This window comes from Cupressus sempervirens, chromosome 10 (assembly GCF_028749045.1).
Source record: "Cupressus sempervirens isolate cs-2001-9-10 chromosome 10, ASM2874904v1, whole genome shotgun sequence".
Taxonomy (NCBI): domain Eukaryota; kingdom Viridiplantae; phylum Streptophyta; class Pinopsida; order Cupressales; family Cupressaceae; genus Cupressus; species Cupressus sempervirens.
Window position 1 is genome coordinate 633628696 of NC_143127.1, and position 144179 is coordinate 633772874.

The 144179-nt window shown below is 32.9% G+C and overlaps 1 pseudogene; it reads right to left on the reverse strand.

Moving 5' to 3' along the window:
• Positions 1-69921: 69921 nt before the first annotated feature.
• LOC149535433 (phytochrome-interacting ankyrin-repeat protein 2 pseudogene) lies at positions 69922-70401 on the reverse strand (annotated as a pseudogene).
• Positions 70402-144179: the final 73778 nt, after the last annotated feature.

Sequence of the window (144179 nt, forward strand, 5' to 3'; positions counted from 1 at the left end):
TTGTTTGCATGTGCACCATGAGAGCTATTTGAGCTGGTGAGGTAAGTCCTTCAGTGACTATGATAGGGGTTTTTAATTATAGCTATAGATTTAGTGAGGATTATAGTTGAATATATTTTGTGTGATTCATTGATCATGATTCTAGTTATAGCTAGGATGCCACATCATTAATAGGTTATTTCCTTTGTTTCTTAGTATAGTTTTATTTATTTATTAGTCTTATTAGATTTGCATTGTACATATTTGGTTGTAATGTTTGATCAAAAGTATTTCATATAGAGATATTAGATTAAGTAAAACTATTTCAAATAATATAAAATGATTCAATGAAACTGTACCGATACTACTGTTATAAAATATGAATGCGTGGATGAGATGTTGTTTAGAATACTTCTTCATTTATAAGTTTAATTGATTGCTACATGGAATGGCTAATGTGATAACTTATGATCATTCAATGACCTATACATCATCCCTTGTAACTATCTTATCAGCATGCAAGTGCCGTGATTTGCTAAACAAGTGAATCAGAGGATGGATATATTGGAAATATTATTCCTTATTAAATGGATTAGTATTGACTACCCTAATTTATTCATTGGTACAATAATTTTTAAATCCATTCATTATAAAATTTTGTAAGTTCCTAAGAGCAACACTTTGATATAAATATCAATTTATATTTCATATTAGTAAAGTTCTTGGAGAAAACCTTTTAGAAGAAGTTTACATCTAGTACACTATTTTCCTAAAAAAATTTACTCCACATCAATGAGATGGATTGGGGTTTCTATATTTATCAATTCTTAGGTGGAAAGACTAAAAATATTAAATGTAAGTACAAAAGTATACATGCACATGATTTGGTAGGGACTGAGCATCATAAGCCTAGTCAATGTGAGGATGTTCTAATCACATCTAGTTCACTATTTAGTGTCAAAGCAATGACATTATAACATTACCACTAAAATTATTGCACACATGCTTTGAGTGATTGAATGAAAGAAGAAAGTTTTTAATAATGTTTGTGAGGGCCCCTTTAAGTGATTAATTAAAAACTAAGAATCAAGTTTTCTTTCAATCCATGATTTTTGTCAAGAATTATGAGATTTTGTACATGTCTCCTCAAGGAGAACCTTCACATTCATAAGTGCTTGGTAGGTACAACATTATCTTGTGGGTTGAAAAGTCTTTTATCAATAAAATTGCTTTGCCTATTACAACTTTATTTATGGAATCATGTCTCATTATAATATTTTTTTTCACCTAGTCAATTTAAAGGATAAAGGTATCATAGAGGCTTCTAAATACTCCTTCCCACTTGCCCAGTAGGTGGTTGGGTCCCTCATACAGAGAAAATGTATCATAGTCAAAAGGATGCAAAAGGTCTAATAAAGAGACATTTATAAATGGAGAAAGTGAATATTTTTTCTTCACTAATGCCTTATCTACCATTTTGGTGATTGTATAAAATATTTTAAGGCTCACTAATGCACCCATAATATCTGTTTATCTCTTACGAAGACAATTTGTCACAATTACCAATTTTGAGGATTTTTTTTTTCAATTTGGTATGTGGGAAATCTTGGGTGATGTTATTGGCCATTTTAAAAATATGTGGATTTAAAATATAGCCCATTTACATTAACCATAATATCTGTGTATGTCCACAATTTTTAAGATCTGAATTTAACAACCATAGATAATATAGAACAAATGATGATGTTGAACTCAAATTCTAGAAACATCATGTTTTAAAATATAAAGAAAACATAACAATGAAATGATGACATGGATAGAAAAAATTTACATTCCTATGCTAAGAACTTTTGAATCAATAAGTAGAGTGATGAGAAGAATGTCCTTTAAAAGAATATGGTACTAATGGACCTCCTTTTATTATCATTAATGAAGTATATCATGGATGTAGTGTTGATTTAGTTATAAATTGTCATTTTCTTCTTTCTATTGAATAAGAACTTTGTATAGTGTAGAATATAATGGAATGTGAAGGAAATAGGTGTGAATTGTGATACATTTGGAATATTCATATATTCCTACAAATCCTTTGCTTGCATCATGTAAAAATCAACAAATCATGATAGATTCTTGTGTTGCACTAAGATTGTTCCTTCTTTGTTCAAAATTGCACTTATTCATATTGTGGTAGAGAACCTTTAACTTTGAGCATGTTGCAATTCATAAGTTTCAAGGGTGATAGCTTTCTATTTCTCCAACTACTTTGTGTGGATCAAAAGCGTTCTTTATTTTGAACTAGTCTTTCATGATGAACCAATCCTCCTCTTTTACATTGCATTGGCCTCTAAATAATCTTTCTTACTTTCCTCTCTCCCTCATAATAATGAAGCTAGATGAATCACTAATCAACTATAAGACTACATGTTTCTCCTCTTTATTGCAACTCACAAGCATCAACATATTGGAGGGATTCTACCCTTATCTATTAGACATTATGACCTTGATGAAGTGTCCACTCTCCTCTGTATCTTGGGTCTTAAATGCCATAAAAATCATAAAATCATATGATTTATGCTAAAAAATACACACCTATCAATAATTTCTCTAATAATCTATAAATACCTTAAAATATTAACTCTCTCCAACAGAGATGTTATGCATATGACCATATAAATCAGCATGCACAAACTACAATGGTGTAGATTTTCCTTTAGAGTTTTACAATTGAAAGAGATTCATATTTTATTTTATTATAATTTTGGCTTGGCATATATTAATAAGCTATAAAATTTATGAAAACACTCTAGCCATTTCAATTTTACATAATAGACTCATACGAATGTAGTTAAAATGTTCATACCCAAGATGTCCAAATAAAGAGGATTCTTTAACTAAAATCTTCAATATTGACCATTGATGTATTTCTATCCATTTTCTAGGAATGACACATCCAACTAAGTATTGACATTAAAAAGTTTTTCTATAAAAGAAAATAGTTTTTTCTTTTTGCTTTTTCAGTACCACTAAAATATTTTCTCTCATTCTTGTCAATGAAGACACATTCACAATTCTCCATGAATACTTTATAGCCTCATTGTATCAAGTACTACATAGTCAAGGCTTGTAGTTAGTAAAAGGGGTAATATAAACATTCCTCATTGTATCAATTACTACACACCCAAGGCTTGTAGTTAGTAAAAGGGGAAATATAAACATTCTCTATCTCATTATTCTTTCCATGCTTGCTGTCAATCCTAATAGGTCCTTTGTGTACTATTAGAAGTCCTCTTTTATACTCCATTTCAATCTTGGATAGGATATTTTCATCCATAATAAAGAAACTCATTACCACATTCTATTTATTTTATTCAATGTTGAGATGCAAAATTTCAACTCTGCCCTAATCACCAATGATGCACATGAAAAAATCCTTTAAGTGATCAACATAAACTACCATTTAATCTAATTATATTTATCCTCTTCTTTATTTCATCATACTTTTTTTTTTGAAATATATAATCCCAATGACTAGAAGCTCTCAAAAGTCATTTCTTGCCATTACTATCATTGCATTTTCCTTGGCACCATAATTTTCTCATATTACTATCATATTTGTAAGCTTTTCTAATGTTAAGCTCATTGTCATTATATGAAGAATCTATGTCAAGTGAGTAGTTATTGTTGTCATGAATCTGTCTCTTATAATTCTAAACTATTTGACTGATTATTCCATGAGATACACAAAAATGAATTTGTCAAATATGTTTTCCAAACTTTCAATAAAATGACATAGGAAGTGTAAATTCCATTTCCAAGTCAAGTCTAAATATGTTGTATTCAAAGAAAACCTCTAACTCCATAAACTGTTTAATTTTGAAGGTTGTAAACCAAAGTCATACTATATTCTACCATACTATCAATGAAACTATTGTACCAAATCCAATCCGCCACCCCAATCTCACACCAACCATAGAGACATACTCATCTATTTTGCTCCACAGTAATTTCCTTGCATATGGTAGTGGTGGAGGAAGTAATGTAGAATTTGTGCACTTTGGAAGAGGGTAACCACAAAAACAAGGTAGATTTCCTTGGCAATAGATTGGCTCAAAAGTAGTAACCAATGGTTAAAGAGAACTATACCAATAACTAATGAGGTTAGGCACACAAGTAGTATTAATATTGATTCTAGGCTCCATTCAACTTGGTAGAAATATTTTGAACTATTACATACATGGGGTGATATATTTTCCCATCTATACTACATGTCTCACAATGTACTAGTAATCAATTACTTATATCCTTCACACACTTTTTACAAATATGATTTATTGATGAATTCACTTGGCATATGAATTAATGATGACACAAATTCCTTAGTATTTTTCATTAGTTTTAGATCAATTCATTTAAATTAGGTATTTCCTAAAGTCTCTTTGATACATACGTATTTGGTACTTCACATGACATTTGGCAATCATTTTTTGTGTGGGTAGTGGCCCTATGGAGAAACTTATAAGCACCCATAGCCAATGTTGGATAGTGGAAGTGATATCAATTTTCATTGGGTAAATGTATATTTAAGTTGCACCATAGATGTCGCCATATTTTTGTATCCAGATATTCCTTTTTTCTCCTCCCCTCCTATTTTTAGGGAGTTTCTTGACTACTTGCATACTTAACCCCTATTTCCTATCAATTTTGATTTTCCAATTGTGGTAGAATATGTTTGGGAATCTATGTTTTCTATGGATCCCCCTCCATCTTTATCATTTGATGATGTTGATATGGAAGTGGAAGACTTTTTAGATTCTTCTGAATAAATAGAAATAGAATGAACTTGGTCATTATTTTTTATGAAAGTTTTGATATGGATAGCCATGATATTTTTCAAATTGTGATACTTATATTTAAGATTAGATGTTATATATTCATACTGTAATGTAGCTCAAGTTTTAAGGGAATTCTATTTTGAAGACTATTTGTATATAGTTTTGTTTAAAATATGCTGGATATGCTCAATTTTTATGGGTTACTTTCATATAGTAAATAAGAAGTCAGATTGGGTTTGCATTTTTTTTTTCTAAATGTGCCTACCTTGGTAATTTCTAGCTTCAAAGTGCTTCATAGTAAATCATGGCTTCTCTATGATCTCACATGTTTTAATTTTATGAATTTAACTTTTTTTTGGAGATATTGTATTCAGCTTAGGGGTCTAGTTTGTGTTTACATCAGATGTCTTTGTTAGTGTCATGGTTAGAATTTAAATTCTAGATCAAATTCAATGAGGGTGACTTTTATGCCCATTTTGGCTTGGCTCTCCAGTGTTAATTTTGTCATTAGATAATGACTATATTAATACTTTCTTCATATGATCGTTTGGCTATTTTGTAAATCACAATGTAATCAACATATATATTACATTATGTAGGTTAGGTATTGGGCAATGATTTTGGGATTAATTTTGAATAGCTCCCCACTTTTTTAGCTTTTATGTAATGAGATAACTATATTGGGTTATTGATTTCACAAGCTTATTTCATGGGAGAGCCTAGAAGTATAGTTAGCCAATGGATTTCAAAAAAACTAAATTTTATTATTCAAACCCACACCATACTCTTCCTCTTTCCTCTCTACATTCCCCTCTCTAATAACTCCATGAGATTGGATTGATTATGTAATAGAATAAGATCAATGGAGATATAGGATTTTGTTTCCATCTCCTTATGATCATTGCATTTCATTTCCATGCCCTTGTGATATCTATATATGTATGTATGTCCACACACACACACACACACACACACACACACACATACACACACACACACACACACACATGTATATGTATGTATATAGGTATGTACATAAATAGAGAGATCTTGGCACAACACAAAAACAATAAAACTCACTCAATAGGTAGCATGACCATGGGTATTGTCACAAGATTTTAAACATAACTATATAAGGAGTGAGTTAGGAAATATATAGGTTAACCTTACTTAAACTATAAACTACAACACAAATGTTGCACCAGGGTATTAAGTATTGTAATTATAAAAAATTTCTTAATTCACATGAGTGGGTGTATGATGGTGAAGAGGTGTATTAGGTGAGTAAATCTCACCAGTGGTTATAGGAATACAACTACATCAAAAAGTTAGAAACTAGAACTGTATATTCGTTAGAGTGAGTAGTTTAAGGGTCACAATCCCATGGATAAAGGTATGTATGAAACTTGGTAGGTAGAGTATACCTCTAGTTTACAGACACATTTGACATAGTTAGGTAGCACTTAACTATGTTAAGACATTATATGTTAACTCATGAGGCTTATAGTTTAAGACATTATATGTACCTAGTGTACCTAAATTTTGAAAATAGAAGGCTAAAATCTACATTCCAGCATTAACTTGACCAGTCTATTTAGACCCATTGATTATTGTCACAATATTTTAAACATAACTATATAAGGAGTGAGTTAAGATGTATATAGGTTAACCTTATGTTAACTATAAACTACAACACAAAATTTGCACTAGAATATTACAATATTGTAATTATAGAAAAGTGTTTGATTCACTTGAGTGGGTGTATGATGGTGAAGAGATGTATTAGGTGAGTAAATCTCACCAATGGTTATAAGAATACAACTACATCAAAAAAATTAGAAACCAAAACTATATATGTGTTAGAGTGAGTAGTTTAAGTGTCTTGATCCCATGGATATAGGTATATAGGCAACCTCATAGGAAAAGTATGCCTCTAGTGTGTAGATGCCTTGGACATACTTAGGTAGCACTTAAACATCTATGTATTTATGTATAGATTCAACTATTCTCTAATTTCTAGTGCCATCCACATTGGGGGGGGGGGAGGGGGGGCAGTTGAGCTTGCACTGTCTTCAATACTTCATTTCTATTATTTGTGCTCTCTAAATCAAATGTATATTACTTTATCACTTTTAACTATAATTTTCAAATAATAATTTTAACATATTTTTATGTACTAGGAAAATGGACATGGCATTTCATATTTAGAAAGATATGCAAGAATATGGTTATAATTGTGGAAGTTAGAGTTTAGAACATACATAGTCTACCATTATAGGATTTGCTGGATTTACAAACAATGATCTTGCAAGCCTTGTAAATAAAGTTGCAAATCATAGTCCAATTGCTTATCTAGATCATGTTACTTGTTGTGGTTTCATAACACACGCCCTATTTGACCTACACATGAGGACCCCCTAATTAATTTTTTAGCTTCCCAGATCCCTAATCTAGTGTCTAAGTCTTTTTTAAGGTTTTTATCTAGTGTTTTGGGTCAAATATGGGTCCTAGTTTGAAAACCTAGATTATACAAATCATCATCTAAGAGGATAAGTCATCTTTTTGCAAAGAAAAATACACACCTAATGCACCTCCTTAGGTGCACTAGTGTGCTTAAAAATAGTAAAGTTGAAGGCATTTTCCTCTTTGAAGTGCACAACAGTGTAGCTATGCACCTCAAGGAGGTGTGCTAGGTCCCATAAGCACCCTTTCTATGCCAAGGAAGAAAATGGGGTGCACTAAGGTTGTAATGCCCCGCCTGGAGATCCTTGGAAACAAGCATGAAATACAAGTAAGATATATATATATATATATATACATGATAACAACATATATGGATCCAAAAGATTACAATGGAAGACTGATAAACAACCAAGCACCAAATGATCTCCAAATGTGACTACCACCCAAAACACAACCAAGAAAACATCAAAGATCTACCAAGCTAAAGACATTAGCTGACTCCTAAAAATTGGCTAAGTTTGAAATCCTGAAGCCCTAAAATTTCCTAGAATCTTTATCTTAGCTCGTAGAGGTCTGAAACCCATCTCAAATGAATCGTCGCATTTATTAAAATATATCTTAAGTATAAGGAATTAAAGATATATTTTAAACCCCAAAGGACTACAACAGAAACACACAAACTGGATTCGAAAGAAAACAACCTAAATAAAAAATGCAACAACATAGGGTTGAAAAACACTGAAAAGGGTATCCAAAAAAACTCTCAAAAAGTTCTGATCAAGTTGAAAAGTGTCCACTGCCATCCCGCGTAGGCTTTTACAAAAACCATGCAATACTTTAATACATCACTAAAAAGTATTGCGTGATATTTCTTAAGAAGAAGGGTGACACTTTCAAAGGTCGAGCAACACTTTTCTCAAAGGCATGCGATACTTTAAGGGTATTGTACAACATTTTTCCAAAGGAGGTGTGATACTTTCCAATGTCACGTGATATTTCTCCAAGAGGCATGCGATACTTTCCAATATCGTACAACATAGTTTCTATGGGTGTGCGATACATTTTTGTGTCACACCATGCTAATAAAATGTCACCCATAGAAACACAAAAACACTTAAAGAGAACACAAAAAGGGAGAAATAGAGAATAAAACCTCCTCACCATGGAGTACTAGATCCACATTTCAAGGCAAGAACACTCAAACCAAATAAGGAAACATAGAAAGAACAAAATTTAACCATGAAACAAATAAGAGACAAAGTGTAGAAGGAACATCATAGTAACTGAAAGAAAAATTGCAATAACTAAAAGAACATCACAAAGTATAGAATAACCAAGTAAGTATGTAGTTCCTCCCAACCGTCAATGGCATCATAAGGCCATCGTGGGCCCTATCCATCCCTCGCATGTAACGTCCCAAGCCAGTGATGAAATCAGTAGCACTATGATAATAGGGACATCACTACTAAACATGCTAATAACCAAAACATAAGAGAATCCAACATGCTAGGAGTACAATAGAAGATAAACTTGCAAGTAGATAACATCACTATCACATGCTAATCATCATAATATGGAATGTGTTAAAACTAACATCACCTAAACATGATAAACAATATCCCAATGAAAGCATAAATCACAAGAAGCATACTCCATGAACCGAAGTACCAAGTGAAACATCTAGCCACAATCGCGCTAGAACAATAGATCATCTCTGTACACCAGTCCCTAGTAGTGGTGTAGGTAGGTACACCTTTGAACCATGTAGCACCCGTAGGTCCACACCCATCGTGCTGATGGAGATAATGATCCAATCATAAACACACAAAACAACATCCATGGCTAACACACATGCCAAGCAGTATGATGACTGAATCCATTACAAAGACAATGCATAACTATAGGTTCTAGTTAGACATCTCAATGGGCTACTATGTAGGGGGTAACATCATGGAGAGTTGCTTGGCATGTACAAGCCCAAGCTCAAATTATGTGTCCTCAAACTTAAACGGGTGCTCATGCATTGTGTCCTCAAACTTAATTGGGTGCTCACACATTTTATTATCTTAAGTTTTATTTCCACCCAATATTTTCTTTAGTTACAACTTATATAAAACTTCTTCTACCAACCCATGGCATCATGACTACTGGGTCACAAGATAGAAGCCCCCTCCATATGCTACCTTACCCTACCCATGCTCATCCAATGATGAGTGCTCGTAGGCATGCAAATTCCCAACCCAACCCCAATGATCAAAATTCTAGAAATACCAAGGAAGATCAAGACTTGCAAGTCATCTGACAATGTACATGCATGTACTCATGCGTGGCACACCACCATCACAAAGATTATAACAAAGGACTGGATGAGAACCCAAATAGAAAGTCAATCATCCAAAAACAAAATTTGGGATGATATATGCTACATGCATCCCAATGCAACATAAGGTGCAAAAGTAGTCTGACAGATATCCAAATAGATCATCCAAGTCTATGACCCACATTGCCCCAAGAAAACCTAAGAAAATAGGGTGGCACACAAAATGATGTAAAAATTCCAAATTTGGAAAAATTCTAAAATTAAAACCCATTTGGCCTTTGGGTGAAAAACCCTTGAAAATCTAAAAATAAATAAAATCGAGCACCATATGCAAAAATAGCCAGCATAACGGCTCAAAAACCTAAACTCCCATTTCAAAAATAGGAAAAACATTCATACTCGACCAACTGGGTAGAACTAGCAAATAGAAATAGAGGGGAACACTAGTTCTTAGCCTCCTAACAAATTTTTACAAGAATCAAAAGCTAAAACAAAGAAAAAATAATAAGACAAGAAAGCCCTACCTAATAGAAAAAGGGGCAGAAATAGTAACTCGCACAATAAAATAAATCACCTGCCAAATCTACTGAAGATGACAGCAAATCATAAACTCCTCGAGCTAAATCCAATGAGACCAACCTTGTGTAGATCCCATGCTCATAGGTCCCAAAAGGAAAAAAACAAGAATCCTTCAGAATAGGCTTTCCAAATTTGCTATAAAATTCTATTTCCAAAATGTGAGAAGTGAATAATGAATTCACTTTCCAATACTTATTCACTTTTTGAGTGAATAGTCAATTCTGAAAATTAGCCAGATGGAGTAGCTAAAATCTGAATTAATCCAAACAAAAATAGGTTATTATCCATAATGGAAATTCACCTAAGGAAAAGCTACCAGAAATTAAACCCAAAAAGATTTAAAACTCAAAATCCAAAATCACAGAAAATCACTTAACACTTTTGCAAAAAATGTGAATTTCTAAATGCACAGACACATTCACTAGTCTAATCACTTAATGTATATGAGTTCAAATTTACTACTCACCAAAAGGTTTTAATTAAAAACAACTAAATAAGGATACGTCAACCATACAGGGATGACATTGGTAAAGTATGAACAACTGAATCACTATCTCCATGTGTCACTGCCAGGGGTACAATTCCTACAAACTAAAACTCATGATCAAGTGCAATTGCATATAATATCATAGCCAAAGCAACATGTATTAAAATATCTATTTAATCCATTTACATCACTCACATTTGTAGAAAGTGTAAAAATACAAGAATGAAGTAAATCATCATAGCATAAAAATCCATCACATAACATAACCAACAAATATGTCTAAATAAACCATATAATGAGATATCATCATAGATCTACTCTCATCTCAAAATAGCATCAACATACAAATATGATAAATTGAATAGCATAGTAGTATGGCATCTATGGTACCGAATCAGAGAATAACATCTGACCCTCAGGTTATCACATGGAACAAAATAAGAGTATCAAGTATCTCTCAAATCAAAATAGAAAAGGTATAGATTGCAAATATGAGAGGCACTATAGAGGTGCATTGATGTGCAACCAATGCATTGAAAATTAACAAAGAATGATGCACACTAGGTGCACCTTAGATGTGTGCCAGGTACACTATTTTTTTCTTATTAGAGGCCAAAATTAGCTTTTTGCATGTCTTGCGATGTTTTTGTGTTCTCAATATTTTTTTTCATAATTAGGGATTTTTTAAGGTTTCATTTTGATCTCTCCAAATTGATGGACATGCTTTTTATGCAGATAGAAAAAGTATCATGAACTTGTCAGGGTCATAACTTTTGACCCAGAGCTCATAATTCAAAGTTGTTTACACCATTGGAAAGAAGAACTAAAAATCTAATTTAAGTCCCTAAAATAGAAAGCCTTTAGCTACCCAATTTTAGGGAGCAATAAAAGTTTCAACTTGAAATTTTGAGTAGAAGACCTTTGACAAAGCTAGTTAAAAATGCCTATAAAATCTTGTGAAAATTTTCAAACATTTGATCATTTTGGATAATCTGAATCTCCTAGTCTCTAACTTGAAAAGATTAGATAGTTGGAGAGAAGAAATAGATCAAAGATATAGAGGTTGTGTTGGTCTGAATGTTTGCATAATAAAATTCCTTTGTCTAGGTATAAAAATTTAGATTGGGATCCATTGATGGTGAATAGGGTTTCTAGCTAAATCTTCCATTTGTTAGCCTATGTAAATTTTTTGTTAAAACCCTTTGTCTCATTCCATTTAAAATTTTCCTGGCACAAAAGTTTTGAAAAAAGGATAGACGAATATTGTTTTCTTACCCATTTTGAGGTTGTTGTTCAATCCTTGTGAAAGAAGTTTTATCCCACCATCAGATCTTATTTGAATCTATGGTTGTCGTATACTCACTACAGTAAGTTGCTTGAATGTTATGCCTAGCGAGGTAGTGACCATCAGATAACTATGTCTGTGATACTGAAAAATAAAGTTTGGCATCGAGAATTGTGTTAACATGAATACATTATGGCACATGCTATGTCCCAGGCTTGTTAGTTTTAAGAATAAATACATGTGAAGAAAGTCGTAAATGGTGTCACTGACATCCAAGTTTCTTCGGAAATTTGCTAAGTTGCTATCAAAAAATCCATGCAACTTGTCAGTGGTGACATAGTGAATGCTCAGATTTTGCAAAAGGTGGTGCTCTCTTAAAGGTTGATGTGACCACAAAAAATTCCCACGTAGTCTTATAAATGTGCACGGCCACCTTCTCTAACACTAGCATTAATTGGTAGGTTTTTAATCAATGTGCTTTTTGTTCTCCATCACCAAAATTGAGAATCCATCAAAGGTCGCTATATCACTAGCTAGAATAACACCACCTTTTTGATAGTGACATAGCTAGGGCCCGATCATTGTAAAAGATGATATTCTTTTAAAAATTAGAAAATGATTGTGAGGATCCCAAAGAAAATATTGTGCAGGATCTGCTTTTATTTCTATGGAAGTTGTGTTTTTATTTCCCAACATTGATTTTGATGTTTATCAGGAGGTCACTGTATCGCTAGCCAGATAGTTGGTAATTTTGCTAGTAGTGATGTAGCAACTGGTCAAAAAGTGGTGATGTAACAAAAAATCCTCAAAGGTGGGCCCCGAACAAGTGACATGATAAAGCTAAATTGTGCAGATCAAATTACATAGTGGCATCCTACTGAGCATCTATAAGCCAAAAAATCTAGATTTGTCAGAACTCACCAAATCACTAGCTAGATAGTTGGTATTTTTGCTGGTAGGAATGTAGCAACTCGCCTGAAAGTCACGAATGTGGCAAGGCCAAAAACATGTGATGTCATTAAGAGATTAAAAATATATATAGCTATGCCAACATATTGAGCCAACTCAGTGACAGTAGTATCCTAGACCCATGTCCCATGTATAAAACCTATGAAGAATTTCAATCATTAGATCAAACCAGGATTAACAGCCATCACTATCTCACTATGGAAAAGAGCTTGGAAGTTATGTATAGTGACTTAGTGAATAAAGGCCCACCACTATTGTAGTAATGTTTTATCCACAAGATCAAGTATGGATCAACTATGCTCATTAATTCGCTATGGAAAGATGTGTGAAGATTATGTATAGGGAGTTAGTGAGCAAGGGACCCACCATTGTTTTCTTATAATTTGTTTCAAATATTTGCCACATGATCAAAGTAAAATTAGTGGTTATCGCTAGCTCGCTATGGAAAGGTGCTTGAAAGTTATGTATAGTGAGTTAGCAAGTTGATGACACGTCCTTGGTCATCCATGGGCCCAGTTTGAAATGCCAGCATTGAAGGAAAGGTACAGATGGAGGTAATTTATTGGTTTGACTACTAGCATGCTAAGAAGAACATTGAGTTAGCCTAGTTTTCATTCTTGGATCATAGGATTTTTCAAGGCTCAATAGCGCAAATTTAAAAGGAAGTGCGATGCTACTCTATTTTTCTATTCCACACATTTATGATGAATGAAAGCTTCATGTGTGAGAGAAACAGATTATAATACAAAATATTTTCATTCATTCTAGTCCCACACAAATGAGGATTTCATGTTATCTGAGCACAAGAACCTATTGATCACATTGTGTTAAACCTAGAAAAGATGTGAAGCAATTCCTCATCTGTTCGAAAAACAACTGCAAAAGTTTGCAGATGAATAAGTCTAGCAAGTCAAGTAAGTACTCATATATAACCTCTGTGACATTCTAGTTCCTATTATTACAATCAAGATGCCTCCTAAGAAAGCATTCTCTGAGAAAGTTAATGATATGGGTAGGAATGTCCATGATGATTTGTTATAATTACTCCCAAAATCCACTACAAAGCCTGCACAAGTTAAAAGGTTAATTTCCTTAACCCCTAGGCTAAAAACTGTTGATAGATTATATGACAAGGGGAATTGGGTTAGGATGCAATAACTACTCAAACTAGCCTTGTTTTGTTTAAAAAGTGGTTTTCAGAAAGGAAGTTGTTTGCCTCTCATGCTAATATCTGGAATTTTGATTTGGAAAAGCTAGTAGTTCCAAGTGTTTCCATGGATTATGATTTTCTAGAAGCCATTGCAAAGAATTATGATCAAGCTATTAGGGTTGTGAGAAGAAATGATGGTATGCCTCTGGTCTCAATTAGCCTTGAAGAAATTAGAGAGGTTTTTCACCTAGAACCATTGTCAAATTACCATGTGCCAATCAATTTTCTAGAATTAGAGAATGAATACAAAGCAAAGAGAGATGTAATTAGGGAAGGTGCACTAAGGGAACACATTGGTACTATAGGAACTCTACCCATAATTACTGCAACCTCTAGAGAACCTTACAAGAAGAGTCTTTTCACTTCCTGGGCTGTAGAGATATACAAGACCCTATGCCATATTTTTGGTGAAGATGAGCAGGATTTCATGCTTGTTGGTCTTATGTATATGATGGTTCAAATTTCTTCTTTCAGTGTAGATGTTATCTTTGATTTTGCCTCCTTTTTGGCTGAAGAAATTCACATTGGTTTAGTTGGAATTGTGAAAGGCAAAGTGGAGAAAACTTTTGGCCACTATTCTCTATTAATGCATATGTTCTTGTTTAAGGGGGTTACATATTTTGGTAATGAGATGGAATTGAATAGAGAGGAAAATGGGGAAGTACTACTAGTCTAGTTGTGGAGTGCAGATATGACTTGAGATGCAAATAATGCCAATTTTGTCAGATTTAATAGGTATTTTTCTTCTAAATTGAGATGCCTCATATTGAGTGACAATCCTAGAATCCCTAAGGTACTAATGAGTCTCATAAGGCCTATGGATAGCCCCCATAATTTTAAAGTGTCACATAATTGGGGAGATATTATCCCTTACTCTATTTCTACTATTTTTATAATTTATGGTTTTAAAGGGAGTCATCATGTCTTGCCTTACCAAGTACCTTTCAAGGTAGGAATGGCTAAAGTTTTGTGGCAGCTAGGAGGAGTAGAAGAAACGTTTCTATTGAAGAGGCAACTAGGGTCAATTTTCCCTACCTGCATAGTGGCCCATTAGTTTGTGATTACCAAAGGGGGTTGGCTCTTTTTGCATAAAATTTTAGATCATTATATGATGGCTATCTCCCATCCCCATTTTTGTGATTCTGAGGGATTTTTCAATTAGACCTTGAGGCAAAGTATTAAGCTGGGACAAGTCAAACATGATTCATATTATCCAAAGGACATTATAAGGAATGAATTCTCATTGCAGGAACAATAAACTAAAAAAGAAAAATGGAGAGTTTACTCTTGGGTCCTAGAGTTCATTCATTATTTTGATCTAAAATATAATCCTTTAGATAATGCTAACACAGAAGTTGACAGAATAAATAAGCTCATGAGTAACTTCCCTAAAATAATGGAAGTTATGAATGAGAAGAAATAATTTTTTATTGATTGTTATCCTGATAAGGCCAGAGAAGTCATGAGGAGGTTAGCTTTCACTCTTAATATAGGAGCTGGTCAAATAATTATATAGAAGAAGCTTGGTTACACTATAATTCAAAATAAAAGGGCTCCTATAGATAAGGGCGAACAAATAATGGGATCCACCAGTACAGCCCTAGAGGAGAGACCTGATGAGCCTAGTCCCAAGAGGCAAAACGTAATGAGAGAAGAGAGGCCTCAAATTGAGGAATATTCACCTACTCAATCCCCTTTGAGGATTGGAGAAGAACAACTCACAGGTGAGCAAATTGAGTAGATGGGATCACAGAGAGGCATTTTTATTGCTCAAGAAGAATTGGATGAAGGTAACCTTCTAGAACCTCCCCTCCCAAGTCTGGACCTAAAAATAGTTGACTATAGAGGTAAGGAATTGGACCTTGTGTTAGAATAGGCAAGTCATCAATTTTTGGCTGATGATAGTTTTGTGAAATCTAGGGCTTTTCAGCAGTTTGCATGGAGGGCAAACATGAATATTTTTGAGGAAAAATGTAAAAAATTAAAAATAGATCATCCTAAAATGGATGAAGCCTCGATCCAAAAACAAATAAAGGAAAAAATGATGCAAGAGTACATTACCCATGAAGAGGGAAGGCAAATGGTAAAGACTTCTAACATACTATTGTTGCCTAATTGGGATATTGCAGATGAATTGATTTTCAATTCTGTTTCTAATAAATTAGAGTTGCAAGACCCAAATAAAAGGGACTTCCAAGGCACTACATTCATTGAATATTAAGCTAAATATGTCAATTGGTCATTAAGAAGAGAATCTAGAGCCACATCATCACAACTAGATGAGTCTGGATTGATGGGAAACATACTTGTAAGAAGGGTTGCTAATACCTCACATGTGTAGGCAACACATTGGAATGTGGATTCTTCCAAGTTTCTTTTGGCCATTGATAAGAATGAGGAATAGGCTATGTTTGAGTTACAAAATAAATATGAGGTAGTTGTGGATGCCTATAATAAAGAGGTAAAAAAGAGAATTGAGCTTGAAAACAAGCTATTGGGAAAACCCACTAGGCCTAGAATAACATACCCTCATCCCCTAGTTGAACCTTTTTAATCCACCTCCCTCATAGAAATACCAGATACACCCCAAAGGTCATAATATTACACTGCTAAGGATTTTGAAGAAGAAAAGGGTAAACTGTGGGCCTTACATATAGAGCTGGAGTCAAAATATGAAGATAAACTAAGAAAAGCTCTCACATATTTGGGGGACAAAGTTGAATAGGCACTAATCCATGATCAGTTGGCCAGGGTGATCAGTATTTGGGAGGAGTTGAAAGCCAATGATGAGGCTCTAAAGCCTATTGTGAATAAATGGGTAAGAAGGGAGAAAGCAATGACATTTTTGTGTTTCTCTGTCATAAGGGGTTCTTATGATCAAATTGAAAAAACCTTTGACATTGTTTCTGATCTTTCTGATTTTGACAATAAAAGGATTCATTTATAGAGAATAATAATAGGCTACTTGAACAAGTACAATAGCCAAAAATTCAATTTGTTTCCTCGTGTCCTAGATAAAAGCAATAATTTGAAAAACAAAGATGAATGGGTGAAGGAACCTGATGATATTTTTTGTTTAAGGATGAATAGAATTATAAATGAAATAGGGAATGCATGGTGGGCTATTACAATGGAAGAAATGGTGAAGGCCCAAATATTCTTTGATTCTTTAAAATATGAATTTCTTGCTATTGATAATGAGTCTGTGTATATATTAAAAAGACAGAGGGATATTTTGCAATTCAATTGGCCAGATGATGCACTGTTTGACATGTGGATGGTAGAAATAGCTCCTCATGAATAGTTTGATGAAGATGAAACTAATAGTGATGAGGTGCAAGGTGAGGAGATCCAAATCATTGACACCATCACTACTCAAGGCCAACTAGAAGAAGAAGACAAGAATAATTAGTCACTTTTAGTTTCAGGCCTGGGACCATAGGATGCTGATACAACCGAAGAAGAGAAAAAGGTAGAAGTTACTCCCACCATACAGGATAAAGATGGTGAAAAGCCATAGGTGGAGGTTAATGTGCCATCATCAGAACAAACTTCATCATTGGCTAATTTGGTAGTTGCATATGAAGAGGGATAAGAATAATAGCCAACTCAACAACATTAGAAGATGTGACAAAAGCTGACCCACCAAAAATAATTTTTTGATTTGGATATCTTCTATTACCCACATTTTTGTCATTTTGTGATAGGTGTATGTAAATATTTCTTGTAAAGGAAACCTATGTTTTTCTCTTAGCCTGAAGCTTGTTGCATCTCGCACTATATAAGTGAGATTCCAGGGCTAGAAAAAAGATCTAATTTCTACTGTTTCTATGTGATACACTCTTTTTTTTTTGGTCCAATATTTGAGCAAATTTGTGATGTATTTTCTCAGTTAGTTCTTGAGAATACATTAATATAGAATGATCTCTGTGTTTCTTCCAAAGGTCTTTCTGAGTTTACTATAAAATGTATAAAATTTTCAAGGAAAATAAATACAATTTATGAGCTGTCCCCATATCAATTCTTTTTGAATCTTGTCTCCTTTTGATTACTTGGTTATCTTGATGTTATATGAGTAAAGGCGTGTACAATTAAATGCAATCCAGTTAGGTTGTATATCTGTTCATCACTACTATTAGTTCAATGGATTAAGTAAAAGCTTTGATGAATTTGATAGGGTTGATACAATAGTAAGAAGGATTTTTGAATGATGAACTCTGACAAGAATTGCTAATAATATTTTTTGTAAGGCAACAAATTAGATCTAAGGATTTGTAGTAGACTCTAAACCCCAATGGATTAGGCACTGGTCAAATTGATTCAGCTAGAAGAGAAATGTGTCATAAATGGTTTTCAAATGCAGAATTATAATCAATTTTACTTTTATTTCCTGAAGATTTTCAAAGTTGGCCTATACTTGTTTGCATGGAATGTTTTAGCTTCAGTTAGCTACTATTGCTGAGAACACGTGCAGACCTATAGAAGAATTTTGGCCAGATCTGTTATATGGGATTTGTTTATCAAATTGTCATGAATTATGCATGTATTTGAGGATTTGAGATGAGAATTAGAATGAAACTAAAATAATCCTCATACAGTATTTCCCAATCTTGAATCATCCCTGGGTATACCCACCCTGATTTTGTAGAGCCTAGAGAGTAGAAAACCACCCTTGGTTTTGTTGAAGTTGGGTCCAAATGGTTTACACTTATAATTGTTAATAAGAATTGGCTAGTGCTTAGATTGTATGAGTGATATCATTTTGGTATTGAGCATTTTGTTGCTTAGTAGTTTTAAAACACCAACAGGTTGGACACATAAACAAGAATAGGTTTCTCGTCTTATGCCACTATTAATGATAAGATTCAACATAGGTGCCTCTAAATTTCAAATAGAAGAAGTAGAAGGAGTTCAAATGTATGAATTTTTTTGGCTATAAAGAGGGTATAAATCATCAAAGGGATCAAAGTAAGTACAAAAAAGTGATCTAAAACCCCATTTGAGACTAACGTAGAAATCATTTTCAAAACTAAGAACTTTGATTTTTTGGCAATTTGAGCATTCGAGGTGCATTGGTGTGCTACTGCACTAGTGTGTTGGTGCACTTATTCAATGGTGTTTTAGAATATTTTGAAGGTTTAGAGTTATGTTGGTTCACTTCTTGCAACAATTTCTTGGAAGAATTTTGAAGAAGTCAGAGGTGCACTAGATGTGCTTCTTCCAAGGTGCACTTTTCTAGAATTGCACTGATAGTTAATTGCTAGCTCCAAAAGTAGAGCTTTCCATGCATCATAAACACATTTTGACAGTAGTTTAACACTGACAAAGTCTAGTAAAGGTTGAGCTTCTATTTTTAGTAGTTCCAAACATTTCTACATTAACTAAAGGTTCTCTTCTTCTTACCCTCATGATTTTTTTTTTTTTTTTTTATGACATGTAAAGTCTCATCATCTAATTAATGATATAAAAATGGATGGAGTTCTACTAAGCACCAATTAGATAGTCAGTTTGTATATAATTAGTTAGTTTTATTAAATTAGAAGCATATAATTGCATGAAGATATCTCTTACTCTCAACAAAAATTAAGGAGAGGTTTTCTTATAAATATAGGATTGTAATATGTAATTAGGACCGTTGTTAATTTGCAATAATATATGCTTTTGGTGTTCACATTTGGAGAGTAGTGATTCTTGTCTAAGTGTGTTATATTTTGTGGATGTATGTTCATGGAATGTAATTGAGCCAATAGTTTATTGCATTATTTCTATTTATGCAATCTTATAATTTTGGTGTTTGCTATGGTTTTAAAAATTTTGCTAACACATATAGTTTGAGAAAAGATCGCCCATCTTGTTCCTGCATAATTTTTTGTCTTGCATGAGTGCACTTTTCACGACCTTGCAATCTGATGAAAAGTGAAACAACATATGGTTGCTAAATTTCCATTAATGATTGCATTAGTGGAATTAAGGAAGTTTTACTCTAATTTTTATTGGTTACCCACTAATTTCTTCAAAAACTTAACTCAAAGATGCATTGTTTATGTAGTTTATATTTGTTAGGGTTTACTTTTCATGTTATTGCATAAACTTCTTGGTACCCTATCTTTGCTATTTTATTTTCTAACCCTTGGTTAAATTATGAATTCATATAGTTGCATTGTTAGATTGCATTCATCATAAAAATAGAAAATACAAAAAAAAAAATCATCTCTTTTGTGGTTAATTTTGAAATAGCAATTAGATTGATCATTTAATCCAAAATTGGTTCAAACTAGCAATGGCCTCCTCATGAAAAAACACATTTATCTTCAACTAAGTGGATTGTAGTAGGTCACAAGATTTCCTAGAACCTTGGAATTGATCCTAGATGAACTTTTGAAGAAAAAATTTAAAATTCTAAGTCTAAAAATCTTCAGAGGTGCATTGGTGTGCAAGTGTTGCAATGTGTTGTTTTCAGAAAGAGTTCTTTTTCAGATGTGCATTTTTCCAAAATAAACACAATTTTCTAGAACTTAGTCACTTTCACAAGCATCACAATGATAAAAGGATACCAAGAACTCCACTCATTTGCATTATACATTATATCATCATCATTCACCTTACATTCTACTTCACACATTCCCATCATTATGCACTATGTCTTTTTCGATGCCCAAAGTTCACCTTTGAACCTAACTAGACCATTACATGACTTGCCCAAAAACCCTAAAAAAAAATTTCCATGGTTCATCTATGGGGAATCACAAACAACAAAAGATCATATTGAAATTTTCAAGGAGATCTATAATCAAAACCAAATTCAGCATATGGACATGGTATGTCCCCTTTTCCCTTACACTTTGGGCGAAATGGCATTTAATTGTTACCTCAATGTACCACTAGCATCAATAAGGGATTGCAACTCCTTTGAGAGAAAGTTTCTGGAGCAATTCAAGATCTATATTGATCCAGCTATCCTAGTTCATCTTGATTAAGAGAGATCCCCATGAGACTATTTCACAATTTAATCATCACTTCTATAGGATGTATCAAAGTATGGAGTTTCCTTACATTATACCACAAGAGGCTATCATCCAGATGTATTTTGGAATGATGGGTTCATTAACTTCTATTTTTCTAAGAAGGCTCCCACACAGAGACATTGATACCATTGAAAAGGTCTTCAAAGAGGTTGTTACATTCATGAAGCAGGTTACAACTACTCCAATGTCAACAATTACATATTCAAGGTATGAGTCTCAAAAGATTGCTTTCTTTGAGCAGAACATAGCTACATCCATAGAAGAAAAAAACACTATGGCTAGTGAGGTTAAGGCCATAAAGGAGATGATGTCTCTTTTATCCAATGAACTCATCATAATAAAGTTTAGTTCCTCAAGAAAACAAGGCAATCATCCAAGACAACTAGCTACCAAAAATAATTATTCTCAAAATCAGAGCAAAAATTTTGGCCTTTACAAGTAAAATCAACAATCAGAATAATGGTATTATAGGTATGAGCCTAAGTGAAAATAGATATGGGTACAATGATTTTTTGGATTAGCCTCCCCAAATAATAGAGGAACAACCTTTCTAGTTTAGTGTAACGATGTTTGAATCATATGATAAATCTATAGGAGGACAAAATGATTAAGATGATCAAGAGGAGTTTGTGTTCCCATTCAATGAAGAAATTATTCCAAGTGTTTATTTGGAATAAGTGTGGATATGTGAAGAAATTTTGAGGATGTAGACAATTTTGAAGCTCCAAAATACCATGAATTTGCAAAAAGTGATGGAAATATAGAAGATCCCAAGGTTGGTAAGATTTTTTAATTAGGGAGTCATCAAGAAGAAGATTCCAATGCTTCTTATTTTGAAATTTATTCCCCATTGGATAATAACAAGATACCTCCCTCAAAAAGAGATTTGTCATTAAAAGAGATGGATAGAATGCTCAATTTGGTCTCAAGATTGACTAAGGAAATGCCTGTTTGCACATATTATACATGCAATAAACAAGTCTACTTAACATTTCCAAACATTTCTACATTAACTGAAGGTTCTCTTCTTCTTACTCTCATGATTTTTTTTTTTTTATGACATGTAAAGTCTCATGCATCTAATTAATGATATAAAAATGGATGGAGTTCTACTATGCACCAATTAGATAGTCAGTTTGTATATAATTATTTAGATTTATTAAATTAGAAGCATATAATTGCATGAAGATATCTCTTACTCTCAACACAAATTGAGGAGAGGTTTTCTTATAAATATAGTATTGTAATATGTAATTAGGACTACTATTAATTTGCAATAATATATGCTTTTGGTGTTTGCTATGGTTTTACAAATTTTGATAACACATATAGTTTGAGAAAAGATCACCCATCTTGTTCCTGCATAATTTTTTGTCTTGCATGAGTGCACTTTTCGCGACCTTGCAATTTGATGAAAAGTGAAACAACTTATGGTTGCTAAATTTCCATTGATGATTGCATTAGTGGAATTAAGGAAGTTTTACTCTAATTTTTATTGGTTACCCACCAATTTCTTCAAAACCTTAACTCAAAGATGCATTGCTTATGTAGTTTATATCTGTTAGGGTTTACTTTTCATGTTATTGCATAAACTTCTTGGTACCCTATCTTTGCTATTTTATTTTCTAACCCTTGGTTAAATTATGAATTCATATAGTTGTATTGTTAGATTGCATTCATCATAAAAATAGAAACTACGAAAAAAAAAATCATCTCTTTTGTGGTTAATTTTGAAATAGCAATTAGATTGATCATTTAATCCAAAATTGGTTCAAAATAGCAATGGCCTCCTCATGAAAAAATACATTTATCTTCAACTAAGTGGATTCTAGTAGGTCACAAGATTTCCTAGAACCTTGGAATTGATCCTAGATGAACTTTTCAAGAAAAAATTTTAAATTCTAAGTCTGAGAATCTTCGGAGGTGCATTGGTGTGCAGGTGTGCTAGTGTGTTGTTTTCAGAAAGAGTTCTTCTTCAAATGTGCATTTTTCCAAAATAAACACAATTTTCTAGAACTTAGTCACTTTCACAAGCATCACAATGATAAATGGATACCAAGAACTCCACTCATTTTCATTATACATTATATCATCATCATTCACCTTACATTCTACTTCACACATTCCCATCATTATGCACTATGTCTTTTCTCAATGCCCAAAGTTCACCTTTGAACCTAACTAGATCATTACATGACTTGCCCAAAAATCCTAAAAGGTTTTGTCCATGGTTCATCTATGGGGAATCACAAACAACAAAAGATCATGTTGAAATTTTCAAGGAGATCTATAATCAAAACCAAATTCAGCATATGGACATGGTATGTTCCCTTTTCCCTTACACTTTGGGGGAAATGGAATTTAATTGTTACCTCAATGCACCACTAGCATCAATAAGGGATTGGAACTCCTTTGAGAGAAAGTTTTTGGAGCAATTAAAGATCTATATTGATCCAGCTATCCTAGTTCATCTTGATTAAGAGAGATCCCCATGAGACTATTTCACAATTTAATCATCACTTCTATAGGATGTATCAAAGAATGGAGTTTCCTTACATTATACCACAAGAGGCTATCATCCAGATGTATTTTGGAATGATGGATTCATTAACTTCTATTTTTCTAAGAAGGCTCCCACACAGAGACATTGATACCATTGAAAAGGTCTTCAAAGAGGTTGTTACATTCACGAAGCAGGTTACGACTACTCCAATGCCAACAATTACATATTCAAGGTATGCATCTCAAAAGACTACTTTCTTCGAGCAGAATATAGCTACATCCATTGAAGAAAAAAACACTATGGCTAGTGATGTTAAGGCCATGAAGGAGATGATGTCTCTTTTATCCAATGAATTCATCATAATAAAGTTGAATTCCGCAAGAAAACAAGGCAATCATCCAAGACAATTAGCTGCCAAAAATAATTATTCTCAAAATCAAAGCAAAAATTTTGGCCTTTACAAGTAAAATCAACAATTAGAATAATGGTATTATAGGTATGAGCCTAAGTGAAAATAGATATGGGTACAATGATGTTTTGGATCAGCCTCCCCAAATCATAGAGGAACAACCTTTCTAGTGTAGTGTAATGATGTTTGAATCATATGATAAATCTATAGGAGGATAAAATGATGAAGATGATCAAGAGGAGTTTGTGTTCCCATTCAATGAAGAAATTCTTCCAAGTGTTGATTTGGAATAAGTGTGGATATGTGAAGAAATTTTAAGGATGTAGAAAATTTTGAAGCTCCAAAATACCATGAAGTTGTAAAAAGTGATGGAAATATAGAAGATCCCAAGGTTGGTAAGATTTTTGAATTAGGAAGTCATCAAGAAAAATATTCCAATGCTTCTTATTGTGAAATTGATTCCCCATTGGATAATGATAAGATACCTCCCTCAAAAAGAGATTTGTCATTAGAAGAGATGGATAGAATGCTCAATTTGGTCTCAAGATTGACTGAGGAAATGCCTTTTTGCACATATTCTACATGCAATAAACAAGTCATATAGAATCCATCCATTTGGGTTCCCTTCAGAAGAAATTTGTCCCAATTTCTTGTTAGCTTGGGAGATTGCAATGGATGGAAAATATGTTTCTAAAGAGACTTCTTTGGGATATGAGGTAGTAAACATATTGATCGATGATATTAATTAATCTTGTAATTTGAAAGGAGGGTTGATGATTGATTTTTCTAGTTTGAAGGAACCAAAAGTGTTTCCATGTGTATGTGAAGTTGTGTACCATGAGATAAGAGCACTAGGAGTGATTATAATGTGTGACTGTACCCCTATGGTGGGGGACTCACTAGATCAGGTGATATTTTCCCATTATCCCTCTTAGTTCAATTATTTTCAATTTTAATATGATACTAAAGGTAAGAAACCTTGTTTCTAGGTTAATCATGGTATTGGAGAGTTACTACAACTTCTGATTTTGTGTGATTTGTGCTCAGAATTTGAACCAAGATTATCCAAATTGTATTTTCCTAAGTATAAAGACAAATCAGCTTTTCTTAGGACTATATAGGGTCGTTCACTAGTATTGCACATCATGAGAAATATACTGACAACCACCCCACATTCTAATTATTCAAGGTTTTTTGTAGATAATTTTTTTGTTTTTGTTTTTATTTTTTATTTTTCGTAGTTTTTTAGCCTTTCCAGTTAGCTGTTAGTTTTGTTTGAGTTGAGTCTTTTCATTTTTGTTTCATTTCTTTTCATTTCTTTTTCTTTTTTAGTCATGTCAGTCTGAGGGTTTGGTGCACTCAAGATTTTATCTTAATGTACCTCATTAAATCACTTTTTGGTTTCAAATTTTGGGAAGAGGAATTTCTTTGTGAAAACATTTTAATGATTTTTCTTCTTGTATCAATTGAGGAATGAATGGTACTTATAGTAATAGGGGAATTTCAGTCTTGAATTTAGGATTGTAGATTAACAAGTTCTCAATACTTTTACAAATTTAAAGTTCAATTATCTCAAGTGTTATCAAACCAAAGTTGAAGGCAAAAAAGGATAGTCGAAACCCTATCATTCAAACAGAAAGATCTTCTTGAAGGAATTGCTAAGATCATTGTTTTGCATGAGAGTTTCTTAAAATTTCTTAAAAGAGGAACATAAGAAATGTTCACAAAAGATTGAATCCAAGAAATGACACCAATGTCTTGGCCACATAGTCTAAGCATGGTCAGTGTATAGAAAGAAAATAAAAAGGAAAAAAGGTGTTAAGAATGAAGGATTCTACAAAGTCTAAGAAAGTTAATCTAACTATAGGGATATGAAATCAAAATAAGCTATCCAATATCAAAACTATTGCTCCATCAAAGAATCAAAATGGCAACATTGTGAGCTATGAGAAGCTACTATTCAAAAGATTACCTAGGACTTCATATAAAAAGTGACAACCCATTAAGAGTCCTCAGGAGTGATTCTCTCATCTGGTCAGACAAAGGATTGATAAACAACTTTTGTGAAGATTCTTGATGAATAGACTAGAAGGGTTAAAACGTTGTTTCTGGTTTGTCAAATTTTTTTGATAGATTGCATTCTAAGATTTTAAAGAAAATGGATATAGTAAACACACAATAAACTTGGAGATTCAAGATTCTAAGGTTTTCACTATAAAAGGACTCAAAATATGCCTAGAATGTTTGGGATTTAGCTAACATTTGACACATATCAAAGTAATGTTTTCTGACGAAGAAATGTCTTTGTCATTTCTTTCTTTTTGTTGAGGCTATTTTTTGTGGTTTCACAATGCATGCCCCATTTTGCCTAGAAATGGGTACCCCCTAATTTATTTTTTAGCTTCCTAGATCCCTAATCTAGGGTCTAAGTCTTATTTAGGGATTTTATCTAGTGTTTTGGGTCAAATATAGGTCCCAATTTGAAAACAAAAATTTTACAAATCATCATTTAAGAGGCTAAGTCATCTTTTTGCAAAGAAAAATGTTCACCTAGTGCACCTCCTTAGGTGCACTAGTGTGCTAAAAAATAGTAAAGTGCAAGGCATTTTCCTCTTTGAAATGTGTAGTAGCACAATTGCATAACTCAAGGATGTGAACTAGGTCTTATAAACACCCTTTTTGCACCAAGGAAGAAAATGGGGTGCACCAAGGTGTGCTAATGCAACTAGGCACACCTTAGAGGTGTGCTAAATGCACTCTTTTTTCTTATTAGAGACTAAAATGAGGTTTTTGTGTATTTTGTGATGTTTCTACATTCTCGATATTTTTTTCCATAATTAAGGTTTTTTAAGGCTTGATTTTAATCTCTCCAAATTGATGGACATGATTTTTGTGCAAATAAAAAAGGGTATCCTCAACTTGTCGAGGCAATAACTTTTGACCTAGAGCTTAGAATTCAAAAATGTATATACCATTGGAGAGAAGAAATAAAAATGTAATTTTAGTTCCTAAAATAGTGAGCCCTTGGCTACCCAATTTTAGGGACCAATGAAATTTTCAACTTGAAATTTTGAGTAGAAGACCTCCAAAAAAGCTAGTTAAAAATGCCTAGAAACTCTTCTGAAAAGTTTCAAACATTTGATCATTTTGGATAAGTTGGATCACCTGGTCTCTAATGTAGAAGGATTGGATAGTTAGAGAGAAGAAAGAGATCAAAGATATAGGCATTGGACACATAAACTATAATAGGTTTCTCATCTTATGCAACTATTAGTGACAAGATTCAACATGAGTGCCTTTGAATTTTATATAGAAGAAGTAGAAGGAGTTCAAATGTATGAAAGTTTTTGGCTATAAAGAGAATATAAATCATCAAAGGGATCAAATTAAGTCTAAAATAATGATCTAAAACTCCATTTGTGAAAAATGTAAAAACCATTTTCAAAACTAAGAACTTTGAATTTTTTGTGAATTGAGTTATGCTAGTTCACTGGTGCACTTTTTCAATGGTGTTTTGGAAGATTTTGAAGGGTTCAGAGGTGTGCCAAGTGTACTTCTTTTGAGGTGTACTTTTCTAGAGGTGCACTGACAATTAACTACAAGTTCCAAAATTAGAACTTTCCATGCATCAAAAATGCATTCTGAAACCAGTTTAACTTTGATAGATGTGCAATAAAGGTTGAGCTTCTATTTTGAGCACTTCTAGAAACTTCTACATTAACTAAAGGGTCTCTTCCTTATTCTCTCATGATTTCTTTTTTTTATGACATGTAAAGGCTCATGAATCCAATCAATTATATAAAAATAGATGAAGTCCTACTAAACAGTAATTAAATAGTTAGTTTGTACATAATTAGTTTGTTTTATTAAATTAGCAGCACATGATTGCATGATGATATCTCTCACTCTCAACACAAATTCAGGAGAGTATTTCTTATAAATACATGATTGTAATATGTAATCAAGGTCACTATTATTTTGCAATAATATATGCTTTTGGTGCTCACATTTGGAGTCTAGTGATTCTTGCCTAAGTGTGTTATATTTTGTGGATGTATGTTCATGGAATGTAATTGAGTCAAAAGTTTATTGCATTATTTCTAGCTGTGCAATCTTGTAAGTCTAGTATTTTCTATGGATTTACAATTTTTGGTGACATATCCACTTTGAGAAGAGATCACCCATCTTATTCTTGCATAACTTTTTGTCTCACATGAGTGCACTTCCTATGGCCTTGTGATTTTATGAAAAGTGAAATATCTTACGATTTCTAAATTCTTGTCAACAATTGCATCAATGGAATTAAGGAAGCATTGCTACTATTTTCATTGGTTACTTATTGATTTCTTCAAAAGCTTAACTCACAGACACATTGTTTCTATAGTTTATGTCCATTAGGGTTTACTTTTCATGTTATTTGCTTAAATTTCTTATTACCCTATCTTTTTTATTTACTTTGATAATCCATGGTTAAATTAGGAATTCATATAGTTGCATTGTTAGATTGCATTCATCATAAAAATTGAAAATACCAAAAAAAATAAAAAAATCTCTTTTTGGGTTAATTTTGAAATAGCAAGCAGATTGATCATTGATATGAAATTGGTTCCAACCAGCAAAGGCCTCCTCATGAACAAACACATTTATCTTCAATTGAGTGGATTCTAGTAGGTTGTAAAATCCCCTAGAACCTTAGAGTTGATTCCTAATCATCTTTTAAGAGAGGAGTTCAAAAGGACTTCGACCATTAAGCATCTTGCAAAATGATAGCTCAACAGAAGTGGTGCTAGAAGGAGGGTCTAAAAACCATTTGGCTTAGAAAACATAAGTTTCTATATGAAAATTCTATAATTTTCAAAGGAAAAAAAATTCTAAGTCTGAGAAGCTTCAAAGGTGCACTAGTGTGTAGGTGTGTTGGTGCACAGGTGTGCTAGTGTGTTGTTTTGAGAAAATGTTCTTCAGAGGTACACTTTTTCACAATAAACACAAGTTCTTAGAACTTAGTCACTTTTAAAAGCATCATAGTGATAATGAGATACCAGGAACTCCATCCATTCAAATTACACATTCCATCATTATCATTCTCTTTACATTCTACTTCACACATTCTCATCATTATGCACCTTGTCATTCTTCAATGCCCAAAGTTCACCTTTGAACCTAACTGGACCATTACATGACTTGCCCCAAAATCTTGAATAGTTTTTCTCATGGTTCATATATGGAGAATCAAAAATAGTATAACATCATATTAAAATTTTCAAGGAGATCTATAATTGAAACCAAATTCAGCATATGGACATGGCATGTTGCCTTTTCCCTTACACTTTGAGGGAAATGGCATACAATTGGTACCTTAATCTACCACCAGCATTAATAAGGGATTGGAACTCCTTTGAGAGAAAGTTTGTAGAATAATTCAAGATCTATATTGATGTTTCTATCATATATCGTTAGTTCATCTCAATTAAGAGAGATCCCCATGAGACTATTTCATAGTTTAATCACCACTTCTATAGGATGTATCAAAGAATAGAGTTTTGTAACATTATAACATAAGAGGCTATCATCCAGATTTATTTTGGAATTATGGATTCATTAACTCCTATTTTTCTAAGAAGTCTCCCACCTAGAGACATTAATACCATTGAAAAGGTCTTCAAAGAGGTTGTTACATTCACAAAGCAAGTTACTAGTATTCGAATGCCAAAAATTACATATTTAGGTTATCAGTCTCAAAAGACTACTTTCTTTGAGCAAAAGGTAGCTACATCTATAGAAGTAGAACACACTATGGCTAGTGAGGTTAAGGCCATGAAGGAGATAATGTCTCTTTTATCCAATGAACTTATCAAAATAAGGTTTAATTCCTTAAGAAACCAAGGTAATCATCCAAGACAACTTGCTACCCAAAAACATTATTCTCAAAATTAGAGCAGGCCTTTACAGTAACATGAACAATGAGAATAATGGAAATACAAGTATGAGTTAGAGTAAAAATGAATATGGGTGCAATGATGTTTCAGATCAGCCTTGCCAAATCATGGAGGAACAACCTTTGTACTTTAGTGTAATGATGTTTGAATCATATGATAAATCTACGGGAGGACAAAATGATGAAGATGATCAAGAGGAGTTTGTCTTCCCATTCAATCGAGAAAATCTTCCAAGTATTGATGTTGGAATAAGTGTGGATATACCAATAAATTTTGAGGATTTAGAAAACTTTGAAGTTCCAAAACTCCATGAAGTTGCAAAAAGTGATAGAAATACATAAGATTTTTGAATTAGGAAGTCATCAAGAAAATGATACCAATGATTCTTATGATGAAATTGATTCCACATTGTATAATGATAAGATACCTCCCTCAAAACAAGATTTTTCATTAGAAGAGATGGATACAATGATCAATTTGGTCTCAAGCTTGACTAAGAAAATGTCTATTTGTGAGTATTCTACATACATATCAAACCATGCAATAAATGAGTCATGTAGAATCCATCCATTCAGGTTCCATTTAGAAGAAAGTTGTCCCAATTTCTTGTTAGCTTAGGAGATAACGACGGAGGGAAAGTATATTTTTGAAGAGGGTTCTTTGGGATATGATGAAAAAAACATCTTGATCAATGATATTAATGAATCTTATAATTTGAAAGGAGGGTTGATGATTGATTTTTCTAGTTTGAAGAAACCTAAATTGTTTCCATGTGCATTTGAAGTTGTGTACCATGAGTTAAGACCACCAAAAGGATTGATTATAATGTGTGAGTGTACCCCTATGGTGGGGGACTCACTAGATCAGGTGATAGTTTCCCATTATCCCTCTCAGTTTGATGATTTTCAATTTGGATATGATGCTAAAGTTATGAGAAATTGTTTTTGGATTAATCATGGTCATGGAGAGTTAGGACAACTTCTAATTTTTGTGTGATTTGTACTCAGAGTTTGAACCAAGATTGTCCAAATTTTATTTTTCTAAGTACAAAGAAAAATCATCTTTGCTTAGGACTATATGGGGTGGTCCATTAGTATTGCACATCATGAGAAATATACTAGCCACCACCCCACATTCTTATTATTCAAGGTTTTCTATAGATAAGATTTTGTTTTTGTTTATTGTTTTTGTGTTTGTTTTTATTTTTCTAAGTTTTTAAGCCTTTCTAGTTAGGTGTTAGTTTTCTTTGAGTCAAGTCTTTTTTTTTGGGTTTCATTTATTTTTATTTCTTTTTCTTTTTTAGTCATGTCAGTTTGGGGGATTGGTGCACTCAAGATTTTCTCTTGACATATCTCATTAATCTACTTCTTGGTTTTGACTTTTCAAAAGAGGTATTTCTTTGTCAAAACATTTTAATGATTTTTTTTGTTGTACCAATTGAAGAATGAATGCTACTTATAGTAATAGAGGATTTTTAGTCTTGAATTTAGGATTCTAGATCACCAAGTTCTCAATACCTTTGCAAATTTAAAGATCGATTATCTTAGGTGTTTTTGAACCAAAGTTGAAGGCATCAAAGCATAGTCCAAATGCTACTAGTTTAAATAGAAGGATCTTCTTGAAGGAATTGCTAAGATCATTGTTTAGCATGAGAGTTTCTAAAAAGTTCTTAAAAGAGGAATGCAAGGGATGCTCACAAAAGATTGAATCTAAGAAATGACACCAATGTCTTGGCCACATAGTCTAAGCATGGTTAGGGTATAGAAAGAAGATAAAAAGGAAAAAAGGTGTGGAGAATGAAGGATTCTACAAATTTTGAGAAAGTTAATCTAACTATAGGGATATGCAATCCAAATAAACTATCCAGTATCAAAACCATTGCTCCATTAATGAACCAAAATGGTGACATTGTGAGCTATGAGAATCTACCATTCATAATATTACCTAGGACTTCAAATAAAAAGTGACAACCTATTAAGAACCCTTAGGAATAATTCTCTTATCTGGTTAGACAAAGGATTGATAAAGAACTTTCATTAAGATTCTCAATGAATGGACTGAAAGGGGTGGAAGATTGTTTCTAGGTTGTCAAATTTTTTTGATGGATTGCATTCTAAGATGTCAAAGGAAATGGATACACTGAACATACACTAAACTTGGAGACTCAAGATTTTGTGGTTTTGATTGTAAAGGGACTCAAAATATGCCTAGAATGTTTAGGATTCTATTGGTGTTTGATACATATTATAGGAATGTTTTCTGATGAACAAATTCCTTTGTCATTTCTTCCTTTTTTTGGGGCTATTTATTATGGTTTCACAATGCACACCCCATCTCTCCTAGAATTAGGGACCCTCTAATTTATTTTTTAGCTTCTTGGATCCCTAATATGGGGTTTGAGTCTTTTTTAGGGTTTTTATCTAGTGCTTTAGGTCAAATATGGGTCTTGGTTTGAAAACCTAGATTCTGAAAATCATCATCTAAGTGGATAAGTCATCTTTTTGTAAAGAGAAAAGTGCACCTAGGGCACCTCCTCAGGTGCACTAGTATGCTAAAAAATAGTAAACTGGAAGGAATTTTCCTCTTTGAAGTACACAATAGTGTAGTTGTACACCTCTAGGAGGTGTGCTAGGTCCCATAAGTGTCATTTTTACACCAAGGAAGAAAATGGAGAGCACTGAGATATGTTGATGCACACCCCATGCATTGAAACTTAACAAAGAATGATGTGCACTAGGTGCACCTCAAAGATTAGCTAGGTGCACTCTTTTTTTCTTATTAGAGGCTAAAATGAAGTTTTTATGTATTTTGTGATGTTTTTGCATTCTCAATATTTTTTTCCATAATTAGAGTTTTTTTAAGGTTTGATTTTCATCTCTCCAAACTGAAGGACATAATTTTTTGTGTAGATAAAAAAAGGTATCCTCAACTTGTCGGGTTCATAACTTTTGACCTAGAGCTCAAAATTCAAAACCGTTTACACCATTGGAAAGAAGAATTAGAAATCTAATTTTAATCCCTAAAATAATGAGCCTTTGGCTACCTAGTTTTAAGGAAAAATAAAATTTTCAGCTTGAAATTTTGAGCAAAAGACCTTTGATAAAGCTAGTTAAAAAGCCTAGATAATCTTGTAAAAAATTTTAAACATTTGATCATTTTGGATAATCTAGATAACCTAGTCTCTAACTTAGAAGGATTAGATAGTTGGAGAAAAGAAAGAGCTCAAAGATAAAAAGGTTAGACACATAAACCAGAACAAGTTTCTTGTCTTATGCAACTATTAATGATAAGATTCAGCACGAGTGGTTTGGAATTTTAGATAAAAGAAGTAGGAGTTCAAATGTATGAAAGCTTTTGGATATAAAGAGGGTATAAATCATCAAAGGGATTAAAGTAAGTACACAAAAGTGATCTAAAACCCATTTGAGAAAAACCTAGAACCTATTTTCAAAATTGAGAACTTCAAATTTTTAGCAAATTGAGCTTTTGAGGTATGCTGGTACACTTTTTCAATGGTGTTTTGGAAGATTTTGAAGGGTTTAGAGGTGTGATGGTACCCTGGTACAATTTTTGAAATAGTGTTTTGGAAGAACTTTGAAAAAGTCAGAGGTGCACTTGGTGCACTTCTTAAGGGGTGTATTTTTCTAGTGTTGTGTTGACAGTTAACTGCTAGTTCCAAAATTAGAGCTTTCCATGCATTAGAAATACATTTTGACAGCAATTTAACTCTAATAGGCATCTAGCAAGGCTTAAGCTTCTATTTTCAGCACTTCTAGACACTTCTACATTAACTAAAGGCTCTCTTCTTCTTATTCTCTCATGATTTCTTTGCTTTATGACATGTAAAGGCTCATGCATCCAATTAATGATATAAAAATGGATGAAGTCCTACTAAGCACTAGTTAGATAATCAGTTTGTATATAATTAGTTTGTTTTATTAAATTAGAAGCATATGATTGTACGAAGATATCTCTCACTCTTGACACAAATTGAGGAGAGGATTTCTTATAAATATAGGATTGTAATATGTAATCAGGGCCATTATTATTTTGCAATAATATATGCTTTTGATACTCACATTTGGAGTGTAGTGATTCTTGACTAAGTGTTATATTTTTTGGATGTATATTCATGGAATCTAATTGAGCCAAAATTTTATTGCATTATTTTTGGTTGTGCAATCTTTTAATTCTAGTGTTTGCTACAATTTTACAAATTCTACTAACATATATACTTCGAGAAGAAATCACCCATCTTGTTCCTGCATAACTTTTTGTCTTGCATGAACACACTTTCTATGGCCTTACAATTTGATGAAAAGTGAAACATCTTACTATTCCTAAATTCCTATTGATGATTACATCAATGGAATTAAGGAAGTTTTGCTCCTATTTTCATTTGTTACCCACCAATTTCTTTGAATACTTAACTCATAGACATGTTGTTTCCATAGTTTATGTCTATTAGGGTTTACTTTCCATGTTATTTGCTTAAACTTCTTGTTACCTTATCTTTATTATTTACTTTTCTAACCCTTGGTTAAATTAGGAATTCATAAAGTTGCATTGTTAGATTGCATTCATCATAAAAATAGAAAATACCAAAGAAAAAGAATCTCTTTTGTGGTTAAGTTTGAAACAACAAGAAGATTGATCATTTGATATGAAATTGCTTCAAACTAGAAAAGGCCTCCTTGTGAAAAAACACATTTATCTTCAACTGATCAAATTCTAGTAGGTCACAAGATTGCTTAGAACCTTGGAGATAATCCTAGATTAGCTTTTCAAGAGAGGAGTTTTAAAGGACTCCTGCAATTAAGCATCCTACAAAATGACAGCTCAATAGAAGTGGTGCTTGAAGGAGGGCTTGAAAACCATTTGGCTCAAAAAACCTAATTTTTTGTTTAAAAATTCTACAACTTTTGAGGAAAATAATTCTAAGTTTGAGAATCTTCAGAGGTTCATAGGTGTTCTATTTTGAGAAAGTGTTCTTCTTCAGAGGTGTGCTTTTCCAAAATAAACACAAGTTCCTAGAACTTAGTCACTCTAACAAGCATCATAGTGATAAATGGATACCAAGAACTCCACTTATTTGCATTACACATTCTATCATCATCATTCACCTTACATTTTACTTCACACATTCCCATTGTTATGCACCATGACTTTCTTCAATGCCCAAAGTTTACCTTGGAACCTAACAGGACCATTACATGACTTGCCCAAAAATCCTAAAAGGTTTTGTGCATGGTTCATCTATGGAGAATAGTGAACCATAGAAGATCAAATTAAAATTTTCAAGGAGATCTATAATTGAAACAAAATTCAGCATATGGATGTGCTATGTCACCTTTTCCCTTACACTTTGGGGGGAATGGCATTCATTTTGTACTTCAATCTACCACTAATATCAATAAGGGATTGGAACTACTTTGAGAGAAAGTTTCTAGAGCAATTCAAGATCTATATTGATCCAACTATCCAATATCATCAGTTCATCTTGATTAAGAGGGATCTTCGTGAGACTATTTTATAGTTTAATCATTGCTTCTATAGGATGTATCAAAGAATGGAGTTTCCTTACATTATACCACAAGAAGTTGTCATCCATATGTATTTTGGAATGATAGATTCATTAACTTCTATTATTCTAAGAAGGCTCCCACCTAGAGACATTGATACCATTGAAAAGCCTTCAAAGAGGTTGTTACAATCACGAAGCAAGTTACTGCTGCTCCCATGCCAACAATTACATATTCATGGTATGTGTCTCAAAAGACTGCTTTCTTTGAGCAAAAAGTAGCTACATTCATAGAAGTAGAAAATACAATGGCTAGTGAGGTTAAGGCCATGAAGTAGATGGTGTCTCTTTTATCCAAAGAACTCATCAAAATAAAGTTAAATTCCTCAAGTAACCAAGGCAATCATCCAAGAAAACTTGCTACCCAAAACAATTATTCTCAAAATCAGAGCAAAATTTGTTTCCTTTACAGTAACATCACCAATGAGAATAATGGTATGACATGTATGAGTCCAAGTAAAAAATGGATACGGGTACAATGATGTTTCGGATCAGCCTCCCCAAATCATGGAGAAACAACCTTTGTAGTTTACTTCAATGATGTTTGAATTATATGATAAATCTACAGGAGGACAAAATGATGAAGATGATCAAGAGGAGTTTGTGTTCCCATTCAATCGAGAAATTCTTCCAAGTGTTGATGTTGGAATAAGTGTGGATATCCCAAGAAATTTTGTGGATGTAGAAAACTTTGAAGTTCTAAAACTCCATGAAGTTGCAAAAAGTGATAGAAATATAGAAGATTTTTAGGTTAGTAAGATTTTTGAGTTAGGAAGTCATCAAGAAAATGATACCAATGATTCTTATGATGAAATTGATTCCCCATTGTATAATGATAAGATACCTCCCTTAAAACAAGATTTTTCATTAGAAGAGATTGATATAATGCTCAATTTGGCCTCAAGCTTGACTGAGGAAATGCCTATTTGTAGGTATTCTACATGCATATCAAACCATGCAATAAGCTAGTCATGTAGAATCCATCCATTTGGGTTCCATTCAAAAAAAAGTTGTTCCAATTTCTTGTTAGCTTGGGAGATCACAATGGAGGGAAAGTATGTTTCTAAATAGGCTCCTTTGGGATATGAGGTAGAAAACATCTTGATCGATGATATTAATGAATCTTCTAATTTGAAAGGAGGGTTGATGATTGATTTTTCTAGTCTGAAGGAACCTAAAGTGTTTCCATGTGTGTGTGAAGTTGTGTACCATGAGATAAGACCACTAGAAGGAGTGATTACAATGTGTGAGTGTACCCCTATGGTGTGAGACTTGCTAGATTAGGTTATATTTTCTCATTATCCCTTTTAGTTTGATGATTTTTAATTTGAATATGATGCTAAAGGTAAGAGAACTTTTTTCTTGATTAATTATAGTCATGGAGAGTTACCACAACATCTAATTTCATGTGATTTGTGTTCGAAATTTGAGCCAAGATTGTCCAATTTTATTTTATTTTTGAGTACAAAGATAAATTAGCTTTTCTTAGGACTATATGGGGCAGTTCATTAGTATTGCACATCATGAGAAATATACTGACAACCACCACATTCTTATTATTCAATGTTTTCTATAGATAATTTTTTTGTTCTTGTTTTTTGTTTTTGTTCTTGTTTTTTGTTTTTGTTTTTCTTAGTTTTTTAGCCTTTCTAGTTAGGTGTAAGTTTTCCTTGAGTCGAGTCTTTTGGTTTTTGTTTCATTTCTTTCTTGTTTCTTTTTCTTTTTTAGTCATGTTAGTTTGAGGGTTTGGTGCACTTAAGATTTTTGTCATGCCCAAAGTACAAAAAACATGTAATTTTTTTTTTTTGATTAATAATACCATTAAGTTTGATCTATTTGTTTCCATAATTCAAAGTAAAGGTATTAGGCAAAATAGCTACAGGTTCTCCTAACAATATCCTGACATTCCATTTAAGTTTATAATCAATGAGTATGAATAGTTTGTTAAACTTGAACATTCATTATTAAATTGATTTTTACATTTGTTTCGTTATTACATTAATTTTAAAATAATATTTTTAAAATTATTCAAATAATGATTTGAATAAAAATAAAGATAAATCAAACTTTTTCAAAATGTTGAAAACCAAAGGACTAACTAAATAATGTAATCATCTAACATTGAAAAAAAATTAAACTTTATTAAATCTACTATAAACATCTTTTAAATCTAATATTTAAATAATCAATATAGTTAATTAAAATATAAACAAAAATTCTACATTAATTTAAATTAATTCATTCTCTTTATACTTACCCCATAAATAAAAATAATACAAAACAATAATCATATAACTTTAAATAATAATTTATACAACTATCTAAATAATAATTAATACAACTAACTAAAAACTAATTTTAAACTAACACAAAACTTACAAATTCCTAATACTCTTTTGATTAACAAAAGTTACTAACTAAATAATAAAACAAATAACATAGCTAAATAATTTCAAATAAAATCTAACACTACTAAAAAAATTTAACATTAATTATCCTAATTTAAAAAATACTAAATTGCAATAACACTAAAACTCTTAACTAACCTAAACTAAATTAACCAAAAATTAAAATAACAATTACTAACTACATCACCATTTACCCCTAACATCCACTAATCGAACATCATCTACTAACTTAACATATTAAATTTTATAAATTAATATAACACTTAACTATACTAAAATATAAAAAACAAACTAACTAAAAAGAAAAATTATTAATACTAAATTCTAAAATAATAAAACTAACTACAATTTACAACTACAATTAAAGCTACTACAGCTTTACTAACCACCCTAAACTACCCTAAAACTCCCACACATGCTAAGGCTTTTAAAAAAAATGTAGCCAAGGGTTTTTTTTTTAAAATACAGCCAAGGAAGAGTACTCCTTGGTTCAGGTGGAGGTAAGGAAAAATTAAGGAATGATGAGTGCAAGTTTTTTTGTTTTAAACTTCATTATAAGTTTAGCCAACATTAATTCATTCCCAAAGGACAAGTGAGCCTGACATAGGGGCATGTGAGGCTCCATAACCAAGGGCTTGTCAACTCCCAGCAAGGAAAAAGGAGAATAGAATTGAAGTATAAAAGTTTTCTTGGTAAGTAAAGATAGAGGTAATGAGTTATGTTACAAAGATAAGTAGACATGATTTTTAGGATATTTAGAATATTCATATATGTTTTCTTTCTTTAAATTTTTTTAAATTTTAAATTTAAAAAAGGGTATCAATAGAGAATATTCTCTATCATCACAAGGGGATTAGTTATTTTTCTCCATACAAACTCCAAAGAGCATTTTTGCTCTAGGGGGGTATTTTTTTCCAAGGCCATATTTTTCTGTGTTCATTTTTTTTGAATGCAAATTATTTTTATGACAAGGAGGTATATATTTTTCTTTTCTAAGTGGATTTACCAAATACTTAGTTAAACAAAGGGGTTGTATTTTTTTTAAAGAGTGATAATATGACTAAATGTAATACATAAGCATTTGAATTGAATTACTTAACTTCCTCATACTCATGTATAATTTACGAAATTTAAGTACCAATCAAATGCAAATTTTTTCAACATATTTTAAACTTAAAATTGCACAACTTAATATACATCACCATGTTATCAAATTAATCTAAATTAAATGAATATGATTACGAAACATAAAAATATTGTAGTAATGTAAACATCATCACATTTTATTTTTAAGTAACATATGCAAAAACTAAAAAAAAACTAGAAGACTCATATGCAAGAATGATGCTCAATTTTTTTTTATTGAACCACCTAATTCAAGGGCTCTATCGAGAAAGAACCAGGAAGAAAACCCAACATCGTAGCCATTTCCACAATAAGTTTAAAATAACATTTTTACATAGGATTACTATCCTGAGGAGAAATCTCTCAACATTTTTGAATTTCAATAACAATTCTAAATTTCCTTCTTGGCTCCACAACAAGGAAACCATTATGAAGTCTACAACATATCATAGTGATCATGGAGAGAACAAAAACTGATCGAGAGATAGCCAATCATAATATGAAGACAAAATCAAACATTCACTCCCATCCTACTTTGTGCAACAGGTTCGACAATGAACCAGACTAAGGAGAAGTTGGATTTTTCGAATAGGAGACATCAAACACAACACCATAATAGGTGCCCTTTCGGGGCTATAAACTTAAGAACTTTTGTTATTCCAATTCTTAAATTCCAAATCTCAAAATGTGGTTTGTGCTAAGAAGTAGGGGCCCATAACACCCTACTCTCTCTCCCTCTTCTCATCTTGAGAAGAGACTTTGTACTGTCAGAGTCCAACTAAAGACCTCCTCTTGTACATGGCCAATTCTACCCTATGCGAGGGTGAGTAGTGCCAATACAACCCATAAAATCCCTTTGAAAATCAAAACAAAATACAAATAGAAAACATTTAAGAAAATCTCATTTCAATCCCTCCCAAACATTTTCAACAAACACACGAACATACATATGCAAACAAAACTACTTAAGAATGAACTCCACATGAATACCATGAGCTGAGGGATTCCTACTTTCAAAATAGGGTTATGGAAATTTGAACAATTTGAGATGAGCTTCCCTTCCTTCTCCTTCTCTTTCAATCTTAAATTGCACTCTAAAACTAGAGGTTGGGTGAACCCTCATTCTATCTTAAAATTGCATCTAAATAAAATCCTAAACTCAACCACCTTCAAAATGTAATAACTTCCCCACTTGCCTAAAAGTTCTAGAGTCTTCTAACTCAATTAGTCATAAGGCTAACCTTAAGGTGGATTTAAAGTTATCTAACTCATGATGAAAACATTCAATTTTTGCAATAAAGAAAAAATAGGGTTTTTGGGTGACCATAAAATTTAACAAAAGGGGCTTGGGGGGTGGAAAATGCCCCCAATCCATACCCATACTCCTTAGGTACTTAGTTGTCATGATTTTTGGATTTTGGGACTAAAAAGGGACCTAATAAAAAGCTTGGAAATTTTTTAACTTTCTAACAACCCTCAAAAAATGTAGATTACCTACTAATCCTGCTTAGGATAATTAATCTTAATTACTAACTGATTAGCAAAAAGGTCACTAATCTAGTCCAACTTAGATCTTTAGGTTACTTGGTTAACTCTAACTATCATGCTGAAATGCATACACAAATTAGAGTGTCAAATGACACTATAAAATTGTTGTTATCAAACATTAACACTTAAAAATTATAGATGATACATACATTCAACTCACAATACAAATAAAATATGAACAACGGGGTTTGCATCTTTTGTTAGACTCAACCCTAGTTTCCACAAATGGTACATAGGGTTTAGTTCTAATTCTCCATTAGATTTTCTGGCTAAAATATCTTGCACACTTGTTGCACACATCATTAGCTCAAGAAAATCACATACATATATTCAAAATTTATCTGGATAGTTACTGTTAGTCATTTTTTCCTTCTTGCAAAAATCACCACATATTAATTCAATATAGTAACATTCACAAGTTTTAAATATCCAAATATTTAAAAGGGCACAAAATACCTTATGTTAACCTTATTATGTTTCTTTCCCTGCACTTTTTAATATTTCTGCAGGCCTGCAAGTCCCCATCATCAGATCCAAGGAAGATCAATGGTTGGCGCTATCTTGCTATGGGAAGTTGCATGTTATTTTTCCATAGCAACATAGCACCTTTTGGCCATGTTTTCAGGTGGGTCCTCCCTTTCCTTATTGTTTCTCTAGTGCTAAAATTTGCTAGATCCACAATAGGCACTATGGCGCTATCAAAAAATCTGTGTTCCTCGCCGTTAGTGACATAGCGCCCAGACGAAAAGTGATACTGTAGCAACATCAAAAGGAGGGTGGGTCCCAAGTATGCCCCATCAAATATCAATAAGGAAACTTTTTAGACACATTGACAGTTGGTCAATTTTTTTATTGGCTAAAGTACGACTATGTAGAATGTGGGTCCTACTTCACTTGGCAGGCCAAAAATGAGGATTTGTTAGATAGGTTGGCACATGGCCAGTTTCTATTGGTTGGTATATGAATAGGTCAAATCCATCTTCCTTGCTGCTAGATCTCAAAAGATCAATGGTTGGCACTATCTCACTATGGGAAGCTGCGAGGATATTATCCATAGCGACATAGCACCTTGATGACGCATGGCACAAATGATGAAATGGGCCTACCCTTCTCCAAAGAAATATTATGGCTTTTCCTCGATGGTAGTTGTTAGGTTGGTCATAGTATAGTGGTGATATTTCATTGGTCCATTCAGCCAACTCAGTGTGCAGTTGTACAAATTTTTTTATCACCATAGATCTAAGGAAATCAACAGTAGGCGCTATCTCACTATGGAAAGCTACAAGGATATTACCCATAGTGACATAGTGCCATTCTGCCACATGGATCAGTGGGGGCAGGTCTCACCAAGATGAGGATGCCAAGTTGTGCCAGTGGTTGCCAAGTGTTTCATGGGCCCAAAAGTTTTAAGGAGATAGCACGGTAATACAACGAGTCTTCATGATTGTCAGATTAGTCTGGATCCATGGTGGGTGCTATCTCACTATGGAACATTGCTTGAAGGATACGCATAGCAACATAGCACCTCGGTGACATGTGTCCTAGTGAGTCCAGTTAAGGCATTGACGATTAGCGATCGACAGTTAATGTGACCATCATGGTCCAAATTTTTTTAAAGGATGTTACAATTAGTAATGAAAAGAGATGGTCAACCATGTAAGAATCCTCTGAAGTGGCAAGATAAAAGGATGTTATTGGTCCACATGGCCTATTTCACTTACAATGTTCAGTTGACTCGCTGACTTTGCTAATTCATGCACCAAAAATGATAAGAAATTGAGGTTTTACAGGCATCCAATCTTATGATTGATTCCAACCACCAGAAGTGAATGTGAAGCATGCAAAGATGCTCTACCACCCTAATCTAATATATCTATTTGGTTAGAGCACAATTATAGCACTACCTCTATCTTTTCGAGGCCCTATTTTAGTTAAAAATCAGATTTCATGGTACCAAAAAGCTATATTCAAATAAGATTTTCTCCATGATTGTTCTTTGTAGGACTTAATGGTAGGTTGTTGCAAAGTAATTATAGTTGGAGGACACCCCAGTTATGCCTAAGATATAAAGGAAAAATTTTATGAATTTTGTGTGGACCTTTCTTTGTTTTGTCTATTACTACTCTACAGATTCTTAGTGTAAATTTCCTTGTGCCTCTGAACTACATGATTTTTTGTCTTATCTCTTTTAGCCATTGGTATGAAAGTGCAAGAATTATTTACCTCTTACTGGTGTTTTGTAGAGATCTATGATCTACATGACTGTATCTCCTTGGCCTATGAATGATAATATAAGTGAATTTCTCTTTCCTTGTGTCATTCATCTTGGTCTTCTAATCTGCATGTGATTATTAGATTAAAGCAAGTCTAAATGTGTATATCCTTAGTTTCATTCTAGTTCAATAGCACATATATGGGTAGAGATTGGTTTGAACACTCTACTTTGGTGCATCACCTCTTTAGATTAGATTAGGTCAATTTTCTTTCATGCTCTCCTTCTCCCTGTTCCTCTCCAAGAGTAGTTAGGTGCATCCTGATAGTAAGAGGAAGTTGACCTTCTCTGGAGACTCAACCTCATAGTTTAAGTTCCACAGCTTGGAGGTTTTTTCCATGTTTCACTAGGTTGTCCTCATGCATAGGCTTTGTACAAGGGTGCAAACCTAAGTGACAAAATTTTTTGGCATGCCCAGTGGGACAAATTTTTAGAAAATTTCAAGCCTATTGGTGTCAAAAGGGAAGATTTCAAGATCAATACCGAGGAGATAGTACTGGCATTGCTATTTAAGCCTTCAGGAGGCTCATTCCTCAAAGTACTTGGTGACTCTGAGCTTCAAATACATATTTGGTTCTAGACCAAAGTTGCAATGATTCATGCCTAGAGCTGCAACAAGGGCATCTTCTAGAGGTAAGTTTCAGTATCAAGAGCTTTCATTTTCAAACCCTAGAAGAAGGAAGATTAGAATATCTTTATCACCGGTTAGGAGTGTAATAGTAACAATTACACCTACAAGATCTATCTCTACTCCTCCTGCTGTTAGATCTCAACCTAGACTGCCATCAATACATATCAATAGATCACTTGTCTGTATGGCATTACCTAGAGCTCGTACTTTTGCCACCTTTAATGGTGGGAGCCCTCTCTTATTAGCCCAAAGACATGACATACCAGTAGCTGCCCTCAAAAGTATACCAGAGTTTACTGGTGAAACTTCTATCTCCCCCTCAGAACACATTCAAGAGATTGCAAATGTCTGCAATATCCATGGTATTATAGAGGATGATGTTACAGTTAGGCTCCTAGCCTCATCCTTGAAAGAAAAAGCACTACAATGGTATAAAGGTTTAGCTCATGGTTCTATAACAGATTGGGATGGATTAGGAGCAGGATTGTGCAAACATTTTGAGGATAAAAGTGACTATTTGTCACTTTTAGAGTAGTTGACTATTATAAAAAGAGCCCCCATGAATGTATGACTGATTTTAATTATAGATTTCAAAAGACATAGGATAGAATACCTACTTAAGTGAAGCCTACCCCTGGTAATGCCTTCTTGCATTACCTTAGAGATTTTAACAGTGATATTGCCACTACAATCCAAACTATGGGAGGAGATACCTTGCCTAATGCTTATAACATAGCCATAAAATCAGAGAACATCCTAATACAAGGAGGTAAGCTATCTCCAAGGCCTCCTATGCCTTTCTTCCCTAATGCTCCAAATGATCAACCATCAATGGCTCCTCTTCCCATAACTTCTACATCACAATCCCTTGTCCTAGTCCCTCAAGCTTCCACATCCTCAGATGGGATAGATGAAATCAAACAGATGATGCAATCTCTGATGCAAAAAATGGATAAAAGAGAAAAGAACCTAGAGAAAAGATTGCAAGATTATGGGAACAAGCTGGAGGATAACTCCTCTATGATGCAGAAAGTAAGCAATAAGGTGGTGACTTTAGAAAGACAACAAACTCAAGGTAGTAAGCCTCATCAATTGCAATATCAAACTCCAAGAAGTGGTAGGCCTCCAAATCCTAATCATTGGAACAATTCTTTTGATCAGAGTAGGCAGGGTGGCCATGCTTCAACCTCAAATGTAAACCAAAGTGGGGCCATAGTCCCTCAAAACAATATGGCTCAAGATCAAGATTTGTGTCCCTCCTATAACTACTCCTATGCCTATTGTATGTGTCAGAAGGCCAAATCTTTTATGGCTTTGATAGTCCAAGAACCTATAGCAAAACAATCATACAAGGAGGACCAATTTAAAGATGCCTCAGATATGTAAAGATAGGGTGATTGCTCTTTTACGAATCATCAGATGGAGAAGCATTGTAATGTAAACCAAGATTTCATTGCTCATAACACTAGAAGAAAAAGAAGAGTTATGGAAGATGCTAATCCTCCTACCAAGCAGGCCTCAACTTCAAATGCAATATCTCATGAGCAAGCAACAAATAATCAATCAAGTACCTTTCAACAGCAAAGGAAAAATCATGGCAGAAAGGATGGAAGTGATCCTTAGGTTATTCCATCTCAACCTCATACAATTATAGCTCCCAAGGGTTCTACCAAAACACCTTCTATGCCATTCAGTGTGGTAGAGCAAATGAAGAAGACAAATGTGAATATCTCTATGTGGGATGCTATTGCTATTATACCCATGCAAAAGAGGTTTCTGTAGCAAGAACTGGAAGTATTGAACCAAAGGATCAGCCACCTAGTATGGAAAGTGCCACAAGCCTAGTAAAATCATTGAGGGATGTAAAAACAAGTAAAAAGGTTAGACCTCCTCCATTCTATGTTTCTCTAATTATAGGGGGAAAACTAGTCCATAATTGTATGATTGATTCAAGGCCTAGTAGTTTAGTGATGCCTAGGTGTGTTGCCAATGCTTTGGAGATGAAATATGAGCCCATTGTTAGGGATGTATTAAAATTGGATGGTAGTACTATCAAGACTATAGGGATCCTTAGGAATGTGGAGATGGTCTTACATGCATGCCCTAGTTGTATTGTAACCCAAGATATCTTTGTTGCTGAGGTCAAGCCATATTTTGCCATCTGTCTATCAAGAGACTTTACTGCCCAAATAGGTGGTTTCATATCTTTTGATTGGTCATATATATCTTTTAAAATGAGATATTGAGCCAATTATTTGATCAGAGTAGACCCTCAAGCCCTCCATCATAATGAATCTTACACCCCTAATTCCATCAACATAAATTGCCCTATCCTAGAGATGGATGAGAATGACATAGTGAATGAGCCCACCACTTCCCTAGAAGAGATACCTAATTTTTTCTTGGTTGAGTGGGCTAATGCATATCAATTTGACCCTATGGAAAAAACCCTTGAGACAGGCCTCAATACATATTGTATATTGGAGAAAGATGCTCTAGTTCCCAATCTTGTGGAGACTAAAGAAGATATGAGTGGGATATGGAGTATGTAATTTGATGGATCAAGGAATAAAAATGGATCTAGGGCTGGTGTGATGTTAATTTCTCCTACACAAGTAAGGTACTACTTCTCCTTTAGGCTCCATTTCAGTTGCACTAATAATGTAGCCAAGTATGAATCCTTGATTCAAGGTCTCCTACTTGCTCAAAAAAGAGGAATCCAAGCCTTAAGGGTGTATGGAGATAGTGAGTTGGTGGTTAATCAAGTGAGAAATCAAAATACCACCAAGAATGGTTTGCTCAAGTCTTATAAAAATAGGGTGTGGGATTTGCTTAAGGGTTTTAATGCATTTAATATTCAAAGCATCCCTAGAAAAGAAAATAGATATGCTAATAGACTTGCAGTAATAGGTGCATCTTATGATGTGCCAAGGAATCTTGAGGAGGAGGAGAAGCAACAAATCAGAGTGTTAGTAAGGCCTTCTATCCCTGATAACAAAATCCATTGGCAAGTGTTTGAATTTGATGAGAAAATTGTAAGCTTCTTGCAGAATGAAGCAAAGGTTTCAGGCAAGAACCAATTGAGACTACAGGATCAGTATGGTGACCAAATCATTAACCTCAGCTCCAACAAGCTGCCTAAATGTCTCATTACTCTAGAGAGTGTTTTTAATCCTAATGATCAAGTAAGAGGTAGGGCCATGAACCTATCTATTGATGAGGACAACTACACTCCAGTCATGGTTGCTGATGGAAAATCCTTGAACATGGGTAAGGTATGTTCTGAAATTGAACAAGAAAATTTTATTCATCTATTTCAAGAATTTAATGATGTATTTGCTTGGACATATGATGATTTTAAGGGCTTTGACCCAAGGTTATTTTAGCATACCATAGATTTAATTAATGATGTAAAACCAATAAGAAAAAAATAGAGACCAGTGAATCCTAAAATTGAACCCTTAACGAGAAAGGAACTATCCAAATTGATTGAGGCCCACATAATTTTCCCTATCAAACACTCATCATGGGTAGCAAACCTTGTCCTTGTTAGGAAGAAGAACAATGAGATTAGATTGTGTGTGGACTTTAGGGACCTTAACCAAGCTTCCCTTAAAGATCACCATCCTCTCCCTTCTATGGAGCAGATTTTGTCCAAGGTCAGTGGTTCAAAGAGATTTTCATTTCTTGATGGATTTTTTGGCTACAATCAAGTCTTGGTTAAAGAGTCTGATAGGTACAAGACTACATTTACCACTAAATGGGGTACCTATGCTTATTGTAAGATGTCATTTGGGCTAACCAATGTAGGCACTACATTTTAGAAGGCAATGGAGATGGCCTTCAAAAGATTGATTGACAAGTTTGTCTTAGTTTAGCTTGATGATATCACAGTGTATTCAAAGGATGTAGAAGATCATTTTGATCATCTAAGATAGGTATTTCTAAGATGTAGAGAGTTTGTGGTTTCCCTTAACCTAAGCAATTGTTTCTTTTCTACTAACCAAGGAAAATTATTAGGACATATTGTATCTGACGATGGCTTAACCATTGATCTAGAAAGAACAAAAGTAATACTTTCCCTTCCTCTTCCTAAACACAAGAAAGGGCTGCAAAGTTTCCTAGGCAGGATAAATTTTGTGAGAAGAGTTATCCCTAATCTTGCTACCATGGTGAAACCTCTTACAATTATGCTCAAGAAAGGTATGGTCTTTGTATGGACCAAGGAAGGGAAGGAAATTTTTGAAGAGATCAAGACAGCCATAGCCTCAGCCCCTACTCTCATTCATCCAAACCTTGAGAAAAATTTCATCCTTTATACCCTAGGTGGTGAGTCAAGCATTTCTGCTATCCTGACTCAAAGAAATGATAAAGGTGATGAGTAGTCCATAGCTTTCTTTAGTGAAGGGCTTAAAGAGTATGAAGATAAATATAGCTATGTAGAGAAGCAAGCCCTTGTTGTCATCAAAGCTTTAAAGAAATTTAGACACCTCCTATCTCATAATAAGATTCATTTGTTAGTACCCCATGCCAGTGTGAAGGATTTCCTTTTGAGCAAAGATATTAGTGAGAAAAGAGCTAGCTAGATTACTAAAGTAATGGAATATGATGTTGACATTTAGATTACCAAGCTGGTAAGAGGGAAGGGATTATGTAAACAGATGCTATCATCTCAAGAACCTAATGAGGAAGCTACTATGATACTGACAGAGCAACAAGAAGTAAGAAATAGTGACCCAAGGAGTTGGATGGATGATATTATTAATTTCTTATTAGGAAATGGATACCCTCAAAGATTAGATAGAACTAAAAGGAGATAGTATAGATTATAGTCAATTCCTTATGTCATAGTTGACGGTGTCCTCTTTTGAAAAGATTTTAATGAAGCCCTATTAAGATGCCTTGATACAGACTAGGCTGAAAGAATAATTAAAGAACTTCATGATGGTCCTGATGGTGGCCACTTCTCAATAAGGACAACTGCAATGAAGATCATTAGGGCTGGTTATTACTAGTCATCTTTGTTTCATGATTGTCATAAGTATGTGAGGAAGTGTGAGAAATGTGCTTTCTTCTCTAGTAAACAGAAGCTTGCAGCTCTTCCCCTTCATCCCATTCAGGTGGACCAACCTTTTGCCCAATGGGGATTGGATTTCATAGGCCCTATCAATCCTCCTTCTAATTCAGGTCATAAATGGATTTTAGCCACTAGAGATTACTTCACTAGATGGACAGAGGTAGTTGCATTGAAGGATGCCACTGAATGTTCAGTTGTTGAGTTCCTTGATGGAATTGTGACCAGGTTTGGTGCCCCTTCAACCATTATTTCAGATAGTTCAAAGTCTTTTGTTGGAACTTAGATTTGAGCATGGGTAGTGGATCATAATATCTATTTGAGCACATCCTCAAATTACTATCCTCAGGGTTATAGTTTGGTTGAGTCCTCCAACAAGAACCTGATCAGGATCATGAAAAGGACAATAGAGGATAACCAGAGTTGTTGGCATAAAAAATTGAAGATTGCACTATGGGCTGATAGAATAATGCCTAAAAGGTCAATAGGGAATTCACCATTTGTGTTAGTCTATGGTAGAGAAGCAAGGCTTCCAATTTCATTGGAGTTCCCATTCCTAGAGCTAGCTCATCAGCTAGAGTTGATTGAAGATGATGCCATGATAGTAAGAATGGCAGAGCTGATGGAGCTGGAAGAGAAGAGAAGTAAAGCCATGCAAACCCTAGAGACACACCAGCAGTAGGTAAAAAAGAGTGTTGATAGGAAGGCTAAGGTTAGAATCTTTAGGGAGGGAGATTTGATTCTAAAATGGGATGCAGATAGGGAAAAACTAGGAAGACACTCAAAGTTTGATGCATTGTGGAGTGGCCCCAATCTGATTATCAGTTGCAAATAGGCCAATGCTTTTCAATTAAGCAGGCCTAGTGGAAAAATCTTGCCCATCCCAGTCAATGGGATTTATCTCAAGCCATGTTTCTAAGGGTTTGAGATTCCATGTACATAGTTAGCTTAGTTTCATTTCCAATTTATTCCCTACTTTTCTAGGAAGTGCACGAGCACAGGATTGTCACCATGAGATAGCCAATTTTCTTGAAGTTTTGTGGTTGTAGAAAGAAGGTTTCATATCTAGTTCCAATTGCAGAGATAGAGGTTTCAGGGTTTTCCTCTTAGAGGTAGGGTTAGGATTTCATAGTATACATAGGATCCACATCTTTTTGACTCTATAGCCCAATGGATGCATGAGGTCACTAGTCTATGCATAACTAGCTTGCACACCCTCTGAGTCGCTAAATTTGTTGGTCATTTTTGCCTTCCTATCAAAATCACCACATTTGAGTTCAACATAGTAATGTTCATAGGTTTTAAATATCCAAATATTCAAAAGGGCACAAAATACCTTATGTTAACCTTATTATGTATCTTTCCCTACGCTTTTTAATGGTTTTGCAGGTCCGCAAGTCCCCATCGTCAGATCTGAGGAAGATCAATGGTTGGTGCTATCTTGCTATGGGAAGTTACACATTGTTTTTCCATAGCAACATAGCACCTTTTAGCTACATTGTTTGGGTGCATTGTCGTTAGTGACATAGCTCCCAGACAAAAAGTGATACTGAAACAACATCAAAAGGAGGGTGGGTCCCAAGAATGCCCCATTTGATATCAATAAGAAAATTTGTCAGACACATTGGCAGTTGGTCAATTTTTTTATTGGCTAAAGTATGATTATGTAGAATGTGGGTCCTACTTCACTTGATAGGCTACAAATGAGGATTTGTTAGATAGGTTGGTATGTGGATAGTTTCTATTGGTTGGTATACTGATAGGTCAAATCCATCTTGCTCACTGCTAGATCTCAGAAGATCAACGATTGGTGCCATCTCACTATGGGAAGCTGCGAGGATATTATCCATAGCAACATAGCACCTTGGTGATGCATGGCACAGATGATGTAAAGGGCTTGCCCTTCTCCAAAGAAATATTATAGCTCATCCTCGATGGCAATTTTTAGGTGGGTCATAGTACAATGATGATATTTCATTGGTCTATTTAGCCAACTTAGTGTGCAATTGTACAAATTTGTTGATCACCATAGATCTAAAGAAATCAACGGTTGGAACTATCTTGCTATGGAAAACTGTGAGGATATTACCCATAGCAACATAGTTCCATTGTGCCATGTGGATTAGTGGGGCCAGGTCTCACCAAGATGAGGATGCTAGGTTGTGCTAGGTGGTTGCCAAGTGTTTTGTGGCCCTAGAAGTTTTAAGGAGATAGCGCAGTAATACGCCGAGTCTTCACGATCATCAGATCAGTCTGGATCCATAGTGGGCACTATCTCACTATGGGAAATTGCTTGAAGGATATGCATAGTGACATAGTGCCTCAGTGAAATGTGTCTCAGTGGGCCCAGTTAGGGCATTGATGGTTAGCAACTGATAGTTAATTTGACCATCGCAGTCTAGATTTTTTAAAAGGATGGCACAGTTAGTAATGAAAAGGGATGGTCAACCATGTAAGACTCCTTTGAGGTGGCAAGATAAAAGGAGGTTATTGGTCCATGTGGCCTATTTTTCTTACAGTGTTCGGCTGACTAGCTAACTCTACTGATTCATGCACCAAAAATGATAAGAAATTGAGGTTTTACACGCATCTAACCTTATGATCAATTCCAACCACTAGAAGTGAATGTGAAGCATGTAGAGACACTCTACCACCTTGATCTAATCTATCTATTTGGTCAGAGCATAGTTATAGTGCCTCCTCTATCTTTTCGAGTCCCTATTTTAGTTAAAAATCAGATTTCATGGTACCAAAAAGCTATATTCAGATAAGATTTTCTCCATGATTGTTCTCTACAAGACTTAATGGAAGGTTTTTGTGAAGTAATTATAGTTTGAGAACACCCCAATTATGCCTGAGCTATAAAGGCAAAATTTTATGAATTTTTTGTGGACCTTTCTCTATTTTCTCTGTTATTGCTCTATAGATTCTCAGTGTAAATTTCCTTGTGCCTCTGAACTACATGATTTTCTATCTTATCTCTTTCAGCCATTAGTATGAAAGTGCAAGTATTCTTTGCCTCTTACTGGTGTTTTGTAGAGATCTATGATTTGCATGACTGTATCTCCTTGGCCTATGAATGATAGTATAAGTGAATCTCTCTTTCCTTGTGTCATTCATCTTGGTCTTCTGATCTACATGTGATTATTAGATTAAAGCAAGTCTGAATGTGTATATCCTTAGTTTCATTCTAGTTCAATAGTGCATATATTGGCAGAGATTGGTCTAAACACTCTATTTTGGTGCATCACCTCTTTAGATTAGATTAGGTAGATTTTCTTTCATGCTCTTCTTCTCCCTTTTCCTCTCCAAGAGTAGTTAGGTGCATCTTGATAGTAAGAGGAAGCCGGCCTTCTCTAGAGACTCAACCTCACAGTTCAAGTCCCACAGCTTGGAGGTTGTTTCCATGTTTCACTAGTTTTTCGTCATGCATAGGCTTTGGAAAAGGGTGCAAACCTAAGTGAAAATAGTTACATAAATCAAGACATTAATCTTTCATACAATTAACTATTTAATTCATTTTTACTCACATTTAATCATCAGTAATCACATAATCAATATATAACATAACTTATTAATTTAGATTAAAATACTAGAATTATCATTGTTAGGCATGCATATACCTAACATCATAAACATCACTAATTAAGGAATATTGAACTATCTGAAAGCATAAAACCTAATCATTGAGGTACCAAAATCAAAACCCTTATTATCAAGTGAAAATGCCTCATATCATCGTTAGTTGAATTTTAATGTTTAAACAGTCAAGATAATTTAGTAGCTCCTAAATCACTGAGTATTAAAACATGGATGTATCAACTACTCTCAATTTTAGTAGGACATTCACAACGTAAAACATTACTTCATATCTATTCTAATCTCCTACAATAGATTTAATAGAGAAATTCATATTTAATAAGTACATGCAAGGAGGGACCTTAGATCCTTCCACACTAGCCTTTTACTTCCTCCTGGAAGTCATACAACTAAAATGTTTGACTTATGCTAGACCTTGTATAGAGTTATACCAAAATTTACTCTTGAAAAAAAAAATGATAAATAATTCATATACATGCTGAGGGGCGATAAAATTTTACCTAATTAGTCTTACTTAAAGTTAAGTTCAATCTATAGCTCTGACATGGTTACATTTTCAAGGGTCAAATACTTCTTAAAACATATTGGTCACATATAAACAACATTAAAATCTAGTATAACATACTTATAAATTCTCTAATAATAATAATATCATAGATATTCCGTATTCCACACACCCACTCATGGGGGTAACATCTGTACGAGACTCCATTAAACAAGGTTTTCATATTAAGAAACTTGGCTTTTTTATTAAGGTTAAACACTGTTACTTTAGAGTTTCCATGATGTACTAATTTCTAGATAGGATACTAAATAGTCCATTATGGTTTCCACCTTGTTTGTCTAAAAATCCATTTAGGTTAACTTGTAACTTTATCTATTTGTATACTTGGGTGCCATTTCATTACTCATAATAGTCAACAAATATTCATTGGTCCTATTCTCGAAGTCTTGGGGGAAGGTGGGGGATGACTGCTCTCACTAATGACCTTATACCCTAGTGTTATGAATCGACTTAATTGCTAGGAATCCCTCTGGTAGGCCCATCATATGTCACCTTGCCAAAAAAAATAAAAAGAAAGTGCCTCAAAATTTAAATTCAACATCAAGGATAAAACATCCAATGCAAAAGTCTTAAATAAAGGAAATAAAGAGTGACCACAATTGTAAAATTTTAAATCAAGTAATAAAGATATAACCTAGAGGCAAAATAGAATCAACAATAATATAGTTTGGCTAATTAATCACACATCCCATTGCTGGCAAAAAGGAAGAACATTAAAATACCAAAATTTGAAATCAGACAAATAAGGAAATAAATCCAATTACTCATGAAATTTAAATTACTAACATGATGCAGCCATACGAAGGTCACTAAAGAAAATGAGGAATATTAGGTCTTCCAAATACATTGTAGGGATCTTGAATTGAAATTAGATGGTGGTCTAAAGACCATTTCATTCAATCTATGATTGATCCCACCTCCTAACTACATAATTAACTTCATCGACATCACCCTATAATTAGGGTTTGTTGTACTAATGTAAGTCCCCTTCAATCCTCTTGTTGTTACATTGGTTTCCTTTCAAAGAATCTAAACATGTGGGGACATCAATGTCCATAATGTTTTACTTTGATTTACAATTACAATACCAAGTCTCTTACCCTAAATTCATTATAATTACATACTAGGGCTCCTACCCATCATCTTTCTTAGGTCAAATTCACGATAATATACTAGTTGAAGTCGTGTTATCACTCTCACCAAATTTGGTATGATCTTGTATACACATATACATCACTGCCTATGTCATTCCATCATTTACACAAGTTCTAATTATCATCTAATAATGCACTGAATGCTACTATTCTTATCAATAATTCCATATTTTACATTTTACTAGTCATAAGTGATTTATGAATTCATCCTTAGGTTGCATGTTAGCAACTTCTTAGGCATAAAATGATTATTAAGGTGTTGTCAATGTTTACTTATTCATTCTTACAACTATGTCCTTACTGATGATATAGGTCATCATCATCATTCTTAACATGCCTGATGGCTTATAATCTGCTTATTACTTAACTCTAATGCCTAAACCTTCAGTTCATACTAGGTTGATGACCCCATCATGACTTTTCTTTCTTTGAATTGTAGGGTTATAATTGATCCAATAATTTCAATACTAGGGTCTACAAGCATTCACTTTATAGTTAAATTTTAGTATTACTCATTCTTACTTATTAAGCCTGCTAACATAAATAGACTCACATAACCCTAACTTAGAAGTTTGCACACCATTAATTTCATATATTTAGATAGATTTATTCTCTAATTAGGATTCTATTTCTCATAGTAGAATGAGATACTCCTTTTCTTTGTGTGTTCCTAGCTATATCACTTTTTGAATACCTTCTAGCATTAGTAATCCTATCGTTTGATGTTTCCTAAGGTTACTTGCAAATTCCAATTGAATTCTCATTTTCTTTTCTTTTGAGGATTACTAGAAAAATAAATTTTAAATTCTTAATAGGTTAGAGGTATCCCAAATAACTTGGTAACATGGTATACTCTTCAAGTATTACTTTCCTATTTACTCACCATTCATTTTATTTATTCAATATTTTAATCCAAAGGTACAATTTTAGATCATGAAGACCATAGATTTTCTTTAGTTATGTTTGTAATGTCTAAACCAATAGTAGTCTACTTGATCACTTCCATACTTGAACTAAAAATTTCTACGAGTGATTAGGTCAGACCAAAATCTAACTTCCACTACAGATGATGTGAAACACTTCCTCTTTGAATTCTAGGTCATTTACTCATTTCCACTCACATGATTCAAAGATATTTTTAGGGTCCTTAACTTAGTTTTCCCTCAAGTGATTGTGCTTGATAAAATTTCAAATTTTATATAAGATCATAATATACTTTAATATAAATATAACATTCTTGCATCTAATCAGTTGTTTTCAAGTCATTTAAGGTCGGGTTATCTGTTTATGGTTAACCATTTACAATTGTTAATACTAACTCCAAGTTTTTCTTATGTTTACATATTGGTATCATCATTTAGAAAGAATTAAATTAGCTCCTTAAAATTATGCAAAGAGAAATCCCTAATTTGTATTGTAAAATTTAAACGTCCACACTTTACATGGACCCATTATTGCCCAAGTGTCATGAAATTGGGCTTTGATACAAAATGTCATGCCCAAAGTACAAGGAAAAAATACACTTATTTTTTTTTCTTGATTAATAACACCACTAAGTTTGATCTATTTGTTTCCATAGTATTATGTAAATCTCCTAAAAATGTCCTAACATTCCATTTAAGTTTATAATCAATGAGTATGAATAGATTGTTAAATTTGAACATTCATTATTAAATTGATTTCAAAATTTGTTTCATTATTACATTAATTTTAAAACAATATATTTAAAATTATTCAAATAATGATTTAAATAAAAATAAAGATAAAAAAATAAAATTGAAACATTGAAAACCAAAGGACTAACTGAATAATATAATCATCTAACATTTAAAAAAAACTAAACTTTATTAAATCTAATATAAAAAACATCTTTTAAATCAAGGCTAATATTTAAATAATCAATATAGTTAATTAAAACATAAACAAAAATTCTACATTAATTTAAATCAATTCATTCTCTTTATACTTACCTCATAAATAAAAATAATACAAAACAATAATCATATAAATCTTAAGTTAAACTAAATAATAATTAATAAAACTAACTAAAAACTAATTTTAAACTAACACAAAACTTACAAATTCCTAATACTCTTTTGATTAAAAAAAGTTACTAACTAAATAATAAAACAAATAACATAGCTAAATAATTTCAAATAAAATCTAACACTATTAAAAAATCTAACCTTAATTATCCTAATTTAAAAATACTAAATTAAAACAACACTAAAACTCTTAACTAACCTAAACTAAATTAACAAAAATCTAGAATAACAATTACTAACTACATCACTATTTACCCCTAACATCCACTAACCTAACATTATCTACTAACTTATTAAATTTTATAAATTAATATAACACTTAACTATACTAAAGTATAAAAGAACAAACTAACTTTTAAAAAACTTTATTAATACTAAATTCTAAAATAAAAAAACTAACTACAATTTACAACTACAATTAAAGCTACTACAACTTTACTAACCACCCTAAACTACCCTAAAACTACCATGCATGCCAAGGCTTTTAAAAAATTGCAGCCAAGAGTTTTTTTTTTTTAAAATGTAGCCAAGGAAAAGTACTCCATGGTTTAGGTGGAGGTAAGGAAAAATTAAGGAATGATGAGTGCAAGTTTTTTTGTTTTAAACTTCATTATAAGTTTATCCAACTTTAATTCATTCCCAAAAAACAAGTCAGCATAACATAGGGGCACATGAGGCTCCATAACCAAGGGCTTGTTAACTCCCAAGGAAAAAGGAGAATATAATTTAAGTTTAAAAGTTTTCTTGGTAAGTAAAGATAGAGGTAATGAGTTATGTTAAAAATATAAGTAGATAGGATTTTTATGATATTTAGAATATTCGTATATGTTTTCTTTATTTAATTTTTTAAAATTTTGAATCTAAAAAAGGGTATCAATAGAAAATATTCTCTGTCATCACAAGGGGATTATTTATTTTTTCACATACAAACTCCAGAGAGCATTTTTTCTCTAAGGGGTTTTTTTTTTCAAGGCCATATTTTTTTGTGTTAATTTTTTTTGAATGCAAATTATTTTTATGACAAGGAGGTATATATTTTTCTTTTCTAAGTGGATTTACCAAATACTTAGTTAAACAAAGGGGTTGTATTTTTTCTTAAAAAGTGATAATAGGATTAAATGTAATACATAAGTATTTGAATTGAATTACTTAACTTCCTCATACTCATGTATAATTTACAAAATTTAATTACAAATCATATGCAAATTTTCTCATCATATTTTAAACTTAAAATTGCATAACTTAATATACATCACCATATTATTAAATTAATCTAAATTAAATGAATATGATTACAAAACATAAAAATGCCACAGTAAGGTAAACATCATCACATCTGATTTTTAAGTAACATATGCAAAAACTAAAAAAACTAGAAGACTCATATGCAAGAATGATACTCAATTTTTTTATTGAACCACCTGATTCAAAGGCTCCACTAGGAAAGAACCAGGAAGAAAACCCAACATTGTAGTCATTTCTGTAATATGTTTCAAATAATATTTTTACACAGGATTACTATCCCGAGGAGAAATCTCCCAATATATTTGACTTTTACTAACAATTTTGAATTTTCTTCTTGGCTCCACAAAAATTATACCGTTACGAAGTTTGCAACATATCACAGTGATCGTGGAGAGAACAAAAACTAACGGAGAGATAACCAATAATAACATGAAGACAAAATCAAACATTCACTCCCATCCCAATTTGCACAATAGGTTCGACATTGAACTAGACTAGAGAGAAGGTGGATTTTTCTAACAGGAGATGTTAGACACAACACCATAACAGGTGCCCTTTCAGGGCTATAAACACAAGAGCTTTCATTCTTGAACTCCTTAAATTTGAAATCTCAAAATGTGGTTTGTGCTGACAAGTAGGGGCCCATAACACCCTACTCTCTCTCCCTCTTCTAATCCTGAGAAGAGACTCTATACTATCGGAGTTCAACTAAAGACCTCCTCCCATACATGACCACTTCTACCCTATCTGAGGGTGAGTAATGCCAATACAAACCATACAATCCCTTTGAAAAATTAAAGCAAAATACAAAGAAAAAACATTTAAGAAAAACCCATTTCAATCCCTCCCAAACATTTTCAACAAACACACAAACGTACATATACAAAAAAAACTACTTAAAAATTAACACAACATGAACAACATGAGTTAAGGGATTCCTACCTTCAAAGTAGGGTTATGAAAATTTGAACAATTTGAGATGAGCTTCCCTTCCTTCTTCTTCTCCTTCAACCCTGAATTGCACTCTAAAACTAGAGGTTGGGTGAACCCTCATTCTCTCTCAAAATTGCCTCTAAATAAGATCCTAAACTCAACCACCTTCAAAATGTAATAACTCCCCCACTTGCTTAAAATTTTTAGAATCTTCTAACTCAACTAGTCATAAGACTAACCTCAAGGTAGAGTTAAAGTTATCTAACTCATGATGAAAACATTTAATTTTCGTAATAAAGTAAAAATGGAGTTTTTGGGTGACCATAAAAGTCAACAAAAGGGGCTAGGGGGGTGGAAAATGCCCCCAACCCATACCCATACCTCTTAGGTACTTAGTTTTCATGATTTTTGGCTTCTAGGACTAAAAATGGACTGAACAAAAAGCTTGAAAATATTTGGACTTTCTAGCAACCTTCAAAAAATGTAGATTATCCACCAATCTTGATTAGGATGATAAATTTTAATTACTAACTAATTAGCAAAATGGTCACTAACCTAGTCCAACTTAGATCTTTAGGTTACTTGGCTAACCCTAACTATCATGCCGAAATGCATACATGAATTATGAGTGTCAAGTGACACCATAAAGGTAATATTATGAAATATTAACATTGAAAAAATTACATAATGATACATACATTCAACTCACAATACAAATAAAATACGAACAATGGGGTTTGCATCTTTTGTTAGACTCAACCCTAGTTTCTACAAATAGTATATAGAGTACAATTCCAATTCTTCATTAGATTTTCTAGCTAAAATATCCTGCACACATCAATAGCTCAAAAAAATCACATACATATATTCAAAATATGAATCTTTCATATAATTAACTATTTAAATCATTTCTACTCACATTTATTCATCAATAATCATATAATCAATATAACATTACTTATTCATTAATTTAGATTAAAATACTAGACTAATCATTGTTAGGCATGCATATACCTAACATCATAAACATCACTAATTAAGGAATATCGAACTATTTAAAAGCGTAAAACCTAATCATCGAGGTACCCAAATCAACACCCTTATCATTAGGTGAAAATGCCTTATACCATCATTAGTGAAATTTTAATGTTTAAACAGTCGAGATAATGTAGCAATTTTCAAATCACTGAGTATTAAAATATAGATGTATCAACTACACTCAATTTCATTAGGAAATTCACAACATAAAACATTACTTCATATCCATTCTAACTCCTACAATAGATTTAATAGAAAAATTCATATTTAATAAGTACATGTGAGGAGGGACCTTACAATTTTATTTTGATATATCTCATTAAACCACTTTTTGGTTTCGACTTTTGCGAAGAGGTATTTCTTTGTCAAAACATTTTAATAATTTTATTTCTTGTACCAACTAAGGAGTGAATGTTACTTACAGTATTAGAGGGCTTTGAATCATGAATTCATGATTGTAGATCAACAAGTTCTCAATACTTTTACAAATTTAAAGATTTATTATCTCAAGTGTTTTCAAACCAAAGTTGAAGGCAAAAAAGGATAGTCCAAACCCTACTAGTTCAGAGAGAAGGATCTTCTCAAAGGAATTGCTAAGATCATTGTTTGGCATGCAATTTTCTAAAAAGTTCTTAAAAAAGGAATACCAGGGATGTTCACAAAAGATTGAATCTAAGAAATGACACCAATATCTTGGCCACACAATCTAAGCATGGTCAAAGTACAAAAAGAAAATAAAAAGGAAAAAAAAGTGTTAAGAATGAATAATTCTACTAATTCTGAGAAAGGTAATTTAACTATAGGGATATGCAATCCAAATAATATATCCAGTATCAAAACCATTTCTCCTCAAATAATTAAAATGGAAACATTTTGAGCTATGAGAAGCTACAATTCAAAAGATTACCCAAGACATCAAATAAAAAGTGACAACATGTTAAGAGCCCTTAGGACTGATTCTGTCATCTGGTCAAACAAATGATTGATAGATATCTTTTGTGAAGATTATTGATGAATGGACCAAGAGGAGTGGAAGATTTTTTCGAAGTTGTCTTAAATTTTTAATAGATTGCATTCTAAGATGTCGAAGGAAATGGATACACTGAACACACACTAAACTTGGAGATTCAAGATTATGAGATTTTGTCTATAAAAGGACTCAAAAAATGCTTGGAATGTTTAGGATTTAGATGGTGTTTGATACATATTAGAGGAATGTTTGCTGATGAAGAAATGTCTTTGTCATTTCTTCCTTTTTATCAGTACTATTTGTTGTGGTTTCAAAATGCACGCCCCATTTCGCCTAGAAATGGGAACCTCATAATTTATTTTTTAGCTTCCTAAATCCCTAATCGAGGGTCTAAGTCTTTTTTAGGGTTTTTATCTAGTGTCTTAGGTCAAATTTGGGTCCCAGTTTGAAAACCCAATTTCTACAAATCATCATCTAATGCACACATTGTGCACTTCCTCAAGTGTGGTAGTGCATTAAAAATAGTAAAGTGGAAGGCATTTTCTTATTTGAAGTGTGCACCAGTGTAGCTGTGCACCTCAAGGAGACATACTAGGTCCCATAAGCACCCTTTTTTGCACCAAGGAAGAAAATGGGGTGTGTTGAGGTGCACTAATGTGCACCCTATGCATTGAAACTAACAAAGAATGATGCACACCATGTGCACCTCAAAGGTGCGCCATGTGCCCTCTTTTCTGCTTATCAGAGGCTAAAATGAGGTTTTTTCATTCTTGATCTTTTTTATCATAGTTAGGGTTTTTTTAAGGTTTGATTTTCATCTCTCCAAATTGATAGACATGCTTTTTGTGTAGATAAAAAAGGGTATCCTCAACTTGTTTGGGTCATAACTTTTGGCTTAGAGCTCGAAATTCAAAACTATTTACATTGTTGGAAAGAAGAACTAAAAATCTAATTTTAATTCCTAAAATAGGAAACTTTTGGCTGACCAATTTTAGGAATTAATAAAAGTTTCAACTTGAAATTTTGAGTAGAAGACCTCTGGAAAAGCTAGTTAAAAATGCCTAGAAAATCTTGTGAAAAGTTTCAAACATTTGATCATTTTGGATAATTTGGATCACCTAGTCTCTGACTCAAAAGGATTAGATAGTTGGAGAGAAGAAAGAGATCAAAGATACAAAGGTTGGACACATAAACCAAAACAAGTTTCTCATCTTATGCAACTATTAAGGATAAGATTCAACACAGGTGGCTTGGAATTTCAAAAAGAAGAAGTAGGAGTTCAAATGTATGAAATTGTTTTTCTATAAAGAGGGTATAAATCATCAAATGGATCAAAGTAAGTACACAAAAGTGATCTAAAAATCTAGCTGAGTGAAACCTAGAAACCATTTTCAAAACTAAGAACTTTGATTTTTTGGCGAATTAAGCTTCTGAGGTGCACTGGTACACTACTAGGCTAGTGCACTTTTTTAATGGTGTTTTGGAAGATTTTGATGGGTTCAAAGGTGCATTGGTTTCTTGGTACACTTTTTGCAACAATATTTTTGAAGAATTTTGAAGAAGTCAAAGGTGCACTAGGTGCACTTCTTCTGAGGTGTGCTTTTGCAGAGGTGCACTGACAGTTAACTACAAGATCCAAAACTAGGGCTTTCCATCCATTGGAAATGCATTATGACAGAAGTTTAACTCTAACAAACATTCACTAAAGGTTGAGCTTCTATTTTTAGCACTTCTAGACACTTCTACATTAACTGAAGGCTCTCTTCTTCTTATTCTCTCATGATTTCTTTGTTTTATGACATGTAAAGCCTCATGCATCCAATTAATGATATAAAAATGGATGGAGTCCTACTAAAAACTAGTTAGATAGTTAGTTTTTATATAATTAGTTTTTTTTGTTAAATTAGAAGCATATGATTGCATGAAGATATCTCTCACTCTCAAAACAAATTGAGGAGATGATTTATTATAAATAAAAGATTGTAATATGTAATCAAGGCTACCATAATTTTGAAATAATATATAATTTTAGTGTTCACATTTGGAATGTAGTGATTCTTCCCTAAGTGTGTTATATTTTTTGGATGTATGTTCATGGAATGTAATTCAGCCAAAAGTTTATTGTGTTATTTCTAGTTGTGCAATCTTATAATTCTTGTGTTTGCTAGAGTTTTACAAATTCTACTGATGTATCTAGTTCAACAAGCGATCACCCATCTTGTTCCTACATAACTCTTTGATTCACACGAGACTTTTTGTGGCTTTGTGATTTGATGAAAAGTGAAACATCTTACAGTTGCTAAATTCTCATCAATAATGGCATCAATGGAATTAAGGAAGCGCTACTCCTATTTTCATTGGTCAACCATTGATTTCTTCAAAAACTTAACTGATAGACACATTGTTGCTAAAGTTTAAATCTATTAGGGTTTAATTTTCATTTTATTTTCTTAAACTACTTGTTATCCTATCTTTTTTATTTGCTTTGCCAACCCTTGGTTAAATTGGGAATTCATATAGTTGAATTTTTAGATTGCATTCATCATAAAAGATAAAAATACCAAAAAAACACATATCTCTTTCATGGTTAATTTTGAAATAGCAAGGATATTAATCATTTGATCATAAATTGGTTTGAACCAACAAAGGACTCCTCATGAACAAACACATTTATCTTCAATTGAGCAGATTCTAGTAGGTTGCAAGATCACCCAGAACATTGGAGTTGATCCCAGATCAACTTTTCAAGAGAGGAGTTTAAAAGGACTTTTGCTATTAAGTATCCTACAAAATGATAGCTCAACATTACTTTTCCCCTATCAATAACTACAACAATAATAAACCTTGATCAATTAATTTTTTGTAATTGTTTCTTAACTACATTTCTATACTTTAATTCATATGTATACCAACTTTCTTTAATGCTTGCCATTTTTTTTGACTAATATTTCATGGTTAACATTACCATTTATGGTAGATTGGTCTGGTAATTGATGCTCTATTTGATTATCTCCTCAGTGATAATAATTGTTGGATGATCATGTTGCTTGTCTTATCATGTCTCTTGCTAACTTTATTATCTCATATTTGTATTATTAATGATAAGGATTTTTATTTATATATGACCAATTCCTATTGTAAGTAAAGGGTGGGAAAACATTCTAGTTTCCACTATTAATGGCACTGACATTATTCATGAATGCTTTGTCATTTGTACATACTTAGCCTTTTCTCTTCCCAAGGCCAAGGTATGCACTATTTTCCCTTCAATTATTACAAGGGTATCACTATAGTTGAATTATATGTATTTCTCATATGCCAAAATTTATTTTGTGCCACTTTTAGCTTAAATTAGGGAGGATGGTTGTAGATGTTGTAATGATGTTCAAAATAATGACAATGGTGTCTACTTCTAGTCTTCATGAGAATAAGACTCAAAAGTTCTTAGTGGGTATCATTACAACCATTGCACTCTTTGGTTCACCACTTCTCACTATGGAATGTAAACTAACTATTTTACCTTTCTCTACTTGTTTTGCATACTAGATGCTTTTAAGCTTCCATTATATATATATATATTTTTTGATACTTAAGCCTCAACATATATTATTTTGATATATTACAGAAAGTAGCGATTCGAATAGAAAGTGTGGAGTTCATGCCATTCCACTTATCATTCTATGACTTCCTCACTAATGCTTTGAGCATGACCTACAGTGTCCTAAGCACATACTTCTTAATTGTTGTAATGCCACATTTGTAATCCATTGATTTCTTATAGTTTAAAGACAGATTCTTTTCCTTGGTATATTTTCAATTTGAACATTTTTGTGCCTGCAAACTCCTAATGTTATAGGTTTCCTTTTGGGAATTGTACACCAAAAGAAATGTTGATAAGCCACTATGAACTATACCAATATAATAATATTTATTCACATATTAGTTAATTTTATGATACTAATTGTGATTCTTCATTTATTTATAGTCCTACTATATTTTGATAAGCCACTGTGCACTAGACATATCTACTATGTAAGTGGCCTCTGTGTAATGTTTAACTTGACATTTAGAGTCTTATCCAAGTTCTCTTCAAAGATTAGCTTTTTTTTTGTGGAAAAATTAAACATTTAAAATATGAATTGGAATTACGAAAAAACATATTAACATTTAACATGATTCTAGACTATTTAGATTACAAAGGAAACTATGAGCCAGGGAATCAACATAATAATAAAATTAAATGAAGAATCCAATCATCAAACCATAAGTTTTGGGTCTCTATAGTAAATGATTTCAGTTACTATGTCATTAGGGTAAATGCTGAAAAAACTTCAAATTTATGTTGCAAAGAAATTGGAGTGTATGGGAGCAGGAAATTGTTACACAAACTCTTTATGATCTTGTTCTTTGGGTGGATATCATATGGAGATGGATTTTTTAGCTTAATGCCATAGTTTTGAACATGATTTATAATTATTTTAAAATTTTTCTACTGGATTTTTATTACTTACATGTCCATTATACCTGTAGGAACTTGTTCCCAATGTTTTAGCTCATCCTTCTTCCACTAACATTTTAGAATAGCATAAGTATCACCTGTGTTTTTAAATTTTCTCCCAGGTCATGCTTATCTATTTGGTGATAAATAGCTACAACTATGGAACTAACTAAATATTGCTCATGTACGTTTGAAGTGCATTGATGTTACATTTTTATCTTACAATTATCTTTTTCTTGTTTAGATTTGATTTTAAAAATTATTATATTATGCTTTGTAAATCTTTTCTAGTTTCCCATACAAATGAACTACACATTTTTTTAGTTCATTGTATTAGAATCTCTTGTCTTGTTGTGCATGATGGGGTCCTTTTTCAAATCTTGGCTATGTGTAAAATGTGCATATTATGTATTAGAAGGAAGTGAAGGCATGCCATTTGCAAGTGAGTTCATAGTTCTACCATAATTATCTTCAACTATGTCTCTATAAGATCTTCAATTATATGTCTAATGTGGTTTTACCAATAAAATGTGGGATTGACACATGGGTTTTTTTATGTTCAAATTTCTCTATTTGTGTATCAAAATTAGTGTTTTCTTAAGAACATGCACCTATAGATTGTTCATGCACTTTTTTTGTGGGATTATTTTAGATGGCTTATACTCTCGTGTTGCTTGGCCTAATTGTAGATATTTATTGCCCTATATATTGAACATTATTTAGCAAAGATATTTAATATTTACCATATTCCTTATGACATACATGGTTCATTTTGAATTTGATCAAGAGTATATTATGGCAGACTTAAATTTCCACCTAAGTACCCATATAAGCCTCCAAGCATCAGGAAAATTTCTTATCTTCTCCTATGAAATGTGACATCCTTGGACATGAAATCTAGTTGTTGATAAATGTAATTCAATAATAATTGATTCATTTTTTCAATTTTTTTGAATTCATAATAATTCACAATAAATTGATGCATTAATTACAACATGTCTATTCACCTTCCTTGCAAAATAATTACACCAAGTGGGCACTTTGCAACTCAAAAGAGCATATGCATGCCTTTGAGTGATTGTAAGTTTATATAATGGTTTTCTATATGATTCAATTTGTTACAAACTTTTCTTATTCTTATGCCTTCTAGAATGTTTCTAATTTATTTGGAAATTTAATTATTGTCTTTACTTGTGTATTGTCTAGTTCATCCAGAAACATGGAATCCCATGGTATTTTCAAGGTATATATGAATTTTGAATCAATATTATTAAATGATTATGTTCACATGAATTTTGTACATTTTTGACTTGGGGAATCAAATACAGTTCATTTATGTGCCAATACTATGATTAACTTATTATTGTTTATTGTGAACACATGGGTGCAACATTCTAACATTACTTCTTTCCTTCATGGTAAGTTTTAACTTGGTTTTTTAATTTGCATCATATTTCTACTCCTACTTTGGAGTTCGTAGAATGTGCTCAAATATTGTGAATCCTTGATATTTTTATGAGTGTATTGAGAAAGTATAATCTTCTAAAAAAGGATGTCAACACCAATATTGTTAACATATAATGCCTTCTAGTCCAAATTGTTTACTGGCAACATGTGCTTTCATCTTGAGGATCACTTGCTCTTTATTCTTAACATCCATCTTTCTTGAACCTAGTTCTACCAATTCATCTAAAAGCTCAATTTCCTAAATAAACAACAAAAAATATTACCAATAAAAAAAATTAAAAACAAAGTAAATAGGTATTTTTAATATTTGACAAAAAAAAAAATCCAAAGAAATAAAATATCTTAAGGTTTTATATGTTATATGATTGCATGGAAGAAAAATATCTTCCTTTCTTATGGCTTTTGTTTAGCCACTGATTATCTTATTGGGATGCAATCCCATTATAATGAGCTCTTTAGCTCTTTGAAGAAGCTCTCCTACAAATTATATTATCAAATTGGCACAATCTCCAATCTCTTCATTTTGCTAGTTTATTCTGTGTACAAAGTACAAATCCCATATTTTGATGGTTGTCATTTTGTCTTCTCTTGGTTGTTTTGGGTTTAATTTCCATTTTGTTATGTAGATTTTTTTAAATGGTTAATGATGTGGCTGCCAAGGTTGAAGGAGATGTTGATTCACCAATATCTATATTGGAAAAATGAGATTAAGTTTTTTTTTTTTTCTCTTATTTTAAAAGAATTGTTGTAGTTTCTACTTGGTATAAATGTGTTTTGCAAGCTTAGGGTGTGTTGGTGAAATTGTAAGAGAGTTGCCAAAATTTGGTGGATCAGCTAATGCACATGTGATATACTTAAATTCTACCTTGATTTTTGATTTTCTATTTTGTTACTACAACTATTTACTATGTAGTATTTTAGAGGAATAAAGTGAATGACTTGATGATGTGTTAAGGTTACTCATGAGTCTAAGGTTACATCTTGTCAAGCAAGGAAGTTACTTGAGGCAATGCAATTATCTTGTAGTTAGATTCATTTAATTAAGAAATCATTTTTTTTTTTTGTGGAATAACTATTATGCTTATGTTTCTTAAGTGATATAATCTAGTAATAAAGTTAGTAGTTAGAATTAGAGGTTAACTACTGGGAAACCATTTGTCATTATTAAGCCCAATAATCTACAAATACTTATCCCCTAACATAAATGACTGTTGGAAATGGATTTAATGTATGCACCTTAAGTTTGAGGAAATAAAGAAAGTTGACATGGTGACTCCTGCTGACTCTGTTTATTGATTTGAAGATGATTATAGAAAAAGTGAGATTTTTCCTTGATATGGAGCCCCCTATGTATGTAACTAGACTTAAATCTTTCTTGGACATATTGGGTACATCTAGAAGTTCATTAATAACTTTGCATAAACATCCTATTGGTTGGATAAGTTGACTTGAAATGGCAAGCAATCCACATGGGGGATTATAAAAGGAGAGGCCTTTGAGGAGCTCAAACAAGGCTAGTGTGTATGCCTATTTTGGCATATCTAAATTGGGACAATGATTTATATGTTAGAGGCATCCACATGAACATAGAAATCCTTTTCGTAATTTAGATACACCAAAATGAGTGTATACACTAGCCTTGTTTGAGCTCCTTGAAGGCCTCTCCTTATGAAATCTCCCATGTATATGGCTTTCCATTTTGAGTCAACTTGTCCAACCAATAGGATTTTTATGCAAAGTTCTTAATGAACTTCTGGAAGTACCCAATGTGTCCAAGAAAGAGTAAAGTCTAGTGACATCTGTAGGGGGCTCCATATCAAGGATAAATCTCATTTTTTCTAGAATCATCTTCAATCCAATTTTCATTTTTTTTTCAAACAAAGTAGGTTGGTAGAAATTTCAACCAATGCTAGTATGAGTTGGTCAAAATTTTGACCAAGCTTGGTTGAATTTTTGAACAACTCATACTAGTATTGGCCAAAATTTTGACCAAACTTGGTTTAGTTTTTGACCCGCTAATTGACATTTTCTCATTGATAAGAATGGTATTTTTGACCAAATTGTATGTCGATGTTTTGACACTCAGAAGACTTGGTCAAAATTTTGACAATAAAAATAGTGACAAAGATATTGGTAGAAAATTCGACCAATATGAGTAAAAAATTCAACCAATTTTGGTCGAAAAATGAGTCAAAATATACTAGTGTAAGTTTGATTTCCAAATTCATGAAAACTCCAAATGATTCCTGGTGGTAAATGGGAAAGAGGATCCTAAGGTATGTGAATGGTACCAAGGGATTTTTCATTTTGTATACTACTAATAATGAATTTTGGCTAATTGGTTACACTCATAGTGATTGGTCTAGAAGTCTAGATGATAGGAAGAGCACTTTGGATTATATGTTTAATATGAGCTTTGATACAATTTCATGGGCATCCAAGAAGAAAACAACAATTTCTCAATCTACAAAAAAGGCTAAATATATAGCAACAAATACAATAACATGTCAAGCTATTTGGTTAAGAAGAATCTTGCTGGATTTAAATGAAAAGAAAGAGGAGGGAACTAGAATCTTTTGTGAAAACATTTCTTCAATTGCATTGTCAAATAATCTAGTCTTCCATAGGAAAAGAAAACAAATTGAGATTAGATATTATTTTATTAGAGAGCTAGTGGAGAATGAATAAATAAAAATAGAACACTATAAGTCTAAGTAGTAGCTAGCAAACATTTTCACTAAGCCATTGGGCATAGAGAGTTTTGTGTGGCTAAGAGGAAGTCTTGATGTGGTTGATTTGGATAAAAAATGATCCTAGTATTGTTGGATTGGGACAAAGTGGGAGAATTGGAATGTTGAATCTTAGGTTGTCCTTGGATTCCTCCATCCACCTACCAACTCTAATAGTTTGTTAGTGCAATGGTGATAAACATAAATGTAGGTAGGTGAGTTTGAAATTAAAAAATAAGAGGGAGATTCAAGTTAACAACAAGAGACAAAAGGCGGAATTTTTGTTCATTCTATAAGTTAGATCTATACATTTTGAAGGTCAATCAAGTTTAATGGAACAACAGAGGCCAAAAGTTTGATCAAATCCAACAACAACAAGAATGGGTAACTTTCTAAGTATTTTTTGAAAGTAATATTTTTTTATGCACGAGCAGTAATTACTCCAAGTTTTCTCTAGGTTTATTGTATGTAACTATTCATCACTATAAGTTTTATTCAAGTTCTTAGATAGTTTTTTGTTCATCTAGGGTCAATAGTTTATTATCCATATTTGTATCATTTTGTTTCAAGTTAATAGAAATCAAGAAAATATATTTTCCATCTCAAATCTATTGTGGTTATAGATCTTGTCTCCTTTATTATATTTCAATGTGCATGATTAGAAAGATTAGGGATAAAGGAGGAGAAACCATTTAATGAGTGTTAGGAATGTTTTTTCTTCTTCCCCACATTACTCAACTTCTACTTGAACCAAGTAACTTGGGCTTGTACTAACCAAGCAACTCTATCTCCTTTGTCAAACCTTTGTCTATCAAGCTCCCCTTTAGTGATTGAGTAACTTAGAAACCATTACTATTGAGCAGCTCAACACTCCCTATTGTAGCTTGGTCACCAAGAAAATTTTAAGAAGTTTTTATGTTACAACTGTAACAATATAGAACACATAATTAGATAGTTTCATTTTTTTATTTAGTTTAGATAACCAATTGTTACAATTAGAAAATAAAAATTGTAGGTATAAATATCAGATATCTATATTATTTACCTATCACCTGAAATAGACACCTCACTACAACTTCCTTCACTTACAAAAGTGTTAGATTCTCTTTTCAATTTGATATCATAAGCCCATTCAAGTCATGTGTAGTAATGCAGGTGTAGATTGAATCTTTCATTATTAATATCAGGATGCATAAATCCCTCATTCTCAATCAAATATTCAATATCCTTCTTAATATTCTTTTCTTTTGTTACATTGTGCAAAGAAGTCCATCAAAAATCACCCTTACTAAGAGCATCAATGTGAACAGCTCATTCTAGTAGTTCATCCATCACCTTAAAATATCCACCAATAGCTAGCAGGCATAAAGGTGTTTTTCTAGGTTAATTAGGGCCTAAGGATATTACATTTAAATCTACCCCTTCATCCTATAGATGTCTCACCAATTTCAAATCAGCTTTACATGCTCCAACATGAAGTGGAGTCTAGCCAATGTCATCTATTTCATGGGGGTCGATCATTGACTCCTAGTATGCTTGATATATACCAATAAAATAGCCCAATTTTATAGTGATACGAGAAATTGACATCTATGATGGCCTTGACTTCATTAAAAACTATGAATTGTGAAGTTGGTGTGAAGGAAAACTAGGAAATTAACTAACTCTGAGCACTCATGTCTTTCAAAGTGGAAGGCAATGGAACTGAAAATTCCTCTACTACAATTGATCATTAGAGATGTCGAGTAAAATAGAAGATTTCATGGGAACCATGGAGACTACTCCCACTACCCCACATGATGATGACCTTAGGTTGTGTTTATGTTAAAATCCATTTATGCTAGCTCATTTGTGGTGGAAATTGTGTTGATGCACAAATGAGAGACTGGTTTAAGAGAAATCATTGTTAGGGGTGAGCCAGGTGGTAAAAATCTTATAGCATGCCATAATTGTAGAAATTCTACCATTTGAGGCCCTCAAATGCCATATTTTATTAGAAAGAGAGACATAAAAACCATTCCATCCCCCTATACCTCAAAAATATACATACATAAAACTACCCATTTTGTCAATCATCTTCAAATTCTAGATGCAAAAACCCTAGCTTTTACAAATAGTACTACGAAGAATTATCACTAGAAAGCTCAAACTATAAATTTTTCTCTACAAAATAAGGAACTCACCTTATAGCATAACTATAGATTGAAAAATAAAATCCAAAAATAGAGAATTGGGCACTTGTTCTACCAAAAATTTGGTGAAATACATCAAACTCTTTCTAATTGATTGTTTAATGAATTCTACTTTTCATGGAATTTCATCCACAAAGATATCTTATTTTCTCTTCACTATACAAAATGAAAGACATTTAATTATATGATGTTTTGTATTTTTAGTTATTTCTCATCTGAACTTTCCTTACACTTTTTACTACAATCTAATATTGATGGAAAATTGAGATCTTATACATGTTTTTAATTTTTTTGTATTCATTTTTATTAACATTATAAAATATTGATGAATCCTTCTATTATAAATTTATTAGATATTTCTTTTTTTCTTGTTAATAAATGTTTGAAATTATTCAATATACTAAATTAGAGTGGTGAGTATATATCTTAGGGCTTATGTATTATGTCTTAAAACCAATTTATTAAAAATTGTGAGAAATAATAAAACTTAGTCAATATTTTTTTTAATGAATAGTCCCTTTCTTTTAATAAAGTAATATACTTGTTACATATTCACAAAAAAGGGTGAGGGGATACAAGATCACCCCATGAAAGTTCACATGGAAAAAGTAAAAAAAAAAACAACTATTTACCAAAAAAAAAAAAAAAAAGTGGCTCCCTCAAGTTGCAAGAGTAATGCCAACCAAAGGGTGATCATTATGATCATTATAACCCTAGGAATCCCTGGGATTAGTAGATGGACTAGGAATAGTCCATCCATTAGCAATATCTTCATCAACAACTTTCTCATTGTCTTTCTGCCCTACCCACAATGAAGAAATTGCCATATCCAAGTGGAGGAAAGACCACTTAGAGCCACCATAGATAGGAGGGGGAGACATAGGAATTAGGGACTAGCCAAAGCTATGAAAAAGAGGAGAAGCCAAGCCATGCCAAAACCAACATTGCCACAACTAGCAGAGCAATGAAGGGGATCTCGTGAGTGCAACATATGAGAGCAACATGTAGAAGAATTGTGACCTTAAAAATGGCCTTGGGGTAGAGTGTGGTGAGTTGAAGGGTTAGGAACAACTCTAATGACCGTGAAAGACATGTTACCAAAATAATTGAACAATTCCTAGATTCACAAAATGATATTATTACAAATGCATGCTTTAGTGTACATAGCAACATTAAAATCAAGAAAGCTATGAGTGAAAAGAATAGCATTCCTATCTTTCTACAAAGTAAAAAAATATCCATCCTAAAAGTATGCTAGATCTAGGTAAATTGATGAGAAATACTTAAGGAATCACCTAGTAGAATTATGTTCCAAGAAAAGGGTTCTAGCCTAAAAGGCTTAAACAAATCATGCATCGATTGCAAATAGTTCTGAGCATGCCTAGAAAAGTGGAAAATATGAAAAGATGGTTTAGGATGCCCACAAAAAGGACACTGAGGATTAGGAACACAAATATGTTTGAGTCTCCACCCAAGGAGAAGCCATTGTAATTACAAACATTAGCAAAAATGGGAAATCTTAGGCTTAGTGATAGCATCACAAATAGTGTCAAAACGAACCTTCCAATGATGAGGAGAAGACTGTAGATGCCATCACTAGTTGAGAGTATCAACCATAGAGAAATAGGGAGAAAGCTATCAATACCCTAAGATGGGGTTATAAGTAGTAAATGGTGTGGTAGGATACCACTTCCATTCTTTCCACCAAGTTTTTACAGACTAAATTCCCAATATGTGAAGCAAATGATGTGAAATAGTAGAAAGAAACAAGTCAAAAGTCTAATGATCTAGATGAGCAAGATGGAACTAGACCTACATATCTTCCCAAGATCTTAGTATCATACAGAACCTAGTGAAAATTTCAGTGGGAGTCTTGATGCTATGTTCAAAAAAAACATAGAACATTGGCACCTTGAATCTTGGCTAGAGGAACAACCTCAATGGAAAACCTCAAAGACCACAAAAGGTTATACTGATTCAAAGAAATCCCATAACAAAACCCATCACCATCTTAGTGAAGCCAAGGATTCACAAATTCCAAATCTTTCCAAATGCTCTTGATAACAAAATATCCTTGAATATGGATAGGCTCATGCATAATGAGAAGGGTCTATATACCAACCCCTTCTATGTAGGCCTATTAATAATAAATCTAGAAGAGATACAATGTTGGAACAACACTTTCCAACCTCCATCACTAATGAGAGAATGAATAATCCACTTAGTACAAACACAAATCCCTTGATTTTGTGTGGAGAGAAGGCCAAGACATCCAAATGCTTTAGCAAGATAACATAAATCCTAGGCAACACTATATAATCATGATGATTTGAACTAGAAGCCCAAAAGAAAGTCACAAAGAAAGAATTCTATCTTGAGGTAGGAGGCTTTGGAGGGAGCCCAATAAGAGGATTAATAAACATGAGTAGTAGTCAATACCTTTGAGAAAATTTGGAATTTCCTCACAAGAGAGAGGGGTTTAGTAATCTAGTAGTCAAGATTTTTCTCAATTTTCATGAGCACATAATTCCGCAAATCCATCAAATAATCTTGAAAGGAAAATGAGATGCAAAAAAAAAGAATAGATCCTCATGAGTGACCCATTTCCAGTGAAATTGAGAAAGCCAAGGTAGTACTAGAAGAAAGGATTGCTTCTAATAGAGCATCCTGTACCATTGAATAGCCAAACAAAAATCTTGACAAAAAGGTGTCCAAGCATTACAAGGAATTAGTGATATTATCCTCATCCTAAAGGAGAGTGAGAAATGTGTCATCAATAAAGTGACCATTGAGAAGTTGGGAAGAAGAATCAAACAAGTAAATACAACACACCAAACTAGAAGAAATAGAGTGGGCACATAGGTAACCAAAACCTCCAACATCAAGAACATACAAAGCTAGAGCTAGAGGGAAACCCTGATAGATGGATCAAGAGAGATTAAAGGCTTCATATTGAGAGTTTTTTATAGTAATACATGTATTAGTATCTCCAAAAGGTATCTCCATGGACTAGAGAAAATTAGGGAAAAAAACCAAAGCCTCCAAAACATAGGAAAAATGATCAACCATTTAATTTGATCATAAGCTTTGGAAAAATTATTTTTCAAAAATAGAGTATGCTGATTGGACATATGATCCCACTCCATGCCTTCCCAAATAATAATTTTGTTGTCAAGAATATATGTGGATTTGGTAAAACTAGTTTTCTTAGGTTGCACAATTAAGGGAAGAAGATGCCAAATCTTAATAGCTAAGGCCTTAATAATGATCTTGTATGACACATTAAGAAAGGTGATGGGCCACTAATTGAAAATATCCTTAGGGTAACTGACTTTAGGTATGAATTTAATGTTTCCTTTGTTAATGATGGCTCAAAGATCTTAGTATGATATGCTTCAAGATAGACTTTTTGTAGGTCTTAGCCAATAGAATTCAAATGCTATTTATAGAATTCATAGGGGAGGCCATCAAACCCAAGGGATCTATCATTTTCTATAGAAAAGATAGGCTCATTGTGTTCCCAAATGCTAAGAAGCTTCTTATAGAAAGTTGATTACTTGACCACTAACTAGTTCAGAGCAACCCAAATTTACTTTCTAAGAGCTTTCTCCTAGGCAAAAAAATTTCCCCATGAAGCCAAAAAAAATCATAGTGGTGCACAAAATCTTGTAGGATGTTGAGGAGATTGGAAAGAATAGTATTTCCCTATTTAATCTTTTTAATCACAAAGTTGATATGATGGGTCATAAGAGCTGGGAAGAATTCTTTAGAAGCTTTATTGCAATAATCTGCAACCAATGGAGGCAATCCTTGGTTTGGGCACCATGAGAAACATAGTTATCACCAATTTTTCTATCATGGAAAAGCTTGACAAGCTAGACTTGAAAATTAGAATCAAATGTGTTATGGGAGAGAGCTTCAAAATCCATCCAGAGAGCCTTGGTATTGGCTTCATAAGATGTTTGTTTAAATATAGAAAATTTTGACCCATATATGTGAAGAAACCTAGTAGTTCTTTTAACAACACCATTCCAACATTGAATCCAACCTATTTGAGAATGGGGTCTTGGCTCTTAGTTCCAAATGTGTAGAATATGAGCAATAGTAGCTGTATGCATTAGTATTAACATGTTGAGAAATAATTGTGTTCTAATAGATTATTGGACAATAGTTTGCCAAGAAAAGGTAAAATAAATGGGATAGTGGTCTAAAAACATCACATTTGACAAGGGAATGATAGGTAACTCTTGATCTTCAGAAAAGGAAAAAAAAAGATTGTGCAATAATCATGGCATGATCAAGATATTTAATATATGATTTGAGCCATCTCAAAAGCTAGACCACGTGTTCCAAACCCCAATTTTCCTATGGTGATTAGAAATAAGATAAAAAAGGCCTAATTTACTATGCATAAAGTATGAGACTTCCCTTTCCCCAACTATCTAGTGAAAAATTAAAATACCTTCTTTGGTAGAAGCTTGCTCAACCATATTAAAATCATCACACATAAACCAAGTAGCTGGGGGAAATTTGTTAGCCATCTAACACCAAATTTGAGATCATTCCACAACATAATTGGGAGAAAAAAAATTAATTATACCAAAGGAATGATTATTGATAGAAAGAAAAATCAAAATAATTATGTGCATCAGGTCAAAACCATGCCAAATAATAACAAAATTAAGATGAGGTGAAAGAAGAGTAACTACAAAACCTCTACCAACTTCGTGCTAAGAAGGAAATATAATGTCATCTGGCCAAATAATATGATAGGTACAAGAAAGAATGAAACTAGAGATTTTAATCTCTTACATACAAAGGAAATCTAGACTACCAAGTCTATAATGGGTATCTTAGACTTAGTACTTTATGGAGAGGTCTATAAGACCTCACACATTCCATGATAAAAAAATTAATGAAACTCTTCCATATCTATCTCATCCTTAAAGGAGGAGTAACAATAAGGTTGGAACTAGGTTAAAACTATAGGGGAACCCTCCAAGAGTGATGACCCACCACTTCTCTTCTAGTTTCTCAACATGCTTGGGTGGAATGCCACCTTGATCCCCTAAGGATGGTTTGAAACTTTTGAAATGATAGGAAATTATTCTTTTGAAAATGCCAATGAACCTACAATGGCTGGGGTTTGCACTCCATTCTACACATAAGGGGTGGAAGCTAATGCTACATTTGACTATTTTGGGGTTGAGGAAGCCTTTCCTTTTCTCCCAATAGTGATCAATTCCTCCTTTTGATTTCCTTCCAATAGCTTGATGTGAGAATCCTTGACTGGGGTTTAACCCTAGGCACTGACAAAGTGAAATCCCTCATCTTTTGTTTTATCAAATGACACCTATAACAAGTGTTTGGAAGGTTCAAATAAAGCACCTTTTGGGAGAAGGTGTGGGAACCAACCTGAATCTCCATAGAATCCTTGAGATCCTTGAAGAGATCAACCTTAATGAAAAAATATTTCGAAGGGTGAGCATTGAAAAACTTATCATGTTCCTTAGTAACAACTTTCCCAAGGGTGTTGGAAATGAACTCAATAAAAAACTAGTAAGGTAGGGGAAGAATAGGGAAATCAACACATATAGAAGCCCTAAGAGTTTTTTCATTAGAGATAGTAAAGTCTTGAGAACACCTTTGAAGCACAAGCAAGGAGGAACAAACCAACCAAGGGACATTTCTAAAGAATATATTAGCTTGGGATAGGTTAGCAAAGAGAAACAAAAAAACCTTTGGTAAGGTTTTGCATAGCCTCAAGATGGACTTAGTAAGGAGTCCAACTCTTGATAACCCATTCTCTGAGCATAGTTTTGGAAGGAGTCCCACCCACAAAATACCCTATCAATGTATGTTGTTCTAACCATTCACATGCAACAATAAATTCTTGTAGAGGAAGAATAATATCAAGATTACCTTATGGAAGACATTTAGGATGAACTTGGGAGGATTTTTGTTCAATGGAGGTGCCATGACTATCCAAATTAGTAGTGTGAGCACAAACATTAGCTACTGGGTCACACCTAGATAGGGCCATTATAAACTAGCCCTAAAAAATTCTGCACTAAATGCAATATGACAAATAGAAAACTCAAGAGGAGAGCTCAGAAAGAGTGTCATACACAAGGGAGAAATAAATTATTTGTGTATTCTAGAATAGGAACTATTGATTATGAAACAATTTTTTCCTTTAAAAATATTAATTCTTACAAAGAAACTAAAAGAGGGTGAATAAATGAAATCATCATTGAATTCAAATCAATGTAGAAACATTACAATATAATATACATTGAATTCCCTTGAAAATATGTAAAACATATATTTTTTCTTCAAATATAATGGAGATAAAACAACAAGAAATATAACTATATACTCACTATTTTATGGTTACATCTCAAATCATCCACTCAAAAACATGGAATTCCTATGGACGCCTCTTTCATCTCCATTAAAATCATGATTGCAAATAAAAAACAAAGTACTAAATGAATTGAAATTCAAATATAGAAAGTACAAATTTGATATTCAAAATCAAAATGCAAGCATGACCATGCCAAACACATGCAACAAATTAGACATAAAATAAATTTAAAAAGTAGAAGAATAAATTACAAATTCTCTTTCTTCTAAATGACCTATCTAAAATCGATAAAGTCATTTCTTTTTTCAATAGGTTTTGTTATTCATTAAGAAAAAAATAGATTGAATCCACACTTTGGTCTATTTCCTTCTCAACAACCATTTGAGTGTTGTTATTCATTAAAGAATATAAAATGGATTTAATCTATTTTTTCTCAAAAATAATTTTAGTATCATTAGGGCATGCTCCCAAATACGAGTAGTAGTTAAGAAGAAAATGGATTGAATCTACAAGATCTCCCCGTGTATCCCAAAAAAAATCCAGTCATTGTCCATGAAAAGGTAAAAAAAGGAAAAACTAATTATATTTCTTCAAAGTTTTCTAGGTTTTTGGTATTGGAGAGAATTGAATCCATTGTCTATTTACCATCAAGCCTCATATTTTCCCATAATATCACCCAAAAATATTCATATTTTTTGGTATGTCAAGCAACCATTGGAAATAATATTTCAAGGTTTAATATTGATTAAATAGTAGTTTACACTATTTTCTTAACACTAAAGTATATTAAATGTAATGATACTAAAATTATGTTATATTTTATAAAGATAGTTATAGCATGACATTAATGTGATTAATATTCTAAATTATATGTTAATTATAAAATAATTGATTAATAATTAATCTTTTTGATATGTAGATATAGATTTGGAGTTTTCTTTTAACTACATGGAGGATTCTTATTTTAGTTAGGAGTTTATAGATAGAGTTTGAGGCATTTTGAGAGTAGAGTAGGTTTATTTTGAGTTCATTTCTGCTAGCTCAATATCAATTGAGAGAAAATTCAAGGAATTTAAATTATAAGGATGTATTAAGCAGACAAAAAATCTATTATTGAGTAATTAAAGTTATTAAAAAGTAAAATATTTTAGTTAGGAGTTTATAGATAGAGTTTGAGGCATTTTGAGAGTAGAGTAGGTTTATTTTGAGTTCATTTCTGCTAGCTCAATATCAGTTGAGAGAAAATTCAAGGAATTTAAATTATAAGGATGTATTAAGAAGACAAAAAATCTATTATTGAGTAATTAAAGTTATTAAAAAGTAAAAGAATGTACTAATATGATAAAAGAATTATCCATCATTCATTTAGTCATTTGTTTAGGTGGCTAATTATTGGTGATCAATTTTTAATCATTTATTTTTCCATATATCTTTGTCTAACCTTATGATTTCACCTAATGACCAAATTAGTCATTTATTTAATTGCTTTTAATTATAAGTTACAAAACATTATTAGAATTTGATCACTTTTAGTTAGGTGACTATCATTTTTAGTCTTGTGACTAAACATTTTAGTCATGTAGTTATTCATTTCCCAAAATTCTTTTAATGGATAGAGATTCCTATTTTACATCATCCTTTTGGATAAATTTATAGGTATCATTGGACACTAGGCTTAATTTTAGTATAGTGTATGATGCTTAGTTATATGGTTATCCTGAGAAGGTTAATAAGGTACTAGAGGATATGTTCCACATGTACATGATTGACCATTAGGTCAAGTTTGAGGAGTATATGTATCTTGTTGAGTTTACCTATAATAATGGGCACCATTCATCTATAGGTATGCCACCTTATTAGGCCTTATGTGGGAGATCTTCTAGGACACTATTGAGTTGGGATAGGATTGACGATAGAGTATATATTTTTCATCAGTTAGTTAGTAGATAGAGATGTAGGTGGAATTAATTAGAAAACATTTTAGAGATGCATAGGATAGAAAGAAGTATGCAAACATGAAGAGAATTAATTAGGAGTAAAAAGTCAAAGATAGGGTCTTGTTGAGAGTAAATTTATAGAAGAGTTTGATCTTCTTTGAAAAGGGATCTAAGTTGGCACCATGATTTTTTAGATGATAAGACCATTTTCTTATCATCTAGACTTGCCAATTAGTCTTTCATGCATCCACAATGTGTTTCATGTTTCTATAGCTCGAGTATATTTATGATGAGTCTCAAATTATAGATTGGGATTCTTTGCAAGTGAAGTTAGATGGGCATCTAGCCTTGGAGCCCATTTTTATTATAGCTTGACAGAACCTTGCACTTTGAGGCAGAGAGCTCAAGGAGGTTAGGGTCTAGTAAGATTGTTATGATGAGGTCGTGACTTCATGGGAGGATGTAACAAAAATGAGATCCTAGTACCCATACCTTTTCTATGAACTCTAGGTGGAAGGTCAAGTCTAGAGGGAGAGAATTTTGATTCAATATTTTTAGAATTTTTTTGACTGACTAGACATTGACTCATATTATTTATGCCATGTGATGATTACTCTAGTATTCTTTACTTATTATGCTTGATGACATTTAATATCTATGCATGAATTGTGATGGTTTATTTCCATAATTTGAACTGAATTCATTAATATTTTATGGTACTTCAATTATGAGAGTTCATTACATTTGATCTTTGTTTAGAAAGTTTAAAAATCTTACTAAAATGAAATTAGCAATATTTTGAGTTAAATTTGATTATGCAAGTTAAATTTATACATATGTTCTTTTTCTTGAGATACCAAGGTTGAATCTATTGAAGATATTTGAACCTCACCATTATTTTATTTTATTCACAAGTTTAAATTGAATTTATGTATTAGGTTAATTCATTTTGTAACTAGTGACATGTAAGTTTTATTATGTGTGTGATTTTATGGTGTTACTTGACATTTGTAATGTATTTTTATAAATTACATGTCAAATAAGATTTAGTAGTGAGGACCTTAGCATAAAACTTAACTTTTAGGGGCTAAAACATGGTCATAGTGTAATACCCCAAAATTGGATCATTGCCATGATAACCAATTCTAATCTATTTTAATCAACCCTAAAGTCCTATTTTAATAGGCAACTCTTATTCTAATTTTCACTACTTGACTTAATTGTCAAATGCAGGAAACCCTAATCCACATTAATCATATTACTCATTTAATTCCTAAAGTATTGACTCAGATTAGCTGCATTAAACCTATTGATTAAATTTAATTAAATTATAGTGTTTATACTTAAATTAAATTAAATTAATTCTTTAGCTAATGTACAAAAGGAATTAAATATATTTGATTTAATTAAATATTATCATTCTAATTATTGAATTTAATTATTTAATTAAGAATACTCAATTATGAGGTCATATTTAATTTCCTTAAATCAAATATCTTCTCCAATATTCTCTCTTTAGTTTGGAAATGGAAACTCTTGGATGAATAAAATTAGAAAAAGAATTAAATTAGTTAATTCCTTATTCCACTCAAAATAAATCAATTAGCTTCCTTTCCATAAGGAAACTTTCCATTCTAACTAAATTTCATTTCTAATCTCAACCATTCATCCCAATTAATCTTGACCATTGATGGATTTTGGGAATTCTATTTAAGAGTCTTCTAATCCCTCATTACGGAGGTTGGAATTTGAATTTCTTTTAATTTTTGTCAAATTGCATACTCACTTGTTTTATGTTATCATAGCTTTTCATTTCTTAGTATCAATATCATCTAGTTTAATACAATGCATACATATAGATTAAATGCTTTTTCTTATTCCTAGATTAAACTGCATCTCTCATCTAGATTAATTGCACTTTCATTTAGTTGCAATACTAAAAGGTCTAGTTTCTTACTTGTCAGTCTAAGAGAAAATAGGCAAAATACTTCTAGTTAGAAGGCAATAGGTTGTTCTATTGGATATTTCAGATAAACAATCCAATATTTATTCTGAGATGATCTTGCAGGTAAGGACTATGTTGAAGTGTATGTGAGGATTAGAGGCCCCCAATTTTTCATATACATATCTGGTCCCCATTGTGGGGCCAAGAAAATCATTTTTTCTCGCCTCATCTACTTTATTTTTTGATATTTTAATGATTTTCTCATATTTGCACGTACAAATTTCCAAATTTTGACGTGTAAAATCTCATTTCACTCAAAGATTTGAGGGTTTTGTTGGTTTCCTCACACTTCCTTGTGCAAAAAAGTGCCCCATTGTATGATTTCTCATGTGGCACCTCATCTTCTCATGCGGGCTTATGCAAGAGTTAGCACAAAATCTTTGAAAATCACATCCAAAATGAAAAAAAATTAGAATTCATTTCATCATTTTATTCAACTAACATGTTTTCTCTGAAGCACTTTCTTTTAGCTTTCTAATTTTTCTATGCTATAACTATGGTTTGTAGGATGATTGATGAAGATATGTTATATACAAACATATCAAACATGAACTGACTTTTTTTTTGTAGGATGTTGTCAAAGATACGAATACCGAAGATCAATTTTAAACCCACATAAAATGTTGTGTCTTTTTCTTGCTTTCAACACTAGTATCATTAGGGCTTGTGAACTTTCATGTAGTGCCTGCCCCTAGTTCGCATTTTGTTATCATTGCTGAACTCTTTTAGGGCTAGTTTTATGTAAACATCAGATATTGTGCTATGGATTCAATTTATTATGTGATGAGATCAATTAGACTTTATATTTCATGTATGCATGATGATTATTTTCAGTTTTTGCAGTTATTGATGATGATTAGTAAGATGATTTATTATCATATGTGTTTTGTTATGGATACTTACCCCATACTTGCATGTGTATGGTGTGCGTGTTTGCTTTTGTATGGCATGTCTGATGTGGTTAAGGAAGGGAGTCATAGTCACCTGCTAGTCAGGATCTACATGATGCACCACTTCCTGCCATTGCCTATTTAGTTTAGTATATATTGTGTTTGTACATGCATGGTTTTTATGCAGGTTGCAGGTACCAGGTATCGACTTTCTTGAATTTGTCAGGATGATCGTACCCTATCACATTATCTCAATGATAAGAGAGAGGAGATAAATTCTCAAGTCCAAATCCCAACCCTTTAAGCCATTTGTCCTAATTGGAAAATTAGGACAAGTATCTGAGTTGAGTACCCTCCAAATGCATCAGATGATGTAATTCATGATATTAACCCTTGGTTTGATTTTGTATGTATTTTGGCTATGATGGGTATTTCATATTTTTACCTTTGTGAGTCTTTGGAGTATTTTCTATTAATTAAGCCTAATTAAAAAAAAGATTTAATTAATGGTTTAATTTAATAGAAAATTAATATGGTATTTTAATATTTATTTTATTTAATTAATTGAGAAATTAATTAAATAAAATTATTTAAATTTGAAAATAAAAGTTAAAATTTTAAATTTGGAATGTGACAATATTTATTTTAATAATAATATATTTGGAGTTCATTTTTAAATAAATGACTAAATAATATTATTATTAAAGCTAATAAATATTTTAGCAATTAAGTTTAAAAAATGAAATTTAAAAAGTGAAAAATATATTTAAAATTATTAAAAGATTCTAGATCTCATGTGATTAAAATATAAATATATTAAGATTGAAAAGTGGAATTATTAAAGTTAGTGCATGAGATTTAATAAATAAATAAATTAAATTGAAAAGAGTAAAAGTAAATATTAAATTAATTAAAGTACATTATTTTAATATTTGCTCACATAGGAGTTGGAAATTTTTTGAGAGTTGTCATGTAGACAACACTGGGGTTTGTACTCTAAGAATGCACAAGTTGTCTACACTTAGAAGTTAGCATTTTATTTGAGCACATGGTGTCTACAACCTTAAGACTTATCTAGAAGGTTGGAGAACAGCCATGCTTGGTTGTCATGCTTATCTTCTAGTTGTTTCTAGAGACACTCTAGATGCATCTTAGAGGCCTTTGAATAGAGGCTCTCCTAGTGTGTTTGGTCAAGCAAAAAAAGCTTAAATGGAAGCTTCAAGCTTACATGCTCATATGCTTCTACATGCTCATATGTTTCTCCATGCTCATATGTTTCTACATGCTCATATACTTCTACATGCTTCTATGCTCCTTCTAGCACTTCTAGTCATGTGGGACATTCAGTTGGCTTGGATCTTGGAGAAATTGCGTATGAGAAGAAGGAAGGGACTTTCTATAGACTTCTGAGGCATGACAAATTAGCATCAGTATCCAAGTGCACTCGTGATATTCGCATATTCTCTTTGCACTATTTCTCTTCCTGTCTTCATCATGTCTGTTATATATGTCTGAATACTCTTGTGAATGAATCTACAATTAAATTGTAATCTAGATATGTAGAGTTACAAAGAAAACATTAGAAAACCCTAGATCCAATTAAGGAAGAAATTAGATCTAAATGGGTTTGGGTTCGAATTAGAATAAAATTGGTAAATAGATTTGAAAAAAAGATTTCTTAATCTATAGTTCAACCTATTTAAAAATTAATGAACAATTATTTTAAGAGAAAATTCTTAATTCATCACAAATTGTCCTGTCGCTGCCTCTTGGATAGACCCGAACTTAGTCATTCATAACTTTTTATCATGATCAAATTTATTCGATCGCTCTAGTCAGAATTGGCGCAACTTGGCCCTCTCCAACATATTTCAATTTCAGCCCAATCCAAAGGTTTATTAGAGATATATGGCCCTCCTATTGGGACTATTTTATTCAAGGACGGATATTTCTCCATTTTCCATAACCAAGAGTTCTTTATGCTTAAACTTCACAAAAATAATATATCAAAGCAATATAATTAGAATTTAATAATATTTAATTAGTCTAAAGACTAATAAGAATGTTCTAAATGAATTAATGAAGATTTTTAATAGAAAGTTTGTAAATAGAGCTGATAGATAGAGATATTGAATTCAATAGAGAATGGATGACTTTTAATATTAATTATTTAATGTATATTAAATATTATTTAATGTATATTAAATATTATTTAATGTATATTAAATATTATTTAATATATATTAAATAATTTAAGAAATGACAATTTTAAATGAAGAGAATATAATGGTAATGGATTAATTGACATGGAGTTATTATTATAACATTACTATAAGTAGAATTGTTATGTTATGTATTATTAGATAACTTGTCAATTTACCTTAATGGTGTTAAGAGTAAGTCAAATATTAACTAATGAGTATATGGAAGGATTTTATAGATCGAGTATTTACAGTTTGATGAGTTCATTATTTATTAATGTTTTTAAGGACTAGAAAACTATGAATAATAAATGGTTTGATTAGTTATCAATAAATATGATTAGAGTTAATCTAGTGGAGATTATTTAATGATTAAAATTTTGTAAAAGATATTAGTTATTGGTTTGAAGTATGATTGTTTTTTAATCAATTAATATTCAATGAGTTGTCAATATAATTATATTATGTGATTGAGATTTCTCTTGAAATGACTATCATTAATATGAATTAATTAAGGAAACATTAGTATTCTTAAAGAATGATGAATGTGATCTATTAATAAGATTCCCAATATAACTTGTTATTAAATGTTAACAAATTGTTACTATTGAATTATAGTTAGTTATTAGTCAATTGATATTCATTGGAACATTGCTTTAGATATGTAATTATTAATTTAATCAATTAATTAGAGTTAATTAGATTTAATTAATAATTAGGTTATGTAATAAATTTTTAATTGATATGCTAATATTGAATCCTCTAGCAGGATTGTTAAGTACTTATGTCAAAGTTGATAAGTCTTATGACTTGAATAATAACCTTAGATGTTTTAATGGTGAGACTTAGTAATATTGAATTGAAAGCTATTAGAATGATAAAAGGCCATGTAATTGTGTATTTAAGTTAATTGATGGATTTAATTGATCATTTTAATAAAGTTATAATTCTTCTTAGATTCATAATTGGTCCTCTTATAATATAACGAATAATGATCTTAGAAAAGTTGAAAGGTTAATCAATTAGAATATGGATCATGGTTAAATATAGAGAATAATTTAATTAAAAGTCAATGATGATAAGTTTAGTGAATATTTATCCTTAAGTTATTCTTAGAATGTAATTCTTAATAATAGAAAGATAATGCTATTGGGAACAAATGGGTTGACTTGTGGGTCAAATAATGAAACTTAAGACACTTGAAGTATACTTGCAAACATAAAAGTGAAACCTCTACACTTGATTCAACTATGTAATATATAAGAACCAAAACATGTGCTTGTATCGTGTATTCTATATACTTCTTGTTTTTGGTTTTTGGGTTGACTAGTGTTGACTATTCTTAGGTTGTTACCAGAGGCACGGGGGTTATGAGATGTGTTGGCATGTTAATTTTTATTGGTCTCGATCTTTATTAACCCAACCATGGTAATGTGATTGTATGCTCTATGAAATGTTTGTAGTTACTGATTGTTATTGTTCATCAGTCTTCATGTGTGAAGCTGAGATATATGTATCTGAGACACTTGAGCTAATCATTTTTGAGTCGTCGATCAATTATCCTTGGATTATTTTCTAGTCACCATGATGGGACTGAAATGTTGGTTTATTTCTTGATGATGTCATGTTGTGACATGTTTGACTCAACCATTTTGGAGTCTTCTATTAGTATGACTTTTAGATATTCTTGGTTGCTTGTTGAGAACTAATGGATATTGTGATTTATCTTGAGATATATTTTTGTTATTGAGAACCAATGGTTACTTATGATTATTAGTGATGCCTTTAGTTGCCAATAGAGAACTGTTGTGGTCATAATTTTCTATGGATGCTTTTCCAGATGCTCATAGAGATTTGATGATTCTTATCTTGGAGATTTTATGATTCTTATTATGGATATTTGACACTTATATTGTGGATATTTGATGATTCTTTTTATGGATTAACTTTTGGATTTTCTTTACAGTCGCTTGTATAGGACTGTGGTGATTTATGATTCTATGAGCTTAGGGTAGGTAATCTATTTGTAGTGTTAGAAAATGGCTTGCAATGGGGGTCGAGGCCCTAAGTGGTTGCTAGGGTAACTCATTGTAAGTTTGGTTAATAAGTGATAACATTTACACACTAAATGGGGATTAAATGAACCTAAAAAGATAATTTTGTTGATGTTCTCGCCCATGCCTTGAGTGCTTGTACAGGCGAGGATGAGAGTAGTGAGAACGCATGGTTGTGACCTTGCATTCTTTAGTATGCCTCGTCAGTATGAAAGGATACTAGTGGCCGCATGATATTAGTATAGACCCGTGGAGTTTAGCTAACTGCTAGGGTAACTTGTATGTGATAAATGTGATGACACTTTCCTGCTTGCAGAGTAAGTTTCCTATATGTCATTGTGTGCCTCTAGGAATTAGATGTCAATTTTGTGTGATGAAACCCTTGAGTAGTATACTTTTAAGATTCTTGGACTTAGAAAGTATTTATACTTTGTGATTTTGATAGCCTATTTCAGACTTGAGATTATCTCTTCAGCACGGTGGGAGTGGACCACTTAGGTTCCACACGGTTGGGTGGTAGTGTTTTTCCACTCTTATCATTTGAGATCCATCGAGACACTGTGGCTAGAGCATTTTTGGTTGGTATTTATCTTCATTCTATTCTTGGATCATTATGATAGATGATATACCTTATGATGGATGTATTTACTGGTATGTTTCTTATATTGATGATTTGTATATGTTAGATGATGTTATTTTATGCTTTACTTTGCATGTTATTAGGATGTTTTAGGAGTGACATTCCTACTATGTTAATACCAATGATCTTTTTGGTGCTTTGGAATGTTACGCACGGAGGGATGGCTAGGATCCACGATGGTCTAATGATGCTATTTATGGTTGGGAGGAACCACGCACTTAGTTATTTATGCTTGTGATTTATGGTTATCTCTTATCATGGATGTTTATATCTTTTGTGATGATGTATCATGTATGATATGTGGTTTTATTATGTTATTGCATCATGGATTAATATTGGATGATGATGTACTTTATTTACACAAATGTATATTCTTTTAAGCCTTTCATACCTTGTAACATGTGCAGTGGATGATTGAGCATTTGAAAATATAATTTAAGAATGTTGAACTTTTCATTATTATTTCATAAGGATGTGATGTTAGATGAATAGTTAATTTAGATGGGATACAATGTTAATGGATCTTTAAAGAATGTAACCTGTTATGTAAGTTTATGTTTATTTTCATTGGTATTGTTACTATTGCTTATGCTATCATGTGAATAATGTAAATGGTTTATCTTTCATGTTTTTAAAAAAAAATTATTTGGAAAACTTAGTGAAATTCTTTGGATCTCTTGGCGGGGCATTACATTAGGTATCAGAGCCCGAGTTTCAACATTGGGAGCTCTGGGTATATTTGAATACCACTAGTTGTTAACTAGTTGAACAAAATGAAAACTTTGAACTGTATTGTGTATCTCTTTCAAACTAAAAAGTTGAAAACTAGGTAAACTAAAATAGAACTTAAAACTAAAAATTTTACTTAAACCTAAACATAGGCAAAATTGAAAGTTGAAACTCATTCTAGATGCAAAACATGTATCTTTTATCTATATTGTAAGTTAGTAAACCTTTGTTTATCTTTGCGAGCATTAAGTTGCTCTTGTTTAGAATGTATTAAAGGATCTATTTTAGTAGTTGTTAAAATAATGAATGTTGGATCAATGTGGTTTTTGGTTTACCATTAAACCAGAATCATATTGCTCTAAGTGTGTTGTAATATTCTCGGTAGAAACATATCCCCTGTAGGGAGGAAAAGGGTTCAGTGGGACCCGCATAGTGAGTATCTTAGTTTTTTCATTCTTGTAGGCTTTCAGGAGTAAGCCTAACCCTAGGGGGGGTGGATGTAGTGCCTGCTCCTAGTTCACATTTTGTTATCGTTGCTGAACTCTTTTAGGCCTAGTTTTATGTAAACATTAGATATTGTGCTATGGATTCAGTTTATTATGTGATGAGATCAGTTAGACTTTATATTTCATGTATGCATGTTGATTATTTTCATTGTTTGCAGTTATTGATGATGATTAGTAAGATAATTTATTATCATATGTGTTTTGTTATGGATACTTACCCCATACTTGCATGTGTATGGTGTGCGTGTTTGCTTTGCATGTTTACTTTTGTATGGCATGTGTGATGTGGTTAAGGAAAGGAGTTGTAGTCACCTACTAGTTGGGATCTACATGATGCACGACTTCCTGCCATTTCTTGTTTAGTTTAGTATATATTGTGTTTTTACATGCGTGGTTTTTATGCAGGTTGTAGGTACCAGGTGTCGACTTTTTTAAATTTTCTAGGATGAGCGTACCCTATCACATTATCTCAATGATAAGAGAGGGGAGATAAATTCTCAAGTCCAAATCCCAACCCTTTAAGCCATTTGTCCTAATTGGAAAATTAGGACAAGTATCTGAGTTGAGTACCCTCCGAATGCATCAGATGATGTAATTTGTGATATTAACCCTTGGTTTGATTTTGTATGTATTTTGGCTATGATGGGCTTTTCATATTTTTACCTTTGTGAGTCTTTGGAGTATATTCTATTAATTAAGCCTAATTAAAAAAAAGATTTAATTAATGGTTTAATTTAATAGAAAATTAATTTGATATTTTAATATTTATTTTATTTTATTAATTAAAAAATTAATTAAATAAAATAATTAAATTTGAAAATAAAAGTTAAAAGTTTAAATTTGGAATGTGACAATATTTATTTTAATAATAATATATTTGGAGTTCATTTTTAAATAAATGACTAAATAATATTATTATTAAAGCTAATAAATATTTTAGCAATTAAGTTTGAAAAAAGAAATTTAAAAGTGGAAAATATATTTAAAATTATTAAAAGATTCCAGATCTCATGTGATTAAAATATAAATATATTAAGATTGAAAAGTGAAATTATTAAAGTTAGTGCATGAGATTTAATAAATAAATAAATTACATTGGAAAGAGTAAAACTAAATATTAAATTAATTAATGTACATTATTTTAATATTTGCTCACATAAGAGTTGAAAAATTCTGGAGAGTTGTCATGTAGACAACACTAGGGTTTCTACTCTAAGAATGCACAAGTTGTCTACACCTAGAAGTTAGCATTTTATTTGAGCACATAGTGTCTACAACCTTAAGACTTATCTAGAAGGTTGGAGAACAACCATGCTTGGTTGTCATGCTTATCTTCTAGTTGTTTTTAGACACACTTTAGATGCATCTTAGAGGCCTTTAAATAGAAGCTCTCCTGGTGTGTTTGGTCAAGCAAAAAAAGCTTAAATGGAAGCTTCAAGCTTACATGCTCATATGCTTCTACATGCTCATATGTTTCTCCATGCTCATATGTTTCTACATGTTCATATACTTCTACATGCTTCTATGGTCCTTCTAGTACTTCTAGTCACGTGAAAATTTCGGTTGGCTTGGATCTTGGAGGAATTGCGTATGAGAAGAAGGAAGAGACTTTCTATAGACTTCTGAGGCATGAAAAATTAGCATCAGTGTCCAGGTGCACTCATGATATTCACATATTCTATTTGCACTATTTCTCTTCCTGTCTTCATCATGTCTGTTATATGTGTCTGAATACTCTTGTGAATGAATCTACAATTAAATTGAAATCTAGATATGTAGAGTTGCAAAGAAAACATTAGAAAACCCTATATCCAATTAAGGAAGAAATTAGATATAAATGGGTTTGGGTTCGAATTAGAATCAAATTGATAAAGAGATTTGAAAAAAAGATTTCTTAATCTATAGTCAAACCTATTTAGAAATTAATGAACAATTATTTTAAGAGAAAATTCTTAACTCATCACAAATTGCCTTGTCGCTGCCCCTTGGATAGACCCGAACTCAGTCATTCATAACTTTTTATCGTGATCAAATTTATTCAATCGCTCCAATTAGAATTGGCACAACTTTTCTCTTTCCAACATATTTCAATTTCAGCTTGATCCAACAGTTCATTAGGGAGATATGGCCCACATACTGGGACTGTTTTATTCAAGGACAGATATTTCTCCATTTTCCATAACCAAGAGTTCTTTATGCTTAAACTTCACAAAAGTAATATATCAAAGAAATATAATTAGAATTTAATAATTATTTAATTAGTCTAAAGACTAATAAGAATGTTCTAAATGAATTAATGAAAATTTTTAATGAAAAGTTTGTAAATAGAGCTGATGGATAGAGATATTGAATTCAATAGAGAATGGATGACTTTTAATATTAATTATTTAATGTATATTAAATATTATTTAATATATATTAAATATTATTTAATATATATTAAATAATTTAAGAAATGAAAATTTTAAATGAAGAGAATGTAATGGTAATGGATTAATTCACATGGAGTTATTATTATAACATTACTATAAGTAGAATTGTTATGTTATGTATTATTAGATAACTTGTCAATTTACCTTTATGGTGTTAAGAGTTAGTCGAATATTAACTAATGAGTATATGGAAAGATTCTATAGATCGAGTATTTATAGTTTGATGAGTTCATTATTTATTAATGTTTATAAGGACTAGCAAACTATGAATAAATAATTCTTTGATTAGTTATCAATAAATACGATTACAGTTAATCTAGTGGAGATTATTTAATGATTAAAGTTTTGTAAAAGATATTAGTTTTTAGTTTGAAGTATGATTGATTTTTAATCAATTAATATTCAATAAGTTGTCAATATAATTATATTATGCGATTGAGATTTATCTTGAAATGACTATCATTAATACGAATTAGTTAATGAAACATTAACATTCCTAAAGAATGATGAATGTGATCTATTAATAAGATTCCCAATATAGCTTGTTATTAAATGTTAACAAGTTATTACTATTGAATTATAATTAGTTATTAGTCAACTGATATTCATTGGAACATTGCTTTAGATATGTAATTATTAATTAAATCAATTAATTAGAGTTAATTAGATTTAATTAATAATATGTTATGTAATAATGTTTTAATTGATATGCTAATATTGAATCCTCTAGCAGGATTGTTAAGTACTTATGTCGAAGTTGATAAGTCTTACGACTTGAATAATAACCTTAGATGTTTTAATGGTGAGAATTAGTAATATTGAATTGAGAGCTATTAGAATGATAAAAGGCCATGTAATTATGTATTTAAGTTAATTGATGAATTTAATTGATCATTTTAATAAAGTTATAATTCTTCTTAGAGTGATAATTGGTCCTCTTATAATATAATGAATAATGATCTTAGAAAAGTTGAAAGTTCAATCAATTAGAATATGGATCATGGTTAAATATAGAGAATAATTTAATTAAAAGTCAATGATGATCAATTTAGTGAATATTTATTCTTAAGTTATTTTTAGAATGTAATTCTTAATAATGAAAGGATAATGCTATCGAGAAACAAATGGGTTGACTTGTAGGTCAAATGATGAAACTTAAGACACTTGAAGTATACTTGCAAATAGAAAAGTGAAACCTCTACACTTGATTCAACTATGTAATATAGAAAAACTAAAACATGTGCTTGCATCGTGTATTCTATATGCTTCTTGTTTTGAGTTTTTGGGTTGACTAGTGTTGACCAGTCTTAGGTTGTTACCAGAGGCTCGAGGGTTATGAGATGTGTTGGCATGTTGATTTTTATTGGTCTCGATCTTTATTAACCCAACCATGGTAATGTGATCGTATGATCTATGAAATATTTGTATTTACTGATTGTTATTGTTCATCAGTCTTCATGTGTGAAGTTGAGATATATGTACCCGAGACACTTGAGCTAATCATTTTTGAGTCATCGACCAGTTATCCTTGGATTATTTTCTAGTTGCCATGATGGGACTAAAATGTTGGTTTATTTCTTGATGATGTCATGTTGTGACATGTTTGACTCAACCATTTTGGAGTCTTCGATCATTATGATTTTGAGATATTCTTGGTTGCTTGTTGAGAACCAATGGATATTGTGATTTATCTTGAGATATATTTTTGTTATTGAGAACCAATGGTTACTTATGATTATCAGTGATGCCTTCAGTTTCCAATAGAGAACTGTTGTGGTCATGATTTTTTATGGATGCTTTTCTAGATGCTCATGGAGATTTGATGATTCTTATCTTGGAGATTTGATGATTCTTATTATGGATATTTGATGCAAACTAGGCAAAACATAGGCAAAACTAAAAATTAAAACATAGGCAAAACTAAAAATTAAAAATCATTCTAGTTGCAAAACATGTATCTTTTACCTATGTTGTAAGGTAGTAAACCTTTGTTTATCTTTGCGAGCATTAAGTTGCTCTTGTTTAGAATGTATGAAGGGATCTATTTTAGTAGTTGTTAAAATAACAAATGTTGGATCAATGTGGTTTTCGGTTTACCGTTAAACTAGAATCATATTTCTCTAAGTGTTTTGTAATATTCTTGGTAGAAACATATCACCTATAGGGAGGAAAAGTGTTCAATGGGACCCTCATAGTGAGTATCTTAGTTTTTTAATTCTTGTAGGCTTCCAGGAGTAAGCCTAATCCTAGGGGGGTTGGATGTAGTGCCTACCCATGGTTCGCATTTTGTTATCATTGCTGAACTCTTTTAGGGCTAATTTTATGTAAACATCAGATATTGTGCTATGGATTCAGTTTATTATGTGATGAATCATTTAGATTTTATAGTTCATGTATGCATGGTGATTATTTTCAGTGTTTGCAGTTATTGATGATGATTAGTAAGATGATTTATTATCATATAGATTTTGTTATGGATACTTACCCCATACTTGCATGTCTATGGTGTGCGTGTTTGCTTTGCGTGTTTGCTTTTGTATGGCGTGTCTAATGTGGTTAAGGAAGAGAGTCGTAGTCAACTACTAGTCAAAATCTATATGATGCACCACTTCCTACCATTTCCTATTTAGTTTAGTATATATTGTGTTTGTACATGCATGGTTTTTATGCAGGTTATAGGTACCGAGTATCGACTTTCCTGAAGTTACGAGGATGAGCGTACCCTATCACATTATCTCAATGATAAGAGAGGGGAGATAAATTCTCAAGTCCAAATCCCAACCCTTTAAGCCATTTGTCCTAATTGAAAAATTAGGACAAATATCTGAGTTGAGTACCCTCCGAATGCATCAGATGATATAATTGGTGATATTAACCCTTGGTTTGGTTTTTTATGTATTTTGGCTATGATGAGTTTTTCATATTTTTACCTTTGTGAGTCTTTGGAGTATTTTCTATTAATTAAGCCTAATTAAAAAAAGAATTTATTTAATGGTTTAATTTAATAGAAAATTAATATGGTATTTTAATATTTATTTTATTTAATTAATTGAGAAATTAATTATATAAAATAATTAAATTTGAAAATAAAAGTTAAAAGTTTAAATTTGAAATGTGACAATATTTATTTTAATAATAATATATTTGGAGTTCATTTTTAAATAAATGACTAAATAATATTATTATTAAAGCTAATAAATATTTTAGCAATTAAGTTTGGAAAATAAAATTTAAAAAGTGGAAAATATATTTAAAATTATTAAAAGATTCTAGATCACATGTGATTAAAATATAAATATATTAAGATTTAGTGCATGAGATGTAATAAATAAATAAATTAAATTGAAAAGAGTAAAAGTAAATATTAAATTAATTAATGTGCATTATTTTAATATTTGCTCACATAGGAGTTGGAAAATTCTCGAGAGTTGTCATGTAGACAACACTGGGGTTTGTACTCTAAGAATGCACAAGTTGTCTACACTTAGAAGTTAGCATTTTATTTGAGCACATGGTGTCTACAACCTTAAGACTTATCTAGAAGGTTGGAGAACACCTATGTTTGGTTGCCATGCTTATCTTCTAGTTGTTTCTAGAGACACTCTAGATGCATCTTAGAGGCATTTAAATAGAGGCTCTCCTAGTGTGTTTGGTCAAGCAAAAAAAGCTTAAATGGAAGCTTCAGGGTTACATGCTCATATGCTTCTACATGCTCATATGTTTCTCCATGCTCATATGTTTCTCCATGCTCATATACTTCTACATGCTTCTATGCTCCTCTAGCACTTCTAGTCACGTGGGAATTTCGGTTGGCTTGGATCTTGGAGGAATTGCGTATGAGAAGAAGGAAGGGACTTTCTATAGACTTCTGAGGCATGGTAAATTAGCATCAGTGTCCAAATGCACTCATGATATTCACATATTTTCTTTGCACTATTTCTCTTCTTGTCTTCATTATGTCTATTATATGTGTCTGAATACTCTTGTGAATGAATCTACAATTAAATTGGAATCTAGATATGTAGAGTTGCAAAGAAAACATTAGAAAACCCTAGATCTAATTAAGGAAGAAATTATATCTAAACAGGTTTGGGTTCGAATTAGAATCAAATTGATAAATAGATTTCAAAAAAGGATTTCTTAATCTATAGTCAAACCTATTTAGAAATTAATGAACAATTATTTTAAGAAAAAATTCTTAATTCATCACAAATTGTCCTGCCGCTGCCCCTTCGATAGACCCAAACTCAGTCATTCATAACTTTTTATCGTGATCGAATTTATTCAATCGCTCTTGTTAGAATTGGCGCAACTAGGCCCTCTCCAACATATTTCAATTTCAGCTTGATCCAACGGTTCGTTAGGGAGATATGGCCCTCGTATTGGGACTATTTTATTCAACGACGGATATTTCTCCATTTCTCATTACCAAGAGTTCTTTATGCTTAAACTTCACAAAAATAATATATCAAAGCAATATAATTAGAATTTAATAATTATTTAATTAGTCTAAAGACTAATAAGAATATTTTGAATGAATTAATGGAGATTTTTAATGGAATGTTGTAAATAGAGCTGATGGATAGAGATATTGAATTCAATAGAGAATGGATGACTTTTAATATTAATTATTTAATGTATATTAAATATTATTTAATATATATTAAATAATTTAAGAAATGACAATTTTAAATGAAGAGAATGTAATGGTAATGGATAAATTGACATGGAGTTATTATTATAAAATTACTATAAGTAGAATTGTTATGTAATGTATTATTAGATAACTTGTCGATTTACTTGAATAGTGTTAAGAGTTAGTCAAATATTAACTAATGAGTATATGGAAGGATTCTATAGATCGAGTATTTATAGTTTGATGAGTTCATTATTTATTAATTTTTGTAAGTACTAGCAAACTATGAATAAATAATGGTTTGATTAGTTATCAATAAATACGACTAGAGTTAATCTAGTGGAGATTATTTAATGATTAAAGTTTTTTTAAAGATATTAGTTTTTAGTTTGAAGTATGATTGATTTTTAATCAATTAATATTCAATGAGTTGTCAATATAATTATATTATGTGATTGAGATTTATCTTGAAATGAATATCATTAATACGAATTAATTAAGGAAACATTAGGATTCCTAAAGAATGATGAATATGATCTATTAATAAGATTCCTAATATAGCTTGTTATTAAATGTTAACAAGTTATTACTATTAAATTATAGTTAGTTATTAGTCAACTGATATTCATTGGAACATTGCCTTGGATATTTAATTATTAATTAAATCAATTAATTAGAGTTAATTATATTTAATTAATAATTAGGTTATGTAATAAAGTTTTAATTGATATGATAATATTGAATCCTCTAACAGGATTGTTAAGTACTTATGTTGAAGTTGATAAGTCTTATGACTTGAATAATAACCTTAGATGTTTTAATGGTGAGACTTAGTAATATTGAATTGAAAGCTATTAGAATGATAAAAGGCCATGTAATTGTGTATTTAAGTTAGTTGTTGGATTTAATTGATCATTTTAATAAAGTTATAGTTCTTCTTAGATTGATAATTGGTCCTCTTATAATATAACGAATAATGATCCTAGAAGAGTTGAAAAGTTAATCAATTACAATATGGATCATGGTTAAATATAGATAATAATTTAATTAAAGGTCAATGATAATCAATTTAGTGAATATTTATCCTTAAGTTATTCTTAGAATTTAATTCTTAATAATGGAAGGATAATGCTATCAGGGAACAAATGGGTTGACTTGTAGGTCAAATGATGAAACTTAAGACACTTGAAGTATACTTGCAAATAGAAAAGTGAAACCTCTACACTTGATTCAACTATGTAATATAGCAAAACTAAAATATGTGCTTGCATCATGTATTCTATATGCTTCTTGTTTTGGGTTTTTGGGTTGACTAGTGTTGACCAGTCTTAGGTTGTTACTAGAGGCTCAGGAGTTATGAGATGTGTTGGCATGTTGATTTTTATTGGTCTCGATCTTTATTAACCCAACCATGGTAATGTGATCATATACTCTATGAAATGTTTGTATTTACTGATTGTTATTGTTCATCAGTCTTCATGTGTGAAGCTGAGATATATGTATCTGAGACACTTGAGCTAATCATTTTTGAGTCATCGATCAGTTATCTTTGGATTATTTTCTAGTCACCATGATGGGACTAAAATGTTGGTTTATTTCTTGATGATGTCATGTTGTGACACGTTTGACTCAACCATTTTGGAGTCTTCGATCAATATGATTTTGAGATATTCTTGGTTGCTTGTTGAGAACCAATGGATATTGTGATTTATCTTGAGATATATTTTTGTTATTGAGAACCAATGGTTACTTATGATTATCAGTGATGCCTTCAGTTGCCAATAGAGAACTGTTGTGGTCATGATTTTTTATGGATGCTTTTCTAGATGCTCATGGAGATTTGATGATTCTTATCTTGGAGATTTGATGATTCTTATTATGGATATTTGATGCTTATATTGTGGATATTTGATGATTCTTTTTATGGATTATCTTTTGGATTTTTTTTATAGTTGCTTGTACAGGACTATGGTGATTTATGATTCCATGAGCTTAGGGTAGGTAATCTACTTGTAGTGTCAGGAAGTGGGTTGCAATGGGGGCCAGGGCCCTAAGTGGCTGCTAGGGTAACTCATTGTAAATTTGGTTAATAAGTGATAACATTTACACACTAAATGGGAATTAAATGAACCTAAAAAGATAATTGTTTTTTTGTTCTCGCCCATGCCTTGAGTGCTTGTACAGGCTAGGATGGGAGTAGTGAGAACACATGGTTATGACCTTGCATTCCGTAGTATGCCTCGTCAGTATGAGAGCATACTAGTGGCCACATGAGATCAGTATGGATCCATGGAGTTTAGCTAACTGCCAAGGTAACTTGTACGTGATAAATGCGATGACATTTTCTCACTTGCAGAGTAGGTTTCCTATATGTCATTGTGTGCCTCTGGGAATTAGATGTCAAATTTGTGTGATGGAACCCTTGAGTAGTATACTTTTAGGATTCCTGGACTTAGAAAGTATTTATACTTTGTGATTTTGATAGCCTGTTTGGGACTTGAGATTATCTCCTCAGCATAGTGGGAGTGGACCACTTAGGTTCCACGCTGTCAGGTGGTAGTGTGTTTCCACTCTTATCATTTGAGATCCATCGAGAGACCATGGCTGGAGTATTCTTGATTGGTATTTACCTTCATTCTATTCTTGGAGCATTATGATAGATGATATACCTTATGATGGATGTATTTACTGGTATGTTTCTTATATTGATGATTTGTATATGTTAGATGATGTTATCTTATGCTTTACTTTGCATGTTAGTAGGATGTTTTAGGAGTGACATTCCTACTATGTTAATACTGATGATCTCTTCGGTGCTTTGGAATGTTACACACGGAGGGATGGCTAGGATCCACGATGGTCTAATGATGCTATTTACGATTGGGAGGAACTGTGCACTTAGTTATTTATGTTTGTGATTTATGGTTATCTCTTATGATGGATGTTTATATCTTTTGTGATGATGTATCATGTATGATATGTGGTTTCATTATGTTATTGTATCATGGATTAATATTGGATGATGATGTACTTTATTTACACAGATATATATTCTTTTAAGCCTTTCATACCTTGTAACATGTGCAGCAGATGATTGAGAATTTGAAAATGTAATTTAAGAATGTTGGACTTTTCATTATTATTTCATAAGGATGTGATGTTAGATGAATAGTTAATTTAGATGTGATACAATGTTAAGGGATCTTTAAAGAATGTAACCTGTTATGTAAGTTTATGTTTATTTTTATTGGTATTGTTACTATTGCTTCCGCTATCATGTGAATAATGTAGATGGTTTATCTTTCATGTTTTAAAAAAAAAATTGTTTGAAAAACTTAGTGAAATTCTTTAGATCCCTTGGCAGGGCATTACATTTCTAGGGCACAAGATAGGGAAATAGGGGAGTATGCTTTTTACCACTTGGAGGTCATGACCAAGGGTAAATCAAAAACCTAGAAGCCTTTGAAAGATGACATCTAAGGAAGGAAAGTAAGTTAGTGGTTCTCCTGAATGAAGCCTTTAATGAAGAGATGATGATTTCCTTTTAGGGAATTAAAGTCTTGGAATAGAAAAAGGTGGGATCGATTAAGCTAACTTAGTGATTAACATGTATTACATGTTTGGGCAAGGAAATGAGGTAGAGGAGTATGCTCTTTCCCCTTGAGGAAAATTAGAAACTTAGACCCTTAGATCTGAACCACCAGTCCAAGTCAACCCTTAAAGGGCCTCCCAAGTGATCCAACCTCTAGGAGTGACCCAAGTGGGCACACTCCTTTTGCTAGAGATTCTGACTCACTATAATAAAGAATCTTTGTAGAGTGAAAGATTCCAAAGCTGTATTACTTTCCTCTTCTTCATTCCTAATATCACATTTCAAGAAGAGGCTCTTTTTGTCACACTAGACGGTGGTGGCCCTGGTCTTGCTAGTCAAGTGTGTGCACTTTGAGATGTTGGTATAGGTTGTTGGTCACAAATTCACTTGTGGAGCCAACAAGGATTAATATGAATGGAAGCTAAGTAAATTTTTTTAGTTAATTGCTACCTTGTTCTCCTCTGAAAGGAGGCATAATCTTTGCACAACGAGGGGAAAGAATCTCTCCTGTAGAATTCACCATAAGCATGCTACTAGGTGTTGGAAGGTGGTATACATGCTTGAACCTTACCACAAGGGTGCTCATTTAGCATATATATTATTGAGCCCTTTGAATACACCAAAAACATGGTCACCCTCTAGTTGGGTGACATAATTGTGTGAGGTGCACACATGCACATAATTTGTGGGACAAAGGTTTTACCTTCTCTACCATTTTTGGTTTTAGGGATAAAGTGTGTTTTTTATTGAGTCTTAAACATGTCCAAACCTATCTAAACAAACTAAAAGTTGAGACTCCCCCATCCATTTCAGTTTCTTTTCCCTTAGTTAGATTGTATTTGACTATTGCTTGCTTCCCATGTCTCTTTGAAAATACTTGTCCGGTTCAAAAGCAAAATGTTGTTAACAACTTGAACACAAACCCTGCTATCTATCTAAAATCTACCAAAATTAACCAAAAATATCTCCAAAATACTCTAAAATCTTTAAAGTCTCTTCAAAATCTGGTTTTAGTTGTTAGTTTGGTCTCTATTTTTGTGCCTCATTTTTCTAGATTTTGCATGACTTCTTTTTGACTCTACATCTCTTCACATGAATAGGTATTTCCTCACATGCCTCTATCAAGTTCTTCACATTTCCCAATGAGAATATCCATGTGAGATCTTGCAATTTTGCTCTTTTGTCAAAATATTATTTTGCCTATCAGCATAACACTTCCTCACATGGCTCTATGTGAGTCCTCACATGAGATTCCTAGTCAAAAATTGTTGTTCTAAGTCTTTTCTTGCCTTGGTGGAGTTTTTTGCATGGTTCCCGAAAAATATTCCCACAAAATCTTGAGTTAAAATTGATAATCTGGTATGGCAGAGCTATCTGCACTCTAATTCTAGTTTGCTCCTGCAACTTGTTACCTCTTTTCTATCTGTGAATGGTCTCAAATAATGATATCCTGATTGGTTGATCAATTGTGATCTACACTTAAAATAGTCTCATTCTTTAGTTATCTTTCTCTTGTCCTTTAGTGCTTGTTATACTCTATATCATGATAGTTATAATCTTCAACTATTCTAACCCTTACTCAAACTACTCATACCTTAGTATACAACACTCTTTTCTTTCTTTTTTGAGACTACATTCTAGTGTGATTCTTATTTAGGTCTTTGCTTCTTGTCCTTGTCTATGACTATGGGAACAAGAAGCAAAAATATGTTTTATCCCCTTAGACTTAGATTAGGCTAAGCTAGGGTAGTAATCGTGGTAGAGGTTACCTTCTAGTTGGTACACAGTCTACATCCAATTTTTCTACTGAGGAATCTTCACGATCTCCTTCACCTATCAGATCACCTCGGGTCCAGCGAATATTTTGTATAAACTTAAAATAAACCAAGAACCCCTTGTACCAAGAGGATCCTGAAACTAGCAAAGGTCCCACATCTCCAAACAATACATCTAAATTCTTTTTCAAAGGACCTTTCCAATCACAACATACAAAAACCATGTGCATTCCTACAATGGCTAATCACATACCTAAACATGATGAACATAGCAAAAACCAAGAGCAACCTAGGAATGAAAAACAAAAAGACCCTTACACTGATGAAGATGAGGAAGAGGTGGAAATACTTCTTGAACACATAGCAAAGTGTTATAAAGACAAAAAATTCCAAAAGGTCATGGAAATCCATCTTAACAAAGGGAAAGAAAAATACCTTCTCAAACTAGCCCAAGAGGGAGCTAAGCTACCCCATTATTTTAAAGTGGAAACTATCATCACACCTGAAGAAGAAACTAAAACTTCCAAAATTAAAAAAAAAAACTAAAAATCATGCAAGATCAACTAGCTCAAATGATGTGTGATAAAAACATGCCTGCAAAAACATACATCTTAGAGGCTCTTTGTCCATTCCTATTTGATAGGAGTATAGACATGCCTCCTTTTCCAAGAGGATAGAGTTACCTAAGTATGACAAATAATTTGGAACTACTGATCCCCAAGATCATTTGTGGGAATTTAGGGCCTTGTCTATGGAATTTATGCATAATCAAACATATCTCATGTGTCTATTCCCAAGAAGTCTAGGTGGTTAGGCTATAGAATGGTTTTCACACTTGCCTCTTGGTATCAAAATGTTTGATGAAATTGCCAACTTGTTTGTCTAGTAGTATTCTCACAACATTCAACATCCTATTAACATCTAAGATTTTTATAATCTTAAATAGAGAGTCAGGGAACCTTTCCTCACATTCCTTCAAAGATGGAGACAACTTTATACTAAATATTCATGTAAGATTCTTGAAACAGAGAAGCTTGACATCGTCACTAATAATCTCCTACTTGATTTTGAGTATAGAGTCTAACTTCAAGGTCCATGCACCTTCAAGGAGATGGTCACACAAGCTATCCACATAGAAGAATTCATGGTCAAGAAGGGTGAACTTACCCTTCAAAAGGACACAAAACAAGGATCCACCTCTAATAAAAACAAACCCAAGTGCATCAACAAGAACTGAGAAATTATAAATGATGGGGTTGTTCACAGCATTGCTCCTAAACCTACTAAGGTAGCTTTTAATCTTAGAGATAATCTCAACATATCCAAGAATGTTGAGAAACCTCCTCCTGACAATAAGACATCTAGAAATAAATTGAGGAACACATGGGCTACATGCCCTAAATGAGAGTATACACCTCTTGGTGAAACATTGGACATGGTCTATAAGACCTTGCTACAAAACAATCTCATTTCACCAATGGATAGCTCTCATCCTTACAATCCACAACCACAACCACCATGGTGGAAAAAGACTACATTCTAAAAATGCCACTAAAAAAAGGGTCACAAAACTAGCAACTGCATAAGCTTGCATCATGATGTCCAAGACTTGATTGATGATGTTGACATTGTGGTGGATGGACATAACAAGAACTCAGATCACAAGTCTTTCAAGGAGCCCTTCTTGTCTTACGAAAAAGGAGAGAGCTCAAAACCAAAACCTAACAACAAGGTCAACTATATGTACTCTAATGATGACAATGTGATCAACATGGTTGAACTTATGGATTTTGAGTACTATGACATTATTACCATCAAGGGAAAGCAAGAGAACAATAAACCCAAGATACCATTCATCTTGAAGGGCCCTACTTCCAACACATCTGACAATGAAGCTTCACAATACTGTGCCAATGCTATTACACATTCTTGTGCCAAGTTGGTACTCAAAGGCCCTACACCTTCTACTCCTAATCTTGAACATTACAAAGATAAAACTCTTGCTGGTCCATTTGGAAAAGGTGAAAAACTTGCAAAAAAATCAATAGCTATTAGCAATAGTGCTATTGATCAGTTAAAAAAAACTAATGCTCAAATCACAATCTTTGAGCTACTTAAAGTCTCAGCTACTCATAGGAAGATTCTTGACAAAGCCCTCACTAAGGAATATGTCCCTTTAGATCTTGATTTTGAGAAATTCCAATATATGGTAGGTCATTTGACCTCACCTTACTATATGTCCTTCTTTGAGGAGGACAATAATTCATTGAGTCACCCACATAATCAACCTCTACATACTGAGGTCATGATTCATCAGAAATGTGTCCATTGGGTGCTCATAAATAATGGAGCTAGGTTAAACATTGTCTCTATTTCTCTACTTAGACAATTAGACTACTCTAAGGAGCCTATTGATCCTTGTCATAAGATCACTCTCTAAGCATATGAAAAAGTGAAGTGAAAGTCTCTAGGTATTGTGGTGTTGCCTCTTTGCATTGGTCCTATAGAATAGGATGTCACTTGTCAGGTCCTTGATATTCCCTTGGCTTATAACATTCTACTAGGATGATCATGGATACATGAGATGCATGTTGTACCATCCAACTATCATCAATGCATAAAATCCCTATTTTATGGCTCTAAAGTTACTATCCCTATAAGTACTAGCTATACTTGTAACATGTTGAAAGCTACCAAAAAATTTGTACCTACTGATAGGGACACTTTTAATTATCATGATGACAAGCTAAAGAAAATTGAATAGTCACTCTAGCTAAAAGAAATTGGAATGGGTGAATATCACATGGAATTAGTGTTGTCATTAACATATCTTCTTGAGTCTCCTCATCATTATGGGAGACCATCTAAAGCAAATAATCCATTTGTGTTGACACCTCAAACCAGGTATAATGGTACTTTTTTCAAAGCTATAGTTCCCCTAGAAGACAAAAGTGAAAATAGAGCCATTGTTGTGTGGCTTTACAAAGAGGAGACTCTAGCTAACCTCATAGAATAGACTTGTGAGATCACTCCTGAGAAATATAGCCCTAGTCATATACTCATGAAATTCTTTGGCTATAAGGGAGTTGGTCCTATTGAATGCAAAAACAATGGTCTTATCAATCCTATTAAAGCAATAGCACAAAGAAATAGAGATACATCTGATCTAGGCTTTAAGAAGGTTCCCTTCCATTTAGGGATTAAGAAATTTATACTAGAACCTGAGAGTTCATCTAGAAATGAGTCACAGCTAAGTCTAATGATCAAGAAGATAATGTTGATGATAAGGATCCCTATCCTTATCCTATTCCTCACAATCTTGCTAACCTGATGACTTTGTGCCATATGTCAGCACTATGGATGGTACTAGTGATTCATTTGAGGAAACTACTAATTCACATTATGCTCATTCAAAATAGGGAGAGTTTAGTTAGGCTTTACACATTGAGTACCTATGCAAAAATCTAGATGATGAAGGAGAGTATGTACCTATCACTATTGGGGAATTCTATACTCTGTTTCCATGTAGCATTGATTCTAACAAATATGAATTTGACTCTCTTTTAGAAGCAACTACAGATAAGGACATTGATCAACTTCATGTCTATGAAAAGAAAATTTAAGTAGGTGAAATATCTAGGATTAGTTTAGATAGGTTTGATCCAACTAGTGTCCTCGTGTCTTTACTTGATGACATTGGTACTCAAAGGCATTCAAATACGCTTGTGGAAAAAGTTGCTCTAGATCTTGAATTGCTTGTCCAAGCATTTAATGATTATACCATGAATTCAATTGAACCTACCACTAATCTTTTACTCACATATCCTAAGCTTATAGACTAGAATTCTAATTTATCTAGTGAAATCCCTACATTCCAGAATGACTATGCTCTTACCTACTAGTTAAACACTGTCGAACTAGTAACATCTTCAACTAATGAACAAAGTGTCAATATGACTGAAGCTAACATCAAATATCTTAGTCATACAATCTAAAAGAAAAAAAAATAGAAGGTCTGATGGTAAAAACCACATTGTGGTGGTGTTAGAACCTAAGAAAGTAAAAATAAAAGACATATCCAAGGGTGAAAACTTATCTAAGGTTCCCACGAATGAGATATTTGATGCACTTCCTAGTCATTTTTAGGAAAGATCATAAATATTGATAGAGCCAATATAACCAATCAACTTGGGAATGAAATAACATCCTCACATGATACATCTTGCATAATCACTATCTCTAGAGGAAAAAGAGGAGTTCATTGCTTTTTAACAAGAGAAAGATAAAATTTGCATGGATATATTTAGACATGCCAAGGTTAGATCCTAACCTCATTATGTATCACTTGTCCATTACACCAAGTGTTAAACCAATCAAGTAAAAACTTAGGAAAATACATCCTCATGTTGCATTGCTCATCAAGGCTAAATTGGAGAAACTTTTGAAAGCTTGTTTCATTTGTGCTATTGATTATGCTAAATGGATATCAAACTTTTTTCTGGTATCCAAGCATGAAAAATCTATCAAGGTTTGTACTAATTTCCATGATCTCAACTTATCATGTCCTAAGGATGATTTTCCACTTCCTAACATTGATATGATAGTGGATGTGATAATAGGATATGAGATGTACTCACTCATGGATGGATGTTCTGGTTATAATCAGATCAAAATTGCATTAGAAGATTAGGAAAAGACTACTTTTACTTGTGCATGGGTAACTTTTCATTGGAATGTGATGCCATTTGGCTTGAAAAATGCTAGTGCTACATATCAAAGAGTGGTCACTAAAATTTTCCATAATATGATGCATAAGACCATGGAGGACTACATGGATGATACCTTGGTCAAGAGCACAAAATGCAATACTCATTTTCAAGATTTGGGAACTATCCTAGATCACATGGAAAAATCCAGTCTAAGGCTTAATCCCAAGAAATGACATTTTGGCATCACATCAAGGAAACTACTAGGATACATTGTGTTGACAAAAGGAATTGAGGTGGATCCAAATAAATTTCAACCAATTATGGATATGCTACCACCCCATAATATTATTCAGGTGAGAGGCTTACAAGGAAGACTTTAATCTATTTGTAGATACATCTCATAGCTAGTGGATAGATGACAACCTTTTACCAAGACTACATAAAGGTGTAAAATACAACTGGAGTTAGGATTGTGATCAAAGCTTGACATAGATAAAACAATATATTACTAATCCATTGATCTTGATTCCTTATATCTATGGGAATCCTTTGATTTTGTACATCTTAGCAATAGAGACATATCTAGGTAGCTTATTAGCTCAAGAAGACCACAACAAATAGCAAGGCACTATTTACTATCTGAGTCATATGTTGATCTCTTATGAGATAATTACAATATCATTGAGAAAGCTTTCTTGGTAGTTTTCTTTGCTTCCCAAAAGTTGAGACTCTACATGCTTGCTCACACTACATAGCTAGTGGCTAAAATTGATCTACTAAAGTACTTACTCAATAAGGCAGCTCTAATAGAAAGATTGGCTAAGAGGGTCATGATACTAAGCAAGTTTGACATCTAGTAGGTTGAATGAAAGGCTATCAAGGGACAAGTGATTGTAGATCAGCTAGCAAATACACTAATGCAAAGTCTACTCCCTCTAAACATTGATTTTCCTGATGAATCAATTCTAACACTCACACACCAAACTTGGTTAATGTTGTTTGATGGTTCCTACATATAATGGGGATTTGATGTTGGATTACTATTCATTACACCATAGAGATATTCACTACCTAAGGCATACAAGATTTTGTTTCCTTGTACCAACAACATTGTAGAATATTAGGCTTTGATTAATGGCATGAAAATTGCAACTTAATGGAGAGTAGATCAATTGAACATCTTTTGGGACTCTCAACCAGTAATCAACTAAGTCAACAATTTATATCAAAAAAATGATGAGAAATTGATCCCTTACAAAAAAATGGTTGATGATATGAAGAAATAATTTTCTCATATCACTTTTTAGCAAATTCCTCGAGCACACAACAAAGTAGTTAATGCCATGGCTACTCTATCTTCTTTGCTACAAATGCCAAATAATGATATTCGACACTAGTTCCTAGTGGAAATGTTACTCTACCTTGCCTATGATACCCCTAAATCTTGGATGATCTGTTCTATTGTAGGATAGGATTTTTCTTGCTACCACCACCTATACTACTATTTGCATGACCAAACCATTTTGGATGGTCTAACCTAGAATAAAAAATGTCACCTTATCCATACTACTTAATGGTATGTCATTATTGTTGATGACTTGTTTATAAGAGGTCTCAATAGAAAACTCCTTAGGTGTCTAGAATCTAAAGAGTCCAAATGTGCATTAATCAATGTCTATGAGGGTATTTTTAGATCTCACTCAAACGGCTTGACACTAGCTAGCAAACTTATTAGAGCTGGTTGCTATTGGCCAAATATGGAGCAAGAGGAAATCAAATATGCCAAGTCCTAGAAACAATGCCAACTCCATGGGAATTTGATCCATGCTCCAACTAGGGAGCTCATTCCATATACTACATTGTGGCCATTCCAAAAATGGGCCTTTGATCTTGTGGGATAGATTCGCCCATCTTCTAATGGACATAAGTTCATTATTATAGCTATAGACTACTTCACAAAGTGGGTCAAGGCGGTCCCTCTCTCAATAGCAAATGGAAAAATTATATCTCTATTCATCATGAATTACATCATATGTAGGTATGGTGTACCTTCCTCCATTATTACTAATAATGGATGACAATTTAAAACAAGGTCCTTAAGGAGTTATGCAAAAAGTTAAAAATATACAACATTGGATTTCTATCTATTACCCCGAAGGTAATGGCCAAGTAGAGGCATCTAGTAAAGTGATCCTTAAGATCTTGCATCACACAATTATTGAATCTAGAAAGGACTAGCACCTTTAGATCAATCCTACTTTATGGGCATATAGAACAAGTATCAAAACCCTAATATGTACAATGCCCTTTGCTTTGGTCTATGGAGCAAATGTTCTGCTTCTAATTGAGGTCAACATCCCCACTCTAAGAATCTCCATGAAAGGCCTCATTACTAATGAAGATTATAGAATATCTTAGCTTCAAGACCTAGTATTATTAGATGAAAATTAGCAAGTGGTGTGCAATCATCTTTGAGCTTATCAATAGTATATGTCTAGAAGCTACAATAAGAAAGTTAAACCATGTGACTTCCAACTGGGTGATCTCATTCTAAGAGAAAATCTTAAGAATTAGCAACAACCAATCCAAAAAGGGAAGTTTAAACCAAACTAACTTGGTCCTTACATAGTCACTGTAGTGTATGGATCTGGTTCTTATTAGCTTTCTATAGCCGAGGGAGAGGTTCTTAAGGAGCCTATCAACACTCTTCACCTAAAGCAGTTTGATAGCTAATCTAATTTTAGAAGCTCTTTGTATATATCTAAATGTCCTGAAAAAAGTCTAAAAATTGTAAAAGGTCCTAAAAAAATCATTACCCTAGTGAAAATCTAGCAATAGGCACTTTGGTAATACAAATAACATTTGAAAAATTCAAAAAAAAAAATCAAAAAAGAGAAAAACTCAAAAACAATGAAAAAAAAGGAAAACGTGTCATTGATGAAAACTTAGCAAACAAGCATCATGGTAGCAAAAAAAAAAAAATGCCAAGAAGTTGAAAACCTGGTAAACAGGTGCCTCTTGTTCCCAATACTATATCTTGTAGCTCATCTTTAGGCTCATGTAAAGTTTCTTTTCTACTTTAGTTTTCTACCTTTTCTCATGTATCCATGGATAGAATCTTGTCATAATTTGGGGGTAACACCCTATAGTGTCATAGAATCTCTTTTACAACAATCACCAGTTGTTCTAACTGCATCTACCTATTATCGCTAGTGCCACTCTATTTCTAGATTCTCCTTGTAGAATCTCTTTCATGACAATCACCAATTGTTCTAACTGTGTTTTCCTACTATTCCTAGTGTCACTCATTTTCAAGATTCTCCTCATAGAAGCTCTTTTGTAATAATCACCAATTGTTCTAACTACATTTACCTACAATCATTACTATTACTCTTTTTTTGAGATTCTCCTCATAGAATCTCTTTTGTGTTAGTCACTAGTTGTTCTAACTGCATTTGTCTACTATCACTCATATCATGGTTGAGATTCCCCTCTTGGAATATCTTTCTTGCATCAATGACCAGTCATCCTAGCTGTATCTATCTACTGTCACTTAGTTCTACTCAGGTTATTCTTACTAAAGATTCCTCTTTGGCTTCAATCACCAATTGTTATGACTATGTTTTCCTATTGTTTTCCCCCTACTAAAGAGATTTCTTTCATACATATTCTAAACATTGACACTTGACATCCATCCTATGACACATAAATTAAACAGAAAATGATGAATTTATTGGGAATACACTAAGCTTTTCTTGCTTTGTTTTTCTTTTTTCTTTGTCTTGTCTCTTCAAGCAACCTAATGATGTCATTTTTTAAACTAGAGAAGCAAGGACTAAGGGCATGGCCTTTTCTTTACTTTCTAACTGTGATTTAGTTCCAATAACTTGAAACATCCATATAAGAGGGGTGTCCACTATAAGAGCCTCCATGTTGTATTGGATGGTCATGTGTACTTTGACTCCTTTTATATGAAAGAATCACTGAAGTTGGTTCTTTTTCTTGCTTGTTGGAGTGAACTCTTTATGCTATAGTAAACATTGATACTCATCCTGCTAAGTTGATGCAGGAGCATCCAAAGGTATAAGGGCAATCCTATGTCACTCAAAAAAATGTACTTAGACTTAGTTTCTATTTCATGTGTTTTCAATTTTGGATACCCATTTGGGTCAAATAAATGTTCCAGCTCTCACAGTTCCACTATTAGTGTTCTAGGTTAGAGTATTTGAACACCTTGGGATACATGTAAATGTCAAAAAAATAGGAGTATGTAATTGAGCCATAATTTTGATAAATTAGAGAGTTTAAATTGGATAGATGAATGTAATTTTAATTTAGAGCATTCAAAAAAAGGAATTAGGTCAAAAGGCACCACGGTTTGAAAGTTATCACAATTTTTTTAGTTTTTGGAGACCTCCTAAGAATGCTTCAAAGTCAAGTTAGGGGCATTAAATGACCTCAAATAGGACCAAAAAATGGAGGATGAGAAAACCTAGTCCAGATGGCTATAGAGTGCTTCGAGAGCTTTCAAAAAATGTAAACAGTTCGTCAATCAGAGCTATGGTTCAAAAGTTATGACTCCCAGAAGTTTGGTTACCATTTCTGGATTCTTCTAATTTTGTGCTGACTTCTAATGCGACTTCTAGAGCCTTCTATTTGGTCAGTGGATGCTAACTAGCACTTTCTAGAATGTATTCCTAATCCTTAACCCTTCAAGGCCTATTTAAGAAAATTTTTGGCATTGTAAAAGGTAGTTCAGAGTGGAGTTTGAGAGAAGGTACTGGGAGAAGAATTTATCTCCAGATTTATGCTATTATAAGCCCATAGGGCATGTTTTGGAGTCTATTTTTCTGCACTAAGTGTACTAGCATATTTTTAGAGTTAATAAAATGTTCTCTTTCTTGTTGTATCCATTCTGTGCTTGGGTTGTGTCACTGTCAAGTGGTATCAGAGCAGATTTTCTTGAGTGTGTAGATAGAGCACTGACTGTGAGATAGTTTGCACCAAGACTGTGTGGTTGTGGGTTCAAGTTAAGAAGATGCCTCCATGAAGAGAGCATGGCAGAAGGGCCAGAGCTATTAATCCTAAGGAGGATAGAACCCTCCAAAGGCAAGTCCAAGCATTGCAAGAGGAGCTCCATAGAGGAACAAATGTTGTTGCAAGTGATGAAAGTGAGGATGACAATGAAGAAGAAGAAATTAGACCAAAAGGGGAATTTGATGGGGAAGTTCTAAATTAGGTAGAGGAAAGCCTTTTTAGGGCCATTACTAAGTTTGGGAAAAGACCTACAATTGATGTGGGTGTATTTTCAAGACATTTGAAACCAGATGAGTTGATCGATAGGATCAATGAACTAGAAGAGTACTTTGAGTATGAGGATATGAGGGATCTAGATAGGGTTAAGTTTGCAAAGGCCAAACTGAAAGGCCATGCCAAAATCTAGTGGCAAGAGGTTCAATTGGAAAGAAATAGAAGAGGAAAGGATAAGATCACAAGGTGGGATCACATGGTGGAAAAACTAAATAAGTAGTTCATTCTTGTTGACTACGAGCTCAATTTGTTTAAGAAGATTCATGGGTTAAAGCAAGTAGGAAAATCAGTCCAAGAATATAAAAAGGAGTTTTATCGACTTCTAATTAGAGCAAGGCATGTAGAAGAAAATAAGAAGAATATTTCTCATTATATCAGTGGGTTGTGACCTAGCATCCAAGAGGAATTTAGTCTGGTAAGAATGACCAGTGTTGAAGAGGCATACCAGTTTTCCCTGCAAGTTGAAGAGAAGCTGAATAAAAGGTTTGAAGGGAGACAAAGAGGGTGTGTTCAAGGAGGAAGGGGTAGTGATAGGTCATCTGAAGGCCGAAATAATATCCAAAAAAAAAAATGAACATGTGGGTACTAGCAGGAACCAGAGGAATGAGGGTTTCAACCACTCTCATGATCAAGACTTTAGAAATCAGAGAGGAAGAGGTAGAGGACATGGACAAGGAAGAGGAGGCTTTCATGGTAGCTATTTCCATTGCAATGAAGAAGTTCATCGTGCCTTTGAATGCCCTCAATGACAAGGAAGGATAGATAGGAGATCTATGGGTCAAGCTAGGGTTGCTCATGTGGGTGAGGATGCACAATCATCACATTCAGAGGATGTAGAAAGAGGAGATACTTTAGTAAATGAAAGGGTCCTACTAAGTGGTGAGATTGAACTAGTACAAAGGAGGAGTTTATTCCATACTAGGTGCAAGTGTGAGCATAAATGTTGTGATGTGATCATTGATGGTGGTAGCATCGATAACTTGGTATCAGAGGAGATGGTCTCTAAGCTAAATCTCAAGAGGGAGAAACACCCCTAGCCCTATCGGATTGCTTGGGTGAAAGATGATCATAAGGTCCTAGTAAGTGAAAAATGTTTAGTGAGGTTCAAAATTGGGAGTTACCATGATGAAGTTCTCTGTGATGTTATTCCAATGGATGTTTGCCATCTATTATTGGGTAGATCATGGCAGTTTTTTAGGCATGCAGTACATGATGGTCATGCAAACACATACTCTCTAACAAAGGATGGAGTTTGCCACAAACTAAATCCCATGAAAAAGGAAGGTGAAAAGGTATGTAGTAGTGCTAGGATTTGTCTTGTTGATGGAAGGAAGTTTTTAGATGGCATGAAACATCAGCATATGTGCTATGCTTTGATTCGTAAGAAAGATAAAGAAGGTAGTAGTGAAATACCACTTGAAGTTTCAAATTTACTAGGTGAGTTTGAAGATATCATCTCTGATAATGTTCCAGAAGGATTACCACCAGTAAGGTAAATCAGTCATCAGATAGATTTAATCCCAGGAGCTAGTTTTCCTAACAAGGCGGCTCACAAGATGACTCCTACTGAAACTGAGGAGCTAAATAAATAGGTTTAGGAGCTATTGAGGAAGGGCTTGATTTGGGAGAGCCTGAGTCCATGTGTAGTACTTGCAGTACTGGCACCAAAGAAGGATGAAGAGTGGAGGATGTATACAGACTCTCGAGCTATAAATAGGATAACCATCAAGTATCAGTTTCCTTTGCCAAGAATGGATGATCTTATGGACTGCTTGAGTGGAGCTCAGTACTTCACAAAGGTAGATCTCAAGAGTGGCTATCATTAGATATGGATATGAGAAGGAGATGAGTGGAAAACTACCTTCAAGATGAAGGAGGGTCTTTATGAGTGGTTAGTCATGCCCTTTGGATTGAGAACACCCCAAGCACCTTCATGCAACTTATGAATGAGGTACTTAAGAAGTTCTTGGGAAAATTTGTTATTGTTTATTTGGATGATATTTTAATTTTCAGCAAGACTTTGGAAGAGCATTTATTGCATATTTGTAGTGTTCTTGAGAGATTGAGGGAAAAGAAACTGTTAATTAATCTAAATAAGTGTACCTTTGCTAAAAAGGAATTAGTCTACTTGGGATTTTTTATATCACTTGAAGGTCTCAAAATGGATCTAGAGAAGGTAAAAGCCATCTTGGAATGGCCTACTCCAAGGTCTACTACTGAGGTAAGATCATTTCATGGTCTAGTTAGTTTTTACAAGAAGTTCATTAAAAAATTTAGTGGCATTTGTGCACCCCTAATTGACACAATAAGAGGGGATAGAAAAGAGTTCAAATGGACTGCAGCAGCTAAGAGAAGTTTTGAATTGCTAAAGAAGAAGGTGACAGAACAATCTATGTTGGCACTTCCAAATTTTAGAAAGGTGTTCTAGGTGGATTGTGATGCTAGTGGCAGTGCTATTGGAGCCGTATTGAGCCAAGAAGGTAAGCCTATTGCATATTTTAGTGAACAATTGAATGATGCGAAGAAGAAGTATTTCGTTTATGATCAAGAGTTCTATGCAATAGATCAGGCCTTACAGAAATGGAGACATTATTTATAGCCAAAGGAATTTGTTTTGTATATAGATCATCAGGCATTACAATACTTAAATAGCTAAGTTAAATTGAATCAGAGGCATATGAAGTGGGTAGAGTTCTTGCAGAGCTATACATTTGTGTTGAAGCATAGAAGTGGAAAATCTAGCAGGGTTGCAGATGCACTAAGTAGGAGACAATTGTTTCTTACAGTAGTCCAAGTTGAAGTAGTTGGGTTTGATGAACTCAAGAATTTGTACCCTGAGGATCCTGATTTTGCTGAAGCATGGAAAGCTTGTAAAGAGCCTGGTTCTATAGATAGAACCAAGTGGCTAGACTATTTGATTCAAGATGGTATGTTGTTCAAGGGTAGTCAATTGTGCATTCCAAGGAGTTTCATGAAAGAAAATTTGATTAAGGAGAAACACAATGGAGGGATGATAGGACATTTTGGTTGGGATAAGACCATTGCCATTATCAAAGAACATTATTTTTGGCCTCAAATGTCACAAGATGTGAAGAAGTTTGTACAGAATTTCTCAGATTTGTCAAGTGGCCAAGGGATTTAGTCACAATATTGGACTCTATCAGCCATTGCCTATTCCATCAAAGCCATGGGAGGACATAAGTATTGATTTTGTTCTTAGATTTTCGAGGACACAAAAGGGTAATGACTCAGTATTTGTGGTGGTTGATAGGTTCTCCAAAATGGCACATTTCATTCCATGCCACAAAACTCATGATGCTATCCATATTGCAGACTTGTTTTTTAGAGAGGTGGTAAGACTACATGGCCTCCCAAAGAGTATAGTTTCTGACAAAGACACTAAATTTGTGGAGTATTTCTAGAGAACATTGTGGAAGAAGTTGAGAACAAAATTGAAATTTAGTTCCATACATCACCCATAGACTGACGACCAAATAGAAGTGGTAAATAGAAGTCTGGGCAATTTGCTGAGATGTTTAGTTGGGGATAAGCCCAAGGGGTGGGATTTGATTCTACCACAAGAAAAAATTTCTTACAATAACTCTGTAAATAGGAGTACTAGAAAATCACCATTCGAAATTGTATATGGAAGTAGCCCAAGGACTGCACCAAAATTGAGGAAGATAGAGCAAGGGGAGAGGACAAGTGCTGAAGCTGAAGAATTTGCTAAACATATCAAGTGTCTACATGAGGAGGTCCAGGCACACATTACCAAGATGAACCAATAGTATAAAGCTAGGGCTGATCAATGGAGAAGACATAAGTAATTCCAAGTAGGGGATCTAGTCATGGTATACTTAAGAAAAGAAAGATTTGCAGCTGGTACTTACAACAATCTGAAAATGAAGAAATTTGGCCCCTGCAAAATTTTGAAGAAACATAACTTAGGAAATTCATATGAAGTAGAGTTGCCAGATGGAATTCACATTTCTCCTATTTTCAACATTGCAGACTTAACAGAGAATCATGATGATGGTGCAGATGAGGAGTTGATGTTAGAGCCATGTCCAATTCCTACTTCTAAGAAGGAGGAGATAGAGGAGATTTTGGATAGTCGTGTGGGTAGGATTACTAGAAATAGGTAGTATGAGGAGTATCTAGTCAAGTGGAAAGGACGATCGATAGAGGACTCAACTTGGATATCAGCATCTGAGGTTTACCATTTCGGATTTCCTCTACCATTCATAAAGTGACAGGGTCACTTTTCAATCTACCTTGGGTGTCTGATGTAGGAGCATATAGAGGTATAAGGGCAATCCTATGTCACCCAAAAAAAATTACTTAGGCTTAGTTTTTGTTTCATGTGCTTTCATTTTTGGATACCCATTGAGGTTCCAACTCTCACAGTTCCACTATCAATGTTCTAGGTTAGAGTATTTGAACACCTTGGGATACATGTAAATGCCAAAAGAAATAAGAGTATGTAATTGAGCCATAATTTTGGTAAATTAGAGACTGTAAATTGGCCAAATCAATGTAATTGTGATTTAGAGCATTCCAAAAAAAGAATCAGGTCAAAAGGCCCCACGTTTTGAAAGTTATCGCAAATTTTTGGTTTTTGGAGACCTCCTAAGAATGCTTCAAAGTCAGGTTAGGGGCATTAAATGACCTTGAATAGGGCCAAAAAATGGGGGATGAGGAAATCTGGTCCATAGGGCTATAGAGCACTTCGAGAGCTTTCCAAAAATGTAAACGGTTTATCAATCGGAGCTACGGTTCAAAAGTTATGCCTCCCAGAAGTTCAGTTACCATTTCTAAATTCTTCTAATTTTTTGCTGACTTCTAATGCAAGTTCTAGAGTATTTTATTTGGTCGATGGATGCCAACTAGCACTTTCTAGAATGTATTTCTAATCCTTAACCCTCTGGGGTCTATTTAAGAACATTTCTAGCATTGTAAAAGGTAGTTCGGAGTGGAGTTTGAGAGAAGGTACTGGGAGAAGAATTTATCTCCAGCTTTATGCTATTGTAAGCCCATAGGGCATGTTTTAGAGTTTGTTTGTCTACACTAAGTGTACTAGCATATTTTCATAGTTAATAAAATTTCCCCTTTCCTGTTGTGTCCATTATGTGCTTGGGTTGTGTCCCGATCATAAGTGAACATATGGGTCACTGCAAGTATATATAGAACACTTCTATCTTATGTTACAAACTCAAGGGTCATTGCAAATAGAATACTTATTGATTAGTTAGCATAAGAAGGATCTCTCACATGTCTGGTGTGTCTGCACACAAGAAACATTCTAGTCATCCTAGCATTTATGCTTTGATGCTTATGTTAACTTACTACATTAAAAGGGATGAATGTTTTGGTCATTCTGGCTTCTTGTGCCTCAAATTCTTATATTTAATCCTAACAAAACTAGAACAAATATCCTATTCATATTTCTATGATTGCAATATCAGCAGTGATTGTATAACATCTCAGATTCACTATATGCTCAGTGATAAAAATTGAAGAAGCTTGGTAACCAAACATAGGGTTTCATCTAGCATAGGGTTGCACTACATAAGTATATGGTTCGATGGAAAATCTACTTCTATCCTTCATGATGAGGAATTCCTAGTCTCTTCAACATATCATGATTCTTCATGGATACATAAGTTTTTGGTTCTTTGGTTTGACCTCTTGCTCCTCAATGAAACACCTATCATTTTCAACAAAAACATGGAACACTATGTGAGATGGAAGTCCATTCACATTTTTATTTCATACATAATTTCATAATCCATCTTATCTACACTATGATCATGCATCAAATCAAATATGCATCCATACATCACATCATATTTTCATTTTAAAATCATAGCATAAACATATCATGTACATTAACTTACAAGACCAAAAATGACACATACACATGGTACTTGATAAAAATATCTTTTATATATCTCAATATCAAAAGAATACATCTACACAAAATGGACACTACTTGAGTACTGTCAATCAAAAATGATACAAAATGGTGTTGGCACACCAATCGATACATAGCCAGGTCAAAACTTGGAGAAAAATTGATTTATCTCTATCCTACTCCCTCACCCTCTAGAGGCAGAAGAGAAGGCAGCGATAGGGGCATATCTAGTCTTGCTATAGGGTGCACACCTCTAGACTCTTATGCATACTATGAAAATATATGCAACTAGATCTCATCCTATTGCTACTTTGTTCTCTGCTCTACCCTCTAGGATACTAGCTCCATCTATCCTTGCAAGTTGTGGATCTCTCAATCTCACTCTACTAATTGCATATCTCTGATAGCTACCTAGATATGTAACTCTCTAAGCTATCACTATGCCACATGTATCCTCTCTTTCACCCTCCTTAGTGCCTCATATGTCTACACTAGGTATCAGCTTCTACAACAAGCTGGTCCAACATATCCTCATCAACTTGTTCCACTAGCTACTACTCCTCTATGTGAGGTCTCTACCATCACCTCTCACCATTCCTACTACCTCCAGCATCTAGATTAGATCCCATCTAACATGCTAGTATCTATACCTACCAGATCCTATGCCTCACCTACTGTGGTGCCTATAGGGGTGCCTATTGGGGTACCTATGGTGGTGCCTACTATGGTGGTCCTTGTGGCCTAGGACCTCCCATCCCCACTAGATCTATAAAATGAGGGAAGGGATGACTCACAAAATAAATTTGATAGGTTGGCATCATCCTTGCATCTACTACTATCAGTAAGTAATCCCATGATATCATAACCAAGTTGTGAACATCAATCATAGACCTCCCTAGATCTAATCTCTAAGACCATCCATGACTCACATCCCTCACCAGTGATGCATAGGAGTAGTACTCCTATGAGATATCATGTACTTTTCTATTCTAATGCCACACACGAGTAAGAGGGAATCTCTCTACAATCTACATAGATCAACCTATCAGTGGGTATGATGCAAACATGTGGCTAAACTCTTGGGGTGCATCATCCTAGTCATTAGTCTCTCCAGGGCCACCATATGATGGATACTAGGTCATCAAGATGAGCCCTCCACTACTCAGTCTTCCCCAGAGATGTCTAGGTAAGCTAGCCTCTATACCTAAAAATATATGGCTATGTTAGTTGCCTCTCATCCTCAAAAATGGGTCACATTACTGGAAAATTCTCCTATGCCTAGATCTATAGAACATATACCTTGGTGACCATGCTCCTCCTCTCATGATAAACAATCTCATGCATCTCATGGAACATATGCATGAGCATGCACTGACCCCATCCAAATCTCTCTGGGGCATCCAACATCCTCTGAAGTAGCTAACCCCAACCACACTCTAATTTTTGTTGCCCTCTATCAAGCACTAGGAAACAACTAATGAAAATCGCCAAAATTGAGGCCAACCTATGGGTGAGACCATAAGTATGAACAAGCTCATCCCATGTGATAGCCTGCCCTATAATCAAGTCCTGCTAGAAGATGGCTTGAAGTGCCTCTATACCTACTCTCACTACTATGTTATAGACTACCCTCAACTCCTGAAATGGGATTTTTGGTATTCTATATATATCCTCAGTCATAATGGTCATCTCTCCCTGGGACAAGTGGAATGTGTTCATCTCCAAATGGAAATGCTCCACCAATGTAGTGAATCGGTGATGATTCACCAGCACTATTGGGATCCGACATAAATGTGATAACCCTAGTATATCTATGTGCACCATAGTAGTGGCATTAAGGTTCCACAACAGAGCTCCATATCACAAAAAATGAGACCAAAATCTAATATCATCAATGGTAACCTGCACACACGAGCAAAAACAACAAGAAAATAGTTAGTATCCACTCAACAAGTCAACATGACAAAAAACCAAAATGCAAATTTGCAATGAAACATCAAAAATTCAAATTTAAATTTTGCAAATGACACCAAGTTTTCACATGGAAATACACTTTCTTACGTGAGATTTCACATCTTTGCACAAGAAAGCAAGTCCTTGTGTGAGAAATGACTAGCTATTCAACAAAATGCACCAAAAAATTGGCATTTTCCATGCAAAAGGTGGGTGCATCTCTCGTAAGAAACCTCACAACCCCATGCAAAGAAAAAACAACATGTTGAATCTTCACATGAGATGAGATTGGGCCCATGTGAAGAATGAGATCCTCATATGAGGACTGATGAGACAAACTTCAAAAGACCCTAAAAATATACTAAAACACCTCAAAATGCATGAAAATTAAATGTGAGGCAAGGTTATTGACTACTCACTAGAGGTCCATAGTTAGTTGGTCGGTTGTGTTGATGAGAGCACTTGAAATAATGAGAAGACATGGGGCCCACCATTTTCACCTCAAAGCTCTCCTATTCACCAAAGAAAAAAGTGCAAATGATTTGAAAATGACCCTTTGGGCCCTTATATAGGTTTTGACCTAATTTTTTTAAAGTTCTTTGCTTTGTATGAAATCAACCATAGCTAATTTGACTACTCTAAATCCATTTTTGAGATGAATTCGAAATCTAACACACTTAAATAGCTCAAAATTGTATTTTAAAATTTTAGGATTGATGCAATTGAACACTTGTGCAATCCATTTCTTTGATACTTTGTGAATCTTGGAATCTTTCTAAATCACATTTTCTTCAAATTTTCCAATAAAATTCTAGAAAAAGTCAACTTTGGTCAAAATTGGTCTTTTAGACCTTGAAATCACTTTAATTTGACTCCAAATTTTCTTTTGATTATTTTGATCTCTTTTGCTATGATCTTTTCAATTATGGATTTCTTCTATATCTCTTGATACATTGCTTTATATCACATTTCTAGTGTGTCATCTTTCAATTTCACTCCCAAGTAGGCAAGATGATTACATCATTCAACCTAAATTTCAAATCAATCTAAATATTCATCACTAGGGGCATCTCATCACTTGGGGCATCTTGTTCCCCTTTATCAAGAATTTTTTCATCTATCCTATCTTTCTGTTAGTTGATCGCACGTTATAATAGTCTTTATTAGAGCTCGATGTATAGGTATTGGGATAGTCTAAACTCTGACTACTGAGGATTAAGCCTCATTCTAGGGATGATTCTACAACTCATGATTGGACCTTGTTATCATTTATGCTTAGGTATCTAGGTTTTCTATCTGGATCTCTTAAGATTAAGCTTTGTTCTAGAGATAAACATTAAAATCTTGTCAATTTAGGTATCTAGGTGTTCTATTTGGATTCCTTAAGATTAAGATGCATTCTAGAGATAATCTTTAAAATCTTGTCAATTTAGTTATCTAGGTGCTCTACCTAGATTCCTTAAGACTAAGCTCCATTTTGGAGATAATCTATAAAAGCTTGTCAATTTAGGTATCTAGGTGTTCTATCTTGATTCCTTAAGATTAAGCTCTATTTTGGCGATAATCTTTAAAAGCTTGTCAATCTAGGTATCTAGGTGTTCTATTTGGATTCCTTAAAATTAAGCTCTATTTTGGAGATAATCTTTAAAAGCTTGTCAATATAGATATCTAGGTGTTCTATTTTGATTCATTAAGATTAAGCTCCATTCTGAAGATAATTTTTAAAAGCTTGTCATCTAGGTATCTAAGTTTTCTATCTAGACCCCTGAAGATTAAGCTCTCTTTTGGAGATAATCTTTAAAAACTTGTCAATTTAGGTATCTAGGTTTTCTATCTAGATCCCTTAAGGTTAAGCTTAGTTCTAGAGATAATCTTTAAAATCTTATCAATTGGTCTCTGTGTCATCAATTTTGGAACTAATCTTATCAACTCTAGGTATCTAGATCCCTTAAGATCAAGCTCCATTCTAGAGATAATCTTTAAAAGCTTATCAATTGGTCTCTAAATCATCAAATTGCAGAATCAATCTCATTTCTTGATCAACACATCATGCTTTCTTATTTTCTTTGAATTGAATGTGCTACTCACACATTCATTCAAAGAGGGGAAAAATGTAATACCCTAATATTGGTTCATTGCTATGACAACCAATTCTGGTCTATTTTGATCAACCCTAAAGTCCTATTTTAATAGGCAATTCTTATTTTGATTTTTTCTAGTTGACTTAATTGTCAATGCAAGAAACCCTAATCCACATTAATCATATTACTCATTTAATTCCTAAAGTGTTGACTTAGATTAGGTGCATTAAACCTATTGATTAAATTAAATTTAATTATAAAGTATTTATACTTTAATTAAATTAAATTACTTCTTTAGCTAATGTACAAAAGGAATTAAATATAATTTATTTAATTAAGTATTCTCATTCTAATTGTTCAATTTAATTATACAATTTAGAATACTCAATTATGAGGTCATATTTAATTTCCTTAAATCAAATATCTTCTCCAATATTCTCTCTTTAGTTCAAAAATGGAAACTCTTAGTTGACTAAAATCAAAAAAGGAATTAAATTAGTTAATTCCTTATTCCCCTCAAAAGAAATCAGCTAGCTTCCTTTTCATAAGGAAACTTTCCATTCAAACTAAATCTCATTTCTAATATCAACTGTTCATCCCAATTAATCTTGACCATTGATGGATTTTGGGAATTATGTTTAAGAGGCTTCTAGCCCCTCATTATGGAGGTTGGAATCTGAATTTCATTGAATTTCTATCCAATTGCATGCTCACTTGTTTTATGTTATCATAGCTTTTCATTGCATACCATCAATATCATTTAGTTTAATATAATTCATACATATAGATTAAATTCTTTTTCTTATTCCTATATTAAACCGTATCTCTCATCTAGATTAATTGCACTTTCATTTAGTTGCACAAAATCCTTCATACTAAAAGGTCTATTGCCTACTTCTTAGTTTGAGAGCAAATAGGAAAAATCCTTTGAGTTAGAAGACAAAAATTCATTCTCTTGGATTTTTTGGATTAACAATCCAATGTTTATTCTGAGATGATCTAGCAAGTAAGGACCTCATTTTTAACAATAGAAGGCACAAGAAACTTTAGGGGCCCTCCAAACAACCCATTTTTCTAAAGTTGTGAAAATGAAGAAGTCTTATGGCCTTACCCATATATACACACTTGTCCAAACTTTTATTAATTGTAGGAGACAAGAATGATGGCCAAGGACTTGGGGTCAACTCAAAACTAATTACTAGTAGGAGGGTTTTCTTTGGAGGCCTTTTTACAAGGACTTAGATAACTTAGTGAGTGTTCACCCACTCTCTAGTTTTAGATACAATAGGTTTAGAAGATTCAAGAAAAAAGGAAAGGAATCTTATCAACTATCCATTCCATCATATTTTGAGTAAGGTTGGTTGCTCTTGATAAGGATTTTCTTCATATTTCTAATAGATTAGCATGTTCAAGATATTGCTCATGTATTTATTTTCTTTTCTATATTATTTTTTAGTGCTTGTCAATGAGTGGGAAATGGTGTCTCAAATCTTGTTTTTCTTACATTTCCTTGAGGTATTGTTCATGGGTGTGAGGGAATTACACACCCTTGAGAAGGAATCAAGTTTTTTGGGTGAAGGGGTTAGTTGTATCCTCCATTAAAGTATAGTCTCTTCTCATAGAGAAGAGGGAAAATAAGCATGGTGTATGACCCTTTCTTGCCAATTATTTTTTATATCATTTAAGGGCAATAAGGGGATAGCGTATATGGAATAAATATGGTTTCTATGAGCCTTAAGAAAGAAAAAAATTATATGTATTGGAATTGGTATCTCCTTATTTGTTGGTCCATCTTCACCCTTCCTTAGGTAAAACCCATTGTTAATCCTTGGACTAGTTGTTCTTGTGATGTTCTTCCATTTGTAAACTGATTATGGTTATGACCAATTTGGAATTGGTTCTCCTAGCTTGGTGGGTGGTCACTTGGTGGCATAGGTTGGGACAAGAGCTCTCCATGGTCATGTTCAATCTTATTTACAAGATTGTGGATTCTTGTTTGGTAGCTTGGGATTCCTTGCACCTCCTATTAGATCCTTGTGAATGCTAGTAGAAATTTGGCAAATAAATGAACACGTGACTAAAATTTTTAGTCACAAGACTAAACAATTTAGTCACATGACTAAAAATGATCAAATTCTACTATTATTTTATAATTTACAAGTATATATGATGAGATAAATGATTAATTTTGTCATTACATAAAATTATAATTAAATAATTGATTAGGAAAATGTAAATGACCAAATAAAAAAAGAAACATATTACTAAATAATTAATGTCACTCAAATATATTCTTCTTTCCTTCAAATTTTATAATAATCTAGAACTTGACATATTGTTATCAACTTTTAACTATGTAGTTTTTTGGACAAACCCATTGACCCATATTTCATGATTAGTAGTTCATCACATAAACTCATCCCTCATGAGAATGAACACAACTCTTAGCACTCATTGCATCTCGATGATGCTCACAAAGGTTAAACATTAAGACTTACTAGGAGGTCACTCATCACAATACTACTCCATCTTGAATGCACTTTATTATTAGAATTAAGTTACATTTTTTTATTTAATTATATTTTATAAATTTTATATAATTATTATATAATTTAAGATTTTTATTAATTATTACTTTAATAACATTTAGAATTAAATTTTTATTTTGAACCTCTAACTTATCACATTTTAACTTTTTTATTTAGATATAATTTCTATTTTATTTTATTAATTATTAACTTAATAAGACTCTATTATTTATTAATAATTAGATTTATATATTTTTTGGTTTTTCTATTATTAAATTTTTATTAAAAAATTATTTTGTACTTTAAAATATCTAAGGTGGTTCATTTTTCAAATAAAATAAGAGCTATAAAAAATATATGCTAATAATAACAACTATGTTAAATTGTGGATGTCAAAAATACACTTGTGTTGTCTTATATTTAAAACTCTTTTTTCTATTAAGAAAATAGTCTCTTAATAATTTTTCTAAGCTCCCTTGTATATGAAAACATGGTGACATTTTACCTAGGATCATCTATGTGGCACTGAAAATTAGTCCCATGAGACTAGAGATCAAATTTTGGTTTTCACCAGTTTCTTAATATTGAAAAACATTCATTATTACATTAATTCATATGTTTGGGGCTAGAAATAAAATGAAATCTAGAGTACACTAAAATAAATATATTATATGTTAAGTTGATGGGTAATACTTAAACTATCTTTTGTGATTAGCTTGTAGTGGTAAGGAGAGAGTCATGTGTATTGTTATATTGAGAAAGAATATTTGTGATCTAATTGAAAAATGATAAAAATTAAAATTGAGATTTTATTTGAACCACCAATAGCTGAAATAGGGTGATGAATGATAAATTTTGAGATTGTCCAAAAAAAAGAACTTTTTTTTAAAATCTCTAATGAAGCCTAGATTAATTGCTAATTATTATTGTGTATTAAACTCAACTAGAAAAAAAACACTTATTTTTATGGATTTCAAATGATTTAATTTCATTTATCTAACTAGTTCAAAAGAGCTCCTAGAGAAAAGAACTAGAAAAGAAAAACTCTAGCCATTGCTTGATACAAAAGAGGAATGCTAAAGAAGAAATATCGCATCAAGAGAGAGTATCTATCAACACTAATGAATCTTGTCCCAAAGATTCTTAAATTGAGAATATAGTAATTACAAGGAGCCCAAAAACCATATGAATACAATACATTGATTGGTGCCAAAGACAAGACCAAGAGCTTAGCAAAAAATGTCACAAAGATTATCATCCCTAAGCTACATCCAAAACTTCAACAAAGACCATAATATTAGAAAGCCATCTTATTCAAGTGTAATCCAACACCTTAGCTTGAATAAAATATCTAAAAAGAACAAGTAAGATCCTTAAAAGAAAAAACATGTGAAATCATAGAGAAGTCATGGTTTACTATCAAATAAAAAATGAGGAGGAACCGGCTTTATAGTAAACATATTCTTTTGTCATAATATTAACCAAGTTGGGAAGATAAAGGAGGTTAAGTGGGGAAAGTAAAGAGTTAATATAAACCCCATTAATACCCAAATTATCCAGACAATTAGCTAAAAGATTACCTTGTCTATAAGTATGCATGATGTAACATTTAGAGATTGACTCAAGAAGAGACCATACTTGATGTAATATATACTATATGGACCAATTACATACATGACATTTAATACACACATTAATAACAATTGATGAATCCCCTTAAATATGTAGCTTCGATATAGAAAGTGATTTTGCAAGTTCCAAACCAAAAAGTTAGGCCAAGGTCTCATCTTTTTTATTAGTACACTGAGGGAGATAAGATGATTTTGCTACAATCACATGACCTTTAAAATCTCTAATGACTATGCCATAACCAAAGCTGCCTAGATTTCCTCTAGAGGCCCCATCAAAATTGAGTTTGAAATAACCCTCACTTAGAGGAATCCACTTGGTTTGAGCATGAATAAGAGGAATCTTGGATGGACATAATGGAGTAGGAAGATGAGGGAAAAGTAAACCCTACCACTACTGAATAATATAGCCATCCTAAGGAGAAAAAACTTGTTTAACCTTATATTTACTTAGTAAAACATTAACAAGCTCAACAATTCATCTCTCTAATCCTTCCAAAAATTGAGGTATTGGAGATGAAATCTCTCTAAAAATTCTCTTCTTTCTTTCCCACCAAATTGTCCATACTACAGATGTAGGGATGCACTTCCAAAGACATGAAAACATTGATTTAGAGTATAAGATTGGCCATGCTTGGAATAAATCCCATAGAGTATTAGGTAATGGCATATGGAAATTAAGCTTATCAAGGACAAAATGCCAACAATATTGGGCAAAAGGATAGTTTAACAGGAGATGGTCCATTGTTTCCATAGCTTGCAGACAGAGCACATAGTTAAAGGGATTAGAAATGTTCAATCTATGAAGATGACCACTAGTTAATATTTATTTCTTAAGTGAAATTCATGGAAGCATCCTTCTTTTGGTAGAACTAAGCTATTCTACCAAAATTCAAAAGCACAATATGTGTTTTGATTATACTAGTTGTGTTGGAGAGCCAAGTATCCTAATTTAATATAGTATTTACCATCTTTAGCTAGAACCCAAAAGAGGAAATCTAGATTATTAGACATAAAGACATTCCTTTTAGCTAGTACTTATTTGGAAGAAGCAACTTGGTTGTGGAATATAGGAAGGGATGAGGGGTCTTGCCAAATGACTAGCCCTATGAACCTATGAATAGCTAAGACATAAGTAGAAAAGGATGTCTCCCAAGCTTGAATCGCTATGTTTGAAAAATCCTTTAGAAAATCAATAGTGGCAAGGGGGGAGGGGGGACCCATTCCATGAATCAAACAAAAAATTGACACTATCCCCATTGTTCACTTTCCATGATATGAATGAAGTAATAACTTCTTGAGTTGCCATCATAAAATCCCAAATGATAGACCCCTTTGGTGGGTCTAGTATAGTAAGAACTCTATAAAGTTCCAAGATATCTAAATATTTCTCTTACAAAAGACAACACCATTTGGCAGAGGGTTTTTTATACATTTGACAAACAAGTGTAGCAAAAAAAGCCTTGTTCCTATTGGTAAGGTTGGGAAGTTTGACACATTCTATTCTATAGGAGGTTGACATGGCATGAATAGAAATTAGTGGTATTTTCTTCTGACCATTCATATTATCTAACCATAGAAAGGTGCAAATTAAAGTTTCAATTTGAGAGATGATACCTTTGTGGGCTTCTAGAATGGAGAAGTAGCAGTTAGGAATGGTAGAAAGAACATTTTTTATAAGAAAAATTATACACAAGAGGGATAACCAATGAACCTTCCAAGCACTAATTCTACTCTTAATATGATCAATCATAGATTTCCAATAAGATGGTTTGTTTAATCCCATAAAAAGGGGAACACCAAGATAAGTAGAAGGTAAATGATCATGGAGAAAACCAAGAAGATGGATTATTCTTTGACAAACCAATTGGGAAGTGTTAAAAACCTAAATTTTAGATTTAGTTGCATTGATACATTGACCTAAAACTTGTGTGTATAGGTTAATGGATTTCTTCATACTCTACACTTCTTGATATGTAGATGATCTAAAAAGTAAAGTATCATCAACAAAAAAGAGAGTGGGTTATGGACAAAGATGTACCTATAATATTGATACCTTTCAACAACCATTTTTTATTAAAAGAGTTAATAAGTTTTTTGAGGGCCTCTACCATAATGATAAAAAGGAATGGAGAAATAGGGTCACCTTGATGAACTCCTTGGGAAGAGGCAAAGAAACCTGCTAGTGCACCATTAATGAGAATAGAAAAATGTGCACATGAAATGCAAGTTTTAATACATTTACACCACCTAGAAGATAAACTAAATTGATAAAGGAATTGAAGAAGAAAAGACCAATTTAGTTTGTTGTAAGCCTTCATCATATCTAATTTGACAACAAAGGCTGAAATATTATGTTCTTTGATAGAATGAAGGGTCTCATGAGATATTATAGTTCCCTCAATTGTTTCTCGACCAGGAACAAAAACCCCTTGTTCTATTGATATAATTTTTGAAATAATGATCTTAAGATGCAAATAAATATCCTTTCTGATAATCTTATAGATAGTGTCACATAAAGAAATAGGACAAAAATCAATAAAAAAATAGGGATCATTAATCTTTGGGATGAGAGAAATATTGGTGGTATTAATGTTCTTCAAAATGGAGATATTTTTCTTGGATTCTTCAAGATCCTCAAGAAATTAAAAATAAATTACATCCTAACATTTTTGAAAAATAATGTAGTAAACCCATCCAGGCCTAGTGCCTTATCAACAGGCATAGAAAATACTACACCATGAATCTTAGAGAGAGTAAAAGGGGCCATAAGAATTAAGTTGTCTTGTTGCATAATCAAAGAAGGAATGGAATCCAAGATCTCATCCACAAGGTGGGAAGAGGGGGGATCCTATGGTGGAGGGGCAAGAAGATTAGAGAAGAACCTTACACTCTCAATTTGAATGCCCTTAGCACTAGAAATCAAGTTTCCTAGATGGTCATGAATTGTAAAGATTGTGCTATTAGCCTTCTTTTGTTTGGTAGATGCATGAAAAAACTTAGTATTCTAGCCCCCTTCTTAAAGCCGCAATTCTCTAGACTTTTGTCTCCAGTACTATTCTTCTCTCTTTAATAATTTAGTCCACTCCTCTTACATATTCTTTTGTCTTGAATGCATATCAAAATTTAAAGCATGGAGTAAAATATGTTAATTAATCTCAACTAGTTTTCCTCCTACCACCTTTTTCTCCTCAAAAATATTTTTAAAAACATGTTTATTCTAAATCTTGATAAACCCCTTGATATACTACATTTTTTTGTAAAACTAAAACATTTTGGTTCCCAACTCTAGTGGAGCATCCTTCCACTATTGTTTTAAGTGGTCATCAAAGTGGGGATGAAAATATCACACTTTCAAACTTAAAAGATGGTCTAGAAAAACTAGTAAGATGAGAATCTAATAGAAGAATGAACAATTGAATATGGAAATGGTTAGATGTTGAATATGGAAGAATATCTAATTGGATAGAATAATTCTCCAAGTTCCAACATTGTGAACACAAAAATATATCCAATCTAACTACAATCCAAAGGAACCCAATTCTTCTATTAGTCCAAGTGAAAGATCTAGCTTGTGGGGTAACATCAAATAGAGAATTATTGTTAAGAAAGTCATTAAAGTCCTAGATAACTCTAGGTGGGGGAATAAATATTAAAGAAATGGAATGAAAGTTTATAGTGTTGAATGGAAAACATTTTCCAATTAGTTCCTTGATGAAGATGTTCAGCCTTGATAGTCTTTGGATTTCATAATATAGAAAGACCCCTAGAAGCACCTAAGCTAGGAACATGTGAAGAATTCCATGTTGACCAACATCCAACATATTTCTAAAAGTTATTTGTTGATAGCTTAGTCTCTTGAAGCAAGACTAGATCACATTGGATAGAATGAAGACACTACTTGATCCTATTATGTTTGTTAGGGGCATTAATGCCCCTGTCATTCCATGAGAGGATCTTCATAACTAAAAAGGAGCACTCTTGGAACTCCTTGTCAATCATTTAGAGGTAGGAAAATTATATTCCAAAGTTGATTGAATCCTTACATTAACTTCTATCTTATCTTTTGATGCTTTTGATGGTCTACCCCTAGGCTTAGAAGATTTCTCAGATATAGGATATGATAAGAGGGGGGATTTTAGAATAGAAATTTTTTAGGAGAAATAAAAACTAACATTAGTAAGAAGTGCATCAGCAAAGAGGGACCTAGTCTAACCAGAATTATTTGTTTGAGCAGGAGACTTTTGGACTGCCAAGCCAAGATCTTAAACATTGGTAGAGTCCTCAAACATAGGTGAAGGGGGATATAATTTAAAGTGAAAACTATCCTCATGTGGGTCATAGAGCATGTTATCTTCATCAAATAATTTTGGAGGAATTGGAACACTACACTTTACCACTAAAATTTGGGCATATTTAAAAGACAATGAATGTCCTTGGGAAACTAATGCAGCTTCTAATATAAACAAAAAAGAAAGAGGTTGATCATTAAAAATGAACTCATTAACAACAAAATCTATCTAAGAGGGATGAATAACATCTTCTTCATTGGTAGCTAGATATGTAATTGCAAGATTAGAAGATTTTGATGATGTGAAAAGAGACGGATCTAGACATATATACTTATTTTGATGAGAATTCCATTTAGAAAAAAGATGGGTGAAAAAAACATATAGTTGTTAGAAAAATTAGAGGAGAAGGACTCAAAATTTGGGGAAGCCAAATGTGGAAAAGAATTCCCCAAAAATGAGCACAAAGATTTATTATGACCCAAATAGTCTTTGTGAGATTGATCTTTTTGTGTAAAACAATGACCCTTTGGTAAATGGTAAACAACTATATTTACAAATTAGAAATGATATTGGTCACTTGATAGTTTAGCTTGAGATACACACACATCATTAGGGGTAGAAGGAAAAAATTGAGACCTAAAAGTCCACTTCAATGGGTCAGAGTTATGGTTACTACAAACTATTAGATTAGAGAAACTTGGATCTTGACATTGATTAGTAAAATGACCCAAGACACCAGCCATCTTAATCACAATCTATATGTCTTGAATAATAATTATTTGGTTTCATCAACCATATTTAGATGAAAAAAATAAGGAAGAAGGTAATGGTTTATTTACATTTAGTAGGGCACAAAACCTTATAGAAAGAGATGGTTCATCAAAAGGTACTAGATCATGATGGATAAATACCCAAATTTTATTTGTTATTAATTTAATAATTTGTAGATCTCTATATTCCACTGGTAAAGTAGGAAGCTCCATCCAAAATGGCATAAAATCACAGGTTGAATGACTAGGTTTAAAGTTTGAAGACCAAGTAGTGGTATAGATTCCTAACCCCTTAAAAAACCAACTCTTAATTTGAAGAACATTATCTCAAGGAGGCTTAGAATCAAATATAGCAATAAAAAAGGAATACTCGTGATTAATGTAGAATAAATCAATAACATCATACTAGTAATGCTTTTCCCAAGAAAGAAGAACTACAATCAGGAGGAAGGACCAAATCTTACCAATGATTGTTGTGTCGAGCATGTAAGTGATTTATGGCTCAAGAAGTCCATCTTCAATGATAAAAAGTTAGGCATCACCATCTGAGAGTGTGGAATTTGAATTATATAGATTATTATTGAGACCAGTTGATCTTACTAAAGATGTAGACCACAATTTTTCCTTCCAAACTTTGGTAGGTTGATTTCCCACATATTTTTGACCTCCACATGAAATATTATTAGGATAAGAATTTTTTTTTGGATTGGTAATGGAGATGTTATTTGGCCATGACACATAAGAAGGGAGTCGGTAGTTGAAATGCCCAATTTCCTCACCAGTTTTAGAAAAGATAGGAATAAGCTACTAAAGTGGCCCATGAAAAATGTCCAAAATTAGCTAGATCTAGGGTTTGGTATTCTTGAGACCATGTTTTATCTTCTCTGCACCATGTCCACTATGGCCAAAGCCATATGATATGTTGAAATCCCTTGGACCTATTTTTCCACCATGATGATGAAGAAGAGGAAGATGAGCTTGGTTTGAAAGTTTACCATGCACATCAAGAGTTCTAGTCCTACCACCTCATTCATGCTCAACAGAAAACTCAACCAATTCTTTTTTTGCTAGAGATCTAAATCCATTATAGTAAATTGATGTCTTTTGGACAAAAATATCTTTGTTACCATCATCAGGGGTGATAAATTCATAACCCTTTTGTGAGTCAAACCACTTGACCTTTTTTATCCTTTTCCCACTCTATGCCATATTTGTGTTTCAACAATTTATACTAGTGAATGAATTAGATAAACATGTCACAAAATCCTTCTTACATGATTGATCTCGATCTTCACATCTATACAACCTTCTTTTTCTCAAAGATTTCTCTACAAAAGGTTGTTAAACTCAAAGAATTGCCTTCCAACTCTGCGAACCTCAAAAATGTGGAATTTTTGAATTTAAGCCATTATAGTTGGTTAGAAGATCTGCCTTTGAGTTTTGGAACCCTAGATATGTTTCGACATGAAAAACCTGCCTAAAACCTTCGATCTAAAGCAAAAATCTACTCTTCCCAATATAAATTTTTGAGATAACTAAAAACTTATCATGATTCACATGTTTTCCATAGTCTATACTGATTGCATTTTTGTTGGAAAAGTTCTCAGATCTGGGTGACTAATTCAACATTTTTTGATGGGTTTTTCAATAGAATCCATCCATAAATTTCCTTGAAAAAATCAATTGGCACTTTCGAACATGCGATGAAGCTACCAAAAATTTTCAAGAAATATTTACGTAATAAACCTAACATTATAAATATTTTATTCATAAAAAAATGTATTATATTTAAATTATACTTAACATATATCATTTTAATAAAGAAAAATTATATATATATATATATATATATATAAAATAAACTTTCCATATAACCTTTTCATTCTAGACCTACAAGATCATTTATTTACTAGGTAGATAGATGTTGGGGAAATTTTCATGTTGATGCTAGAAACTTCTACTCAAAAAATAATTGTTACAGGATTACCTATAGTGTAGGCTATTTTTGTAGATACTTGATACCCAGTGACTAGTTAGGGATTGATTTGATCTGATTTGATTATTATAGAAATGTGAAAATAATAGCTTAGTAGAAACCCATGTTGTGGTGTGCAGGTACATGGTTCTGATGTGACTACTTCTCAAAACCTTAAGTGCATCCATGTAAAATAGTAAATTTTGAAAGAATTTAACAAAGAAACCAAATGGAGTCAGAATAAGGATGTCCAATGGTAGAAACAAGATAGGTGGTTGCACTAGAGGTGAACCCTAAACATGGAGAAGGTAAGGAATAAATCAAGAAGTAGGTAATCAAACAAAGAATAGAACAAGAAGTAAAAGTCAAGTTGTTCCAAACATCAACCATTGAAAGAGACCCAGGAAGCCAAGGCATGAGTCATGGATCCTCAAGATCCAAGATCTAAGATACAAGCCCTTCAACTATAGTGCAAAGACAAAGTGGACCATCCAAATTTTTGTAGAACCCTTAGACAAGAAGAGGTGTAAACATGGGCCATAGAAGCCAACAAATTTTCCAACTTAGATAGGTATTTGAGTGTTGGAAAAGTGATGCATCATGATATCGAATGGTACCACTCTACCTTCTAATCCTTCCTACACATAATTGTTCATTCAAGGTACTCACCCTAATATGCCCTATTTTATTAATATTCTTATACAAGTATTGGATTTGTTGAATAGGCTTGATAATTATTGGATTTGAGTTTATAAAAAATGTATATGCAATCAAATGTGAGCTATGGATTTCCAAATTAATGTTGGAGTATTTTCGTTACTCACTATCCACTATTACAGATTGCATTGCTTCTTGTACAATTGTTCGATATGTTATTTTTTTCCCTATATATACTATTTATTTTTCCTTTAATAGTCACTCCTATTTTTTTCAATATGTAAACATACATAAAATATCAAATGGAACTTTCTTTTTTCACTTGCATTTGATAGTTGATGAAAGGTGAAAATAAATTACCATGAAACAAATAGATATAAAAAATAACTTCAAGACTTTATGTCATCACTCAAGATTCAAATTTCTACCATAGTAACATCTAGAGAAGTTATTTCCTATGGTATATCATCATATCCCCATACAATGGAGGCTATCAATCTCCAAAGAAAAATTCCTTCTACATTCAGAGATTTGAGATATTGAATTAGGTCATATTTATTGGAATGCATTTCTTGTACTCTGTAACAAGCCAAATGAGAGATACCCATTGATCTCAACACTTATCAAATCATGGTTATTTAATATGGCCTCACATCCTACATTAGTACAGTCTTCAAAGTTTTTCATGGTATTAGCAGAGAATTATGTGTCAAAAGAGAGAGTTGTAAAGAGCATAACAGGGGAAATAGTCTTAGATGTAAGACCAAGGAACATTGAGAAAGGTTTTCATCTCCCAAAGGCATACCAATATGTAAGGTTAGCTCATCATCAAGAAAAAATATGGTATAGTAATAATAAGTAGAAGGCTACAAAGATCATTCAATCATCATATTTGATTGACAAGACACTCATGAGATGAAGAGCTAGAAAAGTTGACATAACTAGAGGGTATATGAAGGATGATATCAGATACTACATTGTGCTTTTGAGTATGGTCATGTGTTTGTCAGTAGTAAGGAACTTGAACATATGGATGGTACATCTCATTGAGACCATTAGAATGACCAAAATGCTTATTGATTGGGCCACACTTCTTAGTGAGAATTTAGGTGAGTAATTGGTGGCAATCAAAGATGATCTAAAGTTTTATATGACATCTTATTTCATGTATTTGTTAGTAAAATGGACCATGGATTATCTAGGGTTGTTCAAGAAGGCAAGCATTAAAGATGTTAATTCCTAGCCTTATGTGGTGTACCCGTAACTAGTAAAGAAGAAGCTCTCAAATCAGAGAAGAAAATACAAAATAGTGAATGAAGCCTTCATTTTTGCAATCATCTATTTCATTAATGGGGATGATGCAAAAAGGATGTCAGTACAGGTAGCAACAAGGATTGTAGAAACAAGTGCCTACTACATCTAGTTTAAGACATTCACCTACTTAGTGGTATTAGACACAACTATGAATCGAAAGAAACTCTCAAGATATTTGGTAGATAGGCTCATTTTACTAGAGATTGTGAGACAAATCTCATCTACATATAGGCAAGTGAGGAAACAACATAAGAAGACCTAGGTATGGTACATCATCATAGGTCCATTTGGAGTCAAGTAGAAGAGGATATCATGCCTTTTGATTTGAATGGGATCAATATCCCTTGGAGGACTATAATTCCCCTTGTCCATGTTTTTGACAATATTGGTAGAGTTCAATATTTGGCAAGAAAACAATTTGAACATGAAGATGTCATAGAGGATCATTGGATGAATGTATTAGGTGACTATGATATCTAGATAATGGATTATTATAGGATGACTCTTTATTTGGTAGGAAATTCCTTGAAAATAAAGGTCCTATTAAAGGTTGTTCAACAAGACACTTCAAATTCCTTGGATCCCCTATATAATCATGATAAGATATATGGTCTGTCGATCATGAGCAAAAAAATTATTAGAGAAGAAAATGCATATATCAATTATAGGGCTAGACATATCATCCTATTGACTAAGGAATGGATTAAGAAGTCATTCAAGTTGTACCTAATTCCTTATCAGTAGTCTTCGAAGCCACATCCCACCCAATAAAGTGAAGATGGGAAAAAGTTACAATACCAACATTCCTTGCTTAGTCTCCAATTAGGCCAAAAATGATATATAAACATGACAAGGAAGTTAGATACTTAAAGGTACAAAAAGGAAAGAATAAAATAAAAAGAGATTCTCCTCAACAAGTTGAGCCCAAAGTTGAAGGGAATCAAACCCAGGAGGCAAATCAGGCACCTGAGAACCAAGAGACCAAAAATGTAGAAGTTACAACAACTCAAGATAATCCACAAGTGTCGCTACTAGAATAGGTGCAAGGACCTAAAGAAGAAGAACAAGTGGTGTCCCCACATGTTCAAGAGGAAGAAGCCTCTCCATCAGCTCCTAAGAGAGCTAAGACTCAAACTCCAATCAAATGGAATAAAGGAAAAAAAATATGAAGGAAGGTTATTCCTATTCTATTAGTCCCAAAAACCATTCCCGAAAAGGATGAAGAAGATGAAGAGGATAACCTTCCCTTGAGTTAGAGGACTTGGTTGGGTAGGGCTATTGAGGCAAAATAGAAAAGGGATTCCACTATAACACCACCATCTATTCCCACACAACCTATTTAGGTTACAAATTTAGAGGATGAGAAACAACATTAGATTGATGAACAAGAGGGTCAAGATATTGATGTCTTTAACATGTCAAATTTTGACTTCATGCCTATGGGTACTGAACTCATAGGCAAAAAGATAAGGCATACACCAATGAATTAGCCTTCGAAAGAAGATTGGAGTCAATTCCCCCCTTTCCCACAAGGACCTCTAGGTGCCCCAACATCACCAAGTCAAGATTTATCTTTCTTGGATAAAGGTTTAGTCACTCCTCTCTCTCTTTTTAATGAGGAGAAAGTGCAAGTTATTAGGAAGACAAACAACAAAAAAGTCATGCCAATGAAGTATGAGAAGAGGGGAAAATGTATGAAGAACCTTAGAAAACTTCTCAAGATATAGAGCTAAGGATTGTGGATTCAATAGAGACAAGGATTCCTAATGTAGATCTCTCACTAAAAGAGAAGACTCTAGAGAAGAGTGATAAGAGAAAGGTTCTAGTAGTACAAACCCCCTCTTCAACTAAGTATATGTCTCTGATGGGAACTACTCCAAGCTGGTTGAAGAGGGAGGTGATGGTTAGATAGAAGAGGAAATTTTACTATAGTTTAGATGAGGGAGTGAAAGAATTAGTTGAAGCCCTCAAGAAACTTAAGCCACCTATGGGTGATGCATGAACATTGGCCTTCATTATGACAAACAAAAATCAGGACTTTTTGGCTCATGTTGCCATCCCTCCTCTACATGTAGATATTGAAGATCTAAACCTAAAATATTATCAGATTAGAGAGATCTTGCTTGGAAAGCCCACTAAAGACACTGGTAAAGTGTTGATCACCACATGAATTAAAGAAGTGTTTAGACACTTGGAACAAGATGAGTCTGAATTGGTGAGCCTCTAGACATAGAATGAGTTTCTCAAAGGCTATTTTCATGGAGTGGTTGGTCCTTTGGACCCTGATCATCCTAAGGTGACTCTAGGTGTGGCACTTGATAGGAAGGAGAGGGTGGGTGTACAATTGGATCCATTTTTGAAGGCATCTCAGCAATGGTGGGAAGGTTTTGAGGAAAAAGGTGTGCAAATAATATAGGGAAACCTTAAACTATTGCACCATATGGAAAATAATATAGATAAGATAGTTTCTATACTAAAACATAATTTTAAATTGATGGATGAGGTACATACTTGGGGTAAAGACCTTCAAGCATTATAGTCAATAAAGGGTTAGAGGTACCATATGCTTATGGATGTATATATGGGTGAAGAATTGGATAAGGTAGATGATCGGATTGAGAAGGTTGCTACTCATAATAAAGTAATGGAGACATTACATGTGGATATTCATAAGATCAAGAATCAAACCTAAGAGCAGATTTTAGAAGCTAAAAAGTATTACAATGATGCTATCCTTGATATTTTTGAAGATGAGTCAAGGGATATACTCATGTCTTTGCAAGTAGTTGTCAAATAGTTTTAGAAGATCTTTGAAGAAGCTTTGACTAATAAAGACATTAGGAAATATTTTAAGATAGAGGAGGCATTGCTAGAATTGGATGTAAAACTAGAAGACCTTTTGGAGACTCAAAGTGAGCAACTACTAGCAAATAATAAGGAATAAGTATGATGCTTTGGATTTTCTAGCTGCAACCCAAGTGAAGAAGATGAGAGAGAAATTCAAGAGAAAACATCTAGACATAGCTCTATTATGAAGGGGAAGAAAACCAAGAAGCTAGAATTTTAGTTTTGACACCTGGGAAAATTTTGTATTTTTTGAATTTGCCACTAAGGTGCACAAGGAATGCTACTTAAAAGGTGCATCAAACATTTTAAAGAATTCAGAGGTACACTACCAGCTAACTTCCAATTCAAAATTTAGAGTTTTCCATGCACTAGAAATATATTCTAAATGCAATTCAACTCCTATAAACATCTAGAGATGGTTGAGCTTCTATTTTTGACATCTCTAGAGACTCCCACATCATCTAACAGCTTCCTTCTTCTTATTTTCTCATGATTTCATTATTTTTTAAGTCAAGTAAAGGCACATGCACTCATTAATTAATATAAACAAGGGTGGAGTCCTACTTAGCACCATTTAGAGAGTCAATTTATATATTTAGATTTATTTTATTTGTTGTAAGAATATATTTGCATCAAGGAATCTCTCACTCTCAACAAAAATTGAGGAGACAATTATCTATAAATTAAGGAATTAAATATGTATGGTAGAGGCAAGGAGTTGGGTCTCAATTCTATAGAAGTCTATAGATTGAGATTGTACTCCTTTAGAAATGGGTACCCATTTTAGGCTCAGGCACCCAATCCTAGATTTAAAAAATGGGCACCTATTTTTTTAAAAAATGGGCACCTATTTTTTTAAAAACTGGGTACCCATTTTTGAAAACATAAAAAAATTATATTTTTTAGAAGCAAGTACCTATTTTTTACTTTTAAAAAATGGGTACTTGTTTCTAAAATTTTAAATTTTTATTTTTTGGGAGGATTTTGTATGTCGATTTAACATTTTCAAAATGGGTACCTATTTTTTGAATTTCAAATAATGGGTACCCATTTCTTACAATATTGGGTGGGATTTTTTCTCCCACCTCAGGTTTTGGTTTGGGATAGGCTTGATGACTCAAGATTTGGCTAAGGCAATGAACTAACAAATTCACGCCTTGGCATAATTTTTAGAGGGTCTTCCCAATCAAATTTTTTTATGAAATAGAAAACCATTAGAGCTCTCACTGTCCTAATTCCAGAAATATAAATTTTATAGTGTTATGATTTTATTTACTATTTTTGCATTATTTTTTAATGAAAGGTGGTACCTAAATGTAAAATAGTGAAGTTCACTAAAAATTTAATAAAATTTTTATTTTATATGTTTTCTTAAATTAATTTATATTTCATCAATCTACATACAATTCTTTTGAATTTTTTTTGTTAAAAAGAAAGAATTTTTGAAAAAAGTGAAATTTTGATAAAATTATTGTGTCCATACACTAGAGGTTTTAAAATTTACCTTTATAGCCAATTAATAATTAATAATAAAAAAATTAAGGAAAAATATTGTCATCAATCTTAGGTGTATTAGGTAACTCCCTTTAAAAGGATTTATGAAACTTCATTTACTTGTGCCAAATTATGGTGTCTGTACGCAAGTGTGGTATGGTCCTGAAATAGACATTTTAAAAAAGTGGTTTTTAAAGATCTATACCATAAAAAAAAATCTATCGTATGGGTACACAAATAAATTAAATATTCAAAAACTAGATTCTAAACATTAAATTTTTTATTTCTAAAGTTTTTTTATATTCAATGTCTAAATTCCTCAAATTTTGACATCAATTGACAACAAATTTCAAAAATAGGAAAAACACTTCCACTTTTTGCCCAAAAGTGAGACCCAACTTCTTGCACTCACCCTATATTTTAGGCTATTATTTTGATGCAATAATATATGCTATTGGTGCTCTCAATCATAGTGTAGTGATTCTTACTAGGGTGTGTTATATTTTGTGGAGGTATGTTCATGGAGTGTAATGGAGTCAATGATTTTGTTGTGTTATTTTGATTGAGTGATCTTTCAATTCTAGTGTTTGTCACATGTTCAAAAATTTTGTTGACATAATTAGTTGGAGAAGTGATCACCTATTAATCATACATATATTTTTTTCTTGCATTAGCACACTCTTTGTGGCCTTGTGATTTGATGAGAAGTGAAATATCTTGCAGTTACTAAATTCTCGTCAATGATTGCATCAGTGGAATTAAGGAAGCGTTGCTCCTATTTTCATTGGTTACCTACTGATCTTTTCAAAATATTAACTCATAGATGTGTTGTTTCCATGGCTTATGTCCATTAAGAATTTTTTTTTCAATTCGTTTTCTTTAAACCTCTTTTTATTTTCTTTTACAAACACTTGGTTAATTTAGGAATTCATATAGTTGCATTGCTAAATTGCATTAATCATAAACAGAAAGAAATGCAAAACTATATTTATTTTTGTGATTAATTTTCTTGGGATAGCAAGTAGATTCAACATCTTATCTAAAATTGGTTAGAACCATAAAAGGCCTCCTCATGAACACTCACATTTATCTTCTATTGAGTAGATTCTAGTAGGTCACAAGATCACCCAAAACCTTGGAGTTGATCTTAGATTAGCTTTTCAAGAGAGAAGTTTGAAAGGATTCATGTCATTAAAGAATCATGCAAAATGAAAAATCAATAGTTATCTTAAAGTTGGATCCAACTATGAAGATTTCTTAGTTGAATATAAGAGGTAGCTAACCCTTAGACCGAGACTTATCCTTAGAATCCTAGTACCAAATACTTTGTTGCTTGGTATTTTTTTGAAACTCCAAAACAAGGATAATAAGAAGCCCATATTTTGTTCTCACCATTTATTATTGTTTATTTATTTCTATTTTTTTTTTTTGATATTAAGGGGATCTCCTTTCATGACTCCTATGATAAACTTAAACTCTTTCTAATTACCTCTTGTTCTTTTAGCAAGGTTCCACAAATACTACTAAAACTTGTAACCAACTTTTGATAAAAATCTATCCAAACCATAAAAATATATGACTTTCATAGAATTCCTTGGATTTTTACATTCAAGGATAGCTTTCATTTTCTTAGGATCCCTTTTTAGACCTCCTTGTGAAACTAAAAATCCTAGATACACTAATACCTTCTTCACAAAACTATACTTCTTTAGATTAATCAACTTTTCCTCCCTCAACTTCTCAAAAATGTAGGAGTTGATGAAATCAAACTCCACAGTCACCAAGATCACCTACATGCAAATAGCTTGCTGAAGAGAAACCGAAGGAGCAAGAGCTTGAAGCAACAATGCAAGAGAAAATATTTCACAATAGGAAAAATGAAATTGCTATGTGAATGGATGAATTTACAATGAGTGAGAGATGGCTTATAAAGGCCTCAAGGAAGCTTGTAGAACAAGCTGGAAGGAGGTAGAAGATAAGGTTGACAACCAAGCATCCACAAAAGGGTGTAACATGCTAGAAGGGAACAAACTCCCGTGTTGTCAACAACTAACCACTACAACTATTAAATACTAAATATTAAATAAATGCATTAACCTAAGTAAGCTTAAGTAAATAGAATAAATAATTAATAATTAATTAATTATTTACTCTAACACCCCCCCTTAAGTGCAACTTAGGGAAATGCCTTAAGCTCGCAAAACTAAGATAAAATGTAGAATGGGTCCCGACAATAAGGCCATGTTAGGTACCCATGTACAATGCAAGAAGATGCAACCTCTATAAACGGGGAAAGAGGTAAAACCACATCGGAAAATTCCTACCCCAAAAAGAGGTAAGAACAAACATGCTAAAAAATAAAGGAAGGCCTCAACAAGACCCCCCAAGGACAACTTCCATCGAAAATGTTTCAAGAGACTCTCTCTAAACCATAAGTACAACCAGCCCCCCAATGAGAATAGACACCAAAGCCCCACCAAAATGATGGAGCTCCTATAGAAATGATTGAACCAATGAAACTCCAGCGTGGAAGGAACAAAGGCACATAACAAGGAAACCCCTAAATAAGAGGGGAAAATGGAAGGCCTAGCTGATGCCCAAAAGAAAAAGGATGAGGATCCTGAAATGGAATCCCCAAGGCAGGTGTAATGACACTATCATGAATGTCCACTGTAGTATCCACAACAAGTGTACTAGGAATCTCAATGAATGAAGCTGGAGGATCAAGTAGAACAGAAGAAGAATCTTGTGGAAGAGAAAAGCCCTTAACTGGATGTGGTGTGGCAGTCAAAACAGGGATCTCAAGAACAATACAAAGGTTCAAGTATCCTGATTGCACCACATGATGCTCCTGCGAAAGAGAAGTAGTGTGCTCCAACAATGGAGATGGTGGACCAAAGTGTGAGAAGGTGTAGAGATGAGTGGAAGGATCAATTGTCCCTATAGCAATAAGATATCCTATAGCATGATCTTGAATGTAGACTAAATCAACAGTGAACTCAACTATCTTCCCTGATCCACTGTGTGTAATCTGAGAAATTGAGAGAAGGTTGGCAGACAGAGATGGAACATACAATACATCATTGAACATACCATCTTGGATGTGAACTGAACCTTTCCTGTAGACTGGCAGTGTAGTGTTATTCCCCATGAGAATATGAGGAATAAGGTAAGCCTCAAGAGTAGAGAAGACACCTTCAGAAGATGTCATATGGTGAGAAACACCTGAATCCAGTATCCAAGGAACCTATGAAGGAGATGTAATGGTAGCTTGTAATGCATGACCCTTTCCAAGATCTGATGTACATAGCAAAGATGTGGAAGAAGACTAAAAGACAGATCCCTATGAGGTAGAAGAGGATGGAGAAGAAATGGTGTTCTTCTAAAGAAGAGCTTGCAAATTTGCAATTTGTTTCTCATAGCCATCAAATCTCTTCTGAAAAAAATGTGCCTCATAATGAGATCATTTCCCACAATAGGAACAAGAAGGAGTCTCAGTCTTCTTTTTCTCCTTCTTCTTAGAGGATGATGAACCAGTAGAAGAGGGATCTAATATCTGTTTCATCTTCTGCTCCTGTGTAAGCAATGCATGTGACTGTGAACGTAAAATTGAATCTATCTGAGTAATCTTGGACTATTCATGGGTTAAGAAATCACAAAATGTCTCAAAAGAAGGCATCCTATGTCTATCACCCAAGGCATCCATAGTGGAGTAGAAAGTGGAAGAGAAGATCTGATACTTTCCTCTCAACTTTGAGAGTATCAAAAAGATACACTCATTATCTATCTTGGTTTTCCTACATCCCTGTAAAAGTGTATGTAGAGATTTGAACTTCATCAAGAAGTCCTCAATGGTGGGAAATTTTTCAGGTGTCAAAAAAGTCAACTCTGCATCTAGCTAAAGTGCCCGAAACTCATTCACTTGGCCAAACAAAGTTTGAAATTTGAGCCAATAAGCTCGTGGAGCAGTCAAACCATCCAAGTGAAATAGTAGATTGTCTAAAATGTTCAATGCAATCAATCCCATGGCCTCATCCATTTTTTTCTTATGCTAAAGAACCTCAAAAGCTCATGTAATAACAAGTTGATTCTCATCCAAACATGACCATAAGCCCCTTGACATGAGAAGTCATGTCATTTGTGCCTTCTAGGTGTGATAGTTGTGTGGTGTGAGATGGGTCACAGATGGATCTGCCATTGAGAGAAAGAAGAAGATAGAAGTAGAAGGATCTTATTATAGAAAAGAAAATACTCCCCCCCACAATGTATAAATTGGACACTCTTTACTTAGTACAATTATAATAGCCAATTTAGGATCTATTTCTGAAACTAATATTTCTATCCATAGAACCTATAATCTAATTTCAGATTTGGAAAGTAGACAAAAAAATATACACTTTCAAAAAAAATAGAACCTGATTATGTGTCCAAATGAGCCCGTACTAAGCATTTGAAGTGGCAAAAATTGAGAATTGCAAGTTGCAAAAAAAAGAAAGAAAAAAGATCTCAAACCACTTGCACCAATGTCTAGATCACAAAATCTTACCCCAAAACAAAAAAAATTTCTCAAAAAAATGAGTCCGTATGAGGGAGATATCGTTGTTTGAAAATCACCGCTGCAGTTATTTTTTCTGAATCACCGCCGCCACACCTCCAAAAAATAAAGGAAAAAGCCAAAAAAATATTAGATCTATTATGTCAAATCCTCTTTCTCCTTTTTTTCCAAATACTAAAAAAAATGGTCTTTCTCCCAATTGAAAAAAAAATCACAAACAAACTAGGGTTTGTGTCTCTAAATCGCGGCTTCAAAAAAATCCTTCAAACAAGAAGTAGCAAGGATGCTTTGATACCATGTAGGAGGTGATAAAATCCAACTTTGTAGTCACCAAGATCACCTACATGCAAATAGCTTGCTGAAGAGAAACCGAAGGAGCAAGAGCTTGAAGCAACAATGCAAGAGAAAACATTTCACAATAGGAAAAATGAAATTGCTATGTGAATGGATGAATTTACAGTGAGAGAGAGACCACTTATAAAGGCCTCAAGGAAGCTTGTAGAACAAGCTAGAAGGAGGTAGAAGATAAGGTTGACAACCAAGCATCCAGAAAAAGGTGGAACATGCTAGAAGGGAACAAATTCTCGTGTTGTCAACAACTAACCACTACAACTATTAAATACTAAATATTAAATAAATGCATTAACCTAAGTAAGTTTAAGTAAATAGAATAAATAATAAATAATTAATTAATTATTTACTCTAACAAAAAACCTTACAAATATGAATAATATTATCCTCTGATTTTTTTGCTAAAAATATAAATATCATCTAGGTAAATGCTGAAAAACTTAACCATAAATTATTTCATTACCTCATTTATGAGTTGCATGAAAGTGCTTGGTGTATTCATTAGCCCAAAAGGCATGACTAAACACTCATAAAATCCCTTCCTTGTCAAGAAGGAATTCTTACATTCATCTCCTTCCTTGATCTAAATCTCATCATATCCACTTCTTAAATCTATATTTCTGAAATGCATAGCTCTACTCAAACAATCCATAATATCATCCATCTGTGGAAATGGAAATCTTTACTTTGTTGTAATCTTGTTAATATCCTTAGAATTTATAGACATCTATCACTCTGCTATTTTTTGGTGGTAATATTAATGGTACAATAATGGACTCAAATTATCTCAAATTAACCCCTTCTCCAACAACATATGCACTTTTTTATTCAACTCTTTTCTTTCTACTGGTGTCATTCTATGTATTACCTTTTTGGAAAAAGTGGTTCTTAGTATCAAGTCTATCTGGTGACTAATCTTCCTTATTTGACGATAATATATAAAACACACTATTAGATACAATATC